Raw genomic sequence first — 108583 nt, 5'->3', positions numbered from 1 at the left:
ACCGAACCTGCAACATTGGCATTATCCGCACCATGCTCAATATTGGAGAGGCAGAACTGGGCTGTTTGGGTCACTGGCAGAAACAAGTGATGCTCAGGAAGTGAAAGATAAGATTGCCACATTATTATTATTATTATTTTGTATCTGGAAGGGCTCCTGTCTCATAGCAGCAGCCAATCAGATGCCTCTGCCCCCCCCCCAAAAAAAAGTGAAAATACTTGTTTACTGACATACACACACCTGGTAGATTTAGCTGGGGCACAGTTGACTCAGAGCTTCCCCTTCAATTCACGCCCCCTCTAAACTATAAATCTAAAGCCGTATCAAGCCACTTTAAACCACCACGGCTTCCCCCAAGAGAATCCTGGGAGCTGTAGTTTGTTCAAGGGGCTGAGGGTGCATGGAGACCCAGTGGTGTAGCGTGGGGGTGCAGGGAAGGCCGCCCGCACCGGGCGCAACATGGGGGGGGGCGCCCTCGCACTCACAGCTCTCTGCCCCTACCTGGCTCACTCAGGGTTAGGGGGCGCAAATTACTTGCCTTGCCCCGGGTGCTGACAACCCACGCTATGCCACTGTGGAGACCCCTTTCCCCCTCACAGAGCTACAATTCCCAGAGTTCCCTACAAGGAAGGATTGCTTGTTAAAAACCGCCCTGAATTGCAGCCGAGCTCTGTGAGGGTAATAGAGGAGTCTCCTCCGAACTCTCAGCACCCTTAAGAAACTACAGTTCCCACTATCCTTTGGCTACAATGATAGGAAACTGCTTTAAATGCATAGTGCAGAAGGGGCATCTTGTGGCAAAGGTTTTTGCTCAGCTGCGCCCTCGGTCCGCCTTCGCCAACCTGGTGCTACAACTCCCAGCAGCCTTGGCAAGTGTGCATGTAGTCTTTCTGGGGGGGGGGCACCAGGTTACCCTAGGCGGCTCCCCAGACATACCTCCATCCTTGCTTCTCTTCTTGAATCCAGATCTTGCATTCAGAGTCCTCCGGTCCTTGCATAACTCCTTGCTGCAGCCCAAACTGGCCTTCCTCATCTGGTCGTGGTCAGACCTAAGCCCAGCTGCCCCCATCAAACTTCCAGTAGAGTCCAGCAGGGCAGTCACTGGCTGCAACTTTTGCAGACACCCCCCCAAAAGTTGACTTCTTACTGCAAGCCTCTTGCTCCCTTTGCAGAGATGTTTTGGGGAGTACGTGGCTCCTCCCCTTCTTCCTGAAATCTCCGCCCCCTTGCTGCCACTAATTCACCGCTGCTAGGTGCAAGCCCATGGGGTAATTTGTGGCCAGCTAGCCACCAATTTGTGGCCAAATGTCTATGGCACCCAACCATGCTTTCAGACTGCTGTTTCCCAGCTCCTTGCATTTGCATGCCTAAAGGTGTGGAATTGCAAATTTCGGGGGCAGGTTCTTACAGAAAAACCGGGAAAAGGAGGAAGTTGCTTCTTCCCATTGCCACATTTTTAAGGCTGCTCTGGAGATTTGGGCCTTTGTTCCCCTGCTCTTTTGTTCGCTGCAATTGATTTGCAAATCGCTGCTGAACCTCTCTCTCTGCAAGTGTCCTGCTAACCCTGAACAGAGTTTGGCAGCCTGGGACAGATGGGAGGACACCGGGTTGGCAAATGCTAAGTTAAGGTCTTGTGAGAAGGTGTGCTTTTACGTAGCACCTTGGTGTTGAGCAAAGCTCCTTTGACTGGCCCGGCAGAGGAGCTCAGGCATTGCAAAGGACTTGAGCTCTGGTCTAGAATCCTAGCATTGCAGAGTTGGAAGGTCATGTATTCCAACGCCCCACAATGACCCAGGCAGTCTTTGCAATGCTAAAGTGACTCCCAGGCTGCGCACCTGGGCCTTCGGGTGCACAGTTACCGCATTCAGGACCAGGGAGTCCCCCACATCCACCCTGTCCCCCCAAAACAGCACTTCTGTCTTGTTGGGCTTCAACCTCAATCCATTGACCGCCGAAATAAATTAAAAAATTGTCCAGTAGCACCTTAAAAAGGGTAAAGGGGACCCCTGACCATTAGGTCCAGTTGCAGACGACTCTGGGGTCGCGGTGCTCATCTCGCTTTACTGGCCGAGGGAGCCGGCGTACAGCTTCCGGGTCATGTGGCCAGCATGACTAAGCCGCTTCTGGCGAACCAGAGCAGCGCACGGAAACGCCGTTTACCTTCCCGCTGGAGCGGTACCTGTTTATCTACTTGCACTTTGACGTGCTTTCGAACTGCTAGGTTGGCAGGAGCAGGGACCGAGCAACGGGAGCTCACCCCGTCACGGGGATTTGAACCTCTGCCCTTCTGATCGGCAAGCCCTAGGCTCTGTGGTTTAACCCACAGCGCCACCAACTAAATATGTTCTGGGTATAAGCTTTCGTGTGCATATGTTATACCCAGAACATACATAGTTGGTCTCTAAGGTGCTGCTGAACAATTTTTATTTATTTATTTCGACTGCGTCATGCCAACACGGCTACCTACCTGAATCTAGAACCATTGACCGCCATCCATTAAATGGGCTTTCCCCAGGAATGCAGCCTAAGACACGTTTGGGACTGTACACCCACAAATCCTATGCTCCATTCATGATTATTCATGCCTCCTGCTTAAACATAAGCAATATCAATGAGTTTATTTTTATTTATTTAATCCATTTATATGCCACCCTTTATCCAAAGTTCCCAGGCCAGTGTACCACATTAAGGATATGATTTAGAGAGCATAAAAAACCATAACATAGACCATAATAATAAAATAACAGGCCATAAATTGTTTAATGGTCAAAGGCCAGGGTAAAGAGGGAAGTTTTTGCCTGGTGTCTAAAGATATGTAATGATGGCGCCAGGCGAGCCTTTCTGGGGAGAGCATTCCACAAGCAGGGAGCCACCAGAGAAAAGGCCCATTCTCTTGTTGCCCCCCCCAACCTCTCAGGGAGGGGGACGTATAACAAGTGCAGGGTCTGGGTTGGTTCATATGGGGAGAGGGGGTCCTTAAGTTATTTAGGTCCTGAGCTATGTAAGGCTTTGTGGGTCAAAACCAGCACTTTGAACTGGGTCCAGAAATTAATTGGCAGCCAATGTAGTCGCGTCAGGATAAACAAATAAGAAGGCAATTGGCCTTGCAGTTCAGGGGCCAAGTCCTAGCATGGTCATTGTGGGCCTTTCTGGGTCATTTCCTCTCTCAGCCTCAGTTTTCCCATCTGCATAATGGGGACAGGAGCTCCCTGCTGCATAGGGTGCTATGAAGCCCAGCACAGTAAAAGGCAACACAGCACACCCTGCAGCTTTTACAGCTCTGTGTAACTGATGTCCCACTAGCGTAAAACGAAGGTGCAGAAATTGCTCAGGTGTCTCATTGCCAATTGCCTTCCTCTCGCAACCCCAAGAATACCACACTACTTTCTTTCTGCCTCCCTTGTGACACAGCCTGATGCATTAAATTCGCCGTCAGAACCACATCCCAAACTTTTTACCAAACATTGCGTTTTGAACCGGGGCAGATTTCTGGTTTCCGTCGGAAACCACCTCCAGAAGCTGCTAAAACTTGAACCATCCCTTTCTGTCTGCTTGGCTCTCCCACTTTACCAGCCCAACTCCACCAGATGTGTTTCAAAAACCCGCTACTCAGTGCATCTGCTGCCTTTGTAGCCTCAAACTCCAAATTACGGTAGCAACGGGGGCATTTTGTCGAACCCGTCTTGGCGGAGGCATGGAGACAAGGGGAAAGAAAACAGCTTGCCGTAATTTGTTCTTTATTATGCTTATTGTTATCTGGGTTTGAGATTCTCCTCCCAGCACCCCACAGGCATATTGAAGGAGACAAACAGAGGCAGAGATTACGGAGCACCGTGGAGATAGGAGCAGCAGCAGCAGCAGCAGCGCCAGGACTGACAGATGTGTTAACATTAATCATGCCCAACTTAAAAGAGTTGCCTCCTTTTCAGTGATTTGTCTCCGGCTAAGTGTGCTGCTGGCTGCAGGGACGCCCTAATGGGGGTGCAGGGAAGGCGCCTGGGTGATGTTGCCTGAGCGACTGGGAGCTTCCTGGGGCAGGTGAGCCTGCCATTGGCTGTTCCGGAGGCGGAGGACTTCCCGGAGCAGGTGAGGTGCTTATTGGTCGCCTGGGCGACTGCAAGGATGCCGGCTCGGGGGTGCTTCTGATTGGCTGCTGGGCTGAGTGATGGGTTATCCGACTGTCTCATCCTGTGGAGGCAGTTTCCGTGGCAACAAGAGTTGCAAAGGAGAACCAGGGGCCTAGGCCGCAATTGGCAGTATTGGAAAGGGGGGGGGGAGGAGAGAAGATAAAGAATATATGGGAAGGGGGAGAGGGAGAGGAAGGAATTGTAGGACCCTCTCAAGGCTGCTATGCTTCCTTGGTGGGTTGCAGATTTACATGCCTTCCTGGCAGGCCACGGATCAGCCAGACCTCGGATGATTATATTATTTATTGTCATCTAATAAGGTGTCTGAAATATAACACAGATCTGTATTTGTCTCCCCGGGTAGTAGCTCTGGTTGAGAGCAGGTGCACAACGGTGCAGCAATAAAACTGCCAGCACATTTGCAAAGCTAAGCAGGGTCCGGAATGGATTCGGATTGGGTGGGGGGGCCATGTGTTGAGATTCCTGCATTGCAGGGGTTGGACTAGATGACCCTCGGGTCCCTACGATTCTATGAATGGCAGCATCTGAGATATTTTCTCACACAGGGCTGGGCAGGGCATAGATCCACATCTACTGGCAAATTGCTTGGTGGCTTCCCCTTGCTTTCTGACCACTGGTTGTTTAACAATAGTGATGACAACGACAAAATGTGTGGTCCCTCTCTAACCCCAGCCCCCCCCAAAAAAAATAGGCTGTTGAAATAAAGAGAACTGAGTTGGGAGGAACCAGTGTGTGGGGGGTGTTTCTTTATTTAAAAAATCAATATGCCACATTTCAGCACCTCTTCTAAAAATGAAACAATTACTAATAGGTAAATAACTAGCCTGTGGTTTATGTCTAAAAGGACCAGGTACGCAGCCTGGGAGTCATTTTGGACCCACAGCTGTCCATGGAGGCGCAGGTCAATTCTGTGTCCAGGGCGGCTGTTTACCAGCTCCATCTGGTACACAGGATGAGACCCTACCTGCCCGCAGACTGTCTCGCCAGAGTGGTGCATGCTCTGGTTATCTCCCGCTCTGACTACTGCAGCTAATCCAGAATGTGGCAGACAGACTGGTGACAGGGAGCGGCCGCCGCCGAGACCACGAGACCTACATTGGCTCCCAGTACGTTTCCGAGCACAATTCAAAGAGTTGGTGCTGACCTTTAAAGCCCTAAACGGCCTTGGTCCAGTATACCTGGAGGAGCATCTCCACCCCCATCGTTCAGCCTGGACACTGAGGTCCAGCGCAGAGGGCCTTCTGGCAGTTCCCTCACTGTGCGAAGTCAAGTGAGAAGTCAGAGGGCCTTCTCAGTGGTGGCACCCGCCCTGTGGAACACCTTCCCACCAGATGTCAAAGAGAAAACAACTACCAGACTTTTAGAAGACATCTGAAGGCAGCCCTCTTTAGGGAAGCTTTTAATGTTTGATGCATTACTGTATTTTAATATTTTGTTGGAAGCCGCCCAGAGTGGCTGGGGAAGCCCAGCCAGATGGGCGGGGTATAAATATTAAATTATGATGATGATGAAAGGACAGTGGGTTCATTTCTGGGACCAAAAAACAAATTCCTGGCTGATTATGCTCAGAGGAACTCTTGTCTTTAATTCCTCTGTGCAGCTGGTGGATCTCACAACCACGGTAAAAAAACCCCAAGACAGATCATGTTATGTGAAGTATGCCCAACCCTTATTTGGTTTGCCTTCTGTACAGAGTAGAAAACTGTCTTCTTTGCTCTGCTTCTGGGTTTGACCCCTTTTGCTAATACAAGTTAAAATATTGTTACATGAAATCATGGCCAGTGTATATATTGCAGCACAAGCTCCCCATCTCCCATAATCTGTCATTTGGGGATAAGGAAACAGACCTGTCTTGCGGGGGGATAGTAAGGGGATGGGTTAGCAAAAAGAGGCGTGTGAGGCCTAAACTTACTGTCATATGGGGAGAGATGGACCCACATCGGTCCAGGAGCATCGTGGATGTATTCCTGTGCCCCCTCTCTCACCCAATTCATGTCAAGTGTTCAAGTCTTACAGACCTGCAGCCTGAAGCTCCAGCTGATTGTTTTGACACTGACCCGATGTTGGGAGATTCAGGAAGGAGAAAAGAGAAGCATTAAACTATGGAACTCCCATACTTTGCGATAGCTCCCAACTTGGATGGCTCCAAAAGAGGATATCTCTGCTTTTTAAGATACTGTCAAAAAAAAGCAGAGATATCCTCTTTTGCCAGCAAAGGTCCGTATAGTTAAAGCTATGGTTTTCCCAGTAGTGATGTATGGAAGTGAGAGATGGACCATAAAGAAGGCTGATCGCCGAAGAATGGATGCTTTTGAATTCTGGTGCTGGAGGAGACTCTTGAGAGTCCCATGGACTGCAAGAAGATCAACCCTACCCATTTTGAAGGAAATCAGCCCTGAGTGCTCACTGGAAGGACAGATCCTGGAGCTGAGGCTCCAATACTTTGGCCACCTCATGAGATGAGAAGACTCCCTGGAAAAGACCCTGCTGTTGGGAAAGATGGAGGGCACAAGGAGAAGGGGACGACAGAGGACGAGATGGTTGGACAGTGGTCTCGAAGCTACCAGCATGAGTTTGACCAAACTGCGGGAGGCAGTGGAAGACAGGAGGGCCTGGCATGCTCTGGTCCAGGGGGTCACGAAGAGTCGGACACGACTAAACAACTAAACAACAACAAAAGAGGATAAGGCAAATTCAGGCAGGAGGGGGCTACCCAGACCCTGCAGTCTTCATCTGATGCCCTTGTCAGAGTGCCCTGTCCAATAAGGCGCCCTAAATGGCAGTCGGTGGCAGGGCCTTGCCAGTGTTGGCACCCCAAATGCAGAATGCCCTTGTCACCAGACTGTTGCTACTTTAATGTCTTTCCGGCCCCTGGAGAGTTTTCTCATTTCCCTACATTGTAACCTTTAATGTTGCTTCAGCTCTGTTCGGCTTTTTTTTTATTCTCTGCTCTATTTATTCGTAGACCTTTTCAAAATTATCTTATTTGGAGTTTGGTTTCTATTGCATTTGTTGTATTTTTAGCTTGTTATTTTTATTCTGTGAGCTGCCTGGAGAACTTCTTGTTATAGAGAAGCCTATAAATAATGGAAGTAAGGAAGTAAATAAGCAAATAAACAGGCCAACCCCTGCAGCTCTGCCTTTTTTATTTTATTTTTTTTAAAAAGCAGTTCCTCAATGTGTAGACAGAAGCAGAACATGCAAAGCTTCACCCCATCTTCTTATTTCTGTGCATCTGTCATCTTCTATTAAAGGCATGAGCGCAGGCCAGGATTTGGTCAGTTGGCAACCGTGCATCAAGGCATTGTTGGAGGACTTGCATAGACCTTTCATATAATTGTAGAGTTGGAAGGGACCCTGAGGGTCATCTAGTCCAACTCCCTGCATGCAGGGATCATTTCCCATGTGGGGCTCAAACCCACGATCCAGAGATCTACCGGCCACCTCCTCATTTAAACCCCACAACAACCCAGTGAGGTAGGTCTGACTGAGAGGCAGTAACTGGCCCAAGGTCACCCCTAGTGGTGAGATTTGAACCCTGGTCTCCCAGGTCCTAGTCTAACCACTATACCACACTGCCTCTTCCTTTTACCAAAGGGTGGACAGGAAGAGAGTCACCCTGCTCTACAGCAAGGCTAGTTTTCCTCCACAATATATAGGGACTGATCCCGCAACATAAGCTGGAAAGAAGCTTAGCTGTCAGAATTACATGTGAAGGGGGAATTTTTGTTTCTAATCATGCAAAAATGAAAAGGAAAAGGAAAAAAAGAGGAGAAGAAGAAGCCTGGAGCCTCTTCAGCAAAAATGGTACTTATTGCTATGCAGATATATTCTATATTCCTTTCATTACCATGCTAATTAGTGTTCCTGCCATGGTGTGCCCAGGCAGCTTTCACTAGAGCAAATAGCCCAGCTGAGTTAGATAGAGGGGGGAACGAAGAATTAAGATGATGGAGGAAACTGACACCCGCCCTGTTCTTTCCTCCCGCTCTGCTGAAAGAAGAAGCCGGAGTTATTCAGGCTCCTTGTATCTACGGCGCAAGTTTAAGGGCAGATAAGTTGGCCGTGGAGCTTCCAGGTTGAAAAGCAGTCTACCTCTGGATTGTACTCACCAAGGCACAACCAGGGATGGAAACCTGTTGCGCCCAAATTCTGCAGGCAAGATTTCTGGGGTGTGGGCGGGTGTGTAGAATGCTAGGCTCTGTGCATCTTTGCTGGAAATCTTGGTACAATTTTACGATCCTGGTCAGAGCCAAGTTTAAAAGTTTGCATTTCGTGGAAACGCAGAATTGTAGAATTGGAAGGTCATAGGTGCCATCTCACGCCGGAGATTGCAGGTGCCCAGAGCTTTGCCCATTGGCAAATATGTTATTGTGTGTGTCGAAGCACCCACGGCCCCCTAGAATTGGCCCCAGTGCCTAGGGCAGGGGTCAGATAACTTTTTCAGCAGGGGGCCAGTCCACTGTCCCTCAGACCTTGTGGGGGACCAGACTATATTTGGGGGGGGGGGGGGGAATGAACGAATTCCTATGCCCCACAAATAACCCAGAGATGCATTTTAAATAAAAGCACACATTCTACTAATGTAAAAACATGCTAATTTCTGAATCGTCCGCGGGCCAGATTTAGAAGGCGATTGGGCCAGATCCAGCCCCCGGGCCTTAGTTTGCCTACCCATGGTCTAGGGTCACCTAGTTGTGCTCACAGCTGTCCCTGAGTGGGCTCAAACCACCAACCTGGGATAGGTCAGTCAGGAGAGCATGCGACTCTTTAAGGGTTGTGGGTTCAAGCTCCATGCTGGGCAAAAGATCTCTCATTGCAGGGGGGTTGGTTTGAATGACCCTTAGGGTCCCTTCCACCTCTACAGTTCTGTTACTTTATCTTTGTAATGCAGAGTTGGTTTGCCAACAGGCCCGGTGCCGGAACCAGCTCCCCATAGAGCACATCCTTGGGGATCCTTTTCTACTTCTATATCTATTATTTAAATCTATTATGTATGCTACAGCAGCAGCAAGAATACTCATCGCAAAGCATTGGAAGACACAAGACCTACCCACCCTGGAAGAATGGCAGATGCAAGTAATGGACTACATGGAAATGGCGGAAATGACTGGCAGAATCCGAGACCAGGGAGAAGAGTTGGTGGAAGAAGATTGGAAGAAATTTAAAATCTATCTACAGAAATATTGTAAAATTATTGAATGTTAATGACGTTGGAATGAAACGAAGCGGTCCTAGTAATAAGGCAAAATAAGAATTTATAAGATTGGATTGATATTTGATGAAAATTCGAAGTTATAATATGTGAGGATAAATAATTAAGGGTAAACTAAGAGGGTATGGATTTGCTGAACAAATTTTTAAATGGAATACAAAAAAGGGAGGTGTGAGGAAGTCATGAAAATAAGTAAATGAGTGGTAAGATACCAGAAAGAGGGATTTTTCTTTTTTCTTTATTTTTTTTTTAATGCCTATTTTTGGTTTTTGTATTTTTGTTGTGTTTTTTCTTTTACTGTTTTGTAATTTCTCTTTTGTTGAAAAATCAATAAAATATCATTCTAAAAAAATAAAAATAAATCTATTATAACCAGTGCTATTTTTTCTAGAAAAAGAGGAACTTCTCTTAGAATGACAAAGGCGCCCACCTGAGAGATGCCGGAACTGAGCTCCTGTGAGCTCCAGTTGAAAAAAACACTCTGATTATAACCCAGAGATGCATTTTAAATAAAAGGACACATTCTACTCATGTAAAAACACGCTGATTCCCGGACCGTCCACGGGCCGGATTGAGAAGGCGATTGGGCTGGATCCAGCCCATGGGCCTTAGGTTGCCTACCCACGGTTTAGGCGCAGCGGTTCTCAACCTGTGGGTCCCCAGATGTTGTTGGACTACAACTCCCATCATCCCTGAGCTCTGGCCTTGCTAGCTAGGGATGATGGGAATTGTAGTCCAACAACATCTGGGGACCCACAGGTTGAGAAAGGCTGCTTTAGGGCCTCTCAACCACCCATCCCATTCTTGATGTCTGAATCCATCCCATGTCCAACTCTATGGGAGAGCCCCTCTCCCTCCAAAAACCAGATGCCCCACTTCCTCCAGCTAGAGAGAGGCTCTGCCCTGGCCCTTCCAGGATGAAAACCCGGATGCCACCTTCCTTAACTGCTGCTTGCTGGCTTGTGCTCAGCCCCACTCTGACTGCTGGGGACCTGAGCCAATTTGTTCCCAGGCTCCATCCCAGACTCTTTGCCCAGGGCAACTCTCTGATGGGAAATGGCATTAGGACCCAGGGCCCAGCAGGGCAGCTGCGATTGGCTGCCGGTGATGTCATCCAGAAGCTACCTAAGTTCTGCCCTGGCCTCCCCCTCCCTCCCACCCCCTCCCCTCTTCCTCCCCCCACCCCTCCATTAAACTCCATTTCAAGGGAAAGCAGATTGGCTCAGCTCTGCTGCAAGCTTCAGTTCCCAAGGAGTTAACTTAAAGTGACAGGTGCAGGCGGAGAGAAGCAGATCCCTTCCATGTGGCTCCAAAGGGCTGCCTGAATGTCAAAAGGGATATTGTGGAGGAGCAGGGATATCCGCAAGATCCACGCTCGAGAAATGCATGGCTGCGTTTGCCAGGCTCTCATTGCAAAAAGGACCCTTTTTGCAACGTCAGGCAATGGTCAGTCTTGCCAGGCTTGAGCAGGGATGGCGGGAAAGGGATCCCCCTCAATCCGCTGGTTCACTTTGCAGAAGACCCTTCCTTGCACTGGTGGAGCGCGGAGTTGAACTGAGGAACTCCTTGCTACTAGAGGCGGTGGGCGCCACCAAGTTGACTGGCTAACCGTTTGCACCCCCACAAAAAAATTGCCAGCTTCATATTTAGAAAACAGGTGTGGAAATGATGAAATTCTTCAAATATAAAATATAAATATTATATAATACGATGCGATACTCTTTATTGTCATTGTCCCATACGGAACAACGAAATTGAAAAATCCACATAAGATATTCAAAACCCGACAAGCCTCCTATCCCAGCTATCCCAGCCTGGTTAGCCCCCTAAAAACTCTGATACCCCATTTTTAAATACAGTGGTACCTCGGGTTAAGTACTTAATTCGTTCCAGAGGTCCATTCTTAACCTGAAACTGTTCTTAACCTGAAGCACCACTTTAGCTAATGGGGCCTCCTGCTGCTGCCGTGCCGCCGGAGCACGATTTCTGTTCTCATCCTGAAGCAAAGTTCTTAACCCGAGGTACTATTTCTGGGTTAGCTGAGTCTGTAACCTGAAGCATATGTAACCTGAAGCATATGTAACCCGAGGTACTGCTGTACAATATACTTCCATACAGACTCCTTACAATGTGTTTAAAACCAAAATCGCATTTGGGTAGAAACTGTTTCTCAGGCGGCTAGTCCTAGTCTTTATAACCCTGGACCTTCTTCCAGAAGGCAGAAGCTGAAAGAGATCATTTCCGGGGTGTGCACTATCCTGCACTATCTCTGAATCTTTCTTATGGCACCTGGAAGCATAGATTTGATCCAAGGTGGGAAGAGTGCACCCAGTTATTCTCTCCGCAGTCTTTACAAACCTGGACAGCGTTGTTTTTCCCCTGACCGTGTAGCTCCCAAATCACACACACAGAACATAAGTTAATACACTCTCCACAGTACAATGGTAAAATGCCATCAACAGGTCCTTTGAGAGTTTGTTTTTCCTGAGGATTGTCAGAAAATATAACCTCTGCTGTGCTCTCTTCATCAGGTCTTTGCTGTTATCTCCCCAGGTTAGGTCATCTCTCAACTCCATTCCCAGAAATCGAAACACCGAGACCTGTTCCACTCACTTCCTCTCAATAATGAGTGACTGAATATTCAATTTACATTTTCTAAAGTCCACAATAATCTCTTTTGTTTTCTTTAAGTTATGGAGTAAGTTGGCAAGTAAAAAGGGGGGATTCTCAGGCTCCTGCCAGGTTGCAGCCCCCAATGATCCTCAGCTCCAGGCTCATGTCTTCAAGGCCTCCCTGGACCCTGTCCTTGTTTCATGGCCCCCTCTGCTGGGTCTGCTGGGGAACTGCCTGTCTCCAGACATTGTGAAGGAATCACAGAATCCCTGCAGGGTCGGAAGGGACCCTGAGGGTCATCTAGCCCGATTCCCTGCTGTAATGCAGGGATCACAGGTGAAGAGTCCCCGACAGATGGTCCTCCGAGCTCTGTTGAAAAGTCTCCAAGAAAGGGGAGTTTCTTCCACCTTCCCCGGGAGACGGTTCCACTATCAAACAGCTCTTAGCATCAGAAAGCTCTTCCTGATTTTTTGGTCAGAATTGCCTTTCTTATGATTTGAATCCTTTGGAGCGGGTGGTGCTGTGGGTTAAACCACAGAGCCTAGGGATTGCCGATCAGAAGGTTGGCGGTTCGAATCCCTGCGACGGGGTGAGCTCCCATTGCTCGGTCCCTGCTCCTGCCAACCTAGCAGTTCAAAAACACCTCAAAGTGCAAGTAGGTACCACTCTGGTGGGAAGGTAAACGGCGTTTCCGTGCGCTGGTTCGCCAGAAGCGGCTTAGTCATGCTGGTCACATGACCCAGAAGCTGTACACTGGCTCCCTTGGCCAATAAAGCGAGATGAGCGCCGCAACCCCAGAGTCGGTCACAACTGGACCTAATGGTCAGGGGTCCCTTTACCTTTACCCTGTGGAACAGTGGAAATTCATGAAGCAAAAGGGCTTCCTTCCCACCGTAGACTCCACTGTCAATCTGCACCATTGTCCCTCCTCCACTCTACCACCCAGGAACACTTTAATTTCCGGACTGCATTTAGCATTTAGGGGTATGTGGGGTGTTAGGTAGTGGGGGTTGTTCCATCTACGGCAGTTTGCCCACCTTTGGTCCCCACCCTGCACTCTGCTCTCACCTGTGGCTCCGAGAAGCTGTCAGCATGTGACAGCGGTCACACCCTGGGAACACCTTTAACCGGCTGGCTGAACCTGGTGAGGGGAGCTAAGGGGAGCCAAATTGCGCTTTGTGCATGTGCAGAAACACCAAACTGCAACCCGTGCATGTGCAGACGTGGGTTGCGAAAGCTGCGGGTTGTGAACGTGCATCCCGCATGGTTCACGTTCACAACCCGAGCATCCACTGTATGTCAATCTGGCACTGCCCAAGGAGGTCAATTTGATGCTGCTTATGCAGTGGTTTGACTTCACCCATAGTCTCTTGAGGCAGGTGGGTGCCAACAACAAATTTGGCAAGATTTATTTAAGTGATAGATGGAGACTCCACCCTTCCTGCCTGCCTTTTTGACTGTGGGTGGGATGAAGGAAGGTAAAATCTGATCACTCTGTGACTTGACAAAGGAGGCTTAATTTTTCCTAATGGTCCAATATAGCCGGAGAATGTCTCTTTAGGGGAGCCATTGCAAGAAAATGGTATCTCTTGAATACATTATGCAATGGGAATCCTATCAGAGCTTGGGTCAGGCGTGATACACCTGGAAGAAAGGATCCATTTGGGAGGGACACTGATGCGAGATCTTAGCTGTGTGATTTCTGGATTGCAAGGAGTTCAACTAGGTGACTCCTGGGGTCCCTTCCAATTACAAGATTCCTTGATTTTATGATTTCTTGAGACTGCATACACATCAAACATTCAAAGCACGCCCCTCCACAAAGAATCCTGGGAAAATTAGCGAGTTAAGGATGTTGGGAATTGTTGCTCTGTGAGAGATAAACAGCAGTTCCCTGAATTTTATTTTTAAAGGTAAAGGTAAAGGTACCCCTGCCCGTACGGGCCAGTCTTGACAGACTCTGGGGTTGTGCGCCCATCTCACTTAAGAGGCCAGGGGCCAGCGCTGTCCGGAGACACTTCCGGGTCACGTGGCCAGCGTGACAAAGCTGCTCTGGCCAGAGCCAGAGCCAGAGCCAGAGTCGCACACGGAAACGCCGTTTACCTTCCCGCTGGTAAGCGGTCCCTATTTATCTACTTGCACCCGGAGGTGCTTTCAAACTGCTAGGTTGGCAGGCGCTGGGACCGAGCAGCGGGAGCGCACCCCGCCGCAGGGATTCGAACCGCCGACCTTTCGATCGGCAAGCCCTAGGCGCTGAGGCTTTAACCCACAGCGCCACCTGCGTCCCCTTATTTTATTTTTAGAGTGCTTTAAATGGACTTCAAATGTATGGTGCCCACACAGCCCAGACACACAGACAGAGCAGCTGGGAGACAGAGAGAAAAACAAGAGATGGATCTGTGAGCTTAAGACTGAAGCAGGGGCAGACTTTGGTAATCTTTGGTAATACAGCACCCTGAAAGAGGCCAAAATTTGATGCCCTCAAATGGGTCTTCTTGAGTATGGATCTTCTCAGCTTTGTGCCCGCTACTGGGCTCCAAACATCGTGCCTCCCCGCAACAATGCCCAATAGAGCTTCCCTTCTCAGGACTCATTCTGCCTCAGAAGGTGCTGGACCTTCATTGGAGTGATTGGACGGTCGTCTGCCAGGGAATATTTCACTGCATTTCAGGGGGTTGGTCTGGATGACCCTTGGGGTCCCTTTGAACTCTACCATTCTGAGCATCTATGAGTTAAGACAGGAGCAGGCAACGGCAGAAAGCAGCCTCGTTTTCTGAGCTCCTCGGCGGTCTATCCAAACCTAGCCCTGCCTTTACTGACTATGGGACTATGGTTACCAGATTTTTTTCAATGAATCTGGGGACACTTTTTTTTTAAAAAAAGTTACATGCTTTATTATCCCTAATTACATCTATACATCAGCTGTTTTGCTGTCTCGAGAAGTCCGGACAGGGAGAGAATCCTGGGGGGTGGAGTTGGAAGCAGAGTTTGAGAACACGACTGTGGGATGTTCACAGAATCACAGATTTGGAAAGGACCTCTGAGGGACATCTAAGCCAACCCCGTGGAATGGAGGAACCTCAACTCAAGCAGCCTCAACTTAAAAGAGCATAAGGAGTCCCTGCTCCAATTTGACTTCTGCAGTTCCCGGCCGTCGGGGACACGCTCTTGTTCACACTCTCTCTCACACTCAGTTGCTCAGCTCTGCGTCAGCCGCCGCTCCAGTTGGCCAAGGGGATCGAAGTCATCTCACCCCTCTGCGCCTTGACCAGCAGAGAAACCACAGCTCTTGCGCCCCCCCCCCCCCCCGGACAACTGCATGCCGCCTGTCCATGTCTCCCGAGCCTCCCCCAATCTCCCTTCCAACGCTTCTATGGGGAGAGGTGCTGCTGTGCCCTCCCACCAGGTCAACTGGCTGGCCAGTGTGAGGACAGGATGCTGGGTGAGATGGGCTCTGGGCCTCATCCTGCCAGGATCTTTGGGGCTATGATAGATGGACCAACGGCCTCACTTGGTGGGATGGCCTGGGACTCGGAAGCAGAGGAGACTCAGTCTGCACTGGATCCTTTGCCTCAGGCGGCATCTGAACCAAGTCTGGGGCCTGATCCTGAAGAGCCCCATTCTGCACAGGTTCCCCTGCATCAAGCACCAGCTGGGCCGAGTCAGGGGCCTGAGCCTGCCCTGGCTCCAGATGCAGGGATGACCTCATTGCCTCCAGCTGGGCCATCACTTACAGCTGCTCCACTACTGGTTTGCTCAGGGGAGGCTGAGGCGGCCTCTGGGTCTAGTAACCCACCAACGTCTCCCGAGCTGCAGAGACTGAGGTCTGAGAGAAGGAGAGACCTGAGTACTCGCAGGAGGAGTGCTCGCCTTCGGGCGAAATAGGGAGGTGAGTCGCCGGGGGATCAGGACCGGCCGTTACCCCGACAGAGATAAAAGGCTGTTGGACCTCACCTCAGGTTGCAGAAGCAACGTTGCTGTTTGCTAGAAGCTGCCTGAGATCCTGTACCTGTCCTTGCCTGGTTACCTGCCTTGGCCCTGTTGGACTGACTCCTAGCAGAACCTTTGGATTCTGGACCAGTCCTGAACCGCATTGCACGGGTTACCACAGAGAAACCATGCACCTTGCGCCCCTCCTAGGCAACTGCGCACCACCCACCCATGACTCCTGAGCCTCCCCCAATCTCCTGCCCCCTTCCCCCTTCGTTCTGAGTTTCACAAGGTGTGAAAGAAGAACTTTGAGCCTTGCCCATCAGAGAAACTGCATGCCTTGCGCCCCTCCTGGGCAACAGCCGCCCACCCGCAATCTCTCAAAGCGAAGGGGGAAGGGGCAGGAGATCAGCAGCCCTGCAGAGTCTCCACGGCGAGAGGTTCATCCGGACACTGAGGTCCAGCGCCGAGCGCCTTCTGGTGGTTCCCTCGCTGCGAGAAGCCAAGTTACAGGGAACCAGGCAGAGGGCCTTCTCGGTAGTGGCACCCGTCCTGTGGAACGCCCTCCCACCAGATGTCAGAGAGAAAAACAACTACCAGACTTTTAGATGACATCTGAAGGCAGCCCTGTTTAGGGAAGCTTTTAATGTTTAATAGGTTATTGTATTTTAGTGTTCTGTTGGCAGCCGCCCAGAGTGGCTGGGGAAACCCAGCCAGATGGGTGGGGTATAAATAATAAATTATTATTATTATTATTCATCCCGGAGCTGTCCCTGGAGATCATTTGTGGTGATCATTTGCCAGGGACTTCTGTGAGCAAAACAGGCACTTCACCACCAACAGCTTAGGAGCCCATGTGATAGCCACCATCTCCAGCGCAGGAAAGCTGAATCACAAGGAGTTTCTTAAACCAGCACATGACTATCCGCTGATGGTTGTTACTGCCTTGGCGGAAAGGAGAGGCATGCCGCAGCGAGATGAACTTCCTTTCCGTAATGAGAAGCACCAAGTTTCTAGTCTAGCCTTAGCCAACCTGCTGTGCCCTCCAGATATAATTCGCAGTGCAATATCATTGTCCCCAAACTCAGAATTGAGATCTGTTTATTTTATTTATCCGTAAAAATATTTATCTACGGCAGTATCGTAAAAACATAACACAGCGGATTACAACATTATACAAGCAAACAGCAACAGCATAACAAGTTAAAAATAGGTTAAAAGCAAAAATAAATTAAAAGCAAACATCAATGGATCATTGTGGAGAAGATGCACTCTGAATTTCCTATGTAGGTCTGGTGCAACAGACATTTAAAAGCTGGCATTGACTGCTATGTGTCAATGTGAATTTATTTGCACGTCTGCAAAGATATCATATAGGTGGTTGCAACAGTGTTTGGGGGACAGGGGGTGGGCGGGTGTGGGGTATTCCCTGGTCCTGAATGGGGAAACTGTGCCAGGTGGGTGTGGGGTATTCTCTGGTTCTGAATGGGGTAACTAACTGTGCCCCTGAAGGACCAGGTGCGCAGCCTGGGAGTCATTTTGGACTCACAGCTGTCCATGGAGGCGCAGGTCAATTCTGTGTCCAGGGCAGCTGTTTACCAACTCCACCTGGTACGCAGGCTAAGATCCTACCTGCCCGTGGACTGTCTCGCCAGAGTGGTGCATGCCCTAGTTATCTCCCGCTTGGACTACTGCAACACGCTCTACGTGGGGCTACCTTTGAAGGTGACCCGGAAATTGCAATTAATCCAGAATGCGGCAGCTAGACTGGTGACTGGGAGTGGCTGCCGAGACCACATAACACCGGTCCTGAGAGATCTGCATTGGCTCCCAGTACGTTTCCGACCACAGTTCAAAGTGTTGGTGCTGACCTTTAAAGCCCTAAATGGCCTCGGTCCAGTATACCTGAAGGAGCGTCTCCACCCCCATCGTTCAGCCTGGACACTGAGATCCAGCTCCGAGGGCCTTCTGGCGGTTCCCTCATTGCAAGAAGTGAGGCTACAGGGAACCAGACAGAGGGCCTTCTCAGTAGTGGCGCCCGCCCAGAGGAACGCCCTCCCATCAGATGTGAAAGACATTCAGAAGACATCTTAAGGCAGCCCTGTTCAGGGAAGTTTTTAATATTTAACACCCTACTGTTTTTAACACTTGATTGGGAGCCGCCCAGAGTGGCTGGGGAAACTCAGCCAGATGCGTGGGGTATAAATTATTATTATTATTATTATTATTATTATTATTATTATTATTATTTGCTTGACAAGCACGCCAGTCTCACCACAAAAAGAATATAGCATTAGCAACGCCTCCCAGTTTGGTGTCATCTGCAAATCTGATGATCATCCGCTCAATTCCTTCATCCAAGACGTTTGCAAAGATGTTGAGCAACAATGGGCCCAGGAACGAAACCCTATGACATCCCCCAGGATGACAAGGAACCATTAGTGAGCACTCTTTGGGTTCCTCCACTAAACCCACCTAACAGTTAAACTATGGAACTCCCTCCCACAGCAGGAAGGGATGGCCACTGCAATAAATGAAAATCTGCCCTTATTCCCTTACGGGGAACACAAGAGCCCTTAAAGAGTCCTTTGTAGGTTCTCCATCGGTCGGAGAAAAGAACAGAGGCCAACCAGAGAATATTGAGAAGCAAAGCAGCTAGTAAGCTTGATCTTTATTGATCTGTTGCAACAGGGTGATCCCCTCACACACAGGAAAGGAGGAGGAACCCAAAACCAAGGTGTGCCCACCCTTATATAGACATTTTAAATTGCCCGCCTTGGTGTCCAAGACCACCCCCAGACACATCATACCTACATCACAGAAAAGGCGGTCTACAACAGAAGTTGTTTACTTCCTGTCTGGCAGGTTACCTGTTAATGCTCACTTGATTGGATACCCTGGGGAGCCTGGCCAGTCTTTTGTAATGATAAATACTTAGTTCCTGAGCCAGGTCACAGGCTCACCCTATTCATACACAGACATACCCTCAAGACAGGATTTGTGAAGGAAAAGACAATGGGGAGGCTTTTCCATTTTCCTTTGACTTTGCAGAGAAAACATTTGGTCAGAATGAGAGCCAAAATGGCTTAATGGCTGTTTTCCTGTGCTGCTTCAGATATGTGGTTTATATACGTTTCGAGCACAATTCAAAGTGTTGGTGCTGACCTTTAAAGCCCTAAACGGCCTCGGTCCAGTATATCTGAAGGAGCGTCTCCACTCCCATCGTTCTGCCCGGACACTGAGGTCCAGCTCCGAGGGTCTTCTGGCAGTTCCCTCACTATGAGAACAAAGCTACAGGGAACCAGGTAGAGGGCCTTCTTGGTAGTGGCCCCTGACCCGTGGAACACCCTCCCATCAGATGTCAAAGCGATAAACAACTACCTGACATTCAGAAGGCATCTTAAGGCAGCCCTGTTCAGGGAAGTTTTTAATGTGTGAGATTTTAGTGTATTTTTGGTCTCTGTGGAAGCCGCCCAGAGTGGCTGGGGAGGTACAAATAATAAATTATTATTATTATTATTATTATTATTATTATTATTATTATTATTAATGTATGTTTATGTTTGCTTGGTACATTTATGAACATTTATTATATATATATAAGACCTTAATTTTTTTTATTTCAGCCATATACCTGCATGGCTTTAAAAGAGAACTAGACGAATTCGTGGAGAGAGCTATTGATGGCTACTAGCAGGAATTCTTCTGAATGCCAGTTGCTGGAAACCCCAGGATTGTGTTCGAATCCTGCTTGCTGGTTTCCCATTGGGACATCTGCTTGGCCACTGTAAGAACAGGATGTGGACTAGATGGGCTTTTCGCTTGACCCAGCAGCCAGCTCTTCTTATGCTATGCCTTTGCTATGAGTGTGCTGGTGTCCCCAGGACGCGGGTGGCACTGTGGTCCAAACCACTGAGCCTCTTGGGCTTGCCAATCGGAAGGTCAGCAGTTCGAATCCCCGCAACGTGGTGAGCTCCCGTTCCTCAGTCCCAGCTCCTGCCAACCTAGCAGTTTGAAAGCATGCCAGTGTGTCAGGTGTGTGTGCAGGAGTCAGGCCCTGTGACCGATAGGGCTTCGCAGGACTGGGGCCTTCCTAAGTTTGTTCTCAAGAGGCAAGGTGCGGCCACACAGGTGAGGCCGATTGGTAACTCACAGCACCTGGTGGCAAGAGCCGGGAAGGGATATAAGGTCAGCATTTCTTTGCCACAGTAACACGCTTCCTGCCTTGTTGTGTTTGGCTTCTTGCTTCCTGATCCTCGGACCCTTGGCTTCTTGGCTCCTTGCTTCCTGATCCTCGGACTCTTGGCTTCTTGACTCCCGGCTCTCTGACCCTTGGACTCTGGGCTTCCTTACTCCTGGCTTCTGGACACTTGTTCCTGCTCCAATCCTGCCATCTTGCCCCTGGTCCCGACGTTCTCCGCCAGGACTTCGACCTCCCGTAACACAGTGCAAGTAGATAAATAGGTACTGCTGTGGCAGGAAGGTAAACGGTGTTCACGTGTGCTCCGGCAATTGTCACGGTCCTCCGTGCACCAGAAGCGGTTTAGTCCTGCTGGCCACTTGATCCGGAAAGCTGTCTGTGGACAAACGCCGGCTCCCTCGGCCTGAAAGCGAGATGAGCGTCGCAACCCCATAGTCACCTTTGACTGGACTTAACCGTACGGGGGTTCTTCGCCTTTTTCACCTTGCTGGTGTCCCCAATGTAGCATTGGTGGGAAAGGGCTGCAACCCAACAGATTCTCCTGCAGGATACAAGAGGGCAGCTAATTCCCCCATCATGGGTTTATCATAGGACCTCCCATCTGCCTTGGGCCCACGGGATGTCCTGGCTGCATCCCAAAGAGGAGATAAGGGTTTGGGTGGCTTCTGTGAAGGGAAGCCCAAAGGGGGAAATATCCACGCCTTCCCTTCCAGCTTTCGCTCTGCAGCTCTGCAGCCAATGGCCAGCCCCCAGGGGAAAACAAAGCATTCTCTGTGCATATAAAAAGCTGGCTTCCTGGGCTTTAGAAGCAGTGGGGGAAAGTTGTGGTCAGTGTCCTGAGGAAAAGCTCTCCAGCCCAGATCTCCATCCTCTCTTCAGAGTCTGCGCTCATCTGCAGTCCAGGATGCAACCCACCGAAAACTTCAGGTAAGCACAAACCAGGAATCTCATCACCTCTCTAGATGCTTTCATACTTATTGGGATTTTTAGTGCTGCTTATGCATGCACCCCCCAGGTTTCCACCTCTTGAAAATGCGATCACATTCGCTGCTAAAATTTACTTTTCCCACTTTAAAAAATATATATATATAGCTTACCATATTTTCTCTGGGAATCCAGAGAAATGGGGAAATAATATGTGACAGCATCTTGGTGAGTGGTGGCGTGGGGTGTGGGTGCTGCAATAGAAAAACATGCCTGAGAGACGGATCCATTTTTAGCATTTAAATCACCAGGAGACATGGTGTTTCAAGTTTGTCTCCAGAAGGCCTCTTGCTGTGTGAGCAACAGCCCTTTAAAGATATCCTTTTATAAGGTCTTGTATGGAAACTTTCAACTGCAAAAAGAAAAATTGAAAATAAGATTATTATTTTTTAATGCTTATATTGAATTAAAAAAATTAAGGTCATATATATATATATATATATATATATATATATATATATATATATAAAATAAATGTGCCAGGCAAACACGTACATAAATGTATGGGCCACATGTCTGAGGCAGCAAAGGAAAGCAGCCCTGGATCCATTTTGGCTCCCAAGCTGACCAAATGTTTTCTCTGCAAGGTCAAAGGAAAATGGAAAAGCCTCCCCATTGTCTTTTCATTCACAAATCCTGTCTTAAGGGTATGTCTGTGTATGAATAGGGCGAGCCTGTGACCTGGCTCAGGGCTCTTGTGTCCCCCATAAGGGCAGATTTTCGTTTATTACAATAGCATCCCAAAAATGCCATTGCAAATCTGTAACTTGTTTTGTAATCCCCACTTTGAGTGAATTCTGGTATTCTGGCCAACATACAGTTTTGCACATGGTCAGCTAAATACCACAAGCAGAATTACAGCTGGTGGAAAATCTAGACATAAAGTTCATATTACCCACCTAGTGGACAATCTCTGTAGTTTCTAAACTTTAAACGCAACATGTGAAGGCATCCACATTTGTAATTTCCAATTGGATCTTGTCCCTTGGTGGCTGCCAAATTCTGCATCTTACAAAAACCCACATTAGGAATTCTTTGACACCCTGGTTAGTCTTGTACAACGTGCCTTTGCCTATTTACAATTTGTTTGGTGCTATGGGCTAAATGATTGGATTCCAATGATAAATAATAATAATAATAATAATAATAATAATTTTATTTATACCCTGCCCTCCCCAGCCAAGACCGGGCTCAGGGCAGCTAACAGCCGATATAAAAACAAATTGATTGAAATACAACTTAGAAACAAGATTAAAATACAACATTAAAACATTAATATGCAGCCTCATTTCAATAGAAACTCAAATCAAAAACTTTTTTGGGGATGAAAACATCAGGTCTTCACAAAGGCTAACTATCCAGACTGGTCCTACATGGGCCAGAAAAAAGCCAGGGAAATCCACAAACAGGAGGTCTATCCTCTTTGATATCTGAAGGTGCTGTTCGCAACAAGTGTGTGTCTATCATTTTGTTTCTGAATGTTTTTGGTAACAATGGACTGTAAGTGTGAACTGTTTCCATTGAAAACCACCGGTCACAAAAATCGTTGTAAAGACATTCTGACTGGACAATAAGTAATATTAATGATTTTATAATTTAAAATGGACATGTGGTATGATGATAAACAATGGAACCAGGGGAGAGAATAGGGGGAAGTCAACTCTATTTTTTTCTCTGTGTTTGAATATGTATTGTTGTTTTTTATTTTGAATTGTTTTTGGAAAATTAATAATATAATATTTTAAAAAAAGAAAACCACCGGTCACATTGTTATAGGAAAATCCTTGGGCTCACTTGGATTACCAAACAAAGATAGCAGCCAGGAATATAGGAGCTGTTAACGGAGAAATCTGAGGGCTCCCTTGGACAAAAAAACACGGACACCAGCCAGGAATACCAGAGCAAAACAGCTAGTAGGCTTGGCCTTTATTGAACAGGACTCCCACCTGCCACAAGGTGGAACAAGATGGAAGCCCCAAACAAGGACTCTTGAGAGTTGCAGCCCAGCAACACCTAAAGGCTACAGCCTCTCCATCCTCTGGGCTGAACTCGTCAGCAGTGGCTGTCCAGAATTTCAGGAAAGGGTCTCTCCTTCCCAGCCCTGCCCAAAGATGCTGAGGATTGAACCTGGGGCATTGAGAGGCAGTGTGGTGTAGTGGTTAGACCTGGTCCAAATCGCTGCTCAGCCATGAAGCTCACGGGGCCACCTTGGGGGCTGGGCACTGCCTCTCAGCCAGACCTACCTCACAGGGTTGCTGTGGGGAATCAGTGAGGCAGGGGAGGGCCACCTGGAGCACTTTGGGAGAAAAAAGTGAGATATAAATGCAATAAATGGTCATAATCCTGCACAGAAGAATTGTGGGATCATAGAATTGCGGAGTTGGAAGGGACCACGAATGGTCCAGCCCCCTGAAATGCAGGAATCTTCTGCCCAACATGGGGTTTGAACCCACAACCCTGACATTAACAGTTGCATGTTCTGATTGGCTTTGGCTCTTTCTTCACCTATTGGTATTATAAACAAAAAATCTGCCCTTTTTCCCTTATGGGGTATCCAAGAGCCCATATAGAGTCCTTACGTAGGTTCCCTGTTGGTAGGAGAAAATAACAGAGGCCAACCAGAGAATATTGAGAAGCAAAGCAGCTCGTAAGCCTGATCTTTATTGATCTGTTGCAACAGGGTGATCGCCTCACACACAGGAAAGGAGGAGGACCCAGAACCAAAGTGTGCCTGCCCTTATATAGACATTTTAAATTCCCTGCCCTGGAGCTCAAGACCACCCCCAGAAACATCATACCTACATCACAGAAAAGGCAGTCTACAGCAGAAATCTGAGTGTGTTGTTTATCTCGCCTGACAGGTTACCTATTGCTCACTTAATGCCAGTCTTTTGTAATGATAAATACTTAGTTCCTGAGCCAGGTCACAGGCTCACCCTATTCAAACACAGACAGACATACCCTTAAGACGGGATTTGTGAAGGAAAAGACAATGGGGAGGCTTTTCCATTTTCCTTTGACTTTGCAGAGAAAACATCTGGTCAGTTTGGGAATCAAAAATGGTTTCAGATTGGTCTTCCTGTGCTGATCTATGTACATGCTTGGTTGGTACATTTATGAACATTTATTATATATCTAAGACCTTAAAATTCTTATCACATTGGAAACCGATTCCACGGCTGACCATCCCTACCTCTGGGGTTGGGCTAGATGACCCTCAGGGTCCCTTCCAACCCGGCACTTCTATGATTCTGATTCAACCTTGCTGCCGTTCTTTTCCAATCTCTCTTTGCAGCTTTGAGCTCTGCAGAGAGACGGCCGACTGGCTCCTGGCTCGTACCAGACAGCGCCCCAGAATCGCCATCATCTGTGGCTCTGGACTGGGACCCCTCGCTGACAGCTTGAAGAACCCGGAGTCTTTCAAGTACATGGACATCCCCAACTTCCCGCACAGCACAGGTATGGAGAACATAGCTGTCAACCGTCCCTTATATGGCGGAAAAGTCCCTTATCCCAGTGCTGTGTCCCGCTGCTGTCCCTTATTGATGATGTCCCTTAAATTTCCCGGGTTTCTTTTTTTTTTAAAGTAGTATTTATTAAAGTTTCCACAAAAAAAGAAAAAAAAAGTTACAAAAATGGTAAAAAGAAAACACAAGAAATACAAACAGTAAGAAGAACAAAAACAATTAGAGAACCAAAAAACAATTAAGAACAATCCCTCTTTCTAGTCTTGCAGTTCATTTACTTATTTTCATGACTTCCTCACACCTCCCTTTTTTGTATTCCAATTCAAAAATTTAATTCAACAAATCCATACCCTCTCTTTTTCTCTTAATTCTTTATCATCACGTATTATAATTTTGAATTTTCATCTAATATCAATCCCTTTTTACATATTCCTTTTAACATTATTGCTAAAGCCACTTCATTTCATTCCAACTAAATTTCCCGGGTTTCAAAGGAAGCAGCTCCTCTCCCTCCCTCCCTCCCTGCCGGCCAGGGAGGAGGGAGGCTCCGACTGCTTGGCTACGTTGCTCACCCAATAAGGAGTCTAAGAATGACTGGGGGGTGGAGCTTGCATGCCTTGTGCCAATCAAATCGGCCGCGTTGCCTGGGGACTCGCCTTTGCTCAGCGCTTCCCAGCGGAGAGGTGACGGTGGTTTTCCTTGCTGCATCCCCTTTGCCGGTTTGCTGCGCTGTGGGAACCGCCGCTTGAGGCTTCATTTGGCTGCTGGCTGGGCTTTCTGCCTTTGGCTCGGTGGGGCTCAGAAGTTGAACATACCTGTGCTCGGAAAATCCCTTATTTTGGCTGCTGATCCCTCATTTTCAAGGTTGCTGGTCCCTTATTTTCAAATCTGTAAGTTAACAGCTATGATGGAGAACTACCCTTGCTGCGTGCCGCTGCTCTGCAATTCCTCCCAGGGTCTTTTCACGCCGTCCTGGGGCATCACGTCTGCTTCCTCGCTGGCCAGCCGGAACGGATTGTGCATGAATTGTGCAGATTGTGATCTGATTTCTTTCCGCCGGGCCTGTAAGATGGAGTTGTTCCACCTGGCCTTTGGCTTGGAGTCAATTTGATTCTCTCCCCCTCTCTTTTTTCCTTTCTCCTCCTGTGATGAGGCTGTGTTTTAATGTTGTATTTTAATCTTGTTTTTAAGTTGTAATCATTCAACTTGTTTTTATTATTGGTTGTTAGCCACCCTGAGCCCGGCTTTGGCTGAGGAGGGCGGGGTATAAATAAAAATTATTATTATTATTGTTATTAAGCAGAAAAAACTGCAACAAGAGATCAGCTCCATGTTTTGGGGCTGGGTTGGCTGTCAGCTTAGCTTGAGGGCATTTTCACCCAGGGTGCTAAAATCCCGCTTTGCATTTCTCAAGCCTTGCATGTGAATGGGAAACCCATCATAGCAAGGATCTACCTCTGAGTTAAAAATAGTGGTATCTGGCTACCCTCTTGTGGTGAAATGGACACATCTGCACTGTTATGATGATGAATGGCAGAGTGCATGTGAATTTTCCTACCTGGTAGTGCAAAAGCTGTGTAGGTAACTGGAGGGTTTGTGTGTTTAGAGAGAGAGAAGAGTTTGGATTTGATATCCCGCTTTATCACTACCCGAAGGAGTCTCAAAGCAGCTAACATTCTCCTTTCCCTTCCTCCCCCCACAACAAACACTCTGTGAGGTGAGTGGGGCTGAGAGACTTCAAAGAAGTGTGACTAGCCCAAAGTCACCCAGCAGCTGCATGTGGAAGAGCAGAGACGCGAACCCGGATCACCAGATTACGAGTCTACCGCTCTTAACCACTACACCACACACTCTGAGATTATGTTAGCAACTTAGGCTCATATTGTACATTGATGAATTCATCTGGGTCCAAGAGCTTTCCTTGTCATTCCATAGCTGTACCTTGTGAAAACCTGATCTAACCCACTGGATTGAAGCTCAGTTAAGCAAACATTTCTTAGGATTGTCCACGCATAAGATCCAATCCAGTGGGTAAGTTTGGATTTTTGCAAAGCAGAGGCACAGAACAATAGGAAACTCTCTCAGACCCAGAGGAATTAATTGCTGCACAAAAAAAATTGAAATTTGGGTCAAGCAAAATTATGGACAAGCCCTTGCACTCCAAGGTGTTAGCATTCCCATCCCATCCAGGAGACGCCGGGAATTCAACCTGGCATTTTCTGCTCTTCCACTGAGCCCTTCATGTTTTCAATGGGCTTTGAATAAATCTGCAATTAGTTTTGTTGTTTTGAATTCTGTTGCGTTATTGTCTTCCTGAGTGGTTCATGCAAACCACTCTTCTGAACAATGCTGAATGAAGGGCAGGAGGCTTTGGGGATGAATTTATGGAACCAAGGGGGCGCTGGCCCAACAAAGTTTGGGAACCACTGGTTTAATAAACAATGGCTTAGTTGCATGCAATGTGCGGGGTCTCTTTTTCTCCTTAATAAATAATAATAAATTTTTATTTATACCCCGCCCTTCCCACTTCAGAAAACCGGGCTCAGGGCGGCTAACAACAAATTTAAAACACTTAATTGTAATGCAACATAGAAGCAGCACCTTGAGGATCTCTAGCCATCTTCATTGCATTAAGCAGTTGGTCCCTTACCTTTCTCGCCCCGACCTGGCCACAGTGATCCATGCGACGGTCACCTCCAGGCTTGACTACTGTAATTCAGTCTATGCGCGGCTGCCCTTGAAGCTGTCCCACAAACTCCAGCGGGTGCAGAATGCTGCAGCGACTCTCCTCATGGGGTCCCTGCCATGGGAGCATATTCACCCAGTGCTTTACCAGTTGCACTGGCTCCCGGTGGAGTATCAGGTCAGGTTCAAGGTGCTGGTCTTGACCTTTAAAGCCCTTTGTGGCTTAGGGCCCTCGTATTTACAGGACCGCCTCTCCTGGTCTGCCCTGCAGATGACCTTAAGGTCCATGAATAATCATAGTTTAGAGGTCCTGGGCCCTAAGGAAGCCAGACTATCCTCCACCAGGGCCAGGGCCTTTTCAGTGATGGCTCCGACCTGGTGGAATGCTCTGTCCCAGGAGACCAGGGCCCTGCAGGAGATAACTTCCTTCCGCAGGGCCTGTAAGACAGAGCTATTCTGCCTGGCTTTCAACTTGAACTTAGCCTGATCTTTTATTCCCCTTCCTTCCCTCCCCCTTCCCTTTTTATGAAGATTACCCGCACTGAAACCCCACAGCTAATTCCCCCCTGGTCTCCTCGCTGGCCCAAGTTGGACCAATTCAGCCATCTAGCCCTGGGGATTATCTAATGCTTATTTCCCCTAAATTGATTTTTGAATTTTATTGTTATTCATGTTTTTACACTGTATTTTATGCTGCTTTTACAATTAAGTGTTTTAAATTTGTTGTTAGCCGCCCTGAGCCCAGTTTTTGAACCAGGAAGGGCAGGGTATAAAATGTATTATTATTAGCCATAGCCGAGATGTGAGTCTCAGTACTGCTCCTGGTGGACCTGCTAGGAAGGGCAACGACTGGGAGATGGGGCCTCCAAGGACATTTGGGGCATGTTAACCTTCTCTTTCTGCTCTCTTCCTCTCTCCACAGTGTCGGGCCATGACGGTCAGCTTCTCTTTGGGGAGCTGCAGGGCAAGCCATGCGTCTGCATGAAGGGGCGCTTCCACATGTACGAGGGCTACCCGCTTTGGAAGGTAGGTGGAAGGGCTGTGCTGCCCAAAGTGTTACTCAAGTGATGGGCGCCAACTTGGATGGCTTCAAGAAGAAGCGGAGAGGGAACCAGAAGCATTTTTGTTAGGGATTGTAGGACAAGGCCTGCCAAGGAAAACAAAGAATTTATTTATGTATGCTAAAGGTAAAGGCACCCCTGACCATTAGGTCCAGTCGCGGACGACTCTGGGATTGCGCGTGTTGGCTATTTGCAGATTAGTTGCGCTGCAGAGAGCTTGCTTGGGAGACCGCACATTACAAGGAACGCAAAAATAATTTTAGCTAGGTTTTAATAACAAAAACAAAAACTCCTTTTACATTAAATATATCGATAAGCATGACGCAACCACCAGGGTACTGAGAGAGCTAGGCGCTGCTCTTTATATACTATACCCAATTGCTGACACAGCTTAATTAACACAACTATACTGTATATTAATTAACTACACCTGCTATACTGTTTCACAGCTGTAAAACTAGGTCACATTATTTGCTCTGGCCCTTAAAGACATACACATCTTGTGGAACAATAATGAACCTTCACATTTAAAGAGACCATTCAACAGCGCACTCATCTCGCTCTATAGGCCGTGGGAGCTGGCGTTTGTCCTCAGACAGCTTCTGGGTCATGTGGCCAGCAAGACTAAGCCGCTTCTGGTGAACCAGAGCAGCGCATGGAAATGCCGTTTACCTTCCCGCCGGAGCAGGAAGGTAAACGGCATTTATCTGCTTGCACTTTGATGTGTTTTCGAACTGCTAGGTTGGCTGGAGCTGGGACTGAGCAACAGGAGCTCACCCTGTCGCGGGGATTCGAACCACCGACCTTCTGATCGGCAAGTCCTAGGTGTTACCGTGCGCTGCTCTGGTTCACCCAAGTGGCTTAGTCCTGCTGGCCACATGACCTGGAAGCTGTATGCTGGCTCCCTCGGCCAGTACAGCAAGATGAGCGCCGCAACCCCCAAGTCGGTCACGACTGGATCTAATGGTCAGGGGTCCCTTTACCTTTACCTTTGTTCCTGTTTTATATTTTTGGAATAATTTTTATTTGATTTTACAACTCCATTCACAAGCGACAGACAGATGCCAGCTAGTTAACTTTTAAAGGTTGATGCCCATCACCATAATTCCATAGCTTAACCAACTCTGCCTTATGCGATGAAGTATTTTGTTTCATCCTGAATCTTCCAGATTTAACAAAGCTGCTGTCGCGCTCAGGTTTTTTTGCTTGCCGATTTCCCATTTGGATGCCTGGTTTATCGTTGCGGCAGCAGGACACCGGATTAAACGGGCCGCAGGCCTGATCCAGCTGCCGGGCTCTTCTCACCCTCGTACGGAGAGAAGGGACACCTCCCTCCGCTGATGTAAACGTCCCTCTGCTCTGCTCTCTCTGCCAGGTCACGTTCCCGATCCGCGTTCTCAAACTCCTGGGCGTCGAGACGCTGCTGGTGACCAACGCGGCCGGGGCCTTGGCGGATTCGTACAGCGTCGGGGACCTCATGATTATTCGGGACCACATCAACCTGCTGGGCTTGGCTGGGCTAAACCCCTTGCTGGGGCCCAATGAGGAAAGGTGAGTACCGGACTTCCGGTTGGCCGCCCGATTAATGGAAGACGGGAGCTGTTTTGGCTGAAAGAGCCCTGGCGCTTTGAAGATTGGGGTGACATGCAGAGGAGCTCTTTGCATGAACATGGGGTTGTGGATAGTCTTTTTCTGGCTCTCAGGACTACCCAAATCACATTCCCTCTTCCCAGGCCACACCTCTCACCAGCTCTGCTTCACATTCCCCCAATGTTTCAGGATAGCTGGAATGTCCTTAATCCCCTGATAGTTGTAAGAATGGAATGAACACACACACACACACACACACACACACACACACACACTGTATTTTAGGCTGTTTTTTTGTTGCATCAATTAATTGTTTTAAATTTGTTGTTATCCCAGTTTTCTGAATCGGGAAGGGCAGGGTATAAATAAAAAATTATTTATTATATTATTTATTACACACACACACCACAATGCAGTTATTTGTGCATTTATAACAACAATTAAACATTGACTTCCCTTCCACCCTTCTATATTTTGTTACTTCTATTTCTTGAATTTATATACCGCCCTATACCCAGAGGTCCCAGGGAGGTTCACAGGATAAAATCAGAATATAAAACCACAAAGTACAGAGTCAAAATAAAAACGACGGCAACCCAATAGCCTTGCCCAACAAATTTTTAAAGGGTATAGGCTGTAGTTTAAAAACAGTTAAAATGCTAAAAATAAAAAGTTTTTAAGCTATTAAAGAAAAATAAATTAAAATCAGTTTAACAGAAGAAGCAGTACACTCTGCTGGGCTGTTCCATGATTCCTCCAAGTTACCAATTACTGATACATACTATAATCAAATCACACCACCTTTTTCTCATTTTACTCTCAATGTAACCTTTACAGCTCAATTTAAACCTACTAGCAATTTCACTTGTTTACAATCATTCTTCATATGCTCTACAAACATTTTCCAATGCTCCTTACATACTGTTTGATCTTGATCTCTGGTTCTGCTGGTTAGACTTCCCAATTCTGCAGACTCCATCAACTTCAGCTGCCACTCCTCCTTCGTGGGAACTGCTCCCCTGCCTCCATTTTCGAGCATATTGGATTCAGGATGCAATAGTTGCATACCAAAACAAATTCGGCTAATTCTTTGGGACGCTAGGGGAGGATATATCATTTCCTTCTTATCCTTCCTCATGAGATCAGCAGCCCTTTCCTCCTTAAACTTGGACACGAGTCACAAAGAGGCTTACAAACAATAATAAATAATAATAATATAATAGGACATCACAATTACAACGTAAATGATACAGAATAATTAACAAATCACCAGCAAAACAATTACAGTAAAACAACCACCTTCTATAAAACACTATTAACGGAACAACAAACAGAAAAGCTAAACAGCATAACCCCAACAAAAGTCCTAAGATTCACAAAGCGCTTTGGCAAAACAATATTAACAATATTAACAGCTCATCTTCCTCTTTTCCTTCTCCCCCCCCTTTTTTCTTTTTTCTCTCCCCCCCCCTCCTTTCCTTTTACCTTTTTGTTTTTTCTTTCCCATAATGGCTTACGTCCTATGCCATTTTCTTTGATATTTTTTGTAGGTTTTTAAGCTTTTTTTTTCATTATTATTATTATTATTATTAAGGAATTTTCTTTTGTAATTTTGGTTGTCTATATTTATCTGTATTTGTTTAAAGCAAAATAAAAGTATTAAAAAAACAACAACAATATTAACAGCATTAACAAACTAACAACCCAAAACAAACTAAGCACTGTTGAATTGGCACACACACTCTTCCCCTCTGTGAATCACAGCCTTCCACTCAGTTCATCAAAAGACGCATAGGCATAGCTCTCTTCCGAAGGCAAGGCAGGTGGGAAAAGCCATTGCCGGATGCTCAGCATAAACATCCAATTCCCCTCGTCACAGCAGCCTCTGGAAGGGATATATCTGGTACATCTGCCTACCTCCTGGCACGAGGGGCTGCCTGTCTGCTTGGCCCTGGCACCAAGCCACAATACCTGTTTCCTCCCTGCTCAGAGCACCCCCTTCTTTCTCCAGGTTCGGACCTCGCTTCCCTGCTCTTTCGGATGCGTACGACAGCCAGATCCGCGCTTTGGCCATGGACACAGCCCGACGCCTTGGCTACAGCTCTTTCGTCAAAGAGGGGGTGTACTGCATGGTCGGGGGACCCAGTTTTGAATCTATCGCAGAGGCCCGGCTCCTTCACATGCTGGGGGCGGACGCTGTAGGTAAGAGCTGGAAGGAAGCTGCGTCTCTTCGCGTCCGGTTGTAACCTTTTTAAGGCCCTTTAAACCATGGGTAGGAAAAATGTTGCACCCAAGCTGGGACGAAAGGAGCCAAACGACACCAAGGGGGTTAAATCCAGAGAAAGAGCGTTTATTCTGCCACCCGGGGGGGGGGGCAGAGGCACCTGTGTGATTCAGTTCACAAAAGACAGGCCGCAGCAAAAAGCATTTTACATCAGGTTTTTATCCTGTTCCCCAAACCCCTTCTTCCCTCTCCCCCTTCACAGATTTTACATAGAAATGTTTCTTTTCGTTCTCTGGCTCTGCTCCTGGAAGTATGTTGCAAATCAATGTACCAGGACAAGGTTATCTTGGATCTGGGAAGCGAAAAGCTTTACTGTTCTCAGCTCTAGATTTGTTACAGCGTTTTTCGTTACAGAGAGGACTGCTTAGCTAACGCTTTTTGTCTTAGAGGAAAATGCAGTTTTAAAATGCTTATGGCGAGGCCTGGCTGGGGGGGGGGGAATTCACAAACAGTTTTTAGGGCTTTTTTGGGGGAACCCTAACTGTACCCCTTCACGGTAACCCTTGGCCTTGTTCTGCACCTGCTAGATTGCCTTCTTCCCTATGGCCAGCCTTTGCCAACCTGGTACCCTCCAGATGTTCTGGACTACAACTCCCATCAGCCCCAGCCAGAGGCCAAAACCTCTGGAGAGCACCAGGTTGGCAAAGCCTGCCATGGGCTTTATGCATCTTGTTTATAGCACTAATTTGGTTGAAAAGTTTTATTATTTTTCAGTTAATAATAATAATAAATTTTATTTATACCCTGCCCTCCCTGGCCAGAGCTGGGCTCAGGGCGGCTAACACCAATAAAATCACAGTAAAAACATAATAGGGGGAAAAGAGAAGGGGGGGCAATTTAAAATACAGGCTAAAATGCAATTTAAAATGCAGCCTCATTTGAAAGTAGCCGATAAATCATGATCATAAGGGGAGGGAAAAATAAGGGTCAGACCAAGTCTAAACCAAAGGCCAGGCAGAACAGCTCTGTCTTGCAGGCCCTGCGGAAAGATGTCAAGTCCCGCAGGGCCCTAGTTTCTTGTGGCAGAGCGTTCCACCAAGTCGGGGCCAGTACTGAAAAGGCCCTGGCCCTAGTTGAGACCAATCTAACCTCCTTGAGACTCGGGACCTCCAAAGTGTTGTTATTTGTGGACCTTAAGGTCCTCCGCGTGGCATACGAGGAGGGGCAGTCCCATAGGTACATGGGTCCTAGGCCTAGTTGGCATGGAGGGGGAAGTCTTTAGCAAGCATCTGAACTCATTGTTTAATTCTACAGGTTACCCCCCACTACATGAATCTCACTTGCATGCAACTGAATTTACATGGGTCACCACAAAATAGATAGATTGGCCTTCCCTTGCTCGGGGCCCGGAATGTAACCCCCGCATAACTGGGAGGCAGGGATGCTTGTATTTGCAAAAAAATTACTTCTAGAGAGTACCTGATCTCTGACAAATGCACCGCAGGAAAGATGCATCTGGGTTGCTAGGGGGCAAAGAGAGGGCAAACTAGAGATTCCAAACACTGCTAGAAAATAAGATAGAAGTGGACTGAAGGGGAGGAGAAACCAGAAGCTCTATAGCACCTCAGGGATTTTTTTTGCCTGGTGTCCAAACAACTCACTTAACCATCAATCACAGCTCTGACTTCACTCATTGGCTAAAATCACTGATCCAGGCTGGCTCATTTCACAAGAATTGCTTAGACATGTACCTGGGCATTTAGCTTCATATCTTTCTTTGTAGGAGAGCTAAATATTTCCTTTAACAAAATATGAAAGTTCCAAGTCTGAAGCCTTTGCTGAGGGGGCCAATGGCACCAGTCTGACAACTCCTGAGCCAAACTCTTGTTATGCAGAGGTGTAACTTGTTGTGCGGGTGGCGCTGTGGGTTAAACCACAGAGCCTATGACTTGCCGATCAGATGGTGAGCGGCTCAAATCCCCGCGATGCGGTGAGCTCCCATTCCTCGGCCCCTGCTCCTGCCAACCTAGCAGTTCGAAAGCACCTCAAAGTGCAAGTAGATAAATAGGTACCACTCCGGCGGAAAGGTGTTTCTGTGCGCTGCTCTGGTTTGCCAGAAGCGGCTTAGTCATGCTGGCCACATGACCTGGAAGCTGTACGCCGGCTCCCTCGGCCAATAAAGCGAGATGAGCGCCGCAACCCCAGAGTCGGCCACAACTGGACATAATGGTCAGGGGTCCCTTTACCTTTACCTTTAACTTTTTGTTAAGTCCTGCACCAAGCTTACACGAGTTTGTGCTGTTGCAGGAATTTATGTACAGGTCGAGGGTGGCAGTTTGCCCCTCCAGCAGATGATATGCACATGCAGCCCACTACCAAAATCAGTACAATCGCTTTTGAGACTTGTGATTTGTCCCCACAAAACACTTCATCACAGTTTCTTCCTATCTATTCAAAGGGCCTTTGCTGCACGATACCAAATGTAACAATTCACTGATAAATGTCTCTATGTACTGGCTCACAGGGAAAACTTCAGAAATTCATATAGACATGTGAGCTCAGCTACTCAGCAGCCCCTCTGCCTGAGTGATAATTCCTGGCATCCTGATACCCGAGTGCCAGACAAGTAGCCATTCCAGAAATAACAAACCCAGATGAAGCCAAAACTTGGCTGGGAAATAGGGAAATGTAAATACAGTGGGGCCTCACAAGACGAAATTAATCCGTTCCGCGAGTCTCTTCGTCTAGCCGTTTTTTCGTCTTGCGAAGCAAGCCCATTGACGGCTTAGCGGCTTAGCGCTGTTAGCGGCTTAGCGGCTTTTAGTGGCTTATCAGCTTAGCGGATAAGCAGATAAGCGGCTTAGCGGCTTAGAAAAAGGGGGGGGGAGGGAAAAAAAGTTGGAAAAACTCGCAAGACATTTCCCCATAGGGAAATTCGTTTTGCGAAGCGCCTCCAAAACAGAAAACCCTTTCGTCTAGCGGGTTTTCCGTCTTGCGAGGCATTCGTCTTGCGGGGCACCACTGTATCTCTTTTGTTACACTTGATGGGTGTTTGGTGGAGGGCAAGGAGAACCATGGGGCAGGGTCTAGGATGCTCAGATTACTGCCACAAGACCTCCTCTTTCATGAAGTAACCGTGATGTATGAGTGTTGTAGTTTGGGGGGTGTAACATGGGGATTAGCAGCTAATAAAAGTTTGGGGGCTCTTTTGTTGGGGGCTTCCATCTTGTTCCACCTTGTGGCAGGTGGGAGTCCTGTCGCGACAGTCTTCAAGAAAGACCAAGCCTACTGGCTGCTGTTTTGCTCTGGTATTCCTGGCTGGTGTCCTTGGTTTTTTTGTCCAAGGGAGCCCTCAGATTTCTCCATTAACAGCGCCCCGCTTCCTTTTAGGGATGAGCACCGCAGCAGAAGTCGTTGTGGCCAGGCACTGTGGCTTGCGGGTCTTTGGCATCTCGCTGATCACGAACAAGGTGACCAAGGACTACAGCGCAAAAGAGAACGTTGACCACCATGGGGTGCTCGAAGTGAGCCGGAGGAGAGCTTCCACGCTCCAGGCGCTCATCACAGCCCTGGTGGGCAGGCTGGACTTCTGCAGCAGCAGCAGCCAGAAGGACGGCGAGACCTATCAGAATGGAGTCTAAAAACGCCAGGTGTCAGCTGTGGACCCAGGAGTGTGCTGGCAGCAAGGGGAGAGCCGCCCACTCCACATCGTATACTCCAAACAAAATCTGGACTGAGAATCCAAAACTATGACTATGCCTATCTCAATCAAATCACCAGCCTCTGCCAAGCTAGTGCCCTCCAGATGTTTTGGATGGCAACTCCCAGGTCTGGCCATCCAAAACATCTGGTGGGCACCAGGTTGGCAAAGGCAGTTTGACACCAGCCCTGCAGGTGTCTTAATTCTTTATTGTAAGCTGGCCTATCCCTTGTTAGCCCCACAAAGCCCACTGAGCCTGGGAGAGCCAGCGGTGGTACATTGATTGAGAGTGTTGGACTAGGACCCGGGACAGACCCAGATTCAAATCCCCACTTGGCCATGAAGCTCACTGGGTGACCTTGGGCCAGTCACTGCCGTTCAGCCTACCCTACCTCGCAAGGTGGTTGTTGCTGTGAGGATAAAATGGGGAGCAACAGCAAACGTATGCATCATCTTGAGCTCCCTTGAGAAAAGGTGGGATATAAAAGTAATAAACAAACTGTCCCTATCAACGGCTCTGTGCTATCCTGGAGGAATAAATATTGTAAAAATGCACATTGGATTTAAAAGATAACACAACATGCCATGCTAATCTCTGACTGGAGCAAGGTTCCAGAGGTTCCAGGCATGGCCTTTTAGACTGCAACCTTCCCTGGCCTCCCCAGGTCACTGACACAGCCAACTCTGAAACACTAATTCAAACTCTCCTTTGTCTTCCAAGTGAACTCTGAGTTTTTGCATCTGGCACAAAGTTCCCTCTTTTTGGCTTTCCTAATGACTCCTTCCCTTCCCTTTGTCTTTCTTAATAGCACATCTCCCAGGCGATTACCAGGCTGGCCTGGCTATTCCAGCATTAGAATCTGTGCTGGATCCAGGAATTAGAAGCGGGGTCCAACCCTGCAAACCTGGGAACTGCCATTCTAGGTGGCATTACAGCTGGGGGAATCCCTTTATTCTCGGCGTCTTATTTTAAAAAATGCAAAAGAAACAAGTCTCTTGTTGTGGGAGGACAGGTGGAGGTGGCAACTACGGGAATTAAGCCACATTCAGTATAGTGGGCCATCTGACCCTTGAAAAAAAACCGGAGCCTTGGGGACGTATTATTAAGTTTCAATATCACCCTTCACCTGAGGATCACAGGATGTTTTACGATATAAAGGTAAAGGGACCCCTGACCATTAGGTCCAGTCGTGACCGACTCTGGGGTTGTGGCGCTCATCTCGCTTTACTGGCCAAGGGAGCCGGCATACAGCTTCTGGGTCATGTGGCCAGCATGACTAAGCCGCTTCTGGCGAACCGGAGCAGCGCACGGAAACGCTGTTTACCTTCCCGCCGGAGCAGTACCTATTTATCTACATGCACTTTGATGTGTTTTCGAACTGCTAGGTGGGCAGGAGCAGGGACCGAGCAACGAGAGCTAACCCCGTTGCAGGGATTCGAACCGCTGGCCTTCTGATCGTCAAGCCCTAGGCTCTGTGGTTTAACCCACAGCACCACCCGCATCCCTGTTTTACGATGTAAGGTAAAGGTACCCCTGCCCGTACGGGCCAGTCTTGACAGACTCTGGGGTTGTGCGCCCATCTCACTTAAGAGGCCAGGGGCCAGCGCTGTCCGCAGACACTTCCGGGTCACGTGGCCAGCGTGACATCGCTGCTCTGGCCAGAGCCAGAGCCAGAGCCGCACACGGAAACGCTGTTTACCTTCCCGCTGGTAAGCGGTCCCTATTTATCTACTTGCACCTGGGGGTGCTTTCGAACTGCTAGGTTGGCAGGCGCTGGGACCGAGCAGCGGGAGCGCACCCCGCCGCAGGGATTCGAACCACCGACCTTTCGATTGGCAAGCCCTAGGCGCTGAGGCTTTAACCCACAGCGCCACCTGCGTCCCCTGTTTTACGATGTAAAAACACACAAATACCTAACATAGTAACAAACGAGCAATTATCTCCTGAAACACACACACAGTTTAGAAGGCCATAGTTTAATCTGCCAATACAGTGCACTATGTGGGACATGGGCAAGGCCCAAGCAGCTCATTGGGGGAGCCCTTGCCTGGCATGCAGAAGGTCCCAGGTTTAATCGTCAGCATCTTCAGGTGGGTCCGACTTGAACCCTGCAATCTTCATCAGGCCTTTCTTCATGTGCCTTGTTCCACAAGAGGTCCAGAGAGCAGCAATAGGAATGGGCCTTTTCTGCAGTGGGACGCTCTCCCCAGAGAAACTCGCCAGGCACTTTTGTTACATATCTTTAGGCTCCAGGCAAAAAATCCCTCTTCTCCCAGGCATTCAACTTATTAATGTCCTATGGTTTTTTTAATGTGGTTTTTTGGGGGTGGGGTGATCGGTTTGATTTTGTTTTGTGTTTTCATTTTTTATTTTTATACTGCAAATTGCCCTGTGATCTTAGGATGAAGGGTGGTATACAAATTTAATAAAAAGCAATAATGATGCTGTGCAGGAAAGGCTCCTGTTATCACAACTGCAATAAATTAACGCTGAGCAAAAACACACATGTATTTCAGCATCTCGCACACACTGCATGGAGCTCCAGGTGCGATGGACAAGACTCCCTGTCTGTTAATCGGGACGGCTGCTGCCAGTCCGTGCAGGCAATACAGAGCTAAATTGAGCAGCAGCCTGACTCAACATACAGCAGCTTCCTACCCAGCGGGGTGGGGAAATATGGGGCTGAAACTTAAGAAGACAAGGCGTTTCCTTTGGTGCAATTTGCTTTTGTGATAGGAATTTTGAGGTCTTAGATATATGGTAATGTTCATAAGCATACCAACCAAGCACGTACATAGATCAGCACAGGAAGACCGACCTGGAACCATTTTTGATTCCCAAACTGACCTCAATTATTTCTCTGCAAGGTCAAAGTGGGAAACCTCCCCATCGACTCTTTCCTCACAAATCCTGTCTTAAGGGCACATTTAAGATATGAATAGGGTGTGAGCCTGTGACCTGACCCAGGAACTAAGTATTTATCATTTCAAAAGACTGGCCAGGCTCCCCAGGAAATCCAATCAAGTAACCTGCCAGACAGGAGATAAACGACAGGAGAAAAACAACATTCAAATTTCTGTTTAGACCGCTTTTTCTGTGATGCAGGTGTGATGTATCTGAGGGGTGGTCTTAGGTTACACCCCTTCTGTGATGTATGTATGATGTTTCTGGGGTTGGTCTTGATCTACAGGGTGGCAATTTCAAAAGTCTTTATAAGACCTTGCACGCCATTTTTCTGGGTTCCTCCTCTCTCCTGTGTGTGTTGGGAGCACCCTGTTGCAACAGATCAATAAAGATCAGGCTTACTAGCTGCTTTGCTTCTCAATATTCTCGGGTTGGCCTCTGTTATTTTCTCCTACCAATAGGGAACCTATGTAAGGACTCTATATGGGCTCTTGGATACCCCATAAGGGAAAAGGGCAATTTTTGTTTACAACCCTTTGCAGATGAGAGAGCGGGGAAATAGACAAACCAACATACAATAAGACGCTTTTGCAGCGACTGCAACCAGCCACCCTATCTCGAGAAACGCACGTGTGCGAAAGGTCGATCGCGCATGCGCGGAATGCTGGAGGGCGGAGGCGTGGCCACTCCCGGGGCGGGGCTTTCCTTACTTCCAGGGACCGTCCATAAAGTACCCGATCCCGGGAGGCGAAGAATTCTGCGGGGAGCGCGAAAGAGGGAAGCCGAAATCTCAGATACAGCATTAAATGTTTCCAAAGCGTGGCTGGTAGGGAGGTGGAGGTCCTTTCCACGCCGATGGCTCTTTGGAGTGAGCAACGCTTCCGAGAGCGTGTGGTACTTTGCGGACGGTCCCCGCGCTAGGCTCACCCACCCCGGCTCGGCTTCCGTACTTCCCTCGGTCGCCATGGAGACGGCGGGCGGACGCGCAGGAGGACGGAGGTCTTCGCCGGTTGCTAGGAGACGCGGGAGGCTGGGCGAAAGCGCGACGGGGAGCGGCAGCAGGTAAAGGCCGCGTGGAGCCTCCCTGGCCAGGGGCAGTCTATCCCGGAGGGGGAGCGGCGCTGGCGGGAAACCCGACCGGAGCCCGGCAGGTCATAGAATCATAGGATACAGTAGTTCTGGGAAGCTTCTTTGATGTTGGAAATCATTGTGGGAAAGTGAGTGGCTATCTATAAAATCGGATAGTTTGGGCAGAGTTTTTCAGAAGCTCCTGCACGGACTGATCGGCCGCAGGGCTGTGCAAACTGAAGCTACCAGGGGAAGTCACTTTGCGGCTTCTTGAGGGCTTCCAAGTGGCAGATAGAAGTGCATGCTTGGTAAGTATATATTGCTTGCTGTTTAGAAATAAAATCTTCTTCTTCCCACTCACTTGTGTTTTGCATTGCTTCTGAATCTCCTTTTAAAAGAAACACCTTGCGTTTGGCTAGACGGATGCAAAGGAGCACAGCTGCACAAGAGCTATCTCAAAGTACGGAATATTTTTGATGACACCAATGTAGATGCTGCAAAAATACCCGTTCCACATTTGTAAGAACTTGATCGTTTAGTGTGGTGGCACCTGGAACTCCCTGCCTCTTGATCTCAAGCATAGAATCATAGAGTTGGAAGAGACCACAAGGGCCATGGAGTCCAACCCCCTGCCAAGCAGGAAACACCATCAGAGCACTCCTGACATATGGTTGTCAAGCCTCTGCTTAAAGACCTCCAAAGAAGGAGACTCCACCACACTCCTTGGCAGCAAATTCCACTGTCAAACAGCTCTTACTGTCAGGAAGTTCTTCCTAATGTTTAGGTGGAATCTTCTTTCTTGTAGTTTGGATCCATTGCTCCGTGTCCTCTTCTCTGGAGCAGCAGAAAAAAAGCTTTCTCCCTCCTCTATGTGACATCCTTTTCTATATTTGAACATGGCTATCATATCAGCCCTTGGGACGCAGGTGGCGCTGTGGGTTAAAGCCTCAGCGCCTAGGGCTTGCCGATCGAAAGGTCGGCGGTTCGAATCCCTGCGGCGGGGTGCGCTCCCGCTGCTCGGTCCCAGCGCCTGCCAACCCAGCAGTTCGAAAGCACCTCCGGGTGCAAGTAGATAAATAGGGACCGCTTACCAGCGGGAAGGTAAACGGCGTTTCCGTGTGCGGCTCTGGCTCTGGCCAGAGCAGCGATGTCATGCTGGCCACGTGACCCGGAAGTGTCTCCGGACAGCGCTGGCCCCTGGCCTCTTAAGTGAGATGGGCGCACAACCCCAGAGTCTGTCAAGACTGGCCCGTACGGGCAGGGGTACCTTTACCTTTACCTATCATATCAGCCCTTAACCTTTGGTCAACGGGATCCAAAGGCCCAGGAGAACAAGCGGTGAGGCTGCGCTTGGTCCGCCTCCCTCCCGAAAGGGGCCATTCAATATTATATTATTATTATTATCATTAAAATATTTTTTTATTAATTTTCCATTTAAACATATATAACCACATCATTATTGAGGTTCACATCAGATTGAGGTTGAATCCTGACAAGAGAGAAGTACTGTTCTTGGGAGACAGGAGGCGGGCGGGTGGGGGGGACTCCCTGGTCCTGAATGGGGTAACTGTGCCCTTGAAGGACCAGGTGCGCAGCCTGGGAGTCATTTTGGATGCACAGCTGTCCATGGAGGCGCAGGTCAATTCTGTGTCCATCTCCATCTGGTACACAGGCTGAGACCCCCCCTGCCCGCAGACTGCCTTGCCAGAGTGGTGCATGCTCTAGTTATCTCCCACTTGGACTACTGCAACGCACTCTACGTGGGGCTACCTTTGAAGGTGACCTGGAAACTGCAACTAATCCAGAATGCAGCAGCTAGACTGGTGACTGGGAGTGGCCACCGGGACAACATAACACCGGTCTTGAAAGACCTACACTGACTCCCAGTACACTTCCGAGCACAATTCAAAGTGTTGGTGCTGACCTTGAAAGCCCTAAACGGCCTCTGCCCAGTATACCTGAAGGAGCGTCTCCACCCCGGACACTGAGGTCCAGCTCCGAGGGCCTTCTGGCGGTTCCCTCGCTGCGAGAAGTGAGGTTACAGGGAACCAGGCAGAGGGCCTTCTCGGTGGTCGCACCTGCCCTGTGGAACGTCCTCCCATCAGATGTCAAAGAGAAAAACAACTACCAGACTTTTAGAAGACATCTGAAGGCAGCCCTCTTTAGGGAAGCTTTTAATGTTTAATAGGTTATTGTATTTTAGTGTTTTGTTGGAAGCCGCCCAGGGTGGCTGGGGAAACCCAGCCAGATGGGCAGGGTATAAATAATAAATTATTATTATTCTCCACTTTTCTTCTTTGGCTCTTTAGAGCCTTCTGACGTTCTTCCCTCCCGCCTGGCCACGGGCTCCAAAGATGGCTTTCCAGAGTCCAACTATCTTCCCCAAGAGTCTCATCAGCTCCATAAGACAAACTGTGAGTCCCAGAAAGTGGGGAAGGGGCAATTTTACAAAACGGTACAGCAACTATATTGCAAGTCGCTGTGAGTTTGCATTTTGTAAACAAAGTGACTAATTAGCCCAATAAATAATAATAAAGCAATTAAATCCAGTTTGCCCACAGTTCTTTCTTCCCTGAATGTAATTACATATATATTTCTAAAAGTACTTGCATACAGTTATATCATAGAATACTGTATTAAATGTGTTTGTGGGAGAGCGATTAATGATTCGTTTTATTACATATTTTGTTTTTGTTTTACTATGTATTCTGAATTCTCATTTTGTCTTCTGTTATCAACCACCCTGGGATCTTCGGATGAAAGGCGGTATGCAAATTTAATATGTGCATAAATAAAATAGATATCAAAGCATTTTGCAGGAATATCTATACACAGTAAAAAAATAGAATTGGAAATTGCAGAAAGATGATTTCTTAATTGCCTGCATAAGATTGGTGGCATAGAAACATCCAAGCTATTGATATGAACCTATAAGGTCCTATGTTTGAGAGATCACCTTATCCCTTATATAACCGGTAGGTCATTGCATGTCTTGGTCTCCCTTGAGCTTTCTCCCAGTTGAATGACTGAGGTGCGGAACACTAGATTATGCTCTCTTCAGACAGGCAAGGAACAGTTTGCTTCACAAACAGAAAGGCACTCTGCACCTGCCCAGGGATGCATTTGCTTTTAGGGCCTTTTTTCGTTGTTGTTGTTTTTTGTCTTAAAGGGTGTTCTTCTGCTGAATATTGTCTGCTTCCTCCATATGAGCCTGTCCCTTTCTTGTGTCGCCTTTAGGATTACAGCAAATGGCAAAGAGACAATGTGGCGCGGAAGTCCGCACTGAAATTAAACATGCCTCCAATTTCGGCACCAAACGACTTGAAGAAGAAAGGGGGTGTCAGTTCTCCAGAAAAGCCGAAAGAGAAGAAAATAGGTTGGGAAAGGTTTTGCTTGTGTGCCTGGACTCCGGCCCCCGGGCGGAGGAGGAGGAGTTGGTTGCTACCCCAAACTCTTCCGGGCTGGAGAAACTTTCAGCACTTTCTGTCCCCAGCAGCCGTAAACTGAGTGCTTTACCCAAAACAAATTAATGCCGCTTTTCTGTTTCAGAATGGGCAACGACTGCAAGAACGGTTGTGAGAATGATGCCCTCTATGCGACAGAAGTCCACTTGGAATCTAAATATGACAAAGGAAATGGCCCGGGCCAAGAGAATGGAGAATATCAGGATCATTCAGGTACATAAAGCATTCTCGGACTGCTGGCATCCTCCGGTTTTGGGTGGCGTTAAGAAGAGGTGAGCTGAAAAGAACAAGGAAGTCCCAGCGAAAGAACAATGGCAAGAAAAACTGATGAGCTATGCGCAATTGGCAAAGTTAACATATAAACTACGAAAGAAGGACAACCGTGACTTTAAGGAAGAATGGGAACTTTTTACAAACTATTTATAAAGACAGCAAAAGGTCTTGGATTCCTTGGCAGGTTTTGAATAAACATTCACAAATTTATTAGTAGAACATAGTATAAGGTAATGATATGCACAACTTTTTAACATGCAGAGAATAATATGTGCAAACAAATCAGAGAGGGGAGCTGAAAGAAGTTTTAGGAGGGTTGGAGAGGGAGGAATGGGAGGGAATAAAAAGGGGGGAATGTAACTGGATATATTGATTGATAATTTGGTTTGTTAAAATTGTTCAATAAAAATATATTTAAAAAAGAAGAAGAAGAGGTGAGCTGTTTGGTAATCCCTTCCTTCCAAAAATTCCCCAGCGGTTTATCAAGCACAAGACAAACAGCTTGGAAGAAATAAAACGCCATTCCAACTTTCTCCTGGAGAAAAACCGGGCGCTGATGGAGGAGATCAAGGAGATGGATGCAGACACCGTCGTCCAGGCCAGGGGCCTTCTCCAGCAGCACGACATGTTTAGGGTAAGGCTGGTGTAGTCAGAAAGCTGCCTTAGACACCTGAATCGCTCTGCGTCAGGGCCATGTGGCTGTACCTGGCAATAATTGGCACGGAAGGGATGTTCCTGAATCCCAGCCCTTTGCTTGAACTAAGCAGCTTCTCTATGCTTCTAGAAATGTAGGAAGCTGCCTGATACTGAGTCAGAGTATTGGTCATAGAATCATAGTATAGTAAATTTGGAGAGGACACCCAAAGGCTCTCTATTCCAGCCCCCTGCAACGGTCCATCTAGCACAGGATTGTCTTGAATAGCGGTGACTTCCCAGAGTTTCAGGTAGGAGTCTTTCCCAGACAGGAGTTCAACATGGAACTTCTTGCAAGTGAAGCGTGTTCTCTGCCACTGACTTAACAGCTCTTCCCATATAGCCAGGAGCGGTTGAAGTTCATACAATTAGATTATAAATTGCCCGCCTGCAATTTATTGGCCAGCCTGCTGTGATGTCATGGAATGTTCACAAGCATTCTGAGGCAGTGAAACCTATCGCTATGGAAAACAGTCTTAGTGCAATCTTATGCGACCAAAATCATTGGATAAGAAGTCCAACAATTTTGCTTGCAATCCTTAACAAGCTTACTAGGCAGTAATCCCCACTGAGCACAGTGATTGTTAATCCTGAATGCTGTGCATGTTTTAAATATTTTGTTTTGCGTTATTCGCTCTGAAGTATTATAAAATCCAATTTACATAGTGCACCACAGATACTGGCATTATGATATTGGTAGTTCTATTTTCAGTCCCTTTCCCAACAACCCCAACATAGATTTTTACTTTTCCAGAGCTGCTGCAAACTGGGGTTGTCATTTTCATCAAGCTTTTCAATATGACTCCCAGGCACTTTCTCTGGCCAGTCACCACTAGTTCAGACTCCAGGAGTGCCTTTGGGAAGTTAGGATATTTTTCTCCCAACCTGCGTTGATTGACAGTTGCTTACATGGCTATTCTAATTCCCAGCCACCCAGTTTGGAGGGATCCTTTTGGATTTCTTCCCAATTGACTTTTCTGTACAAACTAGCTCCACTGTTAGTCCCTTTCTTCCTCTTTCAGTCCTCAAAATTATCTTAGTGTGTTGGGGTTCTCCCTTTCACTCCACCGTCTTTGGCAGCTTGTCCATAGCTTGGGGAAACCCTTTAGAATGTAGCTTGGCACATTTGAGATTACGTCTGCAATGGGGAGGTGGGAGTAAATACTACCAAAGTCTTCCTCTTGTCTATTCCTTTCTGCTTCAATTAAATCTAGTCTCCAAGATGCAATCAGGCTTCAGGCCTGTATTCTTTGCTTCATGATACTTGTTCTTTAAAGTGAGAAATCCTTCTTTTAAAATATTTTCTCCAGGAGCTCTCAGTTTCTGCTGCGTATTCCATCCTACCGCCACTGCAGAGGGCCTTCTCAGTAGTGGCACCCACCCTGTGGAATCCCGATTGACTTTTCTGTACAAACTAAGAGCTGCAAGAGGTTCATGAACTAGCTTTGGTTCTTGGTAGTCCCAAGAACTGGTGCCTTTTGCTCCTGTCTCTGCAGACAATCATCCGATCTCTTCGGGACTCAAGTCAGAACCAAGCTGGTGTAGCAAAAGCAGACCTTGCGGCAGCAGAGAAAACGGTGGAGAAGAATTTGGGAAGTAAGCAGCACGCGATCTCTGATGCCCTGCCTGCTCCCAGCTGGGTGGGGCAGAGAAGGAGCCCAAACCAGTAAACCCAAGGAGATCTTTGAATTTAGCTGTAGTGGAAAGTTAGCAGAAAACAGAAAAATACAAATCATAGTAACAAAAGCAAACAATGCCCTGCTACACACACAGTTTTAAATACCGTAGATTGTTTTAATTAGCCACAGGCCTGGGAGAAGAGGAATGTTTTATTCTCTTGTTAATTCTGCTGTTTTAAATGTGCGTTTTATATTTGACCTCATTTAGCAACGTTTTCTTTTGAAAATTTAAGATTTTTTTTTGGTTAACTTTATTGTTTGTATTAAATATGTATTCTGTAGTTGACCTCCTTTGTAATTTTTATTTTGAAATCTTTAAGACAATATTTTAGTTAATTATGTTGGTTTGACTGTATACTTTATATCTGACTTTCTTCAGTAATGTTTTCGTCTGGGTTGTTTCCTTTGACATTTTAATGTGGCGTAAACTGCTTTGAGATTTTTTCTCTTAAAAATATAAAGCGGTATAGAAACAACAACAACAGCAACAACAACATTTGCTTTTATCTTCTTCCTCTTGCCTTGCCCTCTTCCTCCTACTCCAGAACTGGATCAGGAGATGAAACGCATGCAGGCCAAAGTGCACGTCCTCCAGGAGGAGCTCAACATCCTGAGAACCTACATGGACAAGGAGTACCCAGTGAAAGCTGTCCAGATAGCCTCTCTGATGCGCAGCGTCCGAAACCTGAACGAAGAGCAACAGGTGAGCCGAGGGAGCCCTTGCTGGCCTCTGCCTTGTCTTCTTGGGCACAGGGATGGCAGCAAAGAGCCCTTGGGTACCGGTTTGATCCCTTTTCCTGCTTTGCCGCCCCCAGGACGAACTGGAGGAGATGGAGGATGTGTTCAAAAAGTGCCTGGACAATATGGCAATGAAGACGCAAAAGGAGCGGGAGCGCTTTTTGCAGCGCGTTACAGAGGTCCGTGGGGCAGGGCTGGTTGTCTGTGCTTTGCCCAGTGGATGGGTCTGGGTGGGGCTGGTTGGGGTTTTCTACTTTCCATGCAATGTGTCCGGGCTTCTTCACTTGGCCAGAGGTCAAGTAAATTATTTCCCTATATTGTAAATTATTTCCCTACATTGGGAGTTTCTAGTGCAGTGCCCACAGGGGCCAAGACAGGTTGGCGGAGCCGACAGGTGTGGCAGCAGCAAGTGAGAGGGAAGAGGACTTCCTGCGACCCAGTTAGACCATTGGCCCATCTTGCTCATTGTGGTCTTCCTCCGACAGGCAATTTTCTTGAGGTTTTCAGACCGGGAACAGTCCTACTTATAGATTGACCTGGGACCTTTCGCACGCAGAGCACATGCTCTGCCTTTGAGCGAAGGCTCTCAAACGCTCCCTTCCCTGGTGGTGTTGTTGCAAACAAACCCACAAACCTTGGCAGATGCTTTTAAGTAAAAAGCAGAATGTCAGGGGATCTGATCACAGTTTTCTCATGCCATTTCTGTTTGGGCCGCCACCAGGCCCAGAGATTAGTGGCCTATATCCACAGATGACCCGATGCAAGATAAGGCAACTGTGTACATGTTGTTGGGATGCATCCAAGGAAACGGGGCAATTGACAGGCCCCCAGCTGGCTCCAGCCCACCGGCCGGCAGCCGGGCGAACTCCGGTCCTTGGATCAGCATGTAACTGCGACCCGAGCTTCAGAAGCTGAGCACGCAAACCAGCAGAGATAAGAACTCTTCGCAACAGAACTGCAGATTAGAGGCTGTGTAAAGCGTATTTACAGGCATTTTATTCAGCATCAGGACAAAGGAAAAACATGTCTGCTCCCCTTCGTGTCCAAGCAAACAGCATAAGCAAAAGCTATATGGGTGGCGCTGTGGGTTAAACCACAGAGCCTAGGACTTGACGATCAGAAGGTCGGCGGTTCGAATCCCCACAATGGGGTGAGCTCCCGTTGCTCAGTCCCTGCTCCTGCCAACCTAGCAGTTTGAAAGCACGTCAAAGTGCAAGTAGATAAATAGGTACCACTCCGGCGGGAAGGTAAACGGCGTTTCCATGCACTGCTCTGGTTCGCCAGAAGCAGCTTAGTCCTGTTGGCCACATGACCCAGAAGCTGTCTGCGGCCAAACGCCGGCTCCCTCGGCCCATAGAGCGAGATGAGCGCCGCAACCCCAGAGTCGACCACAACTGGACCTAATGGTCAGGGGTCCCTTTACCTTTTTATACACAAACGGAAGTTCCCAGCATGCTGTTGCTGGAATGTAAGCAGGCATGTGACACACACAACATCCTGTTTCTCTTAAGGTAGAACGGAATATCTTAACACATGTATGCATATATAATTCAAAATGTCTGGGAAATGCTCTTCTGTCTACTGGAGCAGAAGGTTCAGCAGGAATAGTCCCGTCCCCCCCAATCTCTGGCAGGGAGATTCACACCCTCTGAAAAATGATTTCATTTATGATAGTCAAGTGGCAACTTGAATGTCAGTTGAGCCACTGCGTGCAGCTTGGCAAAGCGATCTGTCGAACTGTCCTCTGGGAACTCACACCTTCCGAGGGCTCAGGGTACCCTCTTGTTGCCTTCCGGGATCCTTTGTCCATCTTTGCTTCTAAATCGCATTTCCCCCTTTCTCTGTGCAGAAGAAACTGATGGAATACCAGGACGGCCTTCACCAGATGGATAAGAACAATTTGGAGCTGAAAAGACAAATAAGCAAACAAAAGGAGGCAAGAGGCCTGGGGACGGCAGCAAATGGCTCGGCGGGGAATTCTGCCAATGGCTGGGCTGGGGTGTCAGGGCTGAAGCCAGATGAAGCAGAGCCAGTTGCCAGCAAAGTTCACTTTTTGTTCAAGGAAGTGAACATAAAACTCAGCAACTCTTTCCAGTAGGTCTTGCCCCTATAGAGCAGGACTGACGGCCCCTGCTTTCCACCCTTTTTAAGGCTCCTCCTCTTCCAGATGTTTCCCCAGCAGCCCCAAACTGCATCTGTGCAACTTTGGTCTCTGTCTTGCCCTCCTCATTGTCCTGTGTACTCTTGGAGACAGGGCGGGGAGGGGAGGGCTTGTCTCAGCAGGAGAGGGAGACTCCCTGGGTTCTTCAGCAGGCTCTTGATCTCTGCCCCCCTCTGCTTCAGCCTCAGAGTCTGAACTGCTCTCTATCACCGGCTCTCCCTGCTCACTAAACCCTGTTGCTCCTTCAGCACCTAGCCCTTCCTCCTCTGACCTCTCCTCAGTGTCCCACCAGCAATCTCTGGGCTCGGAGCCTTCCTCCTTGGTGGGGTGGGGTGTCTTCCCTGAGTACCAGCTGGTACCTCCCAACACTCCTTGTCATAGAATTGTGGAGTCGGAAGGGACCTTGAAGGCCATTTTGTCCAACCCCCTGCAATGAAGAATCGCTCACAGGTGACCGTCCAGTCAGTGAAGTAGAGTCCAGCACCTTCCGAGGTGGACTGAGTCCCAAGAAGGGGCTTAGTGTTCCTGGCCGTTACTCCACCCTGACTGGTCGTTACTCCCAACATCCCTGGGAAACGATCTCACAACTGGAGCTGGAATGAAGGGAGGCTGGTCTTTGGCATGGAGGCGCTTTGGGAGGGAGTTCTATCTTTCGCGATGAACATGAAATGCCACCCCTGGTGGATTGTAGGCTGAGATGCTGAGCTGAGTGTAGATTGAAGGTGGAGCTAAAATAATTGGATCATCATATGAAGAGAATCGTCCACATCTCCGGCTCGGCCTGATGGTGGTAGCTAAACTCAGGCAGAGGTTTTCTCTACAACTCGGCGGAGGCAGCAATAGGGCACCCTCAGAGTTACCTGTGAGTAAGCGGTGAACTTCTGATCTGGAAGCCCGGCGTGTTTAAAACTTCGTGGAGGGGGAAGGCCGTTTGGAGCAGGGGAATGGGAAGTGTTTGGAGCCGGACTGCGAGGGCAGGAGTTGTTACAACAGCAGCAAGAAGTCTTGCGGCACCTCAGTGACTCGTGGGCTAGAACCCACTTCACCCATCTCCCTGACTTGCTTCTTTCTCCTTTCAGGTAATTGCTGGACTGGTAAAAGACGTTGCCGCATTGCACAAGAACCTCAACACACTCCATCACTCCACTAGGGATCCGCGAGAAGTGATCTTTGCAGATGTCCTCCTCCGTAGACCCAAGTAGGTCCCTTAGCCTGTGTCCCAAGCAGTAGCATTTTCTGGGGGCACTTTGGGCCATGCTTTCACGCTGAGCAAGCCCTGGGGGGGGGGGTGATGTGTTGCATTGGCCAAGGGGCTGTACCAGGGACTGAAAAGCAGGAAGAAGCAGGGCGGCTTTCTAGCAGGTTACAGGGTGAAATAAAGGAGCCTGCAGCTTCACAGTCTCTTGTGGGACCCTGTTTTTAGGCAATGAAAATTGACGGGGCCACTTTGGTTCCTGTCCTCCTTGCCAGCTTCCTGCTGCCAGTCCCAAGGACATAAGCAGATCTTAGTCTAGGGCTGGGCAATATCTGGTTTTCAACAACGTGATAGATCACCAGCTAAACATTGCTATATACAGTGGTACCTCGGGTTAAGTACTTAATTCATTCCGGAGGTCCCTTCTTAAGCTGAAACTGTTCTTAACCTGAAGCACCACTTTAGCTAATGGGGCCTCCAGCTGCTGCCGCCGCACAATTTCTGTTCTCATCCTGAAGCAAAGTTCTTAACCCGAGGTACTATTTCTGGGTTAGCGGAGTCTGTAACCTGAAGCGTCTGTAACCTGAAGCTTATGTAACCTGAGGTACCACTGTATAACGATATAGCACAATGTCTGAAATAAGGTGGAGCTATGTAGAGACTTTGGCTGCCTTCGTGGTTTTTCCTGCATCTTGATTTTTGCCGGCGCCTGCTCTTGTGATTCGCTGCCCCCCCTACATGAGGCAGGGGAGAGCTGGGCCGGCAGAGTTGAACAAGGGCTGCAGGAATGGAGAGAAGCATTGGCTGGCTTCACGGTTTCCCCCACATTGTGATTTTGGCATGTGTTGCCAGGTTTGAAATTATGAAACCAGTTTTAGACGCTATATCGATATATCGCCCAGCCCTAGTCGAGACCTGCATCCTGTTCTCACAGAGGCCACCCAAATGTGTGTGAGAACCGATCTGAGCCCCCGAGCCCCCTCCCCTCCTGGCATTCAGAAGCATCACTGCCTCCGAATGTGGAGGCAGATCAGAGCCATCTTGGCTAGCAGCAGCAGCAGCAGCAGCAGTAATAATAATAATAATAATAATAATAATAATAATAATAATAATAATTATTATTATTATTATTATTATTATTATTTATTATTTATACCCCACCCACTCTGGGCGGCTTCCAAAAAAAATATTAAAATACTGTAATACATCAAACATTAAAAGCTTCCCTAAACAGGGCTGCCTTCAGATGTCTTCTAAAAGTCTGGTAGTTGTTGTTCTCTTTGACATCTGGTGGGAGGGCGTTCCACAGGGAGGGCGCCACAACCGAGAAGGCCCTATGCCTGGTTCCCTGTAACTTGGCTTCTCGCAGGGAGGGAACCGCCAGAAGGCCCTTGGCGCTGGACCTCAGTGTCTGGGTAGAACGATGGGGGTGGAGACGCTCCTTCAGATATACTGGACTGAGGCCGTTTAGGGCTTTCAGCACCAACACTTTGAATAGTGCTCGGAAATGTACTGGGAGCCAATGTAGGTCTTTCAAGACCAGTGTTATGTGGTCTCAGCGGCCGCTCCCAGTCACCAGTCTAGCTGCTGTGTTCTGGATTACTTGTAGTTTCCGGGTCACCTTCAAAGGTAGCCCCACGTAGAGTGCATTGCAGTAGCCCAAGCGGGAGATAACCAGAGCATGCACCACTCTGGCGAGACAGTCTGTGGGCAGGGAGGGTCTCAGCCTGTGTACCAGATGAAGCTGGTAAACAGCTGCCCTGGACTCAGAATTAACCTGTGTCTCCATGGACAGCTGTGAGTCCAAAATGACTCCCAGTAGCCTTCAAGAGCCCTCTCCTGTTTCACAGTCTTGTCTAATCCTCTTTTAAAGCCACCCAGGCTATCACTGCCTCCTGGGGGAGCGAGTCCCATAGTTTTTACTGCGCTGCATGAAGACTTCTTTTGTGAAAGAGACAAGGGAAATGGCAGTTTTGCTGCTGCTCTTCTGCCCTTCTTTTCTGCCTCAGACATTTGCGCTTCCTCTCCTCTGATTTGCCCTTTGCTTTTTCCTTCCAGGTGCACCCCAGATATGGATATCGTTCTCAACATCCCCACGGACGAGGATTTCCCCCTGTAGTTCCTGGAAACGAGCTTGGCATTATGCACCTTGATCACGCAACACCCTCCCTGTAGGCCTCTGGGAGCCAATTTCCCTCCTGCTTTGCTGAGCTGCACCCAAATCCAGCAGCCTGCCTCACTCCTGGTCCGTCGTCTTTAAACCTTCCTGCTAAGAATTGCTGCAGGGGCTTTCCTTGGCATCCCTGCCTGCAAATATTCCAGCATTAGATTCTATTAAAGCCAGTCCTATCTGTTCAAAGAGAGTCAGTGTCTCAAATAAGCAGGACTCCTCCATGGAAGTCATACTATCCACGCTGCACTGATGGTGCAACAGCTGCCTCTTTCGTTTCGGTTATTATATTTGTGTGCCGCTTTTCACTCACACGAATCACAAATCCGCTCACAAATGATAAATAACGAGAATGTAATGGATCGCCCCAGATACAACATAAATCTCATAGAATAAAGGAATCATCAGAAAAACAGTTGCAAATAATCAGTCAAACTCTTTGTCTTCTTTGGTGATCCCTCGTCGCCGAGTAAGATGGTCTTCCATAAACACGGTTTTAACAATGAGTCCATAAGTGACTGTGGAGGCCAATTCTGGATCCACATGTCCTTCCACAGTGGGGATATTGGTTTCTAGGTGGGAGTTGATCACGGTGTGGATTTGCCAAGCGTGCCTTCCTCTTAGCACATTTTCCCCTTGAGTCCTGAGTTCAAGTGTCTTCAAAGCCCAGGACACCTTTGGTAAAGGCTGTTCTCCAACTGGAGCGCTCGCAGGTCAGTGTTTCCCAATTGTCCGTGTGTAGACTACATTTTTTTAGATTTGCCTTGAGACAGTCTTTAAACCTCTTTTGTTGACCACCAGCATTATGCTTTCCATTTTTAAGTTCGGAATAGAGTAGTTGCTTCGGAAGACGATCATCAGGCATCCACACAACATGACCAGTCCAACGAAGTTGACATTGAAGAATCATTGCTTCAACACTGGTGATCTCTACTTCTTCCAGTACACTGGCATTAGTTTGCCTGTATTCCCAAGTGATGTGTAAAAATTTTCGGAGACACCATTGATGGAATCTTTCAAGGAGTTGGCGTTTATAAGTGGTCCCATGTTTCACAAGCATACAGTAAGGTTGGTAGTACAATAGTACAATCAGTCAAACACACTGGAGAGGTCAAGGTAGCTTCTTCCAAAGGCACTTTGAGCATAGAATCGTTGGAAGGGACCCTGGGAGTCCATCTCGTCCAAGCCCAATGTGGGGCTCAAACCCACAATCCTGATATTAAGGGTCTCATATATGTTTTTTTCCCATTTGACATGCTTGCAGTTATGATCCGCGTCACAGCTTCCTATACTCTGAGGTCAGATGCCTTGGAAATGGCACTCTGTAATTCCACTTCCCAAAGGTGTCCCAGATGGAAGTTGGGTCTTCAACACCGCCTGCTTTCTCTGCACTTGAGGGTCAGCTTTGGGGGTCTTGGGTAGGTGGCGTGAGACCCACAGCTTTCCCCCTTCACAGCCACCGCCCCACATCTGCTGCCTGAAGTGGTTGCCTCACACTGCCTAGCGCAAGGGTTGCCCCTGGTGAAAATCCAAGCCCCCCAATATTGCTGTTTATTTCATTCCTCTATCGTCTTTCTTCCAAGGAATGCCTACCTCCCCACAGTTCCATTTTATCTTCACAACAACCCTGTGAGTTAGTTCATGTTGAGAGAAACGTACTGGCCCAAACAGTGGCGTAGCATGGATTGCCAAGCGCCCGGGGCAAGGAAAGTATTGTGCCCCCAACCTCTGCCTCCTGAGGCTTGGGTGCCACCACAAGTCTCGCCATCGGCCCGCCTTCCCCACCGACGGGGGACGCCACGCAGCCGAGTGATGCAAGGGCCCATCATCTCCCGGCAGCTCCCCCCCCCCCCGCGCTACTCCTCTGGGCCCATGGGTGGAATCTGAAACCCAGGAAGAAAATCAGGGTCATTCTCTTCCAGTTGTTCCATCGCCGCAAGCAATTTCAGCTTTCCTGTTCGGACAGTCTTCCCTGCCCCACAACCGTGTGCTGATCTGGGGATTTCCCCAGATGTCCCTGAGCCAATTCGGAGAGTGGAGGGAGTCCTATTATGCTCGTGTGGCTCCCGGTGGAGTACAGGTTCAGGTTTAAGGTGCTGGTTTTGACCTTCAAAGCCCTATGCGGCCTAGGACCCTCGTACCTACAGGACCGCCTCTCCTGGTATGCCCCGCGGAGCACCTTAAGGTCCACAAATGACAACATTTTGTTGTTGTTTTTTAATAGATATTTATTGAGATTTTACAAAACAGAAACATAAGTAAGACAGACATACAACAAAAACAGATATATCAAAAAGGAAAAAGAAAAGAAAAAAACAATAAGAACATTTAAAAAAAACAAAGAAGAAATCCAATTTTTAACTTCATAGTTCTATAACCCTCTTTCTTGACTTCCTCACATCTCCCTTTTTTGTGTTCCCCTTTACACAATCAAGTTCAGCAAATTCTGACCCTCTTTCAAACCTCGTTTATAATTATATGTTTCAACCTATTATGTCTCCAGTTTTTCTTCTCTTTCCACATCATTTTTCACCTAATCTTTATAGCTTAGTCCCTTATACCACTTAATATACATTTGACATAACATTACTCTGGCCTTTTCCCCCTTTCTTTTTCACACTTTTTTGCATATTCCTTTTACTATGTCACTAATGCCATATTGTCTTTATATCCAACATCTTTTTAACATTCAAACATTTTACAATATTTGTGCAAATAGTCTTTAAACTTCTTCCAGTCCTCTTCCACCGACTCTTCTCCCAGGTCTCGGATTCTGCCAGTCATTTCTGCCATCTCCATGTAATCTATCACTTGCATCTGCCATTCTTCCAGGGTGGGCAAATCTTGTTTCTTCCAACACAAATGACAACATTTTGGAGGTCCCAAGCCGCAAGACTGGTCTCAACTAGGGCCAGGGCCTTTTCAGTACTGGCCCCGACTTGGTGGAACGCTCTCTCCCAAGAGACCAGGGCCCTGCAGGACTTGACATCTTTCTGCAGGGCCTGCAAGACAGAGCTGTTGTGTCTGGCCTTTGGTTTTGACTCAGTCTGACCCTTATGTTTCCCTCCCCTTATGGTCTTGATCTATCAGCTACTTTTAAAATGAGTCTACATTTTAAATTGCATTTTAACCTGTATTTTAAATTGGTCCCCTCCCCCCCAATTATGTTTTTACTGTGACTTTATTGATGTTAGCCGCCCTGAGCCTGGCTCTGGCCTGGGAGGGAGGGGTATAAATAAAATTTATTACTATTATTATTATTATTATTATTATTATTATTATTATTATTATTATTGCACTGGCTTCTGCTGGCACACCAGCTTAGCTGGATCCGACCCCTCTGTCTTTGTACTTTCATCCTTCCAGACTGTGGCACTTTATGGTTTAAATTTCTTATTCTTCGTTTTCTTTGCTTTTTCATGCTTGCATTTCTTTCTTTTTTTACAAAAAGGAATTTTTTAAAATACCTCTCTCTATCTCTCCTGTCCCCCCATGCATACACACACACACACACAAACACATCGTACACCTTCTGAATGCAGAGACCCAGGAACGTGTCTGCATTACAGTCGAGATTCTATGGGATATTTTGTGTCTTCCAGCAATGTCTTCTCCATCCTGCACATCTGCCTGCAGCCTCTTAATCTGCCGCTGGGTGGAGACTACCAGTATCCTGTCCATTCAGAGAAATCTGCTGTGCTTTCTCCTTGTCCATTTTAATGACTCAGATGTAGGGTTGCCATGAGTCATCTTTTCCCAGGATACACCCTCTTTTTCACGGTTTAACATGAGAGTCGTCACAGCGATCTATTGTTAACAGTAGAAGTTGGCAAATGTGTCCCCTTTTTTTGCTCTTCAAAATACGGCAGCCCTACTCAGATGCGTTCTTTTATTGAGCAAAACTTACTTTAAATGCATGAGGGGGGACGGACCAGTTTCCCCTCAGTCTTTTTGAAAACGGCTTGTATTTCTTGTTGAAGCTCCCATGAAACATTCGCATTCATTAAGGAACTCTGACTGGGCATCCTCCTGCTCTCCTTTTTTTTTATTGTTCTTATAATGTGATTACTGTACATGGCACCTTAAGAGAGGGAGAGAGGTCCCTGCCCCAAGGAGCTTGCAATCTGATAAGAAGACATAAGCCGAAGTTGAGCCCTGATGAGATGGAATCTCTGCGGCTGAGTGGTTCCTGTGTCTTGAAAATTGGGCAAGTGCCTGTCCTGAGTGGGAATGAACTCCCTCTGAAGGAGCAGGATTGCAGTTTGGGGCTGCTTGCAGATCCCACTTGGAGAGCTTTCTTGATCAAGCAGTTTATAAATCATCTCAGTAAATGAAGAAGGCTGTTGAATCTCTCAGGGTTTGTCTCTTTAAAAAAAGAAAAAAAAGATTTTCTTAGGTTACAAAAGTACATGCATTTTCTCTTTTTCCCCAGCCGTAGAGTCTTTTCTCAGATCCTGAAGCTGAGGCTCCAAGACTTTGGCCACCTCATGAGAAGAGAAGACTCCCTGGAAAAGACCCTGATGTTGGGAAAGATGGAGGGCACAAGGAGAAGGGGACGACAGAGGACGAGATGGTGGGACAGTGTTCTCGAAGCTACCAGAATGAGTTTGACCAAACTGTGGGAGGAAGTGGAAGACAGGAGTCTCACTTTCAATATTGTCTTTAGTTGACTGCAATGAGAGTTGTTTGCATGTGTGAGGGGGAAGGGATTGTTGGGCCAAATTAGCCGTATTAGGTGGCTTATAAGCTCTTTATAGCATGAGTGAGCATTGCTGTCTTGGAAAGTATTCAATAGGGCCAGTTCTGGGGTGGCTTCCAATACCTGTTTAGTTATTTTGCACATTTTTTTGTAGGACTGCTGTCCAAAAGGGTTGGATTTGGGTGCATTCCCACCACTTGTGAAGGTATGGACCTGTAGAAGTGCAGCCTCGCCAGCATTTTGGTGAGGTTCCTGGCGTATCAGCCCCAGTTTCCGTGGTGTTAGGTACCACCTGTAGCTGAGCTTCAGAGTGAGTTCCCTTCTTTTAGCTGAGATGGATTTAAAGGGAGGTTTAGACTGTTGGGATGCGTCCGGGGAGACGGGGGCATTTGGCAGGCCCCCAGCTGGCTCCAGCCACCGGCTTGGAGCAAGGCGAACTCTGGTTTTCGTAACAGCATCTATCAGTGACTCGAGCCTCAGAAGCCTTCAGAGACTGAGCAAGCTCTAATCAGCAGAGTGAATAACTTTTCACAACAGAAGTGGCGGACAGAGACATACGTAAGCATATTTACAGGCGTTTATTCAGCATCAGGAACAAAGGAAAAACCTGTCTGCTTCCCTTCGTGTCCCAGCAAACAGCAGCATAGCAAAAACGATATACAACGGAAGTTCCCAGCAGACTATGCTGGAAGTAAGCAGACATGTGACATACAACAACTCCACACATCTGTTCTAAAGGTGGAATGGAACTATATCCTAACATAAACCACATTCTGGTCCATTGCGTGGGGTTTATTTCGTAGCCTGTGCTGTGCTCCCATTGTTCTTTGATTGTGTCAAGGGGGGTTGTGGGATTCTGGAGCAGTTTTTTGTATATTGTGGGTGACATCCCCTTGCCATGTCCTTTTGCTGCCAGGAGAAGGTTTCCGAAGGTGGTCAAGGACGTAAAGGTAAAGGTAAAGGTACCCCTGCCCGTACGGGCCAGTCTTGACAGACTCTGGGGTTGTGCGCCCATCTCACTTAAGAGGCCAGGGGCCAGCGCTGTCCGGAGACACTTCCGGATCACGTGGCCAGCGTGACATCGCTGCTCTGGCGAGCCAGAGCCGCACACGGAAACGCCGTTTACCTTCCCGCTGGTAAGCGGTCCCTATTTATCTACTTGCACCCGGAGGTGCTTTCGAACTGCTAGGTTGGCAGGCGCTGGGACCGAGCAGCGGGAGCGCACCCCGCCGCAGGGATTCGAACCGCCGACCTTTTGATCGGCAAGTCCTAGGCGCTGAGGCTTTAACCCACAGCGCCACCTGCGTCCCGGTCGAGGACGTAGTGGCTGCTGAATTTACTACTGCATTGTTTAAGAAGGCATGTAGTTGGTGGTGTGTTAGCCAGGGTATTCGGGTGTCCCTTAGTTTGTCTTGTATTTCCCGTGTCAATAATAATAATAATAATAATAATAATAATAATAATAATAATTTTTATTTATACCCCGCCCTCCCCAGCCAAGACTGGGCTCAGGGCGGCTAACGCCAGGTAAAAACAATTGATTAAAATACAACTTAAAAACAAGATTAAGTACAACATTAAAATGCAGCCTCATTTCAGTAGAAACTCAAATCAAAAACTTTTTGGGGATGAAAACGAGAAGGGTTTGTAATTTTTTTTAGGAGTCCGCTAAGCGGCATCAGCCTTTGGCTTGGCAAGTCTTTATTTGGAAGTTTTGTGCTGCATGATGGAATAGTGGGTTGATGAGCCCGGGGGGGGGGGGTGAGTGGGGATGGGGACAATTTGCCTATATTTTCCTTCCATGCTTTACGCATGGACTGTGCGAACCTTTTTAGTGTTGTGGGGATTTTCTTTAGTTTGTTTTGGATAAATGGGTATGCTGTGGGTTCGGCTGTGTCTCTCTCCACATGAACCCATTGTTTCATCTTGTCTTCTAGAATGCCTGGGATTATGTGGCGCTCTTGGTTGGCGATGTAGTATCATTCTACGTTGATAATTCCCCACCCTCCTTCTGAGGAGGGGTGGTGCAGGTATTTGGGGCTTATTCTTGGCTTTTTGTGTGAGATAATAAAAAAGTGTAGGTTTTTTTCTGCCATTTACAGAGTTCATAGAATTGTAGAGTTGGAAGGGGCCCAGGGGTCATCTAGTCCAACCCCAAAATGCAGGAATCTCACCTAAAGCATCCCTGACAGATGACCACCCAACCTCTACTTAAAAACCTGCAAGGAAGGAGAGTCCACAACCTCCCAAGGTTCGAATCCTACCCTCCAGAGCAGGAGACTACAAGCTTGTTCCCTCTTCCATGTGACAGCCCTTAAGATAATATAATAATAATAATTTATTATTTATACCCCGCCCATCTGGCTGGGCCTCCCCAGCCACTCTGGGCGGCTTCCATAGAAACCAAAAATACAGTAAAATTTCACACGTTAAAAACTTCCCTGAACAGGGCTGCCTTCAGATGTCTTCTGAATGTCAGGTAGTTGTTTATCGCTTTGACATCTGCTGGAAGGCCGTTCCACAGGGCGGGCGCCACTACCGAGAAGGCCCTCTGCCTGGTTCCCTGTAGCTTTGCTTCTCGCAATGAGGGAACCACCAGAAGGCCCTCAGCGCTGGACCTCAGCGTCCGGGCAGAATGATGGGGGTGGAGATGCTCCTTCAGGTATACTGGACCGAGGCTGTTTAGGGCTTTCAAGGTCAACACCAGCACTTTGAATTGTGCTCGGAAACGTACTGGGAGCCAATGCAGGTCTTTCAAGACCGGTGTTATATGGTCTCGGCGGCCGCCCCCAGTCACCAGTCTAGCTGCCGCATTCTGGATTAGTTGTAGTTTCCGAGTCCCCTTCAAAGGTAGCCCCACGTAGAGTGCATTGCAGTAGTCCAAGCTATTTGAAGATGGCTGTCATTATCTTCTCTCAGCCTCCTCCTTCAGGTGAGAGGAGGTCTGGGAAATAAGTTGATGGAAATAAGAAATGGAAATTATATTTGTTTTAATTGTTTTTTAATTTTGTATTTTTGTATTTTTGTCATTTTTTGTGTATTTTTGTTTTCTTTGTTTTTTGTACTAATTTGGAAACTCTAATAAATATTTTATATATATATATATATATATATATATATATATATATATATATAAATAAACTGGGCTGTTGCGATGCTGATCCTTTGTTCTCATCTTCCCAGGTTCTCCGTTCATGCTAAAATCAGGAGAAAGACACCTCCAGGATGAGGCCTGCGCTGCTGTTGGTGTTGGGACTGTCTCCTGCCTGCATATTCCCAGTCGCTGCACACATCCCTGTGCAGTCAGACTTCGAGCCCCGAAAGGTAAGTGATTTTCAGGTGGGACTTTCAAGCCAGATTGGCATGATGAAAAAACCCCCAAGAGCTTGGCCCTCAAACGCCTCGTTTAGTGGGCATAGGATGCCCCTGTTTTCATCAGAGAAATTTTGGAGGTGATGGAATAGGATGCCCCTATCTCCATTGGCGGGACGTGGGTGGCGCTGTGGGTTAAACCACAGAGCCTAGGACTTGCCGATCAGAAGGTCGGCGGTTCGAATCCCAAGACGGGATGAGCTCCCGTTGCTCAGTCCCTTCTCCTGCCAACCTAGCAGTTCGAAAGCACATCAAAGTGCAAGTAGATAAATAGGTACCACTCCGGCGGGAAGGTAAACGGTGTTTCCGTGCACTGCTCTGGTTCGCCAGAAGCGGCTTAGTCATGCTGGCCACAGGTCCTGGAAGCTGTACGCCAGCTCCCTCAGCCAGTAAATCGAGATGAGCGTCGCAACCCCAGAGTCGTCCACGACTGGACCTAATGGTCAGGGGTCCCTTTACCTTTATCTCCATTGGAGAAATGTTGGAGGGGATGATATCAGCAGCAGAGAAGGCAGAACCCAAGAATGGCGGGTTCTCCTGGGGATATTGGTGACCCTTTTGCTTACTCCCCTGGTCTTGCCTTTCTTGAGACTCTGGGCAGCCTTCTTTCTCTGAGTAGATTTGCTCTAGAATAGAAGCCCTTTTGCTTCTCCTGTCTCCGCAGACACAAGAACATTGCTGCTTTCACCCCTGGTAGGACAATACTCAGGAGGAGTTGGGCTGCTCAATGCAGTTATTCTATTTCAGGTTGCAGGCTTATGGCATCCCATCGCAATGGTTTCCTCTACACCCGAGGTGCCGGAACGCGACAATCTGACGGCGCAGATGGACCACCGTGTGACGGTTTCTGATAGCGGTGACTTGAAACTCACTGCTAACGTTATGCTGTTAGTAACTTCAAACTGATCTAATCGATGCTGGCCTAGGACCCTTTTCCTGAAATCATTTGGTGGTGTTTTGGCCATTGCTCGGTCTTGCCAGGTTGCTTAATAGAGTAGGCAATGCTGAGCTGGGTGGAAGAAGGGTCCAATTCGGTATGATGCTGGTCCCTAGGGAAGGTCATGGGTTCCAGTTCATTATCTTCCTTTATCTTAAGAGGTTATAGAGGGACGCAGGTGGTGTTGTGGTCTAAACCACTGAGCCTAGGGCTTGCCGATTGGAAGGTTGGCAGTTCGAATCCCCGCGTCAGAGTGAGCTCCCATTGCTCGCTCCCTGCTCCTGCCAACCTAGCAGTTCAAAAGCACGCCAGTGCAAGTAGATAAATAGGTACCATGGCAGCTGGAAGGTAAACAGCATTTCTGCGAGCTCTGGCACTCATCAGTGTCCCGTTGTACCAGAAGCGGTTTAGTTATGCTGGCCACATGACCTGGAAAGCTGTCTGTGGGCAAACGCCGGTTCCTTCGGCCCGAAAGCAGAGATGCGAATGCCTATGGATGGCGGGGGGATCTGCTGCAGTCGTGAGCAAAGGATCCATGGTTCCCCTTCCTTCCCTCCTCCAAGTATACACTTCCGGGTTTGCCACATTCGCAAGCCGAAGTTTACGTATTCGCAGGGATACGTAAGTGGAGGTACAACTGTAAATAAATAAAACCCAAAAGCTGTTTATAATAGACCAAACAGTAAAATTAAGAAAAATGTACTACCCTGCTTTCAAATGCACAAAAGCTACAATATGAAAACAGATTGAAAGTACTGGGTAGGACTTTCCACCTGGGAAATTTTTAGCAGACACCACAAAGAGCACAGGAAGTTTCAAAGTGTTGACGCTGCCACACCGAATGACCCAGTTTGTACAACAGCGCAAAGGGTCCTATGTGGCACTTGTGTCAGTGCCAATTTGAGAGAGCACATGTAGAGTAAGGCAATCTCATAGGCAAACTAGTCCTAAATAGTTAAGGGCTTTATGTGCCAATAGTAATAGAATCATAGAATCATAAGATGGTACAGCTGGAAGGCACCAAGACTCCCCCAAACTCCTGGGTCCAGCAAGAGTTAGAACTGAATCAATGCTTGGAGGGTTAACCTGGGTGCTAGACATAGAAGCAAAGGTTAAAATATAATCCGAGTTCAGGAAATCGCCTGGGAGATGAGCCATTGGGAAGAGCAAAAGGAAGGCGATGAGCCATTCAGAAAGCCAAATGGATGGCAAATGGAAGGGCTGCCTCCCTTGAGCATAGCTGTCAACTTTTCCCTTTTCTTGTGAGGAATCCTATTCAGAATAAGGGAATTTCCCTTTAAAAAAGGGAAACGTTGACAGCTATGCCCTTGAGTCTGAAGAAAAGGCAGAGTTGGAGAGTTGAGTTTCGGATTGGAGTTGGACCTGGTCAAGGTGTCCATGGCTCATATCTGTCTGAACCCACAGCTGCACCTGTGGGAGAAAAAAGACCCTTCTAGGGTGCTGATGCCAGGAACCCCTCTGTTGTAGGCTCAGCTTGCATCCTAAAGACACTCCTGTTTCCACTGCGCCTCCTTTCCCAAAGGAATCACAAATGCAAGGGAAACACCGGGATCCCTGGGGTATCGCGACGCTCGGAGATCCGGGTGGCATGTGACAAGATGGATCACAAATCTGTGGGTTTCTGTGATGCTTATTTCCTGAACTCTAGAAAACACAAGCAGGGGAGGGAGGGCCAAAGAAGGCTGCGTCTCTTGTGTGGAAGTCTTTCAACTGAGCTTTCTTTTCCAGGAATGGCACCTGCACCCAAACAACCAAGAACTTAATGCACACCAACCGACCCGGTATATTCCAAGTTCCCAGTAGGTATAAGAGCCACGAGTCACCCTCATATCTTGTTGTGGAGGTGCGGCTTGCGTCTGAGATTGGGGGGTGTCAGTGTCGTGTCATGCATGCCCGTGATGGAGCCCGGTGCCATGTAGCTTTGATGTGTTAACCCCCTCCTTTGCTTTAAGCAGACCTCAGAAGCAGGAAGCCGCTTTCATGGACCACGCCAGCTTGGGCAATTGCAGGGGTAGGAGGAAAGCTTTCTGCCACATGGCTGCTTCTTAGCGGCAAGCTGGAAACTGCCCGTGTCTTCCACTTGGCCTTGAGCAATCAAGTTTGTGCCCAGGAGCCAGTGTGAGAGCCAGTGTGGTATAGCGGTTAAGAATGGTAGACTCGTAATCTGGTGAACCGGGTTCGCTTCCCTGCTCCTCCACATGCAGGGTGGAGTGGACCTTGGGCTAGTCACACTTCTCTGAAGTCTCTCAGCCCCACTCACCTCACAGAGTGTTTGTTGTGGGGGAGGAAGGGAAAGGAGAATGTTAGCCGCTTTGAGACTCCTTCGGGTAGTGATAGAGCGGGATATCAAATCCAAACTCCTCTTTTTCTCTTCAGGAAGCCCTGCCAACAGCGGAGCCTCACCCCTGCCCTCTCTCCCTCATCTTGGTGGCACTGCCCCCTGGAGGAAGCTCCCTTCAGCTTCCCTTCGAGCCACGGGCTGCAGATGCAAATGGTGTCCTCACTAAGCGCCCTGAACCCAAGCCCAGGAGACACTCGCATTGCCAGTCTGATGCCCGCTGCAGAGCGAATAATAATAATAATAATAATAATAATAATAATAATAATAATATATTATTTGTGGGATGTAAACACAGGAGCAGTCAATGACAACATTCCTAGAGTGTACATGTTAGAACATGGGGAGGGATGTCTGTCCAGCAAGCAGGTAAACTTCCTGGGGACGGACTTCCTCCGCATGTGACCAGAGGTGGGTGTGGCCTCACCTGTGCAGGTAATGATAAAAAGCACAGGGCAGGCAGCCATTCTTTCTCTTGCCTCTCTCTCTGCCATCTTCCTTCCATGAGGAAACATCTAAGGATGCTCTCTTGGCTCCCAGCCAAGAGAGGAGATAAGGACTATCTTGCTACAAGATAGATTCTAAGTGTATGTAACCTTTTAAAAGCTGTATGCCTTCTGGGATCATATTGTGAACAGAACGTGAGTAAACTCTTTTATACTTTTATAAAGACTGTGTCGTGTCTTGTATTTTAAGAGGAAACAAAGGGGAAATTACCAGAGTAATTATTATAGAGGTTCTAGCGAACCTGTGCAGACGTTACCGTTGCAAACTAAAAGGGGAATGTCATAAACTCTGCTGATATTTTGGGAACTTGTTAGCACAAGTTGGATAAGGATATAATTAGTCAATATATCCTCTCCTGCACCCCAGAACATTCCCACATTATTTACACCCCGCCCACTCCGGGCGCCTCCCAACAGAATATTAAAAACATGACAAAACATCAAACATTAAAGACTTCCCTAAACAGGGCTGCCTTCAGATGTCTTCTAAAAGTCAGATTGTTGTTTATTTTGGTCCAGTATATCTGAAGGAGCATCTCCACCCTCATCGTTCTACCTGGACACTGAGGTCCAGCTCTGCTGCCCCCAGGTTATCTCATCCAACCCCCCTAAAAGGCAGGAATCTCAGTTCAAGCATCCCTGATGGATGGCTATCCAACCTCTGCTTCCAAAACCACCAAGAACCAAGAGTTCACCCCCTCCCGAGGGAGTCAAAGTGCTCTTACTTTCACAAAGTTCTTCCTGATGTTGAGTCGCAATCTCCTTTCTTGTAACTTGGAGCCATGGGTTCGAGTCCTACCCATGGGAGGAACCAAAGTGAGCCATTCTGGGGGAGAGGATTGGGAGAAGGACAGCACCTTCGTGGATTTCCAAGGGTTCAATGTTAGAATTTACCACTACTTTTAATGGTGGTCGGTCGTGGCAAAGGCGGGGGACACTTCTTCGGGCCCAGAGTTCCATCTTTGTAAATCCCCCCCCCCCAAAGCTATATCAAATGAGGTGGCAGGAGATCTTGTGAATATTTAAAGTGGCTAAGAGTGTTGCTTCTGCTGCTCTCTAGACCTTCGAGCACAGATATGGGGCAAAGTTGTCTTATAGCTAACCTCTTATGGTGTTTCTTGTCCAGACAAATCCACAGTTCACGTCATGGCTGCTGATTATGATAGATATATAATTTTCCATGTGACGTTGGACACTTACGCGGCGATGTATCTGTCTGGTACGTGTTCTAATGTCGGATGGGACAGATCTGGGGTTCAGTAGAAAGCTATTTGCTTCCTTTGGGCTCATCCCCACTTAGCTTTGCTCTGCAAAGCTCCTTGTCCAAGAATTTTTAATTTTATTTCTGCCCCAGCGCTGGGGACAACTCAGCGCCTTTGTAGGCTTTCGATTCCTTTAGACCCTCCATCAAAGCACTACCTTGGCTCCATGATGGAATCTGTTCCTGACTGTCTGATCGGTCATCCGGGGAAGATGGCAGGAAGGAGATACTTTAGATGGTCTGTGTATGTCGAACAGAGATTTGGGCATTTCCAGACTTGAGAGCCAGTGTGGTGTAGTGGTTAAGAGCGGTAGTCACATAATCTGGGGAACCGGGTTCGCGTCTCCACTCCTCCACGTGCAGCTGCTGGGTGACCTTGGGCCAGTCACACTTCTCTGAAGTCTCTCAGCCCCACTCACCCCACAGAGAGTTTGTTGTGGGGGAGGAAGGGAAAGGAGATTGTTAGCCGCTTTGAGACTCCTGAAGGGGAGTGAAAGGCGGGATATCAAATCCAAATGCTTCTTCTTCTTCAGACTTACCCAAGCTTTGCTTGTGTTTAAAGGTAGGAGACTGGACGTTGGAGGCGCCATCGAAGATAAATTCAAGGATTTCGCCTTGGCTCAAGGATTTCCCGAGGGGAACATCAGATTCTTTGAAAGAGCCGGTAAGGCAAGCGGGTCTCAATCGGTAGACCAGGAGACTCTCAATCTCAGGGTTGTGGGTTTGATAACCACGTTGGGCAAAATATTCCTGCATGGTAGGGGGTTTGACTACATAACCTTTGGGGTCGCTTCCAACCCTATAATTCAATTATTAAATGTGTGCGCGCATACACACACACACACACACACACTTTATCTCCTGTTCTTTCACAGGCAGAATACAGTCATACCTCGGGTTACAGACGCTTCAGGTTCTGCATTTTCGGGATACGGATGTGCCGAAACCCGGAAGTACCAGAAGGGGTTACTTCTGGGTTTTGGCGCTCGCACATGCACAGAATCACTAAATCACGCTTTGCGCATGCGCCGAAGCACTGAATTGCAACCCGTGTGTACGCAGATGTGGCGCTGCAGGTTGTGGGCGCTGCGGGTTGCGAACGTGCGTCCCACACGGATCACGTTCGCAACCCGAGCGTCCACTGTAGGTTTGTAAGTTATTATTTAGTTAGCTAGCTATTAAATTTGTATACCACCCTGAGGTCCAGCTCCAAGGGCCTTCTGGCGGTTCTCTCACTGTGAGATGCCAAGTTACAGGGAACCAGGCAGAGGGCCTTCTCGGTAGTGGCACCCACCCTGTGGAACGCCCTCCCATCTGATGTCAAAGAGAAAAACAACTACCAGACTTTTAGAAGACATCTGAAGGCAGCCCTGTTCAGGGAAGCTTTTAATGTTTGATGTATTACTGTATTTTAATATTTGGTGTCAAGCCGGCCAGAGTGGCTGGGGAAGCCCAGCCAGATGGGCGGGGTATAAATAATAAATTATTATTATATTATTATCTTCATCTGAAGAACTCAGGGTGTTTCACAGCATAAAAGTACAAGACAAAAATATAAGATAAAAACACAAAGAATAAAAACAAGAACAAAATGAAAAAATAAGCGCCCCCCCAAATAACACAAAATCTACTGTTTCTAAATTTATCAGTTTGTTAACTATGTTGATTGGCTCAGTTTTGAACTAGGATGGCGAGATACTAATATTCCTGATAAATAAATATCTATTGCCCCAGTTTCCTTCCTAATTACCAATTTTCCTGACCCTTTTCTCTCCTTTCCTCCACAGAACAATGCACTCCACAAGTGGATTAATTCCTAATACCCAGAAATGGCATTTCTTTACTGTGTGTGTAAATATATAATCATTGGTGAATAATCAGAAACACTTGGAAATAGTTACTGTGTCCGGATGATGGTGACAATAATGATGGATCGACGTCTCCCCCTCCCTGTCTCTGACCTGTAAAAGTTGATGCTGCAACAACAACAACAAGAACAAACCTTCCTTCAGGTTCGCCCACCTCCCCCAAACTGATTTTAAAATAAATCTATAGCTCAGACTTTGCAAGCTTCTCTCTTGGCCAGAAGCATTATTGTGGGGGGAACAGAAGGGCTATGAAGGGAGGGGGGTGAACACATATGAACCAGGCAGAGGACCTTCTCGGCTGTGGCACCCTCCCTGTGGAACGCCCTCCCATCAGATGTCAAGGAGATAAACAACTATCTGACTATTAGAAGATATCTGAAGGCAGCCCTGTTCAGGGAAGTTTTTAATGACTGATGTTTTAATGTACCGTATTTTTGATATTTTGTTGGAAGCTGCTTACATTGGCTGGGGAAACCCAGCCAGATGGGTGGAAAATAAATTATTTATCATCATCATCATCATCATCATCATTTTTTTTTTTAAATAATTTTTATTAACAGTTTTGTTTAAATTACAATGCCAATAAACAATACAATATAACATCTCTTGACATAGATCTCTTCACTTCTTTGGACTCCCTCACATCTCCCGCTCCTGCGTTCCTGTTTGAATTTTTTTCCAGCAAATTTATCCCCTTATTTCTATTCTTATTATCTAATTTTCCAATGTTATATCTCTGATTTTAACTATCCTTTATTCAAATCTTAAAGAATTTAAATATAACCTACAACTTCCAAATTTTTTATCCTTTCTTAAATTTAGCTTATCTTCATAATTCACTTCATCTAGCTTAATGGTGCCAAGTTGTTTATACTCTCGCATCCTTCTTAGCATTCATACAATTTACAATATTTTTGTAGATAAATCTTGAATTTCTTCCAATCTTCTTCCACCGTCTCTTCTCCCAGGTCTTGGATTCTGCCAGTCATTTCAGCCAGTTCCATATAGTCTATCAGTTGCATCTGCCATTCTTCCAGTGTGAGTAGATCTTGGGTTTTCCAATGCCTAGTGACAAGTATCCTTGCTGCTGTTGTTGCGTACATAAAAAATGTTCGGTCCTTCTTTAGCACGTTCTGGCCGACAATACCCAAAAGGAAGGCCTCTGGTTTCTTAGGGAAGGTATACTTAAATACCTTTTTCAGCTCATTATATATCATTTCCCAGAAAGCCTTCACTCTAGGGCAAGTCCACCAGAGGTGAAAGAATGTTCCTTCATTTTCTTTACATTTCCAACATTTGTTATCAGACAAGTGGTATATTTTTGCAAGTTTGACTGGGGTCATGTACCATCTATATATCATTTTCATAACATTTTCTTTCAAAGCATTACATGCAGTAAAATTCAGCCCAGTAGTCCACAACCTCTCCCAGTCCTCAAACATAATGTTGTATCCAATGTCCTGTGCCCACTTTATCATGGCCGATTTAACCGTTTCATCTTGTGTATTCCACTTCAACAGCAAGTTATACATTTTTGAAAGTACCTTAGTCTTAGGCTCTAACAGTTCCGTTTCTAGCTTCGATTTTTCCACCTGGAATCCTAACTTTTTATCAAGTTTGAAAACTTCTTTAATCTGAGCGTAGTGTAACCAATCTCGCACTTTGTCTTTCATTTTCTCCTGACTCTGCAATTTCCAATTATCTCCATCTTTTTCTAATATTTCCCAATACTTCGGCCATTTGGCCTCCATATTGAGTCTTTTCCGGGCCTTAGCTTCCAATGGTGAAAGCCACCTTGGAGTTTTGTTTTCCAATAAGTCTTTGTATTTTGTCCAGACATTAAACACTGCTTTTCTGACAATATGGTTCTTGAAAGTCTTATTGATCTTAACCTTGTCATACGATAAATATGCATGCCAACCAAAAACATTATTAAAACCTTCCAAATCTAATACATCAGTGTTTTCGAGAAGCAGCCAATCTTTTAGCCAGTAGAAAGCTGCGGCTTCATAGTACAACCTTAAGTCTGGCAGGGCAAAGCCCCCTCTTTCTTTCGCATCAGTTAATATCTTAAACTTAATTCTGGGCTTTTTGCCCTGCCAGACAAATTTAGAAATATCTCTCTGCCACTTCCGAAAGCACTCTGTTTTGTCCACAATTTGCAAAGTTTGAAACAAAAACAGCATTTTTGGCAATACATTCATCTTTATAGCGGCGATTCGGCCTAACAAGGAAAGTTTCAATCTTGTCCAGCTTTCTAGGTCTCTCTTAATTTCAGACCAACATTTCTCATAGTTGTCCTTAAATAAACTCAGATTTTTTGCTGTTATATTTACCCCTAGGTATTTTACTTTTTTAACCACATTTAACTCTGTCTCTTTCTGAAACCTTTCTGACTCTATAACTGTCAAGTTTTTTTCCAATACCTTAGTTTTTTGCTTATTTAATTTAAATCCCGCCACCTGACCAAATTCTTGAATCAGTTGTAATACTCTTTTCGTACTAGATTCTGGCTCCTGTAATGTCAAAACCAAGTCATCTGCAAAAGCTTTAAGTTTGTACTGTTTCGCTCCGACCCACATCATCATCATCATCATTAAAAAGGGTAAAGGACCCCAGACAGTTAAGTCCAGTCGCGAATGATTCTGGGGATGCGGCGCTCATCTCGCTTTACTGGCCGAGGGAGCTGGCGTTTGTCCACAGACAGTTTTTCCGGGTCATGTGGCCAGCATGACTAAGCCACTTCTGGCGAACCAGAGCAGCGCACGGAAATGCCGTTTACCTTCCTGCCGGAGTGGTACCTATTTATCTACTTGCGCTTAGAATAGAATCATAGAATCATAGAGTTGGAAGAGACCACAAGGGCCATCGAGTCCAACCCCCTGCCAAGCAGGAAACAAAGCTTGATGTGCTTTCGAACTGCTAGGTTGGCAGGAGCAGGGACTGAGCAATGGGAGCTCACCCCGTCATGGGGATTCAAACCTCCGACCTTCGGATCGGCAAGCCCTAGGCTCAGTGGTTTAGACCACAGCACCACCTGTACCATAGTAATAATAATAATAATAATAATAATAATAATAATAATAATAATAATAATAATGTATTTTAATATTTTGTTGGAAGCCGCCCAGAGTGGCTGGGAAAGCCCAGCCAGATGGGCGGGGTATAAATAATAAATAAATTATTATTATTATTATTATTATTATTATTATTATTATTATTCAAAACCTGCCAAGGAGTCCAGTTCATTTTGTTGTTTCTTTAACTACTTTGTAAAAGGTTCCCATTCTTCTTTAAAGTCACAATTGTCCTTATCACATAGTTTGTGTGTCAATTTTGCCAATTCCGCAATTCTGCGGAATTAATATTATTATTGGGACGCAGGTGGCGTTGTGGGTTAAAGCCTCAGTGCCTAGGACTTGCCGATCAAAAGGTCGGTGGTTCGAATCCCTGCGGTGGGGTGCGCTCCCGCTGCTCGGTCCCAGCGCCTGCCAACCTAGCAGTTCGAAAGCACCTCCGGGTGCAAGTAGATAAATAGGGACCGCTTACCAGCGGGAAGGTAAACGGCGTTTCCGTGTGCGGCTCTGGCTCTGGCCAGAGCAGCGATGTCACGCTGGCCACGTGACCCGGAAGTGTCTCCGGACAGCGCTGGCCCCTGGCCTCTTAAGTGAGATGGGCGCACAACCCCAGAGTCTGTCAAGACTGGCCCGTACGGGCAGGGGTACCTTTACCTTTACCTTTAATATTATTATTATATTGTCATCAAGCTGCCTCGTGGATGCTCTGCTCCAGAAAATGCCAGCTTCATCTCGAGCTCCCCTTCCATGCCCATAGGCCAGGCTACCTGGGACTGATGGAGTCAGTGCCCAACAACTTCTGAAGGCCACCTCGCTACCCTCCAACATTTTTCTGATGAAAAATAGGGTCGTCCTATGAGAACAAGCAGGACGGTGCAGGATCCAATCAGAAACCGGGACAACCTCTGTAATTCCTGCCTTCACAGCTGGAGGCAGCGATGCTTCTGAATCCCAGTTGGTGGGAACCCCAGGAGTGGCCAGGGTCCTGTGTTCAAATCCTGCTTGCTGCTTTCCCGCAGGCATCTGGTCTGCCACTGTGGGAACAAGATGCTGGACTAGACGAGCCATTGGCTGGAAAAGGCTGGCCTAGTTCGTATTTCTTTGTGATCTTTGTAGCTGACAAGCAAGGCTGGAAGAGAGGGCGGGCAATGGCCTCTTTTCGGGGGTATTTCTACCTGTGGTTTCCCCCAAAAAGCTCAATAGGGGGTGATATCCTTAAAAACCCTCAACAACTTTGGCGAATCCGCTAAAGATGCTCAACAACTTCGGATGCCCCCAACATCGACTTTGTCCGATGGGTCCTGGCGATGTTTGTTGTTTAGTCGTTTAGTCGTGTCCGACTCTTCGTGACCCCCTGGACCAGAGCACGCCAGGCCCTCCTGTCTTCCACTGCCTCCCGCAGTTTGGCCAGACTCATGTTTGTAGCTTCGAGAACACTGTCCAACCATCTCATCCTCTGTCATCCCCTTCTCCTTGTGCCCTCCATCTTTCCCAACATCAGGGTCTTCTCCAGGGAGTCTTCTCTTCTCATGAGGTGGCCAAAGTCTTGGAGCCTCAGCTTCAGGATCTGTCCTTCCAGTGAGCACTCAGGGCTGATTTCCTTCAGAATGGAGAGGTTGGATCTTCTTGCAGTCCATGGGACTCTCTGCTTATTCCTCACTTGCTTGCTCTACAGCGGAGATCACCGAGCCGTGTGCCTGAGAAGCGAGGAGTTTTCTAATCTGATAAAAAGGGAATAAACACCGCCCGCCTGCGTTGCACCCCACACGTCCGCGTTTTCAAGGACCTTCGGCCTGATCCAGAGGGCGGGGATCCTTTTAGCTTCTCCAGCCGAGGCGCTCCACTGGCAGCCACGCGCTGGAGAGACGCGGGGCCGTCTGTACGCGCTCAGAAGCGCTCTCGCCGGCCGAGGCCGGGAGGGCGGCTCGCTGGGGTTTGGCAGGGGGTGTGCCGAGGCCGGGAGGTGCGGCGCGCAGGGACCTCCCCGGGCTTAAAAGTCCCTCCCTCGGCGCGCCGCGGCGCTGTGCAATGGAGCTGGACGCGATGGACGGGGCGCACGGGCGGTGCGCTTTTACGCGCGTGGGGACCCCTTGAGAGCGCCCTGCCGACGGAGCCGCCAGCAACAGGCGGAGGTAAGGAGAACAGGGCGGGGGGGGGGAAGAGACTTTCCACGCGTCCGCAGAGAAGGGCTGGCTGGATAGCTTTCACGGGAGACGGGGCGGACGGCGAGTTTCCTTTCCCCGGCGAGGAGGACCGAGGACCGTCCGGGCTCTCCGCCATCTCCGTCCTCTCTCCAAATCCGGGCGCGGCAGCCTTCGCCATCCCGGAGTCTCTCTTCGCAGCGCCCGGCTCTGGAAAGCGGGGCTCTCCCTTGGAAACTTGCGGAGGGCGCCGCTCCGAACTTTGGGGGATAAGAATGCGGGCGAGAGGGCTCCTGAGCGCGCGCAGAGTGCGCTCAAGGCTGACGACTTCTGGACAGCCTCTTTGCATGCGCCCCTCTTCTTGCTTCAGATAGGACTGTATTCGTCCAGAGCAACCGGGTCCGCTGAAGAAGTTGGATCCCCCCCTCGGGGCTGAGGGGCTACCGCAGAAGCAGCCGTGGCCCCTCGGAGAGAGAGTTTCCGAATATCCCCCTCCCCAGCCCTAATACTCTGAGATGTGCCAAGGCCCGGTGCTGCCTACTCAGTCCGCCTGCCCTAGCCTGGCGGTGGTGGGGCTCAGATCAGCGAAAGGGAAATGTTCTCTGCACATGCCCTGGAGCACTCTTGCCTTTATACTTTTTATGCCAGGTTCCGGACCCCAGAAGTGAAAACTGGTTGCCAGTTCATAGGCTCTGTGTAGTGTGTGTATGTGTGTAATTCGATGCCACCGCAGCAACGACAATGGCGTCCTTCATTGCAAACAACTTTCCTTCTGAATTTTTAACCATGTTTTGGAATCTGGCAAAACCATGCCATGGCATTGGGTTACTGGTACTGCCATGAAACCAGACCCTGGGTTGGAAAAAAAAGAAAACAACCCCACAGGATATGTTGTTGCTTGTGTTACACACACACACACACACACACACTATTTTTGGAGTGAGAAGGGCTCCAGCTATTTTGTTTGTCAGCTGCTAAAAAATCCACAACTTCAGCTCTTAAAAAAGGGTCCCCAGTAAAATAGAGTACATAGCCCCCTTGGTGGGATTTATATCCTGAAAGTCAGGATAAGAGATAATGGTTATAATGAGGAAAAAAGGAAGGCAGCGGTTAATATTGATAAAGCTGATTCAGCAGCAGGCAAAAATCTGAAAACAGCCAGGCCATCGGAAGCAAAGCAGAACTGAGAGTCAGGAGCAGTTCTTGAAAGCCGCCCTAAACAAGACTGTTTGAACTTGCCTCCTCAATGTGCAAAGTGGGGTTGGAGTGACCTGGGGGTTGCTGGTTCTCCTCCAGGACCCTGAAGCCTCCCCCGCCCCCCGCCCCCCGCCCCCGTCCAGGCTGGCTCTTCCCAGCAATTCAGAGATGTTTTCCATCTGTTTCCAACGGCTAACTTTCACATCCTTTGCCCTTTGCTTCCTTTCCAACTTATAAATAAAGTCCAGGCCACCCCCTCCTTAAGACAGGAACTGGGGAGCGGGGGCTCAGCTCCTGCTAACTGGGAAGTAAGCAAAGCCATATTCCTCCCCAGGGCTTTTTTCCGGCAGAACTCACCGGAACTCAGTTCAGGCCCCCTCTCAGGTGGGTGCCATTGCCGTTATAAGAGAACAAGGGAGGTGTTCGTGATGAACACCTGGCACTTCTTTTTCTAGAAAAATAGCACCCCCTCCTTTACAATACAATACGATAATCTTTAGTGTCATTGTCCCATACAAAACAACAAAATCGAAAAATCTACATCAGACATTTGCAAACCAACAAGCCTGCTATCCCAGCTATCCCAGCCTGGTTAGCCCCCTAAAAACTCTGATACCCCATAATTAAATACAATATACTCCCATAGAGACTACCTTACACTGCATTTAAAACCAAAATCACATTTGGATAGAAACTGTTCTAAAGGAAATGGAGCTACTCTAACGCTCCATCTCCTCTCCAGCCTTTGTGTGGGGTGTGTGTGAATCTAGCCTGATGAGATTGAAGAGCTGACACTGAATTTTGGGGAAATTTGGACATTTCTCTCCAACCCTGCCATTTCCAGCACCCATTTATGAAGTGTGCCGAGATAACTATTCCTCTCTGGTCTGCTGTCCCTTAAGGCGAGAGTGTGCAGAAGGGTAGATCAGAGTCTACTGGCAGATCTTTGCATGATTTGCAGTCGATCGGGGAGGGTTTCTGACTCCCTGTTGTTTTAACAATACCAGCAACAAAACGATGGCAACTCTCACATTCCTAAATTATACTGAACAGTAACCAGGCTTGGATTTTGTGTGTGATCGCTGCTCACTTCGGATACTCAACAGCAAATTCCTGGGCTCAGTGTTCTTTAATTCTGCACCAGGATTTGGTTGGTGGAGATTGGGGCTCCAGTGCCCCCCTCCAAAAAGCCTGCAATCTGCCCACCTTTTCCCTTAATTGTTCTGTAGCATCTGGATTCTGCGCCCAGGAAAACTGTGTTCTTAGTGACTTTTGGTTAGTTTGCTCTTCTGCCTTGGGAAATTGCTTTGCAGAGCATGGAATTCTCCCTGCAAACCCTGACCATGGTGATTTTATTGTGCCCTAATATACAGTATGTTCCTTGTTTTGCTACACTATGAGCTGTGCCCTAACAAGTCACCCACTTTCGATTTTCCTTTAGCCTTCTGAGCAGAGCAAGGCTCCCCTTTGGTTTTCTGATATTTCACCCAATTGCATGGTTTCAAGTTTCCTTGCGTCCATGAGGGCTAGGAACTTGACTTAGAGAAAAGCAGTCTTGTGACGATTGGGGTGCTTCACTTTGCACCAGGCAGCAAAACTGCTTGCAGGACCTTGATCCCAGATGTGCAGAATGAACCAGTTGAGCCACTGTATTTTGGAAAGGGAGATGCATTCTGCCAGCTATAATTTATGGTAGCCAGTGCTTTGTGACAGTCTTCTAAGGTGCCGCAGCAACCTACCTAGGCAGATCTCTGACATCCTGTAGTTTTACACCCAAAGGGCTGAAGCTGAGAGCCCAGGCACGCTTGACTTTATTTTTCTTTCTTCTTGGGGTGAAATGCTTGCCATTCCACACTTGACAACTGCTGCTTCATTCCTGACATGTCAGCACAAAAACAAACAAACCCCCAAAATAAAACAGAAACAAACAAGAAACAGTTTGCTAGTCTTCATTGTGAAACACATCTACAGTAGTACCTCGGGTTAAGAACTTAATTCATTCCAGAGGTCCGTTCTTAACCTGAAACTGTTCTTAACCTGAAGCACCACTTTAGCTAATGGGGCCTCCCGCTGCCGCCGTGCGATTTCTGTTCTCATCCTGAAGTAAAGTTCTTAACCCAAGGTACTATTTCTGGGTTAGAAGAGTCTGTAACCTGAAGGGTCTGTAACCCGAGGTACCACTGTACTTGGGAATAAGCACCGTTTCATTGTAAAAATGGGTAATAGTGTGGTGTAGTGGTTGGAGCAGGCATAGGCAAACTCGGCCCTCCAGATGTTTTGAGACTACAATTCCCATCATCCCTGACCACTGGTTCTGTTAGCTAGGGATGATGGGAGTTGTAGTCCCAAAACATCTGGAGGGCTAAGTTTGCCTATGCCTGGGTTAGAGTGTCGGACTAGGACCTGGGAGGGCAGGACTCCAATCCACACTTGGCTATGTAGCTCACTGGGTGACCTGGGGCCAGTCCCTGTCCCTCAGCCTAACCTACCGACAAACTGGAACGTGTCCAGAGGAGGCAACCAAAATGGTCAAAGGCCTGGAAACGATGCCTTATGAGGAACGGCTAAGGGAGCTGGGCATGTTTAGCCTGGAGAAGAGGAGGTTAAGGGGTGATATGATAGCCATGTTCAAATATATAAAAGGATGTCACATAGAGGAGGGAGAAAGGTTGCTTTCTGCTGCTCCAGAGAAGCGGACACGGAGCAATGGCTCCAAACTACAAGAAAGAAGATTCCACCTAAACATTAGGAAGAACTTCCTGACAGTAAGAGCTGTTTGACAGTGGAATTTGCTGCCAAGGAGTGTGGTGGAGTCTCCTTCTTTGGAGGTCTTTAAGCAGAGGCTTGACAACCATATGTCAGGAGTGCTCTGATGGTGTTTCCTGCTTGGCAGGGGGTTGGACTCGATGGCCCTTGTGGTCTCTTCCAACTCTATGATTCTATACCTCACAGGGTTGTTGTGAGGGTTAACTGAGGAGAGGAGAACCAGGTACACCAGACTGAGTTCCTTGGAGAAAAATGGGAGCTATAAATGCAGTAACAATGGTGATGATGAAAATCATCATCATCATCACAATAACATATTTTTTGTAATACGATGAGCTTCTGTGACCATGCACATGCCTGACCGTTAACCATGCTGCCAGAAGCCCCAGCATCATATGGGGCTTGTAGCTCAGTTGGTTAGAGCATCATCATCACAGTGGCGTAGCGTGGGGGGTGCAGGGGGGGGGCCGGCCGCACCGGGCGCAACATCGGGGGGGGGGGGGGCGTGCTCGCACTCGCAGCTCTCTGCCCCTACCTGGCTCACTCACTCTCTCTCACTGCTGTGCGAATCCGATCCGAGCCGCCGGTTCGCCGCCCACTGTGGAGGGGGTGTGTACCAGGCGTGCGGGTTAGGGGGCGCAAATTACTTGCCTTGCCCCAGGTGCTGACAACCCACGCTACGCCACTGCATCATCATCATCATCATCATCATTTATACCCCACCCTCTCCGGCCAGAGCCGGGCTCAGGGCGGCTAACACCAATAAAATCACAGTAAAAACATAATAGGGGGAAAAGAAAAAGAAAGAAAAAAACCCAATTTAAAATACAGGTTAAAATGCAGCCTCATTTTAAAAGTAGCCCATAGATCAAAACCGTAAGGGGAGGGAAACATAAGGGTCAGACTGAATCCAAACCAAAGGCCAGGCGGAACAGCCCTGTCTTGCAGGCCCTGCAGAAAGATGTCAAGTCCCGCAGGGCCCTGGTCTCTTGGGACAGAGTGTTCTACCAAGTCGGGGCCAGTGCTGAAAAGGCCCTGGCCCTAGTTGAGCCCAATCTAACCACCTTGCGACTTGGGACCTCCAAAATGTTGTCATTTGTGGACTTCAAGGTCCTCTGTGGGACATACCAGGAGAGGCAGTCCCCTAGGTACGTGGGTCCTAGGCCGCATAGGGCTTTAAAAGTCAAAACCAGCACCTTAAACCTGACCCTGTACTCCACCGGGAGCCAGTGCAGTTGGTAAAGGACTGGATGAATGTGATGCTGATACTGTAATGGCAAAGATGCAAGTTCAATCCCCTTATGGGACAGCTGCATCTTCCTGAAGTCCGCAAAAGCTGGTTAGGATGTTCATAGCTGGCATACGGGGCACCCAGGCAGAATGGACATCTTGGTCTAGATTGCAGGTGAAATATACTCAGAGTCGAGAGTGAATTTCACGCTCTTTATTCAGCTCATAGTGGTGAGGAGGAATGAAAGTCCCCCCAAAGTATCTGCTTTATATACATTATTTACACAATGGGACCCATGTGATTGGCTAACTCTGGAATTCTCCTGTAGGCCAATCAGGTTGTGGATTCACTTCCATCTGAAGCTGGATTGGGTGGCTCCTGCGGACCAATCATACTGCTGCATTGTTCTAGGACCAAACAGACTGCTGCATTTTGGATCCTATTGTTCTAGGACCAATCAGACTGCTGCATTTTGGATCCTATTCAACTCAGGTCATAACAGCAGGGTAGCCCAGTGATTGAAAAATGGCACGTGCCATAATAATAAATGAAAATTCAGAGCCAGTGGCGTTGGGCCAGTGTGCACTTTGCCATTGGAACTGTGAAACATTCCATATGCAAGCTTGAAAAAGAAACTCAGGTCCCCAATTGAGTCTGGAACTGGAATGGGACGTTAAACCCCATGTTCTTCAGCTGGGTAAGTCAGGAGTGATTGCGAGGGGTTGTGCCAAATTGGGTGGCATATGAGGAGATATCTGGGGAGATGTGGGTGAGGGGCCTGAGAAGGGCATAAGTGGCACTTAGCATAAGGTGGGCAGCATGGGAGAAAGGCTTGTACGTTCAGGAGATCTTTGGGCAGCGGAGGGAGGTGGAGCTACAGGAGGGAAGGGCACAGGTTGGGCATCTGTTGGGGCATGAAACTGGAGATGTGGAGGGTGGAAAGAGACAGACGAAGACAGGGCTGCCTCTTGCACCTTTTCGCCGGCTGAAATGCCATCTTCAGCTCACCTATTAAACGGGCAGGAGCCTTGCCCTCTTTTGCATTGGGGCACCAGGAGCACCCCCTGGCGTGTAGCACTCTTTGCAACTGCCGCTAGGAATATTAGAGCAAATTATATAGCCAAGATAGCCACCAACTGTAAAGGAGATGGATTTATTTGACCCTATCTACATAAAGCTAAAAGGGACGCGGGTGGCGCTGTGGGTTAAACAACAGAGCCTAGGACTTGCCGATCAGAAGGTCAGCGGTTCAAATCCCCGCAACAGGGTGAGCTCCCGTTGCTCGGTCCCTGCTCCTGCCAACCTAGCAAGTAGATAAATAGGTACCACTCCGGCGGGAAGGTAAACGGCATTTCCGTGTGCTGCTCTGGTTCACCAGAAGCGGCTTAGTCATGCTGGCCACATGAGCTGGAAGCTGTATGCCAGCTCCCTCGGCCAGTAAAGCGAGATGAGCGCCGCAACCCCAGAGTCGGCCACGACTGGACCTAATGGTCAAGGGTCCCTTTACCCTTTACCTTACATCAAGCTATAGTCTATCTTTATCACCAAATAATTGTACACTGTATTAATTAACATTATTTTTTAATATATTAGTGGCCATGTGACGATTTTAGCCTATAAATTTTATTGTTTAATGTCTTAACCTGTATATTAAGGTACTTTTATAGCTCTGTTGAGAGTAGGTAATGTCTTGATGAGGGACGCAGGTGGCGCTGTGGGTTAAAGCCTCAGCGCCTAGGACTTGCCGATCGAAAGGTCGGCGGTTCGAATCCCTGCGGCGGGGTGCGCTCCCGCTGCTCGGTCCCAGCGCCTGCCAACCTAGCAGTTCGAAAGCACCTCCAGGTGCAAGTAGATAAATAGGGACTGCTTACCAGCGGGAAGGTAAACGGCGTTTCCGTGTGCGGCTCTGGCTCGCCAGAGCAGCGATGTCACGCTGGCCACGTGACCCGGAAGTGTCTCCGGACAGCGCTGGCCCCTGGCCTCTTAAGTGAGATGGGCGCACAACCCCAGAGTCTGTCAAGACTGGCCCGTACGGGCAGGGGTACCTTTACCTTTACCTTAATGTCTTGATAATATAAATGTTTTAAGTTTTTTGTATTAATCCAGCGTATTTTCTTTTCATTGTTGAATGATTCTGTGTACACTCCGGCAGCCTTTGGCTATGTGCAATAAAACTGACGGACTGATCAGGAGCAGCCTTTGCCAACCTGGTGCCCTCCAGATGTTGTTGGGCTTCATCAGTGGTGGGATTACCTGGTGAGGGGCACTAAGAGGCTGGGGTGGGGGCGCTGGAGGGGACCCTCAGACTTTGCAAGGCTGCCGTCCCGGGATCATGTTCATCATTGGCTTAATTCAACCAAAGAGTTGAACTTGGATTTTGAATGCAATTAATTGCTGCTGTTTTGAATCCCACTGTGCTTTTCTCTTCCTTAGTGGGTTGTGGAAACTGCTGTTCTGAGAAATGCATTTTATAGGGTAGGGTGGGGTCTGTTTATGGAACTAAGGGGGTGGTGCCCCCCTCCAAAAGTTTGGAAACTGCTGAAGTTCATCTTTGGCTAGCTGCTTCCAATTGGAGCCTCCCTCCTGCTGACTCATGTTTATATATGAGATATATATTTATACCCACATGTACATATATACACGGTCTGTCGTTCTCAAGGCCGTTTTTGGGTGCTGCCTCGGCATCCCAGATGGACCACGAGATGCTTTTTGGGAGGCTGCCCAAGAGAGACTCCCTCGTTCCCAACCCTGGGCCTACCTTGAAGTTCTGCAAGCTGGCGTCAAAATCTCCTGCTCCCCGCAGTTTGAAAGTTGTTTGGATGTAACGCAACGTCAGATGGGAATGATTTATGCCTGTTTGCCTTGGGCTGGTGTCCAAGGCAGATAAACAGAAGCAGGGCTTCTGAGAACGGTTACTTCTCCACCACCGCAATTGGACCGGGCACTCTGGTCAACTCGCTTTGGGAGGAAGCAGCCATTGGCAAAAAAAGTGACCTCAGATCGATTCCCTCTCTCTTTCTCTCGCTGCTGTTGCAGAAGATGACTCTGAACACCCAGCGAGGAGGCAGCGCCAGCCCTGCCAGGAGGCGTGCCAGCACCCCGCTGCCCATGCCCTATGTGTCTCGCCCAGGGATGCTGAGCGTCTGTCCCAGCCAGGCTGAACCGGGCCACCCGCAGCTGGGGCAGTCATCCTCCTGTGACCCCAAAGTCCACTTGCCTGAGCCCCGTGGCAGCTGGTCGTCTGAGTCCTCCGACTCTGAGGAATCCTGGGAATCTTTGTACCGTGTGGTGCTGTTGGGCGACCCTGGCGTGGGCAAGACCAGCCTGATGTACCTCTTTGCTGGGGTTCAAGACAAGGATCTGCCTGAGCAGCAGAGAGGTAGGGCTGTCGTGTGATTTGTGGGGGGGTTGGGGAGGAATGAGAGGGGGCTGGGGGGCAGGTTCCAACTGCCTAGCAAAAGCCCGTGTGGAGTATCAGCAGTGTGAACTAGCATCACTCAGTTTATTTCCTTGATAATAATAATAAGACGCTCCTGAAGGAGCGTCTCCACCCCCATCGTTCTGCCCGGACACTGAGGTCCAGCGCCGAGGGCCTTCTGGCGGTTCCCTCATTGCGAGAAGCAAAGCTGCAGGGAACCAGGCAGAGGGCCTTCTCGGTAGTGGCGCCCGCCCTGTGGAACGCCCTTCCAGCAGATGTCAAAGCGATAAATAACTACCTGACATTCAGAAGACATCTGAAGGCAGCCCTGTTCAGGGAAGTTTTTAATCTGTGATATTTTAGTGTATTTTTGGTTTTTATGGAAGCCGCCCAGAGTGGCTGGGGAAACCCAGCCAGATGGGCGGGCTACAAATAAATTATTATTATTATTATTATTATTATTATTATTATTATTAATTTATACCCCACCCATCTAGCTGGGTTTCCGCAGCCACTCTGGGTGGCTTCTAACAAAGCCATGCCAGTCCAGCTCACGGACGATCTCGTAGGAGTGATCTGGCCCCTGGCCGGTAAACCTTGCTGCCCCCTGTGATAGATGCTCCTGGCCACTGAGGCTACCTCTGTTTCTCTTGCCAAGGATCATTTACACCTCTTGCCCTTAAGGAGAGCCTGCTGGATCAGGTCCATGGCCCATCCAGTCCAGCATCCTGTTCTCACAATGGCCAAACAGACACCCATTATGGGAAACTCACAAGCAGCCCTCTCCCCTCCTGCAGTTTCCAGCAGGTGGTCTTTGTTGCCTCCAATTGTGTTGCCTCCAATTGTGGAGGGCGAAGCATAGACCTCCTGGCTAGGAGTCTTCAATAGCCCTCTCTCATCCCTGAATTTGGCTGTCATGGTCTCCTGTGGGGGGGAGTTCCACAGTCTAACGACGCCCTGCATGAATAAGGTGTCATGCGCTGGGCCCAATGAACTTTTCTGGGGTAGGTGCAGCTTCTGTTCTTGAGGGTGACCATTCACTGCTGATCCTGACCTGGTCTGCTCTTTTCAGAGGATACCTACGAGCGCACCTTATCGGTGGACGGCGAGGAGACAACGTTGATGGTGATTGACACCTGGGAAGCTGAGAAGCGGGTAGGCCAATGGTCTTGATAGATTCCTGCTGAGATCACGACTACATTGCAGGACTAGCAAGGAGGATTCTTAGAATTGGGGAGACGGAAGGTGCTAAATGAAGCGGGGAGAGCTTCAAGGAGAGGGGGAGCTAAATGTTGCTGCTCTCTTAAACTAAGCTGGTGGAGAAACTCTTCCCTTTTCTTCCTCGGCTGCATCCTGATGGAATAGCTGACGCCAGGGGACATTGCAGGGAGGAGCCTGATGGAAGTATGATCCAGGGAACCAGGCAGAGGGCCTTCTCGGTAGTGGCACCCGCCCTGTGGAACGCCCTCCCAGCAGATGTCAAAGAGAAAAACAACTACCAGACTTTTAGAAGACATCTGAAGGCAGCCCTGTTTAGGGAAGCTTTTAATGTTTAATATATTGTATTTTAGTGTTCTGTTGGAAGCCACTCAGAGTGGCTGGGGAAGCCCAGCCAGATGGGCGGGGTATAAATAAACTATTATTATTATTATTATTATTATTATTATTATTATTATTATTATTATTATTCTCTGGCTGTTCGACGCACACTCAGAAGGTGCAACACAAAGTAATTATTTTGCATAGGAACATGGGAAGCTTACTAAAAGTGCTGAACAAATGACTTAAATTGGGGAGAGATCTGCTAGGGCATGGGTAGGCAAACGTAGGCCCGGGGGCTGGATTCGGCCCAGTCCCCTTCTAAATCCGGTCTGCGGACGGTCTGGGAATCAGCGTGTTTTTATATGAGTAGAATATGTTCTTTTATTTAAAATGCACCTCTGGGTTATTTGTGGGGCCTGCCTGGTGTTTTTGCATGAGTAGAATGTGTCCTTTTATTTAAAATGCATCTCTGGGTTAATTGTGGGGCATAGGAATGTGTTCATTCCCCCCCCCAAAAAAAAACCTATAGTCCGGCCCCCCACAAGGTCTGAGGGACAGTGGACCAGCTCCCTGCTGAAAAGGTTTACTGACCATGGCAACCAACTCTGCCTTTGCCAACCTCATGCCCTCCAGAACTTTTTGGACTACCATTCCCATCATCCCCAGTCCAAAACATCTGGAAGGACCCCAGACTGGTGAAATCCGGGCCAGATGATCCAGCGTGGCACAGTGTCTCTGGGTTTTTTCTGGGCCGGTGTGCCGGCTGTGAATTTCTGCCCGCGTTGCATATAGGAGCATCCATTGATCACTTTACATTTGTCACGCCTATTTCATCTCCAAAAGCCTTGTTTGGGGAGCAATCAATTAAAAACAAGTGCAAAACATTCCATTAGATTGAGAGCTGGCTGGGCGGAGAGGCACACAGCTGGGGGAAAAACTACAGTGTTCCTGATTCAGTTCCCTCAAATCATGAGGTTGCCCTAGTCAGGCTTCTGTTGCATGGAGATAAGAGCGGCCTACCCTACAGGGTTGTTGTAAGGCTGAGAGAGTGGAAGTGGCTGGCAGCGTCTCAAGGGCCAGAGAGAGAGGTCCAGTGTCCCGGAAACTGCAACTAATCCAGAATGCGGCAGCTAGACTGGTGACTGGGAGTGACTGCCGAGGCCACATAACACCGGTCTTGAAAGACCTACATTGGCTCCCAGTACATTTCCAAGCACAATTCAAAGTGTTGGTGCTGACCTTTAAAGCCCTAAATGGCCTTGATCCAGTATACCTGAAGGAGCGTCTCCACCTCCATCGTTCTGCCCGGACACTGAGGTCCAGCTCCAAGGGCCTTCTGGCGGTTCCCTCGCTGCGAGAAGTGAAGTTACAGGGAACCAGGCAGAGGGGCTTCTTGGTGGTGGCGCCCGCCCTGCAGAACGCCCTCCCACCAGATGTCAAAGAGATAAACAACTCCCTGGCATTTAGAAGACATCTGAAGGCAGCCCTGTTCAGGGAAGTTTTTAATGTGTGACATTTTGATGTATTTTACATCTTTGTTGGAAGCCGCCCAGGGTGGCTGGGGAAACCCAGCCAGATGGACGGAGTACAAATAATAAATAATAATAATAATAATAATTATTATTATTATTATTATTATTATTATTATTATTATTATTATTATCTTAACCAGCATAAATAAGCTGCAACTTCCTTCCTTCCCTATATCCCCAAGCTAGTTCCATTTTGCAGCTTTGCAGGGTCACCTAACCATTTCCAAACAGAAAAGTGTTTTTGCTATCCCTGCACCCAGCTGCAGGGACAAAGCCAGGCTGCTTCCATTCCCCGTCCAGATGCTGCACACCTGCAGGATCAGGCCGGTACCTTGCCGTTGCATTTCCTGTTCCTGCGGAGCGGCATCTTGTTTGGGTCGGTTCTGTGTTGCTTCTGCTGCGCTGAGCAGGCAGCCCGGGATGGTTTGGAAGTGAAGGTCCCTGGGCAGGAAGAGGCCACTGACAGATCGAAAAGGAGGCTGTGTCAAACAGGGCCCAGAGGCAGAAGCTTTTAATCTGCAGACAGACAGGGCGGCAGTGTGTGTGTGTGTGTGTGTGTGTGTGTGTGTGTGTTTAAAAGGACAATGGCACTTCCAACAGGAGGCGGGTTGGATGAAGCAGAGCAGACAATTCAGTCACCCAGAAGCCAGAGACCACCTTTGACCACCATGATCCTAGCCTGGTCCTGTGGTCTAAACCAAGGGTCAGCAAAGTTTTTCAGCAGGGGGCCAGTCCACTGTCCCTCAGACCTTGTGGGGGGCCGGACTATATATAACAAATAACCCAGAGATGCATTTTAAATAAAAGGACACATTCTACTCATGCAAAAACACCAGGCAGGCCCCACAAATAACCCAGAGGTGCATTTTAAATAAAAGGACATATTCTACTCATATAAAAACACGCTGATTCCCGGACCGTCCACAGGACGGATTTAGAAGGGGGCTGGGCTGAATCCGGCCCCCGGGCCTAAGTTTGCCTACGCATGCCCTAGCAGATCTCTCCTCAATTTAGGTCATTTGTTCAGCACTTTTAGTATATTTAGAAAAAAACCCTGAACAAATTCCTATGCCCCACAAATCACTCAGGAAAATTTGGTTCCCAACTTTTTGGGGGGCCACTACTTCCTCCGTTCCAGTGGAGGAAGGTCCAGTGAATTAGGTCCAGTCATGGCCAACTCTGGGGTTGCGGCACTCATCTCGCTTTACTGGCCAAGGGAGCCAGCGTATAGCTTCTGGGTCATGTGGCCAGCAGGACTTAGCCGCTTCTGGCGAACCAGAGCAGTGCATGGAAATGCCGTTTACCTTCCCGCCAGAGCGGTACCTATTTATCTACTTGCACTTTGATGTGCTTTCAAACTGCTAGGTTGGCAGGAGCAGGAACCGAGGAATGGGAGCTCGCCCCGTCGTGGGGATTCGAACCGCCGACCTTCTGATTGGCAAGCCCTAGGCTCTGTGGTTGAACCCACAGCGCCACCTGCGTCTTTGTACTAGATTTGTACTACAGATGCACTAATAAATGTGGGGTGCTCATCTCTGTAGGCTGTGGGACCATGCCAGTTTGAAACCTCCCTTTGTCGCTTCCCAGAGCCACCGCTGCTGCCCTGGGAAGCCGTGGTAAGTTGCCCTTTTGCCTTTCCCACAGGCCCCGGAAGAAGACAATTGGTTCCACAACTACTGCATGCAGGTGGGCAACGCCTACGTCATCGTCTACTCCATCACCGACCGGGGGAGCTTCGAAAGCGCCTCCGAGCTCCGGATCCAGCTGCGCAGGACCCGTCAGGCAGAGAACATCCCCATCATCCTGGTGGGGAACAAGACGGACTTGGTGCGCTCCCGAGAGGTGTCTGTGGAAGGTGGGTGGAAAAGGGCTTGGCTTGGACCCTCGTGGGGCCTCGGGAGGCATCCTGCTTTATTTCGGGGGGCGGCGGGAGGGAGAAGGAGAAAAGCAGGGAGAAAGGCAATTTGGCGGTATGCTGTTTTGTTTCTCAATTTATTTATTTTTTTAAATAATTTTTTATTAAGATTTTAAAGGTTACAGGAAAAAAAGGAATAATAAGGAATAAAAAGAGAACAATCAAAAATGAAAAAAGAAGAAACAATACACATACAAAAAAGACATCATCAAAAAACCAAAAAAAAGATAAGAGAAAAAATAAAATAAAAAAGCAAGTCAAACCTTTAACTCACTTACATTCACTTATTTCCTTGACTTCCTCACACCTCCCATTTTTGTATTCTAATTCAGTTAAATATTCCAGCAAATCCTTCCAACTTTATTTTAATCCCAATAATTTATCTTAACATACTATAATTCCCCTCTTTATATTCTAATTCATATAAATATTTCAACAAATCCTTCATCTTATTTTTATCCTTATATCTTATCTTATTATACTGTAATTTTCCATTCTTTCTTTCACCAAATAACCATCCACTTTTACTTTATCCAATCTTAACTCTCATCCAAACCTATATATCTGTACTTATTCTTAAGACGTTTCCCCTAAGGTCAAAAAATATTCCATTCCACGGTTTTCCCATCTCTCATTAAAAAAAAAAACAAGAAACAAATTATATTATATACACTTTAAATTCCCAACTTTCTTCCACCAGATCCCCTCCCCGGTTTCGGCCCCCAGCAAAAAATCCATCAATCTCGGAAAACCATCAACCCGGAGATCTTAAATCCGAGGCTCTTAAGTTTTGTTTCTCAATTTATCCTACGCTGCCTTGTGACGGCAATGTGCCCCGAAAGGTTGTTTTCAAACTGTGGAATTTCACTCCATAAGACGCACCTGACCATAAGACACACCTAATTTTTAGAGGAGGAAAGGGGGAAAGCCCCGTTTTTGCAGGGATCAGCTCACAGTTGTGCAGCTTCTTTTACAAAGGGGAAAAGCTCCTTTTTTGAGGATCAGCTCAAAGCTGTTGAGCATACTTTGCAAAGGAGAAAAAATCCTGTTTTTATGGGGTTCAACTCACAGTTCTACAGCTTCTTTAGGAAAGGAAAGGGAGCCATTTCTACAGTTTCCAGACAATCTAACCAGCCAGTCACATGTTGCTGGGGAAACAGTCTCCGTCTGCAGAACATTCAACAATGGAGGCCTAGGCAAGGGGGGGGGGCCAGAAAGGGAGCCAGCGATCAACCACACATTCGCTCCATAAGACGCATAGACATTTCTCCTTACTTTTTAGGAGAAAAAAGTGCATATTATGGAGCAAAAGAGACAGTACATACAGTGGGTGTGCGGGTTGCGATTTGGCACTTTTGCGCATGCGCAAAGCATCATTTAGTGCTTCTGCGCATGCTCAACCGCCGAAACCCGGAAACCACCCGTTCTGGTACTTCTGGGTTTCGGCGGCCCGCAACCCAATAAAACACAACTTAAAGCATCTGTAACCCAAGGTATGACTGTACCGTACTTTTCCGTGTACAGTCATCCCTCGGGTTACAGACGCTTCGGGTCGTGCGATTTTGGGTTGCACACTGCGCCGAACCTGGAAGTACCGGAACAGGTTACTTCTGGGTTTCGGTGCTTGTGCATGCGCAGGAGCGCCAAATCATGAACCGCACATGTGCAGATGCGCAGGTCATGGGTTGAGAATGCTGCGGATTGCGAACGTGCCTCCTGCACGCATCACGTTCGCAACCCATAGAATCATAGAATCCTAGAGTTGGAAGAGACCACAAGGGCCATCGAGTCCAACCCCCTGCCAAGCAGGAAACACCATCAGAGCACTCCTGACATATGGTTGTCAAGCCTCTGCTTAAAGACCTCCAAAGAAGGAGACTCCACCACACTCCTTGGCAGCAAATTCCACTGTCGAACAGCTCTTACTGTCAGGAAGTTCTTCCTAATGTTTAGGTGGAATCTTCTTTCTTGTAGTTTGGAACCATTGCTCCGTGTCCGCTTCTCTGGAGCAGCAGAAAACAACCTCTCTCCCTCCTCTACGTGACATCCTTTTATATATTTGAACATGGCTATCATATCACCCCTTAACCTCCTCTTCTCCAGGCTAAACATGCCCAGCTCCCTTAGTCGTTCCTCATAAGGCATCGTTTCCAGGCCTTTGACCATTTTGGTTGCCCTCCTCTGGACACGTTGCAGTTTGTCAGTGTCCTTCTTAACTGTGGTGCCCAGAACTGGACACAGTACTCCAGGTGAGGTCTGACCAGAGCAGAATACAGTGGCACTATTACTTCCCTTGATCTAGATGCTATACTCCTATTGATGCAGCCCAGAATTGCATTGGCTTTTTTAGCTGCCGCGTCACACTGTGGGCTCATGTCAAGTTTGTGGTCAACCAAGACTCCTAGATCCTTTTCACATGTACTGCTCTCAAGCCAGGTGTCACCCATCTTGAATTTGTGCCTCTGATTTTTTTTGCCCAAGTGCAATACTTTACATTTCTCCCTGTTAAAATTCATCTTGTTTGTTTTGGCCCAGTTCTCTAATCTGTCAAGGTCGTTTTGAAGTGTGATCCTGTCCTCTGGGGTGTTAGCCACCCCTCCCGAGCGTCGACTGTATAAGACTAGGTTTATTTCCTTAAATAGCATGCTAAAAAGTGAGGGTCGTCTTATACATGGGTAGATTGTGCATAGGGTCCGACACTGCATCATTTGGGCAGGCAATTGGCTTCTACCAGGAAGGGGACAGTCATATGCAGATTTGTGATGCGTGTGGGTAAGCGATTTTAGGCTTTACAACTCTGGGAAGTCCTCCGCAGAAAAAGCTCCACAACTTCCTGCCATGTCCCCCCCATTATCTTAAATCTGAGTCCCCCCAAATAGGGGCATCTTATACATAGGAGCGTCTTATACACGGAAAAGTATGGTACATAATTTTAAAAGAAATATCCATAAATGAAAGCTACTTGATAGCACAACCTCCCCCGAGATGTCTTGGAATGTCTGGAAACAAGCGAAAGTGTGATTCCCCACAGCCCCGCCTGCTCTCCTGGCCAAAAGCAAATGTTTGCACACAGACTTGATAAAAGCACATTTGATTAATTGACTTTAGATTTCCTTAATCCCTAGAAATAACCGAGGGTGCCTCCAGACTGACAGTATTTTGTGGGAAGGAAGGCACATGTACCAGAACTTAATGCTTTGCATATTTAAAGTGGATTAAAGCCTTCAGTTGCCCAAGTGCAACAAATCATTTTTTTTAAAAAAACCAACACACCATTTTGCCCTTTGCCATTTAGAAAGCGACAGTGAGATGCACGGAGAAGTTTGGGATGAATGAATTATTAGCGGGAAGATGTGCAAACAGCCCACGACAATACAGTGGTACCTCGGGTTACATACGCTTCAGGTTACATACACTTCAGGTTACAGACTCCACTAACCCAGAAATAGTGCTTCAGGTTAAGAACTTTGCTTCAGGATAAGAACAGAAATCGTGCTCCGGCGGCGCGGCAGAAGCAGGAGGCCCTTTTAGCTAAAGTGGTACCTCAGGTTAAGAACAGTTTCAGGTTAAGTACGGACCTCCGGAACGAATTAAGTTCTTAACCCGAGGTACCACTGTATTAGGATGGACACAGGGTTTCCACCCTATAAAGACCGGATATAATCTAACCCCTTCATAAATTTTGTGCAAGCAGATTCGGATGAAACCTGAATGAAATATACTCAGAGTCGAGAGTGGATTTCATGCTCTTTATTCAGCTCATAGTAGCGAGGAGGAATGGAAGTTCCCCCAGAATATCTGCTTTATATACATTATTTACAAAAGGGGCCCCACATGACTGGCTAATTCCGGGATTCTCCTGTAGGCCAATCAGGTTGCAGATTCAGTTCCATCTGGAGCTGGATTGGGTGGCTCCTGTGGACAAATCAAACTGCTGCATTCTGGATTCTATTGTTCTAGGACCAACCAGACTGCTGCATTTTGGATCCTATTCAACTTAGTACATAACACTGAATAAACGGGTTGCATGGAGACATGGGTTTAGCCAGGGGGCAGGGAGGGCCAGCTACCCCCCCACCAATCAATACAAAATCAATAAAAATACATAGCTAACTGAGGTTCTCCCCCCACCCACAAAGGCCTGCCCCTGTCAACAAAAATCCTGACTATGCCCATGCATGGAGGGATCCGATTTAGGTCTTGTTTTGTTTTTGTTTTTTTAATAATTTTTATTAATTTTCCATTTAAACATGTACAGTGGTGCCTCGCAGGACGAAAATAATCTGTTCCGCGAGTCTCTTCGTCTAGCGGTTTTTTCGTCTTGCGAAGCATCCCTATTAGCGGATTAGCGGATTAGCGCTATTAGCGGATTAGCGGCTATTAGCGGCTATTAGCGGCTTAGAAAAAGGGGGGGGGAGGGAAAAAACTTGCAAGACTCGCAAGACGTTTCCGTCTTGCGAAGCAAGCCCATAGGGAAATTCGTCTTGCGAAGCGCCTCGAAAAACGGAAAACCCTTTCGTCTAGCGGGTTTTTCGTCTTGCGAGGCATTTGTCTTGCGGGCTGTATAATCACACCATTATTATCCACTTTACTCCTTTGGCTCTTTAGAGCCTTTCAACTTCCTTCGCTCCCACCACTTGGCTTTCAAAACTAACCTTGATATCACAGCATTTTATATATTTTCCAGTTCTAATATAACTCATTACAAAATACCTCACAATTTAAATATAGAAAGGTAAGAAACTTCTCATGACAAGTCTTCAGATAACCCTACTAGGGTTGTTAAATTTACTCCAGTCTTTTTGGAATACTTGATCTTGCCGGATTTGGATTTTTCCCATCAGCTTTGCCAGTTCTGCAAAGTCCCATCATTTTCATCTGCCCCTCTTCTTTCATTGGTACTTCTTGTGGTTTCCATTTTGGGGCTAAAAGAATTCTTGCTGCAGTTGTTGCATACATAAACAGTCTTTTATCTTCCCTTCGTATCTCTTCGCCCACAATACCCAGTGAAAAGGCTTCTGGTTTTTTTAACAAAAGTGTTTTTAAACATTTTCTTTAACTCATTATATATCATTTCCCAGAAAGCCTTTACAGCTTTACAAGTAATAATAATAATAATATTAATAATAATTGATTATTTATACCCCGCCCATCTGGCTGGGCTTCCCCAGCCACTCTGGGCGGCTTCCAAAAAAATATTAAAATACAGTAATGCATCAAACATTAAAAGCTTCCTTGAACAGGGCTGCCTACAGGTGTCTTCTAAAAGTCTGGTAGTTGTTTTTCTCTCTGACATCTGGTGGGAGGGCGTTCCACAGGTAGGGCGCCACAACCGAGAAGGCCCTCTGCCTGGTTCCCTGTAACTTGGCTTCTCGCAGGGAGGGAACCGCCAGAAGGCCCTCGGTGCTGGATCTCAGTTTCTGGGCTGAACGATGGGGGTGGAGACGCTCCTTCAGGTATACAGGACCGAGACCGTTTAGGGCTTTAAAGATCAGCACCATCATTTTGAATTGTGCTTGGAAACGTACTGGGAAGTAATGCAGATCTCTCAGGACCGGTGTTATGTGGTCCTGCCGGCCGATCCCAGCCACCAGTCTAGCTGCCGCATTCTGGATTAGTTGTAGTTTCTGGGTCACCTTCAAAGGTAGCCCCACACAGAGCGCATTGCAGTTGTGCAAGCGGGAGATAACAAGAGCATGCACCACATATGGTAGAAGATACCACGATTTAGGTTTCGTAGCTGGGTTTTCCTGGTGTTGGGTTTGGTCCGGAGATCGGAAGGCCTACCCTTAAATGTTGAAAGATTCAGGACAGATAAAAGGACGTCCTTCTACATGCAGCACATACGGAACTCCCTTCTGCAGGAGGGAATGATGGCCACCAACCTTGGCTTTGAAAGGGAATTAAGCAGGAGCAGAGGACTAGCGATAGCTAGTAGCGGCTGCAATGCTTTGGAATACCAGCTGCTGGAAACGACTGGAGGGGAGAGGGCGCTTGGGTTCAAATCCTGATTGCTGCTTTCCTTCCAGGGCATCTGGTTGGCCACAGTGGGCTCGAGGGGCCTGAGCCTGATCCGGCAGGCTCTTTTGACGCCCTCATGTTCTCTGGGTCTCTCCCTGCCGCTCGCCTGGAGCATCTCCTAACCGGCTGCCAGTGTGGTGTAGTGGTTAAGAGCGGTAGTCTCGTAATCTGGTGAACCAGGTTCGCTTCCCCGCTCCTCCACATGCAGCTGCTGGGTGACCTTGGGCCAGTCACACTTCTCTGAAGTCTCTCAGCCCCACTCACCTCACAGAGTGTTTGTTGTGGGGGAAGAAGGGAAAGGAGAATGTGAGCCGCTTTGAGACTCCTTCGGGTAGTGATAAAGCGGGATATCAAATCCAAACTCTTCTTCTTCTTCTTCTTTTCTCTCGGTAGAGGGCCGCGCCTGCGCCGTGGTCTTCGACTGCAAGTTCATCGAGACGTCCGCTGCCCTGCAGCACAATGTGTCTGAGCTCTTTGAGGGGGTGGTGCGGCAGATCCGCCTGCGCCGCGACAGCAAGGAGGCCAACGAGAGGCGCATGTCTCTCTACAAGCGCAAGGAGAGCCTCACCAAGAAGGTGCGCCGCTTCCTCGACCGGCTGGTGGCGCGCAACAACAAGAAGGTGGCGCTGAAAGTCCGCTCCAAGTCCTGCCATGACCTCTCCGTGCTCTGAGGGAACCGGACGCCACTGCCCTTCTCCTCTTCCTCCTCTTCCTCTTCCTCCTCCTGCTCTTGCCTCTGGTTTTTCCAGGGGTTTTCCTGGGCTTCATTCCCACATGTCCGTAGGCGTTTGCAAACTCTCTTCTTTGCTGGGGTCTCTTAGGACACGGCCTTCCGATACGGAGAAGCCAAAAACTGTGGTGGAACCGGAAGGAGATGTGGGGTCCTGCCAGAACCATTTTGGGGGACTGAGTAAGGACTAGGAGCGGCACCTCTGACTGCATCAGGCAGCGCATTGAACTGGGACCATAGTGCGGATTCTGCGGGAGATGGCAGGCTCTCGCCCAGGGGTCAACAACCTTTTTCAGCCATGGGCCGGTCCACCGCCCCTCAGACCTTGTGGGGGGCCGGACTATATTTTTTGGGGGAAATGAACGGATTCCTCGGCCCCACAAATAACCCAGATATGCATTTTAAATAAAAGCACACATTCTACCCATGTAAAAACATCCTGATTCCCGGACCATCTGCAGGCTGGATTGAGAAGGCGATTGGGCCGGATCTGGCCCCCGGGCCTTAGGTTGCCTACCCCTGCGTCTGGCACTTGGTTTTGCTTTGGAAGCATCCCAGAATAGGTCGTTATCCTGCTTGATCCTTTCACCTGCCCTGTTTCTGAAATAGGACTATGATGCCAGGCTAGGGTTCCCTCTTGTACAGACATGGAGTACGCCATTCTTTTGACAGCGTCTATCTGATTGGATGCAGGTGGCGCTGTGGATTAAACCACAGAGCCTAGGACTTGCCGATCAGAAGGTCGGCGGTTCAAATCCCCGCGACGGGGTGAGCTCCCGTTGCTCGGTCCCTGCTCCTGCCAACCTTGCAGTTCGAAAGCACGTCAAAGTGCAAGTAGATAAATAGGTACCGCTCCGGCGGGAAGGTAAACGGTGTTTCCGTGCACTGCTCTGGTTCGCCAGAAGTGGCTTAGTCCTGCTGGCCACATGACCCGGAAGCTGTATGTCGGCTTCCTCGGCCAGTAAAGCGAGATGAGCGCCGCAACCCTAGAGTCGGCCACGACTGTACCTAATGGTCAGGGGTCCCTTTACCTTTACTACCCACAGTGGCTGTGCTCTGCTTCCATCGTCGGAGCCACTATGCCTCTGTATACCAATTTCTAGAGACCACAGGTGAGGCAAGTTCTGTTGCGCTGAGATCTTGCTTGCAGGCTACAATTGGGGGCATCTGGTCGGCCACTGTGAGAACAGAATGCTGAACTAGATGGACCACTGGCCTGATCCATAGGGTTCTTGCATACCCCCCAACATTTCTCCAATGAAAATAGGGAGGTCCTATTCAATAATAATAATACAGTGGTACCTCTGGATGTGAACGGGATCCGTTCCGGAGCCCCATTCGCATCCAGAGCATAATGCAACCCGCCTCTGCGCGTGCGCGGGTTATGATTCACCGCTTCTGCGCATGCGCGTGATGTCATTTTGAGTGTCTGCGCATGTGCAGGCGGCAAAACCCAGAAGTAACGCTTTCCGTTACATCCAGGTTGCCGCAGAGTGCAACCCGAAACGCTCAACCCGAAGCAACTTCAACCCGAGGTATAACTGTAGTAATAATAATAATAATAATAGTAATCATAATAATTTTATTATTTATATCCTGCCCATTTGACAGGGTTGACCCAGCCACTCTGGGCGGCTTCCAACATATATGAAAACATAATAAAACATTAAACATCCAAAAAAATCCTCTCCTATACGGGGCTGCCTTCAGATGTCTTCCAAAATATTGTATAATTACTTATCTTGCAGCAGGGGTCGCACAACTCCATACCCTCCAACATTTCTCTGCTGAAAACAGGGACGTCCTAAGGAAAAGCAGGACATTTTGGGATCAAATCCGAAACCGGGGCGGCTTTTTTAAATACGAGACTGTCCCTGGAAAGTGGGGACAATTGGAGGGTCTTCTTGTGTTCAGAACTGGTGGTGCAAAATTCCAGGAGATGGTATGTTTGTGTGTGTTTAGAACTGTCCAAATGGTTTTCTGGGAATCTACTGCCTTTTTAAAAAAAACCCAAAAGGTTTAATAATTGTCTGCTTTTTTTCCAGCAGGCACTGCTTGTACATTTGTAAATAAAGCAACTACGGCCGAGCCTCCTGGTTTTACTCCTCCAAACGAAAGCAAAACTGGTGGTCGCAAAACTGGTGTAGTTTCTCCCCCTTGGGAGGGTTAAGCGGGGAATATGAGCTGCCTTTGCAAGGGGAGGTTACGGGTGGCTTAATCGGAAAACCGGGGCCCGGAGCCAGCAGGGCTGATTTCAGCTCAGGGGATCGGCTCCTTCTCAGGTCAGGTCAGAAGTTTCCATCGCTGGTGGGAGCAGCCAGGCTTTGTTTAAGGAGGCGAGCAGAGCAGAGGAGGCACTCCGCGGACATTAATCTTGTCAGGAGGAAAAAGCAACTATGCACAAAAACAAGCAGCTGATCATCTTTGCCATGCCTGGACCAGTTTCTGGTGTGCAGGCCTTCAGAGAACAGATTGAGGTTGAATCCTGACAAGACAGGAGTGCTGTTTTTGGGGTGCAGGGGGTGGATGCGGGGGAATCCCTGGTCCTGAATGGGGTAACTGTGCCCCTGAAGGACCAGGAGCGCAGCCTGGGAGTCATTCTGGACTCACAGCTGTCCATGGAGGCGCAGGTCAATTCTGTGTCCAGGGCAGCTGTTTATCAGCTCCATCTGGTACGCAGGATGAGACCCTACCTGCCCACAGTCTGTCTCGCCAGAGTGGTGCATGCTCTAGTTATCTCCCGCTTGGTCTACTGCAATTAGCTCTACGTGGGGCTACCTTTGAAGGTGACCCGGAAACTGCAGTTAATCCAGAATGCAGCAGCTAGACTGGTGACTGGGAGTCGCCGCCAGGACCACACAACTACCAGTCCTGAGAGATCTGCATTGGCTCCCAGTACGTTTCCGGCCACAGTTCAAAGTGTTGGTGCTGACCTTTAAAGTTGTAAACTGCCTCGGTCCCATATACCTGAAGGAGTGTCTCCACCCCCATCGTTCAGCCCGGACACTGAGGTCCAGCTCTGAGGGCCTTCTGGCGGTTCCCTGGCTGCGAGATGCCAAGTTACAGGGAACCAGGCAGAGGGCCTTCTCGGTGGTGGCGCCTGCCCTGTGGAACTCCCTCCCACCAGATGTCAAAGAGAACAACAACTACCAGACTTTTAGAAGACATCTGAAGGCAGCCCTGTTTAGGGAAGCTTTTAATGTTTGATGCATTACTGTACAGTGGTACCTCGGGTTGCATACGCTTCAGGTTACAGACTCCGCTATCCCAGAAATAGTACCTCGGGTTAAGAACTTTGCTTCAGGATGAGAACAGAAATAGTGCTCCGGCGGTGCGGCGGCAGTGGGAGGCCCCATTAGCTAAAGTGGTGCTTCAGGTTAAGAACAGTTTCAGGTTAAGAACGGACCTCTGGAACGAATTAAGTACTTAACCCGAGGTACCACTGTATTTTAATATTGTGCTGGAAGCCGCCCAGAGTGGCTGGGGAAACCCAGCCAGATGGGCGGGGTATAAATAATAAATTATTATTATTATTATTATTATTATTATTATTATTATTATTATTCCTAACCCCTGGTGGGCTGTGGTGGTGTTCCAGCTACAGTGAGGTTGCCAGACCTCCAGGTGTGACCTTAAGTCCCCAGCTTTGCCTGGCCCTCTCCAGGTGGCAGGTGATGGGCTCAAATCTCCAGGGATAAGAATCAACGATTAAGAAGTTTTGGCCTGGCAGGAGATGGCTGCAAATTCTAGCATGGGCACTGAGGGTGGGTTCAGCAGCAGATAATTAAAACTTTGGCACTCACTGATGCAGGAGGCAGTGACGGCCACCAACTTGGGTAGCATTCCTTCCTCGGAGGTTTTACAGCAGACGCCATCTGTCAGGAATGCTTTAAATGAGATTTCCTGCATTGCATGGGGGGTGGACCGGATGACCTTTGGGGGGGTCCCGCCAGGATTCTATTGTTCTTTTATTTCTGGCCTTGCATGTGTGGATAGATCAGCTGGTGGTGCTGATCATGCCAAGGTTGAGGTTCGATTCCCGAATCATTGCATATTCCTGCATTTTGGGGTGTTGGACTAGATGGTTTGCAGGGGTCCCTTCGAGCTCTACGGGTCTGTGGTTCCGTCCCTGGGACAACCCCAGGCTAGCTCTGTTGCCCGCTGGAGCAGGGTTTTTGCAAACCGTCAAGCGTCTTGTTATTGTTGGGGAGGAACTGCAGCCTCAGTGCTTCTCTCCAACCAAACACCGCCACCCCCAGCCTTGCAATGCAACAGATGGCTTCGTGCCCCCCAGGCACGGAAGGGCCTCTCCTCCAAGAGATGCCTGGGCTGCTTCCCCCCAACCCCACTCACTCTCCCCCCCCCCAAAGGAAAATATCCATGTTCTCATCCGGCTGTGGGAGGTGAGAAGGAGGGAGCGGTGGACCGGGAGGAGAGGAAAGGAGCACGGCTGCCTTGATGGAAAATTGGCAAGAGGAGTTAGGCAGAGTGGAAAGAGTGAGGTCTAGCCCAGAAAAATGCAGGGCCCAAAGGGAGCAAGTCAGGGGGGAGATAGCGGCAGGGCGGGCTGGGGGGGAGGCAAAGCGGATGTGACTGGGGTGGCTAACCTTTTTTGGCCTGAGGGCCGCAAACCACCTTGGCCAAACTGCTGGGGGCCGCAAGCCAGCAACAGGTCTGACCCAAAGTGTGTGTGCTTGCATGTACAAACAAGTATAAAATAAGCAGCACATAAGCGGCACACGGGACGCGGGTGGCACTGTGGGTTAAACCACAGAGCCTAGGACTTGCTGATCAGAAGGTTGGCGGTTCAAATCCCCGCGACGGGGTGAGCTCCCGTTGCTCGGTCCCTGCTCCTGCCAACCTAGCAGTTTGAAAGCACGTCAAAGTGCAAGTAGATAAAGAGGTACCGCTCCGGCGGGAAGGTAAACGGCGTTTCCGTGCGCTGCTCTGGTTTGCCAGAAGCAGCTCAGTTATGCTGGCCACATGACACAGAAGCTGTACGCCGGCTCCCTCAGCCAGTAAAGCGAGATGAGCGCCGCAACCCCAGAGTCGGCCACGACTGGACCTGATGGTCAGGAGTCCCTTTACCTTTACCTTTAAGTGGCACACAAAACACTACCAATCTTATATTAATAATCCAAAAATTGAGAGAGCAATGTGCAAGATCTACTACAGAAGCCACAAACAAAATGGAAGATTCAGTCTTTAAAGTTCCTTTAGCCAGGCTCCTGTAGATATCACCGATGTCACCGACACTTCGTTTGATCAAACCTATCTTCGTTGATACCTAACCCTTGAGCGTAACATCGCTGACACTTCATTTGATCAAACTTAAAAGGTAAAGGTACCCCTGCCCGTACAGGCCAGTCTTGACAGACTCTGGGGTTGTGCGCCCATCTCACTTAAGAGGCCAGGGGCCAGCGCTGTCCGGAGACACTTCCGGGTCACGTGGCCAGCGTGACATCGCTGCTCTGGTGAGCCAGAGCCGCACACGGAAACGCCGTTTACCTTCCCGCTGGTAAGCGGTCCCTATTTATCTACTTGCACCCGGAGGTGCTTTCGAACTGCTAGGTTGGCAGGCGCTGGGACCGAGCAGCGGGAGCGCACCCCACCGCAGGGATTCGAACCGCCGACCTTTCAATCGGCAAGTCCTAGGCGCTGAGGCTTTAACCCACAGCGCCACCTGCGTCCCTTGATCAAACTTAGCTTTGTTGATATCTACAGGAGCCTGGCTAAAGGAACTTTAAAGACTGAATCTTCCTTTTGGACACAATTTGAATGTGTTTTCTGTTTGTGCCTTCTGTAGTAGATCTTGTACATTGCTTTCTCAATTTTTGGATTATTAATATAAGATTTAGAACGTAGAATGGTTTGGTAGTGTTTTGTATGCTGCTTATGTGCTGCTTACTTTATACTGGTCTATTACGAGAATTGGCAGCATAGGTTCATTTCTTCAGTGCATGTACACACCAGGCTGTCTGCATGCTCCCCATACCTTTAAAGCACCCCCCCCCAAAGAGAACCATGTTACAGCACCCAGTGGTGCTACAGTTCCCAGCACCCTGAACGAGCTCCCGTACTCAGAACTTGCTCCCTCTTCCACATGAAGGCCCTTTGGATATTTGAAGATGGCTATCGCACCACCTGTGGGACGCAGGTGGCGCTGTGGGTTAAAGCCTCAGCGCCTAGGGCTTGCCGATCGAAAGGTCGGCGGTTCGAATCCCTGCGGCGGGGTGCGCTCCCGCTGCTCGGTCCCAGCGCCTGCCAACCTAGCAGTTCGAAAGCACCTCCGGGTGCAAGTAGATAAATAGGGACCGCTTACCAGCGGGAAGGTAAACGGCGTTTCCGTGTGCGGCTCTGGCTCGCCAGAGCAGCGATGTCACGCTGGCCACGTGACCCGGAAGTGTCTCCGGACAGCGCTGGCCCCTGGCCTCTTAAGTGAGATGGGCGCACAACCCCAGAGTCTGTCAAGACTGGCCCGTACGGGCAGGGGTACCTTTACCTTTTACCTATCGCACCACCTTGGTTTCCCTTGCTCAAGAGACCTTCCCGGCAGATTTGCGGCCAGGGCTGTTTTGATTTTATCGCATCTGCTTATTGGGGATAAAGCAGGGACGTGTCGAAGCAGCTAAAACAAAGCGCTCGGCAATTGCTGGCAAGTGGCCCGACGCACCATTTCGTTGGGGTTGGCACCGCTTCAAGCCTCTTCCCCTCTGGTCACAGCGCTCGGCCTGTTGTAAGATCGATTCCATCTTGCATGGCTATTGAGGGCAGCAGCTTCAGCCACACAAGAGAGAGAAGCCCAGCTGGGAGCTTTGAAAGGGAGACTGTGGAGCAAAGCAAGTTAGCGCCAGCCTGAGACTCCCACAGAGCTCCTCTTCTGTCTGCAGCCGGGTTGCATACCTTGCAGCAGGCTTTCCTCTTTTCAGTCTGTTCCATCCTTTATGGAGGTGAAACATACTCAGAGTCGAGTGTGGATTTCATGCTCTTTATTCAGCTCATAGTAGTGAGGAATGAAAGTTTCCCCAAAATATCTGCTTTATATACATTATTTACACAATGGGCCACACGTGATTGGCTAATTCTGGGATTCTCCTGTAGGCCAATCAGGTTGCGGATTCACTTCCACCTGGAGCTGGATTGGGTGGCTCCTGTGGACCAATCATACTGCTGCATTGTTCTAGGACCAATCAGATTGCTGCATTCTGAATCCTATTGTTCTTGGACCAATCAGACTGCAGCCTTTTGGATCCTATTCAACTCAGTACATAACAGGATGCAAGAGCCTATTGACTTAGAGCAGCGTTTGCAAACCTGGAGCCTTCCAGCCAGTGCTATTTTTCTGGAAAAAAGTGCCAGAACTCACCATGAACGCCTCCCGTGTTATAACAGCAATGGCGCCCACCTGAGAATACCATAAAACTTGGTATGATCTTCCATTATCTGTCTATGATAACAGGCACTGTTGTTGTTTGTGGTTTAGTCGTTTAGTCGTGTCGGACTCTTTGTGACCCCATGAACCAGAGCACTCCAGGCACTCCTGTCTTCCACTGCCTCCCGCAGTTTGGTCAAACTCATGTTCGTAGCTTCGAGAACACTGTCCAACCATCTCTCCTCCATCGTCCCCTTCTCCTTGTGCCCTCCATCTTTCCCAACATCAGGGTCTTTTACAGGGAGTCTTCTCTTCTCCTGAGGTGGCCAAAGTATTGGAGCCTCAGCTTCAGGATCTGTCCATCCAGTGAGCCCTCAGGGCTGATTTCCCTAAGAATGGATCGGTTTGATCTTCTTGCAGTCCATGGGACTCTCAAGAGTCTCCTCCAGCACCAGAATTCAAAAGCATCAATTCTTTGGGGATCAGCCTTCTTTATGGTCCAGCTCTCACTTCCATACATCACTACTGTGAAAACCATAGTTTTAACTATACGGACCTTTGTCGGCAAGGTGATGTCTCTGCTTTTTAAGATGCTGTCTAGGTTTGTCAATGCTTTTCTCCCAAGAAGCAGGCGTCTTTTAATTTTGTGGCTGCTGTCACCATCTGCAGTGATCATGGAGCCCAAGAAAGTAAAATCTCTCACTGCCTCCATTTCTTCCCTTTCTATTTGCCAGGAGGTGATGGCACCAGTGGCCATGATCTTTGTTTTTTTTTATGTTGAGCTTCAGACCATATTTTGCGCTCTCCTCTTTCACCCTCATTAAAAAGTTTTTAATTCCTCCTCACTTTCTGCCATCAAAGTTGTGTCATCTGCATATCTGAGGTTGTTGATATTTCTTCCGGCAATCTTCATTCCGGCTTCGGATTCATCCAGCCCAGCCTTTCGCATGATGAATTCTGCGTATAAATTAAATAAGCAGGGAGACAATATACAGCCTTGTCGTACTCCTTTCCCAATTTTGAACCAATCAGGCACTATAAAGCTAGAAAGTCGTTTATTTAGAAATTCTGCTGGTTTGCTTAAGAGCTTGCAGTTCTCTTCACTGCTGTCAAAAAGGCAAAAGCACTTTTTGAGGGGGACGGGGTGGAATGGGGGACTCCCTGGTCTCGAATGAGGCAAAACTGGTTATCTCCCACTTGGACTACTGCAATCTGCTTTACACGGGGCCACCTTTGAAGGTGACTCTGAAACTACAACTACGTAATCCAGAATGCAACTTTGCCTCCCATCAGATGTCAAGGAGATAAAGAACTACACAACTCTTAGAAGACATCTGAAGGCAGCCCTGTTCAGGGAAGTTTTTAATGTTTGACATTTTATTATGTTTTTATATTATGTTGGAAGCTGCCCAGAGTCGTGGGGTATAAATAATAAAATCATTGTTATTGTTATACAGGTGGGGACTTGAGGCAACCTCAGCAACCTCAGACATCCATGGAAAATAATAGTAACAACAACAACAACTTATTATTTATACCCCACCCATCTGGCTGGGTTTCCCCAGCCACTCTGGGCAGCTTTCATCAAAGTATTAAAATACAGTAGTCTGTTAAACATTAAAAGCTTCCCTAAACAGGGCTGCCTTCAGATATCTTCTAAAAGTCAGATAGTTGTTTTTCCCTTTGACATCTGGTGGGAGGGCGTTCCACAGGGCGGGTGCCACTACCGAGAAGGCCCTCTGCCTGGTTCCCTGTAACTTGGCTTCCAGCAGGGAGGGAACCGCCAGAAGGCCCTTGGAGCTGGACCTCAGTGTCCGGGCAGAATGATGGGGGTGGAGACACTCCTTCAGAAAAGAAAAAGAAAAGAAAAAACAGAGACAATTGGCTTGGTCATTTGAGTGCCCTTTTTACCCATTGCTGTCTTTTTATTTGTATATATTGCTTGTTTTATGTTGCCATGGCCGTTGGCTAATGCGAATTTTATCTATCTATCAGAGACAATTGGGGAATGAGAGCACAACACCCAGGTCCCTCCACAAGCTTCAGCCTGGCAATTTCATCCGCTAGCTTCCGTCCGAAATGCAGCAGAGTTGCGGTCTGTCAATGAGGACAATACTGAGCAGAGGCGGATTTAGGGCAGCGGAAGCCTAGTGGGCGCTGCAGGGCGTCGCAACTGTGACGTAGTGGATTGAGCAGAACAGAAGGCAAGAGTCGGGTGGAGTGCCAAATTCTGACCTCTTTCAGGGCACCACTGAGATTTGAAATACCAAAGTCCAGCTTTTTACTGAGCAAGATGGAGCGTGAGGCGACTTTTACTGAGCAAGATGGAGTGTGAGGCGACTTCTTCTTCTTTCCACTTCAGTGGGACTTGTGCGAGAGAATTTATGGGCGGTTTTTGTCCAATGGAAAGAGCCAGGAAAAAGGCCAGACCTCAATAAACAAAACAGAGCTAACGGTCCTTTGAGCCTTTTTATCTCTGCTCTTAGGCTGAAATGTGAAATGATGAATCATCCCTTCTAGGGCCTTAAAATAGATTGTTGGACTCTTTTTTTCTTTTTTTTTTAAGGGTGCTTTTCGGAGGAATCTCCCTCTCCCTCACCCAGGTTCTGCGTCCATTCAGAATTTTGATGGGGTCACGAGAACAAGTCAAGAAGAGGCAAGGAATGGAAAGCATTGTGTCCCAGGAGCCTGGAGAGGGGACCGGTCCATTTCCAAACTGGAGAACTTGGAGAGGATGTAGGAACATTATGGCCTGTTCTGGCATCCCATAGTTATGGGGCGATGAATGGAAATATGGCTTTGAAATTGTAGGACCACCAATTTCCAGAGGCCAGGCTGTTATGTACTGAGCTGAATCCTAGATCAATAGGATCCAGAATGCAGCAGTCAGATTGGTCCACAGGAGCCACCCAATCCAGCTCCAGGTGGAGGTGAATCCGCAACCTGATTGGCCTACAGGAGCAGCCTGGAATTAGCCAATCACACGGGGCCCATTGTGTAAATAATGTATACAGTCATAAAAAGGTAAAGGGTAAAGGGACCCCTGACCATTAGGTCCAGTCGTGGCCGACTCTGGGGTTGTGGCGCTCATCTCGCTTTATTGGCCAAGGCAGCCGGCGTACAGCTTCCAGGTCATGTGGCCAGCAGGACCAAGCCGCTTCTGGCGAACCAGAGCAGCGCACGGAAACGCCGTTTACCTTCCCGCCGAAGCGATACCTATTTATCTACTTGCACTTTGACGTGCTTTCGAACTGCTAGGTGGGCAGGAGCAGGGACCGAGCAACGGGAGCTCACCCCGTCGCGTGGATTCGAACCACTGACCTTCTGATCGGCAAGTCCTAGGCTCTGTGGTTTAACCCACAGCGCCACCCAAGTCCCGTATACAGTCATACCTCGGGTTAAAGTTGCTTCGTTTTTGGGTTGTAATCTGTGGCAACCTGGAAGTAACGGAACACGTTACTTCCGGGTTTCGCTGCTCGTGCATGCGCAGATGCTCAAAATGACATCACGCGCATGCACAGAAGTGGTGAATCGCGACCCGCGCACACGCAGACATGGGTTGCGTTCTTTTCAGGTTGTGAACGGGCCTCCGGAACGGCTCCCATTCGCACCCAGAGGTACCACTGTATATAGCTAGATGCTTTGAGGAAAGTTTCATTCCTTGCTACTATGAGCTGAATAAAGAGCATGAAATTCACACTTGACTCCGAGTATATTTCACAGCCCATTGCACCAAGTTCAGGAGGAAGAGCCTAGCCGCTGGATTCGACAAAAAGCCCATCTAGTCCAGCGTTCTCTTCTTACAGTGGATAACCAGTGTCCTGTGGCAGTGAGTTCCGTAGTTTATGCACTGCAACAGCATTCACCCAACTTGCAGTTCCCAGCAACAGGTCTTCAGAGACACACTGCCTCCGACAGGGGAGGCAGGACTTAGCCATCACGAGTAGTAGCTACTGAGAGCCTTTGTGAGCTTGTCTTTGTGAGTTAATGGTCATCATGACCAGTTGTGGGAGCCAGTGATGGGATCAGGGAAGGAATTGGCCTGCCAAGATGCCTCCACCTCTCTTAATAGAAGGTTGGCATTCAGGATAGGCAAGCAAACATGGCCTGGGGTGTGAATCGACAAGCCCTCTGCACCTCTGAAGTCGGGTTCATGCAGAGTTGAAGGAAAGGAGTCACTCCGCAAGCAGATGCCGCCCCGATCCGCTGATAGCCACAGACTTCTGAGTAACAGGAGAGGCTAGATTACATTACGCCAAGAAGCACAGAGGGATCGGAAACGGTGACACAGTTTGCGTGCGTGCACACAAACACAACTGGCTTGCCAGCAACCCAGAAGGGGGGGAAGTATTCCGAAAGAAAATACATATTGCAGCCAATATTCCAGAGCTCCTTGGCTGCCCTCCAGCTATGTGGAACATTTGATTTCATTTACAAGGCAGTTTCACTGGGGACCTGGTCACTTGGTTGTGCCGCAAATGGCACCCAGGTGGATCTAGAGAGGAGAAGGTCCCCGAGAGAGGCGGCTGGAAAGATTCACGTATTGTGGGAATCTGCTTGTGTGAAATGGCTTTCTGCATAGCCTGGGTTATTTCAGCCACACGGCCATGACTCCTGGTCTCGTTTTGTAGTGGAGGGAAGGCAATGATGTGCTTGAGAGTGGTTAAACTATGGGAAGGTAAAGGTAAAGGGACCCCTGACCATTAGGTCCAGTTGTGGCCGACTCTGGGGTTGCGGTGCTCATCTCGCTTTATTGGCCGAGGGAGCCGGCATACAGCTTCTGGCTCATGTGGCTAGCATGACTAAGCCGCTTCTGGCGAACCAGAGCAGCGCACGAAAACGCCGTTTACCTTCCCGCTGGAGCGGTACCTATTGATGTACTTGCACTGGTGTGCTTTTGAACTGCTAGGTGGGCAGGAGCAGGGACCGAGCAACAGGAGCTCACCCTATCATGGGGATTTGAGTCACTGACCTTCTGATGGCTGCGACTCCTGGTCTCGTTTTGTAGCTGAGGGAAGGCAATGATGTGCTTGAGAGTGGTTAAACTATGGGAAGCTTCACACGAGGTACAGCACCCAAGGGGTTTAATTGTTCCAGCAGCAATGAGGCATTCCACTCGTGCGCCATTCAGCCCAAGGACGAATCTGTGAAATGGGCTGATGGTTGTGGCATTGCTCATTCCTGAGGTTATTCTTTCCAGTGAACCCAGATATATATTTCAATTACAGATGCCAAGGAAATAAACATCCTTCTGACTTTTAGAAGAAATCTGAAGGCAGCCCTGTATCAGGACGTTTTTAGTGTGTGGTGTTTTACTGGGGTGGCTGGAGCAACCCAGTCAGGTGGGCGGCATCATCATCATCATCATCATCTTCATAATAGCTTGACACTGAAATCTCTGTCTTTCCCCCCTTGCAATCTGAGCTTAGGGAAGAGAATGTGATAGTTTGGATGTGTGGAGGCTATCTCTCTTTGTGAGCAAAGAGAATTTTAGAAGCTGTGTCCAATAATGTTGGGAACTTGTTCTACAGCTGTTTTTCACACACACTTCTATATTATTCTGCAATTATAGACTCTAACCTAAAAATAAAAAATTTTGGTTGAAAGAAAGCATTGCTTTCTTGTATTCAGTTTTCTGGCTTCAGTTTTGCTGTTACTTTATAATCCACACCAAGCCTTCAGAATAGGAGGAAATAAAGTTCTAAATACTCTGACTATGTCACTGGGCAAACTCACTTCTGTTATGTTAGCATTTGCTGATCAACTTTTTTTTCCCTTTCACTCTCAGTTGTTTCCAAAAGGTTGACAAAACAGGAGCCTGCCCCAAAATTAAAATGCCACCAATGGGGGGGAAATCAGTTAATCATGGGTAGGCAAACTAAGGCCAGGGAGTCGGATCCGGCCCAATCGCCTTCTCAATCCGGCCCACCGACAGTCTGGGAATCAGCGTGTTTTTACTTGAATAGAATGTATCATTTTATTTATAATGCATCTCTGGGTTATTTTGGGGCATAGGAATTCGTTCATTTTTTTCTCTCCAAAAGATAGTCCGGCCCCCCCACAAGGTCTGAGGGACAGTGGACCAGCCCCCTGCTCAAAAGGTTTGCTGACCCCTGATCTATTTTTTTTTAATAAATATTTATTGAGATCTTACAAAATCATAACAAAATACAGCGAAAAAAGAGAAAAAAGAAAACAGAAAAATACAAGATACAAAAAACAAGAAGTAAATAAAAATAGAAAGAAAAAATAAAAAAATCCATTTTTCCTTTTCTAACTTTGAAGCTCATTACCTTGTTTCCTTGACCTCCTCACACCTCCCCTTTTTGTATTCCCATTTACATAATCAAATCAGCAAATCCTTGCCCTCTTTCAATTTATCATCTTTAACTTTGTATCTTAACATATCACAACTCAAATATTTTCATCCATCAATTCATTTTTGCATACTCTTTCTAACTTTATCACTAATGCCACTTATTTTTAATTCAACATCATTTTAGCATTCATAAATTTTACACTGTTTCTGTAGATAGTCTTTAAATTTTTTCCAGTCCTCTTCCACCAGCTCTTCTCCCAGGTCTCGGATTCTGCCAGTCATCTCCGCCAACTCCATATAGTCCATCACCTTCACCTGCCATTCTTCCAGGGTGGGTAGATCTTGTGTCTTCCAATACTTTGTGATAAGAATTGTTGCTGCTTCTGTAGCATACATAAAAAATGTTCTGTCCTTCTTTAACACCAATTGGCCGACCATGCCCAGGAGAAAGGAAGGCCTCTGGTTTCTTCAGGAAGGTGTACTTAAACACCTTTTTCATTTCATTATAGATCATTTCCCAGAAAGCCTTAATCTTTGGGCACGTCCACCAAAGGTGAAAGAATGTACCCTCAATCTCTTTACATTTCCAACATTTATTATTGGGCAGATGATAAATTTTTGCAAGCTTGACTGAGGTCATGTACCACCTGTACATCATTTTCATAATATTCTCTCTTAAGGCATTACATGCCGTAAATTTCAAACCGGTGGTCCAAGCTGACCCCTGATCTAACTCCACAGCACCCAAACACACGCAGACCCTCTGAGTGCTCCTATTTTCCAGGGACATCCCTGATTTAGAAAAGCCATCCTGGTTTCTGATTTGATCCCAGAATGTCCCACTTTTCTTTAGGACATCCCTTTTTTCACTGGAGAAATGTTGGAGGGTATGGAGTTAGCCAGCCCCCTGTCTGAAGGAAATCCTGTACAGGGAAGTTTTTTTTTAAATGTTTAATATTTTATTATGTTTCTATATATGTTGGAAGCTGCCCAGAGTGGCTGGGGCGACCCAGTAAAATGTGTGGGGTATAAATAGTAAAATTATCATTATGGAATGGGACGTCCCTATTTTCTTTGGAGAAATGTTGGAGGGTATGCACACTTTGAGTTTGGGGTGGTCTCTCTTGGCATCATGACTGACCGGTCCATGCAGTGGGTTTCTGCTGCCCTCTGGAGGCTATGAGGATTATCAGAAGATCATCCCAAAGCAGTGAGAGATTTTACATTCTTGGGCTCCATGATCACTGCAGATGGTGACAGCAGTCACGAAATTAAAAGACACCTGCTTCTTGGGAGAAAAGCAGTGACAAACCTAGACAGCATCTTAAAAAGCAGAGACATCACCTTGCCAACAAAGGTCCGTATAGTTAAAGCTATCGTTTTCCCAGTAGCGATGTATGGAAGTGAGAGCTGGACCATAAAGAAGGCTGATCGCCAGAGAATTGATGCTTTTGAATTATGGTGCTGGAGGAGACTCTTGAGAGTCCCATGGACTGCAAGAAGATCCAACCGATCCATTCTGAAGGAAATATACATTTAATAAATCATATTATTAATAATGATAGTAACAGTTTCTTTATTTTTTACAAATTTAATAAATGTGTTCAGTGTGTTTCTATACAATTCATAAATTGTTGTTGTTTAGTCGTTTTGTCGTGTCCGACTCTTCGTGACCCCCTGGACCAGAGCACACCAGGCACTCCTGTCTTCCACTGCCCCCCGCAGCTTGGTCAGACTCATGCTGGTAGCCTTGAGAACACTGTCCCACCATCTTGTCCTCTGTCGCCCCCTTCTCCTTGTGCCCTCCATCTTTCCCAACATCAGGGTCTTTTCCAGGGAGTCTTCTCTTCTCATGAGGTGGCCAAAGTCTTGGAGCCTCAGCTTCAGGATCTGTCCTTCCAGTGAGCACTCAGGGCTGATTTCCTTCAGAATGGAGAGGTTGGATCTTCTCGCAGTCCATGGGACTCTCAAGAGTCTCCTCCAGTACCATAATTCAAAAGCATCAATTCTTCGGCGATCAGCCTTCTTTATGGTCCAGCTCTCACTTCCATACATCACTACTGGGAAAACCATAGCTTTAACTATACGGACCTTTGTTGTCAAGGAGATGTCTCTACTTCTCAAGATGCTGTCTAGGCCTGTCATTGCCCTTCTCC

The 108583-nt window shown here is 48.0% G+C and overlaps 4 protein-coding genes across 9 annotated transcripts; all 4 read left to right on the top strand.

Moving 5' to 3' along the window:
* Positions 1 to 20844: 20844 nt before the first annotated feature.
* Positions 20845 to 36373, top strand: LOC307217801 (purine nucleoside phosphorylase-like). Its single transcript, XM_079979722.1, has 6 exons — positions 20845 to 21034; positions 24387 to 24550; positions 28166 to 28269; positions 29680 to 29855; positions 31906 to 32096; positions 35509 to 36373. The coding sequence occupies exons 1-6, from the start codon at positions 21012 to 21014 to the stop codon at positions 35757 to 35759; spliced, it is 909 nt and encodes a 302-aa protein (XP_079835848.1). The 5' UTR covers positions 20845 to 21011; the 3' UTR covers positions 35760 to 36373.
* Positions 36374 to 39675: 3302 nt separating this feature from the next.
* On the top strand, positions 39676 to 52353 carry LOC307217822 (uncharacterized protein C20orf96). 2 transcript variants are annotated; one of them, XM_079979763.1, is made up of 11 exons: positions 39676 to 39785; positions 42101 to 42205; positions 43029 to 43167; positions 43341 to 43468; positions 44004 to 44162; positions 45718 to 45817; positions 46446 to 46603; positions 46716 to 46817; positions 48488 to 48574; positions 49879 to 49997; positions 52053 to 52353. In XM_079979763.1, the coding sequence occupies exons 2-11, from the start codon at positions 42146 to 42148 to the stop codon at positions 52111 to 52113; spliced, it is 1113 nt and encodes a 370-aa protein (XP_079835889.1). In that variant the 5' UTR covers positions 39676 to 39785; positions 42101 to 42145; the 3' UTR covers positions 52114 to 52353. The 2 variants fall into 2 exon arrangements, with proteins under 2 accessions (XP_079835889.1, XP_079835890.1); XM_079979764.1 differs by lacking the exon at positions 39676 to 39785 and adding an exon at positions 39854 to 39874.
* A 6425-nt stretch (positions 52354 to 58778) lies between these two features.
* LCN9 (lipocalin 9) lies at positions 58779 to 67367 on the top strand. 3 transcript variants are annotated; one of them, XM_079980076.1, is made up of 7 exons: positions 58779 to 58893; positions 60047 to 60187; positions 60983 to 61122; positions 62922 to 62992; positions 65164 to 65256; positions 65861 to 65962; positions 67086 to 67367. In XM_079980076.1, exons 2-7 carry the CDS (start codon positions 60089 to 60091, stop codon positions 67109 to 67111), a joined length of 531 nt encoding a protein of 176 aa, XP_079836202.1. In that variant the 5' UTR covers positions 58779 to 58893; positions 60047 to 60088; the 3' UTR covers positions 67112 to 67367. The 3 variants fall into 3 exon arrangements, with proteins under 3 accessions (XP_079836202.1, XP_079836201.1, XP_079836203.1); XM_079980075.1 differs by having other exon boundaries at positions 58779 to 58922; XM_079980077.1 differs by lacking the exon at positions 65164 to 65256 and having other exon boundaries at positions 58794 to 58922; positions 62922 to 62996; positions 65865 to 65962.
* Positions 67368 to 72220: 4853 nt separating this feature from the next.
* REM1 (RRAD and GEM like GTPase 1) lies at positions 72221 to 103039 on the top strand. Of its 3 annotated transcripts, none has more exons than XM_079979891.1 (5): positions 72221 to 72375; positions 80615 to 80957; positions 82069 to 82151; positions 85715 to 85897; positions 102712 to 103039. In XM_079979891.1, the coding sequence occupies exons 2-5, from the start codon at positions 80618 to 80620 to the stop codon at positions 102877 to 102879; spliced, it is 774 nt and encodes a 257-aa protein (XP_079836017.1). In that variant the 5' UTR covers positions 72221 to 72375; positions 80615 to 80617; the 3' UTR covers positions 102880 to 103039. The 3 variants fall into 3 exon arrangements, with proteins under 3 accessions (XP_079836017.1, XP_079836016.1, XP_079836015.1); XM_079979890.1 differs by lacking the exon at positions 102712 to 103039 and adding an exon at positions 92400 to 93104 and having other exon boundaries at positions 72234 to 72375; XM_079979889.1 differs by lacking the exon at positions 102712 to 103039 and adding an exon at positions 92400 to 93104 and having other exon boundaries at positions 72247 to 72375; positions 85715 to 85925.
* Positions 103040 to 108583: the final 5544 nt, after the last annotated feature.

The sequence above is a fragment of the Podarcis cretensis genome (genome assembly GCF_951804945.1).
Source record: "Podarcis cretensis genome assembly, chromosome: 6".
Lineage (NCBI taxonomy): Eukaryota > Metazoa > Chordata > Lepidosauria > Squamata > Lacertidae > Podarcis > Podarcis cretensis.
Note: the sequence above shows the minus strand (reverse complement) of the source record. Positions and strands in the feature narration are given on the sequence as shown.

Coding starts and splice junctions, on each gene's coding strand:
- LOC307217801 (XM_079979722.1), top strand. CDS start 21,012: ATGCAACCCACCGAAAACTTCAG. Junction 21,035..24,386: donor CAACCCACCGAAAACTTCAG/GTAAGCACAAAC, acceptor CTCTCTTTGCAG/CTTTGAGCTCTGCAGAGAGA. Junction 32,097..35,508: donor GCTGGGGGCGGACGCTGTAG/GTAAGAGCTGGA, acceptor GCTTCCTTTTAG/GGATGAGCACCGCAGCAGAA.
- LOC307217822 (XM_079979763.1), top strand. CDS start 42,146: ATGGCTTTCCAGAGTCCAACTATCTTCCCCAAGAGTCTCATCAGCTCC. Junction 43,469..44,003: donor AGAATATCAGGATCATTCAG/GTACATAAAGCA, acceptor AAAATTCCCCAG/CGGTTTATCAAGCACAAGAC. Junction 46,604..46,715: donor ACCTGAACGAAGAGCAACAG/GTGAGCCGAGGG, acceptor TGCCGCCCCCAG/GACGAACTGGAGGAGATGGA.
- LCN9 (XM_079980076.1), top strand. CDS start 60,089: ATGAGGCCTGCGCTGCTGTTGGTGTTGGGACTGTCTCCTGCCTGCATA. Junction 61,123..62,921: donor CTCACTGCTAACGTTATGCT/GTTAGTAACTTC, acceptor TTTCTTTTCCAG/GAATGGCACCTGCACCCAAA. Junction 65,963..67,085: donor CAGATTCTTTGAAAGAGCCG/GTAAGGCAAGCG, acceptor TTTCCTCCACAG/AACAATGCACTCCACAAGTG.
- REM1 (XM_079979889.1), top strand. CDS start 80,618: ATGACTCTGAACACCCAGCGAGGAGGCAGCGCCAGCCCTGCCAGGAGG. Junction 80,958..82,068: donor TCTGCCTGAGCAGCAGAGAG/GTAGGGCTGTCG, acceptor TGCTCTTTTCAG/AGGATACCTACGAGCGCACC. Junction 82,152..85,714: donor CCTGGGAAGCTGAGAAGCGG/GTAGGCCAATGG, acceptor CCTTTCCCACAG/GCCCCGGAAGAAGACAATTG.